This window comes from Panthera pardus, unplaced genomic scaffold (assembly GCF_024362965.1).
Source record: "Panthera pardus isolate Hobbes unplaced genomic scaffold, ASM2436296v1 HiC_scaffold_13, whole genome shotgun sequence".
Lineage (NCBI taxonomy): Eukaryota > Metazoa > Chordata > Mammalia > Carnivora > Felidae > Panthera > Panthera pardus.
Window position 1 is genome coordinate 203,726,088 of NW_026526688.1, and position 127,513 is coordinate 203,853,600.

General features: G+C 58.5%; 2 protein-coding genes and 2 long non-coding RNA genes across 8 annotated transcripts; 2 read left to right on the top strand and 2 right to left on the bottom strand.

Annotated features, from left to right (window-relative positions):
- Positions 1–36,320: 36,320 nt before the first annotated feature.
- On the bottom strand, positions 36,321–45,449 carry LOC109269779 (uncharacterized). 2 transcript variants are annotated; one of them, XR_008421888.1, is made up of 5 exons: positions 45,144–45,449; positions 44,642–44,758; positions 43,215–43,367; positions 42,229–42,353; positions 36,321–37,341 (listed from the first exon to the last, which is right to left on the bottom strand). It is a non-coding gene; the product is annotated as an uncharacterized LOC109269779 (long non-coding RNA). The 2 variants fall into 2 exon arrangements; XR_002081262.2 differs by having other exon boundaries at positions 43,235–43,367; positions 45,144–45,447.
- Positions 45,450–45,600: 151 nt separating this feature from the next.
- Positions 45,601–85,410, top strand: LETM1 (leucine zipper and EF-hand containing transmembrane protein 1). Its single transcript, XM_019453893.2, has 14 exons — positions 45,601–45,901; positions 51,125–51,185; positions 56,949–57,399; positions 64,300–64,443; positions 65,027–65,164; positions 65,821–66,024; positions 72,742–72,861; positions 74,126–74,257; positions 74,599–74,742; positions 75,318–75,452; positions 78,257–78,391; positions 80,038–80,225; positions 81,214–81,352; positions 82,397–85,410. The coding sequence occupies exons 1-14, from the start codon at positions 45,823–45,825 to the stop codon at positions 82,544–82,546; spliced, it is 2,220 nt and encodes a 739-aa protein (XP_019309438.2). The 5' UTR covers positions 45,601–45,822; the 3' UTR covers positions 82,547–85,410.
- A 2,348-nt stretch (positions 85,411–87,758) lies between these two features.
- LOC109269780 (uncharacterized) lies at positions 87,759–89,555 on the top strand. Its single transcript, XR_002081263.2, has 2 exons — positions 87,759–88,112; positions 89,234–89,555. It is a non-coding gene; the product is annotated as an uncharacterized LOC109269780 (long non-coding RNA).
- FGFR3 (fibroblast growth factor receptor 3) lies at positions 89,199–106,244 on the bottom strand. Of its 4 annotated transcripts, none has more exons than XM_053901782.1 (18): positions 106,130–106,244; positions 105,539–105,749; positions 99,140–99,409; positions 98,908–98,961; positions 96,879–97,051; positions 96,679–96,802; positions 96,407–96,597; positions 94,361–94,505; positions 93,685–93,875; positions 93,154–93,299; positions 92,616–92,737; positions 92,405–92,515; positions 92,136–92,326; positions 91,909–92,031; positions 91,651–91,721; positions 91,327–91,464; positions 91,067–91,172; positions 89,199–90,977 (listed from the first exon to the last, which is right to left on the bottom strand). In XM_053901782.1, the coding sequence occupies exons 2-18, from the start codon at positions 105,645–105,647 to the stop codon at positions 90,825–90,827; spliced, it is 2,418 nt and encodes an 805-aa protein (XP_053757757.1). In that variant the 5' UTR covers positions 105,648–105,749; positions 106,130–106,244; the 3' UTR covers positions 89,199–90,824. The 4 variants fall into 4 exon arrangements, with proteins under 4 accessions (XP_053757757.1, XP_053757756.1, XP_053757755.1 ...); XM_053901781.1 differs by having other exon boundaries at positions 93,154–93,302; XM_053901780.1 differs by lacking the exon at positions 94,361–94,505 and adding an exon at positions 95,211–95,361.
- Positions 106,245–127,513: the final 21,269 nt, after the last annotated feature.

The following is a 127,513-nucleotide window of genomic DNA, read 5'->3' on the forward strand; positions in this document are numbered from 1 at the left end:
AAGGGGGGGGAAAGGGGGATGGGGAAATAGGGGAAAGGGGGATGGGGAAATAGGGGAAATGGGAAGGGAAGGGGAAATGGGAAGGGAAGGGGAAAGTGGGAAGGGAAGGGGAAAGTGGGAAGGGAAGGGGAAGGGGAAAGAGGGAAGGGGAAGGGGAAGGAGAAGAGGGAAGGGGAAAGAGGGAAGGGGAAGGGGAAAGAGGGAAGGGGAAGGGGAAAGAGGGAAGGGGAAGGGGAAAGAGGGAAGGGAAAGGGGAAAGAGGGAAGGGGAAGGGGAAGAGGGAAGGGGAAGGGAAGGGGAAAGAGGGAAGGGAGAAGGGGGAAGGGGAAGGGGAAAGAGGGAAGGGGAAGGGGAAAGAGGGAAGAGGGAAGGGGAAAGAGGGAAGGGGAAGGGAAAGGGAAGGGGAAAGAGGGAAAGGGGAAGGGGGAAAGAGGGAAGGGGGAAGGGGAAAGGGGAAGGGAAGGGGAAGGGGGAAAGAGGGGATGGGGAAATAGGGGAAATGGGAAGGGAGGGGAAATGGGAAGGGAAGGGGAAAGTGGGAAGGGAAGGGGAAAGTGGGAAGGGAAGGGGAAAGAGAGAAGGGGAAAGTGGGAAGGGAAGGGGAAAGAGAGAAGGGGAAGTGGGAAGGGAAGGGAGAAAGAGAGAAGGGGAAGGGGAAGGTAAGGGGAAGGGGAAGGGGAAGGTAAGGGAGGGGGAAGGGGGAAGGGGGAAGGGGGAAGGGGGAAGGGGATGGGAAGGAGAGGAGGGAACCACTTTTAAGGGGGAGAACACAAAAGTCAGGCCAGGAGACACAAGCCATGCCACCACCACGAGCCAGCAGTGTGGCTGTGACAAGCGGCTCCATGGGCCCCATGGCGGTGAGTGCTGGTACCTGAGGTGGCTGGCACAGAGACAGGCGGCCTTTGCAAAAGGGTAAGAGGGAAGGGCTCAGAAACCAAACCGATCGTCTGGGCACGGCTGAGGGGGGCTCCCAGGCAGAGGTTCGGCAAATGCCCAAGGTGACTGCTCAGCACAGCCGGAAAACGAGATCTCCAATGCCTGGCCCATCACTAGTTCCAGACTGACGATGGGGGGGGGAAGCAAAACATCAAGAGTAACAAAGTGAGAAGACAGCCCAAATCAGGTGTGCTTTATGCTCAGGCCAGTCATCTGATCTCTGTCATCCACCCCTCCCTGCCCAGGCCCAAATTAAGGGCTGATGACAAGAAGCATCGTAGTAATGGTGCCTTCTATTCAGCTGTCTCCTGGAGATTCACTACCAAGGTCAACACTGCTGAGCCATGACGTACTTTCGCACCGTGCCGTTCGGGCCGCTGGGGGACCCACGAGCATTAGGAAGACCCCTCAGGCTGCCTGTGACGATGAGGTCTTTGCTGCAGGACTGCAGTCCCCACGTGGGGACACCCGAGTGACGGCATCCAAGCCCAAAAGGCAGCCAGGAACAAGGAACAGGCAGGCACGCCTTCACCAAGAGTGCCCTGGGACCCTCCGAGAAGGCGGCACAGCGGCAGGGGCGGAGGGAAAAGCCAAGTGCGCGAGAGTGCACACACCAGAGAGGTCCACAACGTGCACGGCAGACCGCTCCCCATGCTGCCCGAGGACAAACGTCTGGCACCGATTTTGACTGTTACCACTGGGGAGGGGGGCAAGAAGCCCGCTAAATGCCTTCTCCGCACAGGACAGCCCCTACGACACAGGATCATCTGGCCAAGCACGCCGACGGTGCTGTGGTGGAGAGACCTCCAGTGCAGCCACGAGGGCTTGTGGCCTCCGGGGCTTCCACCCAGACCCCGCAGGAGACACAGGAGAGGAGAGCAAACTTAACGGGCCAAGATTCGGCTGGGCGTCACGCACACCGGATGGCCTGCCAACACCAGGAGACGTGGGAGCGCACGTGGTTTCACTCACGCAACACTTTTTAAAGGCAAATGATTCCAGCTCATGTCAGACCGAAGTGGGCAAAAAACATAAAAAAACAGGGATGCCTGGTTGGCTCAGTCAGTAGAGCATGTGACTCTTAACCTCAGGGTGGGGAGTTCGAGCCCCACATTGGGAATGGAGGCCTACTTAAAAAAATAATTACGGGGGCACCTGGGGGGCTCAGTCAGTTGAGCGGCCTGACTTTGGCTCAGTCATGATCTCACGGTTCAGTTTGTGGGTTCGAGCCCCACGTCGGGCTCTGTGCTGACAGCTCGGAGCCTGGAGTCTGCTTTGGATTCTGTGTCTCTCTGTCTCTCTCTGTCCCTCCCCTGCTCGTGCTCTGTCTCTCAAAAAATCAACATTAAAATTTTTTTTTTAATTATGTAACATGTATATATGGCACAATTACTTGAAGACACACAGAGAGACAAAAGCAGGAAGAAAATAAATGGGACTCTGCTCCTCAAAGAAAGGAACAGTGCTGGGTGCGAACGTCCTGGCTTCTAGTTTCGCGCCTAAGGAGGGTCTGAGAGGACCCCCGGAACACCCTACAAGAAGTAAGACTCCCAACGGGTGAGAGCCGTGGAGGAAGAGCTCCAGATCCCGCAGACAGACTGTGCCCAAATCCCAGGCCGACACATATGTGGGGCAGAGACCACACAGCCTGTCTTATAAAGTAAGTGCAGCGAGATTCCAGCTGCTAGACAAAAAATAAACCACAAGACCACTTTTAAGAGCAAAACCACATGAGATCCACCTCACACCCAGTGGGATGGCTACTCTCGAAAAACTACAGAAAGCAACCGGTGTTGGCGAGGGGTGCGGGGCAAACTGGGGGCCTGCGCGCTGTCGGTGGGAATGTGAAGTGGTGCAGCCGCCGTGGAGGACAGGGTGGAGGCTCCCACAGAGCTAGAGCCACACCCAGCACGGGATCCAGCACCCCTACCTCTGGGTCTGTCCACAAAGGAACGGACAGCGGGGGCCTCGAGGAAATGTCTGTACACCCACGTCCACAGCAGCACTGTTCGCATCAGCTAAGACGAGCAAGAACCCAGAGTCCGCCGACAGACGCGCGGGGTGAGAAAACGTGGTCCCTCCGCGCGGCGGAATGTTCCTCGGCCTCGAACGGGGAAGGACGTCCCGCCGCCGGCCGCCACACGGATGGACCTGGAGGACGTTGTGCCCCGTGAAATAAGTCGCGAGGGGACAAACACTATGTGATTCCACTTACAGGAGGTCCCTGGAGCGGTCAGATCACAGAGACAGAAGGCAGCTGGTGGAGCCGGGGGCTGGGGGGGAGGGAGGACGGGGAGGTCGGTATTTGATGGGCGTTAGAGTTTTCGGACTCACAAGATGAGGACTTCTGGGGCTGGACGGTGGGGACGACTGCACAGCACGGCGGATGTGCTTAATACTACTGAACGGACACTAAAAATAGTTAAGACGGGGCACCTGGGTGGTTCAGTTAAATCATCTGACTCTTGATTTCAGCTCGGGTCATGATCTCAACAGTCGTAAGACTGAGCCCCAAGTCAGGCTGCCTGCTTGGGATTCTCTCTCTCCCTCTGTCCCCTTCCCCACTCACACACATGCACAATGTCTCTCTCTCAAAAAACAACAACAAGAACAACAACAAACTAGTAAAGATAAATTTCATGTTACGTGTATCTTAAGAGAATTAAAAGTAAAAAAACACTACCACTCTTAAGGGGAACATAACAGAATCCAGAGCATCTACAGCATATCATCAAAATATCCAGGATATGACCCAAAATAACTAAACATATGGAAGAAAACAGGGAAACCACACAAACTCACCCTGAAATGGCCCAAATATTAAAATCCAGCAAATAAGAATTTTAAAACTTTTTTTAATTAAAAAAAAAGGTTATCTGTATTTTAGAGAGCGAGCAAGTGCGCACAGGCAGGGGAGGGGGAGAGAGACGGAGGGAGGGGTTAGTGAGAGAGAGGGAGAGAGAGGGGACCAGATCGAGCGGAGTACACATATCCCAAACAGGATCCATGCTCAGTGCAGAGCTTGACCCCACAGATCAAGACACAGAGCTTGATCCCACAACCCTGTGATCATGACCTGAGCTGAAATCGAGAGTCCAACACTCAACCGACTGAGCTACCCAGGCATCCCAGCAGATAACAACTGTAAAGCATCTATTATAACCATGCTCAAGAACATAAACAAAAATGTATTAATAAAATAATAAACTGGAAATGTAACAAAGAAATAAAAACTATTTTTAAAAAAAGAGCCAAATGTAAATCTTACAAGAGAAATACTGTAACTGAAATCAAAGCATCATTGGATGGATATTAGATATATATCCAAAGCATATTAGATATGTCAGGAAACTTGAAAATAGATAGTTAAAAATTATCTTGTCTAAAAAACAGAAAAATTAATTTAAAAAAGAAAGAGGGGGCATCTGATGGCTCATTAGGTCAGCTCCTGACTCTTCATTTCAGCTCAGATCATGATCTCATGGTGAGTTCAAGCCCCATGTTGGGCTCTGTGCTGTCAGTGCAGAGCCTGCTTGGGATTCTCACTCCCTCTCTCTGTGCCCTCTGCATTCTTTCTGTCTAAAAATAAATGAATAAACTTTAAAAAAAGAAATAAAGTGAGTGAGCGAGCCTCAGCACTCTACAGAACAATATCAAAACGTCCGGATTCCCACTCACACCCACAAGGAGAGAAGGAAAAGAATGAGACAGAAAAAACATTGGGGAAGAAACAGCTAGAAGTATCTCCCAAACTGGGTGAAACATAAATTTATAGATGCAAGAAATGCAGCACAATAAATCTAAAAGAACCCACACCCAAGTGCACATCAGTCAAAATGCTGAAACACAAGATAAAGGGAAAATCTCAAAAGCAGTCAGAAGAGGGGGTGCCTGGGTGGCTCAGTGGGGTGAGCGTCTGACTTCAACTCAGGTCACGATCTTGCGGTTCATGGGTTCGAGCCCCGTGTCGGACTCTGTGCTGACAGCTCAGAACCTGGAGCCTGCTTCAGATTCTGTGTCTCCCTCTCTCTCTGCCCCTCCCCCCGCTTGCACGCTGTTCTCTCTCTCTCTCTCTCAAAAATAAATAAGCACTAAAAAAAAAAAAAAAAAAATGAAGGCAAAAATACATTTTAAAAAGAAATACAAGTTAATAAGCTATCAATAGATCTCCACTACAAGAAATGCTAAAGGAAGTTCTTCGGGGGAAGAAAAATGAGACCAGACTAAAATTTGGATTTTTTTTTTTTTTAAGTTTATTTATTTTGAAGGGACAGAGTGCAAGCAGGGGAGGGGGGAAGAGAGAGAGAAGAATCCTAACCAGGCTCCACACTGTCAGTGCAGAGCCTGATGTAGGGCTCAAACCCATGATCTTTGAGATCATGACCTGAGCCGGAATCCAGAGTCGGACACTTTAACCGACTAAGCCACCCGGGTGCCCCTGAAACTTGGATCTTTGAGAAGGAAGGAAAGGCACCAGAAGTATTGAATAAATGAGTAAATATAAATGACTATTTGTTCCTCTTAGTTTCAAATTCATGTTACCAAAGCAAACTTTATGATTGTGGGGACTGTAACTTAATAGATACGTATGACGACTGTAGCATGGGAGAGGAAGTAAATCAATCTAGACAGCTGCAAGAATCTTAAACTTTCAATGAGGTAGAATATTAACTCTGAGCAGAGCCTGATGAGTTAAGTGTGAAAACTGCGATCCTAGTTAGAGCAAAACCACAAAGAAAACAATGCTAAGAAGTAGAGCCCGCCGGGTAAGTCAAGAGTTTAGCTGCCGACAGTTAAAGTTTGGGATATTTTACACAAAATTCAGATTTCTGGCTTCTCTCAGAAGGTACCCAGGATCACAAGGCTAGAAGTCCCGGGGCCAGGATTCAATGTCAAGCCTAGGTTTACGTGAATCACAACCTGACGTATGAACCACACTTTTCAAGATAGCTGGTTCCCATTTTAAATCCTTAAACATGTTAAACCTGTTTTAAGTTTGTGGACTTCACAAGTCTGTTTTCACTGTTGTTTTTTTAAGTTTCATTTGTGTTGCTGGTCTCCTTGCCTCGTCAGTGTCTCCTCCTCATCTGGGCACGGACGGCTGACGCCCCGGGACCCCACCTGCGAGAAGTCTCCAAGGCGCAGGGCCGCCACAGGCCACTGGCCTTCACCTCCCGCGTAGCAGCGCAAGTCAACGACCACTTCGTCTTATGTTCCTAAAAGTTCTGCTTTTTACCGAAGTCATAACGATAAATTAGAAAATCTTTCACCGTGTCCAGCCTTTCAAGAAAAACCAACCGTAAGCAAGGGGTGGAACGCCTGAGAGGCCCAGAGCCCACAGAGCCCAGAGGGCCCTGCTCCCCACCGCCCCGCAGGGACCCGTCGTTCTCGCCGGGAGGGGAGGCAGGGGTTTGCAAGTAGGAAGCGCGAGGCACATCAGGCCAGAACCACCGCCCCCCCCCCCCCACCAAAGGACAGTGTGTTAGCCCCAGGCCACATTCGCTTCCAGCCGTCTTTATACGGAGAAAAGGAGAGAAAAGGAGAGAAAAGGAGAGCGAGAAACCCCAGACAACAGCACCCACAGACCTAGTGCTTCGGGCTTACTCTGGGGTGCTCGGTACCTGAGAACTGGAAAAGGAAGTGCACGCAGCACCCCGTCCGTGGGCCTCCTCTGGTCAGACCGCCCGCCACCCACAACGGCCTGCGTCGGGTGCTCGCATCCCATTTCCCGGGCGGGCGCGGAGACCGCGACACCCGAGTCATAAAGCGGGAAGGCACAGGGGCGGCGGCGGTCCAGCCCCCGGTGCTGCCTCCCACAGGTGTGGGTTGGAGGAGTGAAAGCCGGCCTCCTCTTGAAGCCAAGTCTCATCTGCCCTTCCTCAGAGGCGATTCCCGTCACAGGTTCACTGGGCATCCTTCCAGCCTCAGGCGTGCATCCGGCAACAGAGTTGTCTCGTGGGTCCGTATTTCCACAAATGCCATCACACACCGATCAACCTATCTTTACTTCCCCGTGTCGGTATATACCAGTCGAGCTCAGTCTTTCCAACTGCTATGCCTTATGCATCACATAAATATCATTCCCGCTGTTTAAATTACTCCAGAACGTAGAAAATACTGGAAAGTTTCCCAAAACATTATAGAAGGCTGGCATAGCTCTCATACCAAAACCAGAACATTGCATGCAAAAGAGAGCTACAGACCGAGATCAGTGAAAAAAAAAAAAAAAAAAAAAAAACACTGTAAATAATATCACAAAACAGAAGTAAATCAAACCCCGTCACTACTACACTAAAAGATGCCAGAGAGGATTTACCCAGAAATGACGATTTGGTATCAGGAGCTCTATTAATGTTATGTCACCGTGTTAACACACTACAGGAGATTTCTGATGAAGGTGGTCAAGTAGTTTTTTTCTTTTAAAAAAAGGCCAGCTATGCTGCCTAATTCAGAGCAAGAAAGGGAAACCTTCAGGTCCAGGAAGGAAAAGCAAACAGCCATCAGCCTCAGCGGGCAGAGCCCGCAGCTGTGAGTGAAGCAGAGCTCAGGAACAAAGCGAGGGCTTGGGGCTCCTGGCTCCCCAAACAGAGCCTATAGCAGATCAGAAGGGTGTGGAGGGCAGCGGGCTGGAGTGGCTCAGGGCACAGCGTGGAGGCCGCTGCCTAGCCTGGAATCTGGGCTCTAATGCTTATTAACCATCCAAGTGACAACATGCTCTCCTCCACACTCCACCTCCTGAGGACAGAGGACCGACTTCATAGGGTGGTTCTGAACACTGGGGAGGAAGAGCAGGCATCACCCAGAGCAGACCAGAGTGCCTACTGTCACAGTGCCATCAGCATCTGAGCCGATGGCCAGCCTGGGGCAGAGCCCTCGGCAAATACCCACCAGAGAACACCGGGGAGACAGAATCACTCTGGAGAAATCTGCCTCAGAGGCTGTGATATCTCGAATCCTGAGCCAGGAAACTTAAGTAAAAACCTCTCTAGAATGAATGATGCTGGTAGGGCCCCGCAAAGGCAAGCTGGAAACTGCTCGGGGGATCTTGTACAACCCAGAGCAGGCTGGAAGATCTCCCTGCTGCAGGAAACCAGGAGAAAGAGATCACACAGCACGCAAACCCATCACCAGCAGAGAGGAATATCCAAGGAGCCAGGCACAGCTCCTAGCTCCGGAGAACGAGCTCCTAGCTTCCACAGAGTAAGAACAGGAAGTTATTTTTCTCACAATTTGCAGATTTGGAAAAGAAAAGAAGGCACTGGAATTAAAACAGTTGAGTTGAGGGGCGCCTGGGTGGCTTGGTCGGTTAAGCGTCCGACTTTGGCTCAGGTCATGATCTCACGGTCCATGAGTTCGAGCCCCACATTGGGCTCTGTGCTGACCGCTCAGAGCCTGGAGCCTGTTTCAGATTCTGTGTCTCCCTCTCTCTCTGCCCCTCCCCTGTTCATGCTTTGTCTCTCTCTGTCTCAAAAATAAATAAACGTTAAAAAAAAAAAAAAAAAAACAAAAAACAGTTGAATTGAATACAGAGGACTAACCACAGCTAAATATATAAATAAACTAATTAGAAGATAAATCTGACCAACTCACCAAGCCGTATGGCTGGTAAAGACACGTAAAATATTTACGAGGGATTAAGAGACACAACATTCATGTTTCATTCTTTCAAAAATTTCTACAGTGCCTATGCTGTGCCAGACACAGGATTTTAGGCACTGGGGCTACACTATGGAACAGAACAGGATTAAAAACATTCTGCCATCCTAGCTAATGCAATTAAGACAAGAAAAGGAAATACAAGTATACAGACTGGAAGCAGTAAACAAAACTGTTGTTCACTGATGACATGGTGTCTATGCAGAAATCTGAAAGAACCAAAAAAGTCTTGGAACTAATAAGCATTCATATGAACATTAGAGGACACCAGGCTAGCATTCAAAAAAGTCAATCACTTCCCTACATGCCAGCGATAAACAAGTGGAATTTGAAATTAAAAACACCATTCACATTAGCGCTCCAAAAAATGAAATACTTAGGAATAAATCTAACAAAACATTTACAAGACCCTTTGAAGGAAAACTATAATGTTTTTATTTATTTTTGAGACAGAGAGAGACAGAGCACGAGCAGCGGACAGGCGGGGGGGGGGGGGGGGGAGACAGAATCTGAAACAGGCTCCAGGCTCCGAGCTGTCAGCACAGAGCCCGACGCGGGGCTCGAACCCACGGACCGTGAGATCGTGACCTGAGCAGAAGCCAGACGCTCAACTGACTGAGACACTCAGGCGCCTCTTGAAGGAAAACTATAAAACTCTGATAAATAAAATCAAAGAAGAGCTAAACAAATGGAAAGATGTTCCATGTTCATGGATAGGATGGCTCAATATTGGCAAGATGTCAGTTCTTCCTAACTCGATCTAGAGGCGAAATGCAATCCCACTCAAATCCCAGTAAGCTACCTTGTGGATATTGACAAACTGATTCTAAAGTTTATGTGGAGAGCCAAAAGACCCAGAAGAGCCAACACAGTAATGAAGGTGAAGAACAAAGTAGGAGAACTGACACTACCTGACTCTGGGGTTCCTATGAAGACAGTACACTAAGGAAGGTAGTGTTGTACTGGCAAAATCAGAGATAAGTGTTCAACAGTAAAGAAGAGACAGACCAGAAACAGACTGTCATAAATACAGTCAACCGATCTTTGACAAAGAAGCAAAGACAATACAACGAAGCAAAGACAGACTTTTCTACAAACAGTGCTGGCACAATGGGACAACCACATGCAAAAAAAAAAAAAAAAAAAAAAAAAAGACTCTAGACACAGACCTTAACCCTTCACAGAATTAACCCAAAATGGATCATAAACTTAAATGTGAAATTTAAAAAAACTACAAAACTTCTAGAAGACAACACAGGAGAAGACCTATACGACATCGACTTTGGCAGTGACCTTTTATATACAACACTAAAGGCACAACCCGTGAAAGAAATATCTGATAAACTGCACTTCATTAAAAAAAGAACAAAAAATACCAAAACAAAACACCTTACCTTCTGTGAAAGACAAGGTCAACAGAATGAGAAGACAAACCACAGACTGAGAGAAAAAATTTGCAAGTGACATCTGATATAAGACTGTTATCCAAAATATAAAAAGAACTCTTAAAACTCAACAACAAGAAAACAAACAACCCAACTAAAACATGGGCCAAATACCTTAAAACAAAACACCAAAGAAGAAATATAGATGCCAGATAAGCATATGAAAAGACGTGCGACATCATAGGTCATCAGGGAAATGCAAATTAAAATGAGGTAGAACTCCACACGCATCAAAATGGACAAAATCCAGAACACTGACAACACCAAATGCTGGCAAGGATACGGAACAAGAAGACCTCTCCTTCACTGCTAATGGGATGTAAAATGGTTCAGCCACTTTGGAAGACAATTTGGTGGTTTCTTACAAAACCAAACATAATTTTATCATAACATCTAGCAATCCCATTCCTCGGTATCTACCCAAAGGAGTTAAAAACTAACATCCACAAAAAAACCTGCACAAAGATTGGCTCTACGCCCAGTGTGGAGCCCACTGCAGGGCTTGAACTTACAACCTTGAGATCAAGACCTGAGCTGAGATCAAGAGTTGAATGTTTAATTGACTGAGCCACCCAGGCACCCCTGCACACAGACGTTTATACCAGCTTTTATTCATAATTGCCAAAACTTGGAAGCAACCAAGATGTCCTGCAGTAGATGAATTAACAAACGGTGGACCATCTAGACAATGAAATATTACTCACGCTAAAAATAAATGCGCTATCGAGCTAGGAAAAGATACGGAGGAACGTTCAATGCACGCTACCTAGGGAAAGAAGAGACTACACACCGTATGCTTCCAACCGTAGGACATCCTGAAACAGTGAAAAGGTCAGTCAGTGGTTGCCAGAAGGAGGGCGATGAATAGGCAGAACACAGAGGATCTTTAGGGCAGGGAAACCACCGTGTACGATGCTACGACAGTGGACACCTGCCGTGATACGTTTGTCCAAAACCACACAACGCGCAACGTCAAGGGTGGGCCCTGGTGGAAACCGCGAACGCCGGCGATTAAGACACATCCGCGCAGGTTCGTGAAGTGCAGCAAAGGTACCACCCTGGTGGAGAATGTCGGTAACGGAAGGCTATGGATGTGTGTGGGTGGGGGGCAGGGGTATATAGGAACTCTCTGTACCTACCTTCCTCTTAATCTCCCTGTGAATCTAAAACCGCTCCAAAAAAATTAATTCTGCCCGTCCAGAAGAATTTAAAGCAGAGACTCAAAAGAGGTTTATAATCCAACAATCACAGCACCATCATTGGTAACATCCAAAAGATGCCCGCCTGTCCATCAGCAGGGAATACGCAAAATGTGTACATAGACAGCGTCCAGCCGTGAAGAGTGATAAATTCCTGCACACGACAACATCCGTGAACCTTGAAGACATTACGCCAAGTGAAAGAAGACAGTTATAAAAGGAAAGGTACTGTTTTTTAATTTTTTGTCTGTCTACTTTCATCTTATTTCAGAGAGAGCGTGTACAAGCAGGGGAGAAGAGCAGAGGGAGACAGAGAGAGAGAGAACCCCAAGCAGGCTGCCCACTTGCACTCCATCCCACAACCCTGGGATCATGACCTGAGCCGTAATCAAGAGTCGGGACACTCAAGTGACTGAGCCACCCGGGCGCTCCTTTTTAAAAAAATTTTTTTTTATTTTTTAGTAATCCCTACACCCAGTATGGGGCTCAAACTCATGACCCCGAGATGAAGAGTCACATGCTCTTCCAACAGAGCCCCCCCATTTTTTGAAGTTTATTTACATTTACTTTGAGAAAGAGAGTGAGTGCGGTGGGAGCACAGTGGGGGTGGGGCAGAGAGAGAGAATCCCAAGCAGCTCCGCAGCTGTCAGCACAGAGCCTCACGTGGGGCTCGAATCCACAAATCGTGAGATCGTGACCTGAGCTGAAGTGGGACACTTAACCGCCTGAGCCCCCCAGGCGCCCCTTATTTACGTGGGTATGCACGTATTTACTTACTTTTAGGGCAAACACTGTACAACTCCACCTACACGAAGGACCCAGAGTGATGATATTCATACAAAGTGGACTGGTGGCCGCAAGAGAACGGAAGCAGGGTGGGGGCTGGTGTTCGATGAGGGCGGGGTGTCGGTTTGGGAAGGTGAGACGGTCCCGCAGATGGAGGGGGGTAATGCCTACACAGAGGTGAACGGACTTCATGCCAATGAAGTCCACACTCAAGAGTGGTGAGAATAGTAAATTTTATGTCATGTACAACCGCCACAAAAGAAAGGATACTCTGCCCTCAGGAAGCTGACGTCCCAGTGGAGTTCTGGGAGAGACAGGGAGGATGCGGGAAAGGCAATTTCAAAGGGATAATGATGGAAATTTTTGCAGAGACGAAAGGAAATCATGTTTTCAGACTGAAAGAGCAGCCAGGGTTCTAAGCAACATAAATAAGAGCAAGTCGGTGTTCAGAGTCATGACTGAACATTTAGATGAACTCATTCTCCTAAGACAGCTCATACCATGTTTAAATAGCTATAATTATTTAAAACTCCACCCTGACGTTGTTGACTTTAGGCCTCGCCATACTGAAGCCACACAACATGAAGGACAAAAAGAAAATCTTAAAACCCATAAAGAATAAGCTAACTAGGGGCACCTGGGGGGGCTCAGCCGGTGGGGCATCCGACTTCGGCTCAGGTCATGATCTCACGGTCCATGGGTTCGAGCCCCGCGTCGGGCTCTGTGCTGACAGCTCGGAGCCTGGAGCCTGCTTTGGATTCTGTGCCTCCCTCTCTCTCTTCTCTTCCCCCACTCATGCTCTGTCTCTCTCTCTCTCTCTCTCTCTCTCTCAAAAATAAATAAACATTAAAAAAAATTTAAAACGAAAACATGACTGCTGGGGCACCTGGAGGGCTCAGTCAGTTGAACGTCCGACTTCGGCCCAGGTCATGATCTCACGGTTTGTGGGTTCAAGCCATTCATTGCTTCGGGCTCTGTACTGACAGCTCAGAGGCTGGAGCCTACTTCGGATTCCATGTCTCCCTCTCACTCTGCCCCTCCCCTGGTGTGCACTCGCTCGCTCTCTCTCTCTCTCTCTCTCTCTCTCTCTGTCTGTCTGAAATAAACATTTTTTAAAAAAGATTTTTTTAATAAAAATAAATAGGGGCGCCTGGGTGGCTCAGTCAGTTGAGCATCCGACTTCGGCTCAGGTCATGATCTAATGGTTCGCAGGTTCCAGCCCCGCGTCAGGCTCTGTGCTGACAGCTGGGAGCCTGGAGCCTGCTTCGGATTCTGTGTCTCCCTCTCGCTCTGCCCCCCCTCTGCTCATGCTCTGTATGAGTTCCATATGCACGTCCCTTTTACAAAAGAAATGCTAAAAGAGGCATGGTAGCAAGAACATAAGCCCAGAAGAAAGAACAGGATGCAAAAAGTAAGGGGAAAGAGGTAATTCTAAAACAACTTTTAAAATTATGGGGCGCCTGGGTGGCTCAGTCGGTTAAGCAGCCGACTTCGGCTCGGGTCACGATCTCGCGGTCCGTGAGTTCGAGCCCCGCATCGGGCTCTGTGCTGACAGCTCGGAGCCCGGAGCCTGTTTCAGATTCTGTGTCTCCCTCTCTCTCTGACCCTCCCCCGTTCATGCTCTGTCTCTCTGTCTCAAAAATAAATAAACGTTAAAAAAAAAAAAAAAAATTAAAAAGACTGTGAGAATATTTCTCACACGCATGTACACTCCTTCCGGAAACCCCAATAAAAATGACAGCAAAGGAATTTCAAGAACTGCGTGAACCCCCAGGGACACAGGCAGCAGAGGGAGTGGGGCTGCAGGTGCCCCGCGTGGGGGGCCCGCAGGGACCGAAGCCGCCTCACAGGCACGCGGGAAGAGAGAGGCCAGTAGCCCAAGTCCTCTTGTGCATAAACATGGTCCCTGTCGAAATGTCTTCCAGGAACGAACGCAGCACGTGATCGTGGTACAAAGGAAAGAAAACACTGAAACAGAGTGAGACACGAAACTGTGGAAGTTAGACCGAAATCAGCAGCTCCGAGCTACGGGTGGCTTTTCCAGGGGCAAGTGCAGGGGGCTACGCACCCTACCGCTGCCGTCCGCGACGAGCTCTCCAGGGCTAGGTAATGACCTCCTCGCGTGTCACAGAGCACGTGTCACACGACCGCACCCGTCAAACGGCTGGGCAGGGCCACGTGGAACAGAGGAGGGTCTGCAACGTGAAACAAGGCACGCTGCTTTCAGGAGAAAGGGACAAGTCACCCAGGAAGAAACGATCGGCATTCAGAACGACTTACGGGCACCAGGCCCGCTCCAGCAGCACCTGGAAACAGAGCGGCAGGTAAAGCACATTCCGTATTCTTGTGGAGCTAATATTCCAGAGGAGCAAGAGATTTCAAAATACAGACGGAGTATGTGAAGGAAAAGAGGAAGGAGAAAGATGGGGTGGAAGGCACAAGACGGCAGGAAGAGCGTCCTCCCCAGACCAGAGCTGAGCACTCTCCAGAGCTCATCTCCGTGGGGCCCCGCTGTCCCACACCCCCGGCCACTCGAGCATTGGGCCGCGGCCTGTGCTGTCCATTCTGGGAATCCAACCGAGCAGAGTCACTGCGGAGAAGTCTCGATGCTGGACAGCAGTAAGCCCTTCAGGACATTCCCTAGAGCCAAGCCGGCGGAGGGATCAAGCTCTCGGGTCACTCCCCCAGGGGCAGACGAGAGACTTACCCAGAAAGCCGGGAAACCGTAGCCTACAAATAAATCTGACTTGCAGACACAGACGCAGCTCCTTCCGTACTCCCTTGCTTTCTAACATGTCACACTCATCTGCCTGGAATATACTTTTCTCCTGCCTCCGCTGAGTGACGGCCTCCATCCTCACAATGAAGACTGCCGTGGGATGAACAACGAAATCAGGATGGCTTGCTATAGAACCAGGGTTGAGGACAACGGCCACTCCAAGTCTCTCATGAAAGAGAAGCTTTACTCTACAAAATTTAGAATTTATAGCAAAAGTCTGCTTCTCCTGCAGAAATGCACCTAGAAAAGTCAGGACTTTATAAATGACCTGTTTCTTGTTTTGTTTGGAAGCTCCGAGCCTCAGGCCGATCTCGATGCTAGCCTTGGGCCTACCCGTCCGCTTGCCTCCCCTGCTGCTCCAATCCTAACCTCATGATGATACCCAAGTTGGTATCTTCCTTGGTCCCATTGCTGGTTTTTGCTCTCAGTGTTACATGTCAAATCTCTGGACCCTCCTACGCTGCTGGCGGGGATGTGAGATGGTACGGCTGCTGTAGAAAACAGTCTAGCCATTCCTCAAACGGTTAAACACAGGGCTCCCACGACCCAGCAATTCCACTCCTCGGTGTCTACCCGAGAGAGAATTGAAAACATACGTTCATACAGAAACTTGTACAAGAATCGTCACAGCAGCATTATTCATAAAAGCAAAAAAACCCACCCAAATAATAATGATAAACTGAGGAAAGAAATATGACCTACCATACAATGGAATAGTCAGCCATAAAAAGGCCACACATCATATGATTCTATTTATAAGAAACATCCAGAACAGACAAATGCATGGAGCCCAAAAGGAGAAAGGTGGTTGCTGGGAGCTGGGGCATGAGAGGGGACTGAGAGTGACAGCTAGGAGTACTGGGCTCCACACCAGAATGATGAAAACAGGCAAGAATTACACGGTGCTGACGGTTGCAGAACCCTGAGACATACTGAGCAAACAGAAAGGAAAAAACAAAAAACAAAAACAAACAAGAAAAACATTGAAGTATAAATCTTAAAATGGTTTAAGTGGCAAATTTTATGGTATGTGAATTTTACCTGGTTTTTAAATATCAATTTATTTTGCTGAATAGGAAGGGTATTAAGCATATTAACTTGTATCGTTTATAGCTGTGAAATATTTTTTCCTATTTTCCCTCTAAAATACACCTGACGCGGACTGAGAATTCACCACATGCAGCAGGGGCATCTGCCACAAAAACTGGGAAGAGCTGGTGTCGGTCCAAGAAACATGCAGTCCCAGCCCCGTCCCAGCTGGACACAGCCTGGAGTCTAGTCTCCGGACGGGGCGCATCGGAGGGGCGCGCTACCGAGGGGGGAGGGGCGCTCAGCGCAGCAGCGAATTCTAAGACAGCTGCCAGGACCCAGGGGGAAACACCTACCAAGCCTGACGGTGGGGTCCCGACCAGTCAGCCTTCAGTCAAGCCCCCCACCCAGACCCTGCCACCAGCTCCAGGACCTCCATCTTCACAACAAACCTTCACTGAGAGCGGCGATCAGAATAGCGAGGAAACTCACAAGAAACAAGAATTTACAAAGGCAAAAGCGAAGCAGCAGCCCAGAGGAACACCTCGTACACAGAACGGGAGAGCCCTCAATGTGACTCCCATGGGAGTTGAAACAGACACAGCCTCCCACCTGGGTATTCTCTGCCCACCTCTGGTGACACGGTGGCCTCTAGGGAGGTCAATCAGGTGGCTAGGGTATGGGGTGGGAGAGAGATTTTCACACCATAACTTTTTAATTCTGAAGCAGGAGAACGTATCATCTAGGCTCTTCGTTAGATTTTTAAAGGAACGTTATGAAAATGTAAAAATACTCCCAAAATAATTAAAAACGACAGCACTGTCTGTAGTCACATTTCAATACTGTTAAGGGGACAAAAAGAGACAAGACATCATAATCTCCTAGTCTTGCCAAAGGGCAGAGAGGAAGGAAGGAGGGAGGGAGGGCGGCAGGAAGGGAGAAAGGGGGAGAAGGAGAAGGAACAGGGAGCGGTGGAAGGAGGAGGAAGGCAGGAAAGAAAAGAGAAACACTGGAGAGAAAAAGAAGAAAATCTGAAGATCATGCTGACACAACAGCCATGTGATAAGAGTTCCAAACAGAAACAGAAGGTTTTAAAAATTATAAAAGAGCCCTAAACAGACATTTGTCCAAAGAGGGCCCGCAGACCGCCAGCAGGTACACAAGAAGAGGCCCAGCACCACTCATGGTCACAGAGAGGTCATTCAGAGCCACAGTGAGGACGACCTCACCCCTGCCAGAATGGCTAGCATCAAAACACAAGAAACGAGCACGGGCAAGGAGCGTGCACTGCTGGTGGGAACGTGAATTTGGTGCAACCACTGGGGAGGCCAGGATGGAAGTTCCTCAAAAAAATTAAAAACAGAAATACCATCTGAGGAGTGTCGGTGGCTCGGTCGATTAAGCGTCCCACTCCTGATTGTGGCTCAGGTCACGATGCCACGGATCGTGGGATGGAGCTCAAGGTCAGGCTCTGGGTTGACAGCACGGCCTGTTTGGGATTCTCTCTGCCGCTTCCGTGCACGCTCACGCGTGTGCTCTCTCTCAAAATAAAAAAAGACATTAAAGAGAAAGAAGAAACAGCACGTGACCCAGCAATCCCATTCTGAGCATTTATCTGAAGGAAACAACATTGCTATCTCAGAGGCATCGGCTACCCATGTTTAGTGCAGTGTTATTTACAACAGCCAACACATGGCAACAACCTCTGTGTCCATCAACCCACCAGCTGATGAAGAAAATATGGTAGATATATACAATGGAATACTATTCCATTGTATATATCAAAAAATTGCCCCAATTAAAAAAAAAAAGGAAATTCTGCCATTTGCAACCCAGACGACATTATGCTAAGTGAAATAAGCCAGAGAGGGAAAGCCAAAAACTGTGTGATCCCCCTTACATGTGTAATCTGAAAAAGAAAAAAGAAAAAAGTCACACTCATAGAAAAAGAGAGTAAAACAGTCAGGGGCTGGGGGTGGGAGAAACAGGAGAACATTGGTCAGAGAACACAAACTTTTGTTTTGTTTTGTTTTGAATCTGAGAGACAGAGAAAGGGCACACCTGTGCTCGCACAAGCAGGGGAGAGGCGCAGAGGGGGAGAATGTGAAGCAGGCTCCAGGCTCAGCAAGGAGCCCAACCCGGGGCTGGATCCCACAACCCTGGGATCATGACCTGAACTCACTGACTGAGCCACCCACGTGCCCCAGAGAATACAAACTTTCATTTATAAGATTGAAGATATAATATACATTATGGTGACTATAGTTAATAATGTATTTCACTTGAAATTTGCTAAGAAAGCAACTTTTAAGCACACTCACCACACACAGTTTATATTGTACGCTTGAAACTAACTTAACACTGTATGTTAACTACACTAGAATTAAAAACATCTTTTTTTTAGTATTTATTTTTGAGAGAAAGAGACAGAGAGAGGGACAGAGACAGTGCAAGCAGGGGAGGGGCAGAGAGAGAGGGAGACACAGAATCTGAAGCGACTCCTGGCTCTGCAGAGCCTGACACAGGGCTCGAACCCACAAACTGCAAGATCATGACCTGAGCCAAAGTCAAGACGCTTAACCGACTGAGCCCCCCAGGCGCCTCTAAAAACATTTTTAAAGGTAACTTTTAAGTGATGGATAACTTGATTATGGTACTCATTTCACAACGTATATGTATATCAAATCATTACCTTGTATGCTTTAAATATATAACAATTTCGCTGGTTATACCTCGATAAAACTGGAGAAAAATAGAAACATAGTCAAGATTTTTTAATTATGGAAGAGATAACTTAAAATGTCCCAGAATCAAACGGTTAAAAAGACCCACCAAGTCATCAAGTGCCAGCATAATGAGTGCAGAGGAGACCCATGGCCAAGGGCGGGGGCGGGGGGGGCAGGGTGCAAATAACAGGTCATAGGCAAAGAATCAGAAACCGCGATAGCATCAGTGTTCCTAAAAGAGAAAATACACATGGCAAGCCCCAAAATACTGAAGCAATGCACTTCAAATTTGTGAGAAAATTATTTCCAATCCAAACCACGTACGCAGCCAAGCTATCAACCGACATAGGAGATTGTTTTAGCATGCCAGGTCTCAAAAAATGTCGCCTCCCGGAGCACATTTAAGAGAAGCACCACAGGTTAAAGTAAATCACAGAAGACAAGAGACCCAAGAATCGGTGGTCCACCTGTGAAGGGAAGAACACGCAGCCGTGTCACAGGCCCGTGGGGACCCAGTCTGGAGCAGGAGGGCAAAGAGCTCCGAGGTCACCGAAAGAAAAACATGGCAGTGACAGAGTCCAGCTGACCATCACTAAAGGCTCTTTACACGGTTCACCTGGAAAACCTGGGACTGAATTAGTAATAGACGCACGGGAGACCAGGCAAATGGAAAACAACATAATGCTTTCCACTAAGGAAACACGAAAGCAAATATTACCCAGCACACTGTATGGTTCAGCTGAACAATGTAACAGTGGCTAAATATCCATTTAAACCAAAAACTGTTATAAAACTGTGGTGGACTAAAGATGGCCCAAAATTCTCTCTCACTCCCCTGCACAAAGAAAGGTCTATGTTTCCACGCCCTTTGTCTGGCCTGGGGCTGTGACTGCTTTCACGGAAAGAGCATGACAAGAGCAACGCCACACCAGTGCCCACCTAACCTTGGAGAGCAGCCGCCACCACGCTGAGAGGAAGCCCAAGCAGCCTTGTGGGAAGGCCCCCCACCTTGGGAGAGCGGAGGCCTGCAGCCAAGAGCAGAACTGCACACACATAAATGCTGGGTTTTCAACCACCGAGTTCTAGAACAGCCGACCACGTAGAAATAGATTCGCCAGCACCACAATATTGGGAGGAAGCAGGGAAGGGAGTGGGAGGCGAGGGGACAAGAAAGACCCTTAACTCCCAAAGATGGAACCCGACACATAACATTAAACCTCAAAGTTCTCAACTCTGCCAAAATGAGCAAGTCCTTTTTTTCAGAGTGCAGATAGAGTCTACAGAAACGACTAACAAGAGCGCAGCGGTTGCCTCAGGGGATAGGGGAGCAGAATTTGTTCTTAGGGTTCGTGGTCCAGTTCGATAAAGGAGAAGCTAAGCCAGAAATAGCCATAAACATTTTAGTTGGTGAGGTTACGTTTCCTTCCTTCCCACACTTCTGCATCATACCAGTTTTTCACAAAATGTGTTTTCTGATTTAAAAGTTATCTGTAATAGGGGCGCCTGGGTGGCTCAGTCGGTTGAGTGTCCGACTTCGGCTCAGGTCATCATCTCACGGTCCGTGGGTTCGAGCCTCACGTCGGGCTCGGTGCTGACAGCTCGGAGCCTGCTTCAGATTTTGTGTCTCCCTCTCTCTCTCTACTCCTCCCCGGCTTGCACGCTCGCTCACTCTCTCTCTCTCAAAAATAAAGATTAAAAAATTTAAAAATCATCTATTATAATAATTAAGCTTCCTATTTCGCCTTAATGATGTGTCAAGAGTTCACGCATCCTTGAAAGTAGGACTTCTATGAACTCCAGCGGGAACTCAAACTCGGGTTCTGCTCCACCCCTACCCTGCCCATCACTCCTGTGCCCAGCGGTTCATGAAGGGAGAAGAGCAGAGAGGTGGCGCCAGGATATGAGCAGCTACAAAGAAGCAGCCCTGAGATCTCGGCCGCGCGCGGAGAACAGGTAGCTGGCGAAGACCACGGGAGGCAACGCTGGTTTCTATGGGACGCAGACAGCCCACAAAGGGGCTCAACCACGAGCGGCCGCCAGGTCCAATGCAACAGCAGGTGCACGTCCCTCCCACACCCGCGCTGGCCACGCTGGGCCCCACAAGGAGTCTCCCTGGGGGACTCAAGAGGCTGCCGGTAAAGGAAGAGCGAGGTCCTGTTATTAAAACGTAACGGGCCGCCAAGGCAGATTCCCTCTGCCTCAGACACTTATCAACCTACAAAAACAAGGAAGGCCCCTCTCCAAAGGAAGCAGAGAGGGTAACGATCCAGGATTTCTTCTGAACCAGGAGACAGCCCTCAATCACACTCCACTGACCCGTGGCGGGCGGCCGACACGAGAGCACGGGACGCCACCCTGTTTCTGCCCTTTACTGACGCCACCTGCTGATTCACACGGGTCCCTAGAGCAGCCGAGAGCACTGTACTGTCTGAGAGACGCACGCGAGCTTAGCCTCCAAAGGTGGGCAGTGGACAACACGAACCACTCTTATTTTTTTTTCAAACAAGTTATAAGCGGTTGAATTTTAAGGAAACAAATACTTTTTTTATACAACTTTCAGAACTAGACAGAAAACAACCCAATAACCTGTTAACGTGATGCGTAATCCCGACTCAGGTCCCACAAAGCACAGAGCTTCAGAAACAGAACGGGGAGAGGAAAACCCACCGCGCTGCTCTGCCAGCATCCCGCTTGCAAGCCTTCATTCCGGGCACTGCTGCTTTCAACAAAACACGCTTGTCCTCTCCCACCTGAGGAGGACTAGGCCGCCCGAAGTCAGACAGCTTCCCCACGCCCTCAGGCCAGACCTTCCCACAGAAATTCCAACGGATGAGAATCAGGGGCCTCGCGACCAGACGCCGGACAATGCTCGGCAGCACCCCAGTCACACGCAGACCAAAACCTGAGCGGTTCTAAGTCGCCCGCACTCCGTCCTGCTCACCCCCCGAGGCCGTGGTGGGTGGCTGCGCCCTGCTCTCGGATCTGGCCACGGGGACTGCATCCGGTGCTGACCCCTCAACAGGCAATTGTCTGTTCGGCTCACACACGTCGAGTGCTTCCAGGGACACAGAAGTGAACTAGAGACAAGGGCCCTACCTTCAAGAAGCTTCCACTCGAGGGGGAGGGGCAATAAACAAAGTAACGGCTGTTGTGGAGAAAAATAATCAGCCAGGGGGATCTGGGAAGCAGACAGGACACAACTTCAAAGCCGGGGGGGTGGGGGGGATCAACGTGAGCTTCACTAGGAAACTGATATTTCCACGAAGACATCAACAGAAGTTTTCATGATTCTTTAATAGGCTGTTCTTGGTTTCTGAACCACGAAACCAAAGTAGATATAAATTGTTCTTACAGAAGAATATTTTGTCTAGACGGTGAATGGCACCCCATCTATCTGGTTTTATCAGACAAAACTTAGGGGCCACCCCAAACATCTCTCCCATCCCAAACAACAGGTCTTATCAGTCTTATTCCAGAATCCTTCCTACACACACCCACCTACTTCTCCCCACACCCACCACCTCGGCACTAGCCCACCACCAGCATCCTTCACCGGACAAACACCGGACAAACACCGTAAGGTCCTAACTGGCTTATCAATCAGCAAAGTCACAGGCAGTTCTCCTCGACGTAGAAAGCATCACAATCACGTGAAAAGCTCATCTGAACACAGATGCCGGGCCCCCCTCCAGAGCTTAGGACTCAAGAGGCCAAGGACAGGCCCGCGAATGTGTGTGTCCAACAAGTTCCCAGGTAAATATGGTGCCAGTCTAGGGGCCAGGCTTGGAGACCCAAGGACTAGGTCATGCTGCGGTGACAAGCCCCAAAGCCATCACCTGTTACCTGGTTCAACCCAAAGGGTTCTCTCCTGCTTACAGTACAGATCTGTGTGCTCCCACAATGAGAGTCAAAAAAGAAGATATGATAAAGCACACATCTCTCAGATCCTCTGGTCAGAAGCAACAGGTCACTTCTCATTGTCCAAAGCAAATCATACGGCCACACCAAACTCCACGGGGGCAGGACTGTTCAGTCCTATCGGGCACCAAACGTCCAAAGCAAGGACAACTGGAAAGATCCCCGTGCAAACGGACAGCAGCCACGGCCTGGCCTCCTGTACCCAGCTCTTCACACTCCCCCGTCCTCCCATCACCAACTCTACAGACGACTCCAACAAAGGCACTGTCCAAAGCCAAAGGATGTGTGTCTCACCCACACGCCCCACCCTTCCTTAAACCCTCCAAGGGCCTCGTGCTGCTCTTAGGAGGAAGATCCTTCCTACGGCCCCAAACTCCTGCCCCCTTCTGACCTGTGCAGCTTCATTTTGCACACGGTCCCCTCACCTTCCGTTCCCGCCCCAGGGTCTCTGCACAGGCTGCCCCCTCCTCTACGTACGCGTGCCTACCTCAACCAGGTGTGTCCCCCACCAAGCCCTCTCCTGCTCTCTGCTCCAGCACCCATCCCATCGGGAAGTCTTCCCTGAAAGCCAGTCCCCAGCTACATAGAATCTCCCTACAGATGCTACCAGACGCATCCGAGATGTCCTTCACGACTTTCCTCTTTTCTGTCATGGAGAATTCTAAACACACATAAAGGTAGATAGAGCAGGTACAGCCCCACCTTCCCACAAGGTAATCCCGACTCAGGGATTGTCCTTCCGTGGGGACAGCCCCACGTTCCCATACCAACCTCGACCTAGGTCAGTCCTGATCCAGCCAGCCATACATCCACTGTCCCCTCTTCAGAGAATTGTGAAGCAAATCCCGCGTGGCGCATCATTTCATAGGTAAGTAACTGAACGTGTCTCTAAAAGGTACAAGTTCTTTTCGTAAGTAAGCTCCGTGCCCAATACGGACGGGGCTTGAACTCAGGACCCTGAGATCAGGTCACATGCTCTACCAACGGTGCCAGCCAGGTACCCCTCAAATTATGTTCTTCAAACATAACAAAACCATTATGGCAGCTAAAAAAAAATACCTCCTTAACGACACATCCAGTCAGTGTTCCGGTTCCTAAGTATCCCGGCTATCACAGGTGATGTTTAGCCACGTCTCTAACCAACTGGCCTGTCTTGGACACAAATAAAATGTCCACAGAACACTTTTGTTCCCTGTTGAAGAGATCAGGCCACTGGTCTTGTAGGTTCTGCCAACGGCGACCCTATGGTTTAGCTTAACGTGTTCCTCTCCCCCTGTATTTCCCATGAATTGGTTGCTGGACACAGAGCCTTGATCAGATTAAGGTTCGACGGTTTGGCAGGACTATTTCAGGGTTTCCAAAGACGTGTCTCCCCTGTTTCATCCCCCTCACAGGTCTGTAAACTCCACGGGGTGAAGGCCATAGGCTCTGGTTCATCGCTGGAACACAGCTGATACTCAGTGAGCGAAGAAATGTTAGAAAGAAGTGCACCGCCATGCTGACTAACAAAAACAGAATGGCCCACCCTCCCAGCCACGTATAGACGGGCTTCTGTTAAAACATCCCGAGAGGCAGAACAGTAAGCTGCCAGAGACGGAAACAAAGGTCAGGCCTTACAGGGGCTCTAATCACTTATGGCCGCGTGCCTTTGGGTCAGTACTTAATATCTTTGGGTTTCGGCCTCCTGCTGTGAGGGTTCGACAAGAGGTAAAGAATATTCAATGCTGGAAGCTGCAGAGAAAAGCTCTATGCAGACGGCACCAACTTCAAATCTTTTGGGGGAAACGACACAGAAGTCTCTTATTTCTAACATGTATTTTAATCTAAAAAATGTAGGAATTCACACTTTCATGAAACAAAAAGCTTCAGGAAAAGAGAAGACTCCAAAGCTGTCCCCACTTGTTAACGGAGTACTCAGCGGCACTGTTCGAGGACCAGAAGACAGGTCAGAAGGTCCTCCCCCTGAAAAAGTCACGACCTAGAAAAGAGGAAGGGACGGGAGCCCACATAATGTGCTGTCACGACAGGGCCTAGCATTCACAAAGCGATGACAAACTTGGGAGCAAAAAAGCCAAACAACAAAGACCCTGTATCTAGTGCTGTGGGTGCTGGGTGGGCAGCACCAGAGGCAACATGTCACCAGAGCTGCAGCACCAGGACAGCGAGGTCTTGGAGCAGCCAACAGAGATGCTGGACAAACACGCAGGGGCCACACGCTGTGCTCAAGACCCATGGCCTCCTCTACGGGGCAAACAGGAAAAGCACCAGGGATACTCGTGGCTGGCAGGTGAGATCAGGGCTCCTTTCTGCAGGGAACAGAGATCAGAAACTAGGCCCAACTTCCCTCTCACGAGTACACAGGGAGACAAAAATGGTGCCCCAGCCACCAGATTTTTCAAATTATGAATACTGGAGTCACCTGGACCAAATCTGTCCCCTGAATTTGAGCCCTATGCTGTGCCCCAGCCCATCAATCCCACTTCAGCCCCCTTTCTTGTATCTGCCCGCTCTTCCCATCCCTACCTCCAGGGCCTTGGAGAGCCACAATTCTCTAGCACTGGTTCGTGAGCCTCCTCTCTGACATCTGTCACCTGCCCATGGCCCTCCTCTGCCTTCCCAACCTCACAGCAGGGCAAGCATACTCACAGCACTTCTGAGACTGTATACACCCAAAATCAAAGAACTGAGAGTCCACTCATTCAAATAATCACGGAGCAACTGATGGTCACTTGGGCACCACCCTAGGCACTTGGGCATATGAGAGTAATCAAAGCCAGGAGAGAACAAGTCCCCACCCTACAGACATGTCAATGGAGCCAGGCAGATGGACAGATCAATAAAACACAGTGTCAGGGGATAAGTGCCGAGGAGGAAAGGCTAAGGCAGACGGGTAGTGCCAGGGTCTTTTAAGTCAGCGGTCAGGGAAGGCGCCTGGGAAGAGGTCTCAGCAAAGACCTAAAGGCAGGCAAGGAGCTAGCCGTGCAGGTGTTCAGGGCAGAGCATTCTGGGCAGAAGAAACAGCAAATGCAACTACCTGAGGCCACGCGTGGCCGCGGTCCTTGCGATGGGCCAAAGAGCAGTGGGAACGGACAGTGGGCGAAGGTGGGCGAAGCACAAAGCGCTCCCGGCATAATTACGAGGGCCTCTCAAAACAGGCAGAGACTTGAGTGGCCCTGTGGGAGTGCGGTCCAAGCAGAGAGTTGAGCGAGAGGTAAGAAAAGCCAACGGTGCCCACGTGCGCACTAGGGGGTGTGTAGGCAGGGAGGTGGCAAGCACTGACCATGCAGATGCCCAAGGGAATGGGCCGCAGGACGATACAAGTGCAGCACAAGCTGAGGGGCCAGGGACACTGTCTCAAACCCTAAGGCAATGGAGATCCTTGAAAAGTGGGGCCTCACGTGATCACACGTGCACTTTTCACAGTCGAGGCAGGGTGTAGGGAGCTGACTGAAGGTGGTAAAACTGGAGTCAGAAACACGCTTTCTGATCTGTTGGCCTCCAGAATACAGCAGCAGAAACACATGAAACGTTACCAGAAACACGAAGGTGCTGCTGATATAAATATATCCTTTGACAGCATAACAAACAATTCACACCATCAACTCTTTCCATGACAACCCAGTCCGCTTAAACGCGAGGTCCCAATTCCTTCCAGGAGTAAAGAGTGTTCCCTGTACACCTGCTAGGAAACTCTCACTACTGGGAGCTTTAAGCTACAGGCCAACACTCAGCTTAACCAAGACTTTGCAATGTCTGTGCCTCTATGTTTTGTTGAAACCGTTTAAGTATCAGAGAAATAAGTGCTTTGAAGACGCTTATGTGGCCACTTGCTTGTTGGAAGGCAGACTCAAGGACAAAACAACTTTGTGGTCCATCTTCAGTTTTTTTACCTAGCAATCCAAATTTCATCGAACCAATCAACTCCTTCAGGAGCTATACTGCAACCAATAGACAAATGAAAATGCTGACAAGTCCCTGGGGCAACCAACTTAAGTCTCTTTCTCCCCAAAGGGCTTAGTATAAATAACCATGCCTGGAAAAGAAATTAACAAATCATACAGGGGGTGCCTGGGTGGCTGAGTAGGTTATTCGTGGGACTCTAGATTTCAGCTCAGGTCGTGATCTCACGGGCATGAGATTGAGCCCTGCATCTATCTGGCTCAGCACGGAGCCTGCTGAGGATGCTCTCTCTCTCCCTCTCTCTCTCTGCCCCTCCCTTGCATGCTCACTCTCAAAAAAAAAAAAAAATCACATAAAGACTGTGTGTAAAGTAAGAGCCTAAGCCTCCCTCCATTCACCTCTTGTTTCTCACCTCTTGTTCTGTATTTGCCCCGCAAGACAAACAGGTACAGTCAACACATCACTGCTTGCTTCATCTTGGTGGTAGACACAGGCCTACTACTCGTTACACTTACACGCTCGCAGTGTCTCATAATCAACTTTTATTTAACATTCAAGTTAGCTATGATGAGAGAAGGAGACAGCCCTGCCTGGCAAACACGGTCTCGGCTCCCCGACCGAAGCCGGGTGACCCTGGGCCAGCCGCTTACGTTCCATACTCAGCTTCTTCCAGAGGATCCCTCTCTGCGCCAACGAGACTTACAGAAAATAGAGGCAAACGGGTCAGGTGCTGACTTTAAAATGGGCTGTTTGTTTATCCTAAGTCGTATGCCCCTATATTCAGCATTCACTGAGTTCTTGCCGTGAGGAGGCACCCCAGAGCCTGTGCCGCCCAAGGCCGGGAGAGCCCTATCTTCAAGAGCTAGGCCAGGAGGGGGGAAAGGCCACCGCCGGCCACTGGAAGGCCGGGTACTCCGCGCTCCAGCAGGAAGGACTAGCAGTGCCCCTGGTCCAACAGCAGCCTGCGCAAAGGCCTGGAGCCAGGGCAGGGCACCGCATATTTGGGGAACAAAGACACACTTGCTGGAGTCCAGCAAAAGAGGAGAGTGAGGCTCAGGCAGCTGAGACGCTAAGCCGAAACTGCTCACGTTCTGTCACCAAGCCAGAACCGCAGCAAAAGTGTGTACCAGGACAGGGGAGCGTAAAGCTTAAACCTCCAGTTCCCACTGGCTAAGGAAAGTGCTTGCTGACAAAGGTTATTTGTCCAGAATGAAAAGGGCAGAGCAAAACAAACCTAGACGGCAAACCTCAGCATCATCTTAGCACCTTTTATCCGGGCTGTGTCTCACGAGGCACACCTTTTATGGGTGTTTTCCATCGTCTGCCAGCACCTCTGAGTCTATCCCACCTACTCTTACACCCGAGCGTCAAACCATAAAAAGGAAGTAACTAATTACTTGACATTCTGCCGTAGGAGTTGGGACTTTTCAAAGCTGGGACTCCTGGTAGGAGGAAGGGGCATCCAAACAGGTGGAAGGCTAGACCCACTCCTCCTTAACCAGAGCCGCGGAGCCTCTCATTTCTGGCGTCGAATTCCCACAGTTCCTCACGGGGCTCCTCACATTAAAGCGCTACCGTTTTAAGAGTTCCATGTGAATCACGTGCGTAAAAACCCTAAGCCTAGCTGCCACACCTGGTGGCCTGTTTATTGTGTCCACAAATCGCAGGTCGGTTTACTTTGCGTAAGAATAAAATTGTCTCTCAAGCTTCAGTCACTTATCCGAAACTCTTACACAAGAAAGTCTACAGCTGGAATCAGAGGCCAGTCTGACCCGCAGTCATGTAGTCGCAGGGAGGATTTTTGTGCAGAAGAGATCAGAGCTCTCCACAAAAGCTCTCACCAACTCACAACCACGCAGCACGCCCTCTCTTTACCAACCATCAGCCCCAAACTGAAGGCTGCCGGGCGTCTGAGAAAATGGAAGAAAAGAAAAGGAAATGACTCAAAGTAATCATGCTTAAGGCATGAGTCCCCTTCACTTCCAGTCGGTAGTTTAGATTTGAACTATGGACGGTTGTGGGGTAAGAGCACACAAGGCGAGGGTTGTGCGCACGTCTTGCCGTTTGCAGCTGTACTTTTAAGCACTGTGGTTCTCACACTTAAACAGACACCGAGGGCATTTAAAGCATTTGAAAAAAGAAGAGGTAAGGTCCTAGCTGCGTGAATGGGACGGCTTCTTAACATCCCGACAACCTTATTTTAAAATACACCAAACACAATGTAACCGGTGCGCGGGGTACCTACGTGAGCTCCTGAAGTTGTTCAGTGATCAAGGAAGCTCGGGGTTTAACTCACGTAAAAGTCCAGGCCCCCAAAACCTAAGCGTGGGTTGTCAGCGCCCAAGCCTCGCGCTCACGCCCTACCACAGCGGCGTGTTCCTCGCAGGCTCACGCTCACGCTCTCACTCTCGCACCCGGAGCCCCCACTCGTCTGCTGCACCAGCGTGCGGCCCGGCGGAAGGGCAGCCGCGATACTAAGTTTCCACCTGGATGTCAAACCTGGGGCGGCTCCGGCCCCCCCCCCCCCCCGGCACAGCGGGAGAGAGGACTGACGCCGCGGGCCCGCGACCTTTCCACCCAGACTCAAGACCAGCATTTTTTAAACGCCGAGATCTTCAACCGCCCTTCTCGCGAGTGGGGCCGCGGCAGCCGTGCGGTCGGCGGCCGGGCTTCCGCGCGTCCCGAGACCCCCGGGGGGCTCCCGGTCCGCGCCGGGTGGGGGGGGTGGGGGGAGAGGGGGCCGGCGCGGCGCGCGCCGACAGCCCCGGGCGGGGTCCCCGCGCCTCCACCTGCCAAGGCCCGGCCCGGCTCCGGGGCGCCCGCGCTGACCAACGGCCGGCGCCCGCGAGTGTCACCCGCGGACCGTCCGCAGACAAAAAGCGCCTCCCCGCCGGCCCGGCGCGCCCCTCCCACCGCCGGCCGGGCCCCGCGCCTCACAAAGGCCGGCCCGGCCCGCTCGGCGCCGCCGCGAACAAAGGCCGCCCGGCCCGCAGGCCGGCACAGGTGCAGCCGCCGGCGGCCGGGCCCAACATGGCCGCGGCCGCCCTCCGCCCGGCCCCGTTAGCCGCGGCCGCCCCCGCCCCGCCGGCCGGCCTGCTCCTCCCGGCCCCTCAGCCCCGGCCCCGCGGCCCCCGCGCCCCCGGACCCCTCAACCCCTCGGGGCCCGCGGCGGCGGCGGCGGTTGAGCCGGCGGCTCCAGTGACCTGTTGTGCGTCGCATCCTCCGGCGGCGGCGGCTCTCCCGGCGCGGCGGCTCCGGCGGCGGCGGCGGCGGCGGCGGGCCGGGGAGGGGGCCGGGGCCGCGGGGGAGGGAGGGCCGAGGGAGGGGAGGGGGCGGCGGCGGCGGCGGGCGCAGCGCGGCCAGGCCGAGGCTCTCCGCGCGCGGCGCCGACCCCGCCCCCGCGCCTCCCGCCCGCCGCCGCCGCCGCCGGGCCGCCGCCGCCTCGCAGAAGCCGCGGGAAAGTGCGCGCCGCTGATTGGCTGCCGCGCTCGCGGGGCTGCGGCCGGACTTTTCAAATCCGCGCCGGGCGGGGCGCGCGGGCGGGCGGGGCGCGGGGGCGGGCGGGGACCGGGAGGGGGGGAGGGGAGCGGGGGGGGGGGGCGCGCGCGGGGGGCGGGGACCGGGCGGGAGGGGGGAGGGGGCGCGCGGGGGGCCGGGGCCGCGGGACCCCGCGAGCCGCCTCAGAGCAGCGCGGAGCGCGCGTCCCGCTCCCGCTACTCGGCCGGGCGCGCGCCAGGCGGCGGCTAAACCCAAAGCCCGGAGCCGGGAGCCCGAGGCCGGAGCCAGCGGGCGCCGGGTGACGTCACGGCCGCGCGCCCAATCGCGGCCCGCGAGCGGGCCCCGCGCGATCGCGGCCCCTGCCGGGGGCGCGCGGCGGTGGATCTGGGACGTCGGGCAGCCGCGCGCGTCCTCCTCTCAGCACGAGCCACTCGGACTGCGGTGCGGTGGCCGGTGCGCGCGGCACCGCGGGGTCAGCCCGCGGGGGCTGCCAGCCCGGCACCCAGGTGGTCACCCACGCCCCTACCTCTGGGGCGGGAAGAAGGCGCCCGGGACAGGAAGCGCGGTGGCGCGGGGAAGGCGGAGGTCAAGTTCCAACTGCCCCTCCACACAAACACACACACACACACACACACACACACGCCTGCGCTCCTGGAGCCTACGCTACAGACTTGGCTTCCGATGGTCCCAAACAATGGGAGGGAGCGTGGAGGACAGGCCGGAGAAGGATTGGCCCGCTCGCTGGTGTCGGAGTCTTCCTGCAGAGTATCTGCAGGGCGTGGATTCAGCGGTTCCCCACCCCGTCCCCAGTCTCAAGTCTGGCCTGGAGCTGGGTGGAGTGGGGGATCTGTGGTCAGAGTGAGGACTCGGTCCCTGGAACTGCTGGGCGATGTGCCATTCCAATGAGGCTGCAGCGGGGCAGGGCGGCTTAGGAATGCCAGCCTGTGGTCAGAGCACAGCTTTGAGAAGATCACTCTGGCTGTGGTAAGGACAGGGGGCGGTATGGTGGACACGACGATGTGCCGCTCAGGTCCCCTTTCAAGCAGGGTCTTCCTGTTCGGCCCCCAGCCGCCACGTTCTAAGGGGTTGGCCTCAGCTGCAAAGAGCCATCTCACCACAGGTCTCCTTCCCCGAGCAGCCGCGTCCCGTGTCTGAGGGCCTGGGGATACAAAGGCTGTCCATACAGTTCCGCCAATGTGGGACCCTGGTAGGAAACTCTGCGTTAGACGTGGGCACTTCAGAGTCCCCACCCTGACCGGCTCCAAGCTGCTTCCCACCAGAGCAGGGACTGGCATAGGGCAAGCCAGGGCAGGGATGAGACCCTCCCCAGTGTCACAAGTGAAAGGAATTAGGGAATTGCTCACGCTTCCAGCCAAAAGGTATACATGAGGTCCTAATGTGTGCTGTGTCCTTGCAGGGTGCTGGAGATCCCGAGATAACTGAAGAGACCCCCCAGCAGTCACTGCCAGACTCCACCGGAGCTCCTGGCAAGGTGTCCAGCTGGGCGGTGGCTCATTCATGCTCCCATTTGGCCTTGGTATCTGTCTGGCTGTGGGGAGAATAGGTGTCCTTGTCCTTTCTGGGGGCCCAGGATCCCTCTGGGGAACAAACCTGAAAACTGTCTTATAAATCTCGTAGTACAAGACAGATACCACCATCTCTCATTTGATTTCACAGATTTGGAATTAAAGCTCCTCTCCTGAGGAAAAAAAAATGCATTTAGAATAGTGTGATCAATATGCAAATTTATTCAAAACATGCAAGTGTGTGTTTAGATTCTCTTGAAGAAAGTGATTTGGGGCTGGCTGGTCTTTTCCCGCCCAGTGCAGTCCTCCCTGGGCCCAGCCTGGCTGACTCAAGGAGGTCCTGAGCCCTTTTCACCAAGCCTGACCAGCAGGACAGCCCCCCAGCCCTGCACACTCCAGGGGTCTCGCCCTGTGGAGACCATATTTCCGATGGCTGAGTCTCCCTCAGTGTGAAAAAGAGGCTCTCAGAAGACTAAGGACACCCCCCATGCACAGATGGACTGCTGGGTGAAGAGGCCTTCGTGCGCGGGTACATCTGTGCCCCCCACAGGTGTTCACGTGTGAGGCTTCCACAGGTAGGCAGTCGTCCCGGGGGTGGCTATTTCAGTGCGTACAGAGCTTGGCAATTCTGAGAGCCTGGGTAGTTCCGTGCGGGACAGGCTGAGAAAACATGTTCCTGGAAAACAGGCCCCAGGCGTGCGGGGGAGCGCCATGAGAGGCACAGCCCCAAGCCCGGTGGGCCCAGAGGGATCCCAGACACACAGGGACGGCAGCAGCTGGGGCGGGGTCTCAAAGAGACTCCTGTCGTTTCTCTGGACAAAAACTCCGTACTCAGAGGCGGGCGATTAACAGATGATGGAGCGAGCGCTGCCCCGCTCTGGCCTGGTGGGGTTCGGCTGCCCTCCATCTCAGCTCCCACGGCACCCCTCCCACCTTCTCAGGCAAGGCCAGCTGGGCAAGGCCTTTAGAACCAGAGGACTCCAGGCCTGCCTGCTGGCAGCAGCAGACAAAACAAGGGCTCGAGAGGAGCGGGGAGTCCCCTGAACACGAGGTCTGCTGCTGTGCCCCTCTAGCCGCCTGCCTTCCACTAGCCGCCTACTCTGGGCATGCGGCTCCAGGAGGCACACTGCAGTCTCCCTCTTGTTTCCAGTGCGGCCGTGGCTGAAGCACTCTCTGCCTCCCTGCTTCTCCCCACCACAGGCCCTGCAGCTCACCGCCTGACCTCCCCGGAAGAGCTGCTGCCAAAAGCAGAGCCCGGGCCCCTGAGCCCAAGGAGCCCCATCCCCTGCCAGGGCCAGGGTCCCTGAGGGGCCAGGCTCATCGCTGTTTCCATGGGGATGTGTGCACTCTGACCCCAGCCTTTCTCCATCCCTGGCCAAATAAAGAGGGCTTCCAAGTGGAAACTGGCAGTCTTAAGCCACCCCTCCTCCCATGCCCCAGGTGGCCCCTGCCTCCAAGGAGGGGAAGGAATAGAGGCCCTTCCCCCAGCCCAGGCAGAGCGGGGGGGGGGGGGGGCTCCCCGCACCCCACCTTCCCAGCAGCCCCTTCCCAGCCCTGCCCACTCGCTACACTCTCCAGACTTGGAAACTTGCCTTTTCCGAGGTCTGGCTCTGCCTGTGCTCCCACCTGGCCCGAGGGCCACTTCAGTCTGCTGGGACAGCCACCAGGAGCCAGCAGGCAGCACTGCAAGGCTCCTCAGGGCCACAGTGGCCAACCCTCCGTTGCTTGGGGGTCGCTGTCAGGCAGGGAAGATAGACATGTGGACTGAAGCCTGGCTGAGGAGTCTCCCAACCAAGTCCTGGCTAAGAGGCCTGAGCAGGAGGTTTGTCCACCCTCTCTCCTTCCACCTTGGGGCTGACCCCCCCAGAGCCTCCCAGAGGCCTGAAGCACCTGTCATCAGAGTCTCAGTGGTCACCTCCAAGAGCAAACCAAAGCCCAAGACCAGGGTCCGGTCCTGGAGGCAAACACAGACCCTCCTGCCCCCAAAAGCCGCTTCCTGGAGACCCCACCTAGCATTCCCCCACACCCTCCAGGGACTCCACTTCCTACGTCCCTTCTAATCCAGCCTCTCTCCAGTAGGAGGCAGCCTTGGCCCCCTCCAGTCCATGCTCTGCATTCAACCAGGAGAATGTTTCTTTTGTGTGTTTTTTTAATGTTTATTTTATTTTTGAGAGAGAGAGAGAGAGAGAGAGAATGTGAGCAGGGGAGGGACAGAGAGAGAGGGAGACGGGATCCCCAGCAGGCTCCAGGCTCTGAGCTGTCAGCACAGAGCCTGCCACAGAGCTCGAACCCATGAGCCGTGAGATCATGACTGAGCCGAAGTCGAAGTCGGAAGCTCAACTGAGTTACCCAGGCGCCCCTCTTTTTCTTTTTTAAGTTTTATTTATTTTGAGATAGAGCATGCGCATGAGTGGGGGAGGGGCGGAAAGAGAATCCCAAGCAGGCTCCCCACCGTCAGTACAGAGCAGGGAATTTTCCTAAACCACAAAACTGACCATGTCAGCCAACTGTTTAAAATCCTGCTTGACTCCTTGGGGCGCCAGGTGGCTCAGTCAGTTAAGCGTCTGTCTTCGGCTCGGGTCAAGATCTCAAGGTTGGTGAGTCTGAGCCCCACATCGGGCTCTCTGCTGTCAGTGCAGAGCCCGCTTTAGATCTTCTGTCTCCCTTTCTCTGCCCTTCCTCTGCCTTGCACATGCACTCTCTCTCTGTCTCGAAAATAAACATTAACAAAATAAAAAATAAAAATAAAATCCTGCTATGACTTCTCCGTGTCCTTCACACAAAACCCACTCCTCAGCCAGTGTTGGACTTTCAAGAGTGGGAAGGACACTGCCTGTGCCTCTCCAGCCCAGCTCTCTCCCCAGAGCTCCAGTGTCTGAAGCTGACTCCCTCCCCGCTGGATGTCACCCCTTGGACAGCCACACCCACCCACCCTTGTTGGATGTCAAATTGAACTTCTTCTCCCCCTGCCCGCACATCAGATCTGAGCTGGGAGACTACTTTCTCCAGAAGCCTTCCTTGACTCCTCCCAGGCTGGCTGAGTCCCTCTGGAAGGCACAAATAACTCTGTGTTTATCTCCAGGTGGCACTGCTGCCTGGACCTGGATGGCCAGTCTCCTAGTCCTGGTTGCACTTTAACAGGTAGTTTAGGGCCCCACTAAAGTGCCATCAAACAACACAGTTACTGTTTCACAGTTGTGGAGTCCAGAAGCCTGAAGCTCGGGCGCATGTAGGGCCATGCTCCCTCTGAGGCTCTCAGGGGGCATCTTTCCTGGTCCCTTCCCAGCTTCTGGTGATGATGGGCAGTACTTGGTGTCCCTAGGCTTGCCTTGGCATCGGTCCACTCCTGGGCTCTGTCTTCACACAGCCTCCTTCTGTGTGTCCACCTGTCTGTTTTATCTTCCTTTTTTTTTTTTTTTAAGATTTTATTTTTTAAAGATTGTTGAAGGAGAAAGAGAGAGAGAGCGAGCTTGCACACAAGCCGAAAAGGGGCAGAAAGACAAGGAGTGAGAGAATTCCAAGCAGGCTCTGCCTGATGTGGAGTCTGATCACACAGACAGCAAGATCATGACCTGAGCCAGAATCGAAAGTCGGTTGCTTAATGGACTGAGCCACCCAGGCATCCCCTCTTTTTTTTTTTTTTTTCAAAGACTTTTTTTGAGTCTCTATACCCAAAGTTGGGACTCCCAACTCATAACCCCAACCAAGAATCTCATGCTCCACCAACTGGGCCTGCCAGGTACCCCTATTTTCTCTTAAGGACGCCAGTCATTGGATTAGGGCCCCCCCTAAGAACTTCATCCTTATTTGATTGCATCTGCAAAGGCCCTATTTCCAAATAAAGTCGCATTCACAGGCAGGGGGGTTAGGACTTGGACATATCTTTGGGCGGACACCGTTCAACCCACATCTCTCTCACTAGCTGTACGACCTTGGGCAGGGTGTGAGGCTTCCGTGTGCACAGCGGGGCAGTAGGGCAGCGCCCGTGGGGAGCGGCTGGCAGGAAGCAATGGCCGCGTGAGGTCAGAGCCCGCCTCCCTGAGGGCACATGCTCCCATTTGCCCGGCGGCCTTCCCTCGAGGAAGCGCGGGGCACGCCCGGCTGGGGGGGGGGGCGGGGGGGATGGCGCGGGCAGCCGCGGCGTGGGGGTGGGCGCCGAGGGGGGGCGCGTGTAGCCGGGCAGGCAAGTCCGCGCGATCCGGCCGCGGGATAGAGAGGCGGCCGCCGGGCGACCCCAGAGGTTAGGGACCTGCCCCAGCCGGGGACGCGGGGCTGCCTCCGCCCTGGCCCCGCCCCACAAGCCCCGCCCGGCCCATTGGCCACGCGCCTCGAGGCCCCGCCCACCGCTCCGGCCCCGCCCGCTCCCCGCTCCTGGGGCGCTTCTTCCTGCCTCCGACCTCCCGTGGCCCGGCTGCCGGCGGGTTGGGTCTCTGCAGCCTCGGCGGAGGGAAGGAAGCGATGCCGCAGCACCGAGGACAGTGATGAGAGGAGGGGCCACCTACGCCATGCCGCGCCCGTCCCTCCGGCGGCCCCCGCACCCTCGTCCTCCGCGGGGACTGCCCCAGGTCGAGGACCACTCGGGTCAGGGCTGCGGCCAGCGCTGCCCACTCATTCAGGCTTTTGCTAAAGTAGCACTTCTTTTTCTAATTATGAAGATTGCAGGAATTCAAAACCCGAAACAACAAAGAGAAGAACATGAAAGGTCTTCCCAAGCCCTGGGCCTGCCGGGAATTGTAAGCACTGGTAACAGCTTGGGGGACGCTTTGGACCACGGCTGTTCTGGACTAGTGACCGGCTTCACCAGCCTGAGTTGGGGGCTGACCGGAGACAGCAGGAGCGGCCATTCAGAGCCAGCCTGCTGGGAAGCCACACGGGACACAGAGCCTGGCCTCTCTCCCTCACTCCTGTACCAGCCAGATGGATCATTTAACATTTTTTATTGCAATAATGTCACATTTACAGGAAAGATGCACAGATGACACAGAGCTCCCCCCACCCATTTCCTTTAATGTCCACACCTTACATTTCCGTGGTAGCTTTATCACAACTAAGAAACCAACGTCAGTCCATTACCACTAACTAAATTCTAGGCTTGATTCAGAGCTCACCAGGTTGCCCACAAATGTAGAAAGAGCTTGCCTTTGAAAAAAACAAATTTGATTGAGGCTTCCGTATGGGCTATTGGAGAGAATCCTGTGCCAGACTGGCCCTCCACTGTAACCAATCATTAACATGGACAAAACAGATGAGGCAGCCCTTCTCAGGTGTGAAAAACAGGAAATGCAGGACTGCAATCCCCAGGGAAGGGAAATTCCCGAGGTCCACCTTGCCCACCCCAGCTTGCTACTGTGGCAGTCTCCCACCCTGGCGTCCAGCCAGGCCACCCCGTATTACTGAGCTGAGGACGCAGTGGTGCTGCTGGAATCCGTGGAGAGGGGAGTCTCAGAGTTCCCACTGTCCTTGGCTGAGGACGGGGCTGCACGGATGGTGAGGCCTCCAGGCTTGCCAGAGAACAACTGTCGTGGGAGCTCTGGGCCCGCTGGAGTGGACACCTCGTCCAAGCCCATGAACGTCTCTGGCGCATGGCAGAGACACCGGGATCCATGCCCCGGGAACTTGTCTATTCTTGATTGTCATGTGTCACGTTGCCCCAAAACTTAATGATTGAAAACAACAGTAGACATCGGTTATCACGTGCGGTTTCTTTGGTGGGGAATTCAGGGTGGGTGAGCCAGCTTTGGGGAGGCAGGTGGGCTACCAAGATGGCTGACTCGGGTGTTTCTGGCTATTGGCAGGCGGCCTCCGTTCCACCCCACAGGGGCCTCTCCACAAGCTGCACCAGTGTCCTCCCAACACAGGGCTGGCGTCCCCTGGAGTGGGAATCCGCAGGAAAGAAGGCGCAAGCTGCAGAGCTCTGAGTGATCTGGCCTCGGAAAGCGCACACTGTCGTCGTCAAAAGAAGATAACAGAATCTAGAGACTATACCGTATTATCCACAACAACCAATGAACGATAAAGTCACTCAGCATGCAAAGAAAACAGGAGATGTGGCTATTATCAAGGAGAAAAAAAGACAATCGACAGAAGTCAACCCTGAGCCCCATTTTAGGTTTGACAGAGAAAAACTTTAAGGCAGTTGTTTTAAGATACTCAATAATTAAAGGAAAGTATGGCCTAATGAATGAAGAGAAATCTCAATAGAAAATAGAAGCTGTTAAAAAGTACCAAATAAAAATCCTACAAATGACAAAAAAAATCACCATATGGGCTTCACAGCAGACTGAAGCTGATAGAAGAGTGAATTTAAAGACAGACTAAGGGTCATTATCCAATCTGAAGAACAGGAAAATGTTGAAGAACATGAGCAAGCTGTCTCAGGCACCTGCTGGACAATATTAAAGGGTTAACATATGTGTGTTAGAACCTGAGAAGGAGATGGGGTGCCTGGGTGGCTCAGTCGGTTAAGCACCCGACTTTGGCTCAGGTCATGATCTCTCGGTTTGAGTTCGAGCCCCGTGTCAGGCTCTGTGGTGACAGCCTGGAGCCTGCTTCGGATTCTGTGTCTCCTTCTCTCTCTTCCCCTCCCCCACTTGCGCTCTGTCTCTCTCTCTCTCTCTCTCTCTCTCTCTCTCTTAAAAAATCAACAAACATGGGGCGCCTGGGTGGCTCCGAGCCTGGAGCCTGCTTCCGATTCTGTGTCTCCCTCTCTCTCTGCCCCTCCCCCATTCGTGCTCTGTCTCTCTCTGTCTCAAAAATAAATAAAAAAAATTAAAAAAAATTTTTAAATCAACAAACATTAAAAAAAAAAAACTTCATAAAAAACAAAAAGAACCTGAGAAGGAGAGAAAGGTAGGACTGACACAGGAAAAAAAAAAAAAAAAAACAGTTGTCAAAATAATGGCGAAACTTCCAAAGTTGACAAAAACATTGACTTACATATCCAAGAAGCTCAGCAAACCCCAAGCAGCCCTGCTGGGGTGCAAGCACACATAGGCACTTCCTGCTCAACCCGGAAGGGCCCGCAGCATGGAGAGAGTCAGGGGCCCTAAACAACCGCAATCCAAATAGCCCACTCTATGAACTTTCCCCAAAAAGGAAAGAGCTATGTGAATGCACTGACTTGCCAGAGGCTCATGGAGGTTAGTGGCAGGGGGACTGTGCCTCAGTTCAGAATGGTTAGTGGTCCAGGGAACAGCCGGCCAATGAGAGAGAAGGGAAGAGAAGAGAGTCCAGGGGCACCTGGCTGGCTCAGTCGGTAGGAGCATGTGACTCTTGATCCCAGGGTTGTGACTTCAAGCCCCACGTTGGGCATGGAGACTAATTAACTTTTAAAAAGACAGAGAGAGAGAGAGAGTCCAGAAACAGACCTTCCTGGTAGAACTTTGATATAGGACTATCCAATAAGAAGGCCTGAGAAAGGACTGTGTTATCTACAAGTAAAAAATGAACATGGGCTCGCATCTCACACTACACGCAGAAATTCCTGGAAACTCCAGATGGGTCAAGGAAGAACGAAAGAAAATCTTTAAGGGGTGCCTGGGTGGCACAGGTGGTTCAGCGTCTGACTTCGACTCAGGTCATAATCTCACGGTTTGTGGATTCAAGCCCCACATCGGGCTCTCTGCAGCCAGCACAGAGCCTGCTTGAGAACCTCTCTCCCCCTCTCTATGCCCCTCTCCTGCGCTCTCTCTTTCTCAAAAATAAATAACCATTAAAAAAAAAAACACACACACATCCAAACAGGCTTGAAGAAGAAGAAACTGGAGGTCTGACAGCACCATATACCAAGACAGGTTATAAGGCTAGAGTAACTAAAACCACTTGGTATTGGCTCAAGTGTAGCAAAAACAACAAGCAACAGAATAGGGTCCCGACGGGCTACCTGCTGGCTAACAGACGTGCCACGGTTGCATCAGGGGTATGTTAGTTGTTTGCTTCTGTAACAAGTTCTCACAGACTGAGTGGCTTAGCACAACACAAACCGATCGTCTCCAAGTTCTGTGGGTCAGAGATCTGATGCAGGTCTCGCTGGGGTGATGACCACATGTCATCAGGGCCACATTCCTTTCTGGAGGCTCCAGGAGAGAACCCATGCTGTCACCTTTGCCAGTTTGCGAAGGCTGCTCGCATTCCCCGGCTCAAGGCCCTTCCTTCACCTTCGAGGCCAGCAAAGGCTGCATCATTCCGACCTCTTCCTCTGTATCAGATCTCCCTCTACCCTTCACCCCTGCCTCTGTCATCCATTTCTAAGGATGCTTACGATGACATTGGCCTAGCTGCCTATTCCGGAATAATATCCCATCTCCAGATCCTTAATACAATTATCTCTGCAAAATCCCTTTTTCCACGTAAAGCAACATATTCCCAAATTCTGGGATTACGATGGGACACGGACATCTTCCGTAGCTGTGATTCCGTCTACTGAATAAATCGTGCTGGATCTACTTTGTACCCATAGGGAAAAGTAACCCTGATGCCTGCTTTACAGTATACAAGACAAACACCAATTTTAAATAATCATAAGCCTACATGTGAAATATAAAACAATTACGTTTCTAGAACAAAACATAAAAGAATGTCCTCATGACCTCGGGGTAGCAAAAATTTCTTCAACTCACCAAAAAAGAGATTAAATCATTAAAATCAAGAATGATTCTTCAAAGACACCATTAAGAGTTGAAAAGGTAATCTACTGAAAGGAAGAAAATGCTTGCAATACATACATCTAAGGACTCATATCCAGAATACACCAAGAACTCTTACAAATCAATAAGAAAAAGGCAGATGACTGAATGGAGACGTTGACAAAGAACTAGCCTTACTTACATAGACACTTCCCAAGATAGCAAGTCCAAATGGTCGAGGGTAAATGAGAGGACGCCTCAAAATTTTCAGTCATGCAAAGAAATGCAAAATGAAAGCACAATGTGCCTCCAGAATAATTATAGTCATAGTCACAACAGAACTGAGGGTCAGTGAGGGTATGGAGCGGCTGCATCCCTCCTGCTCTGCTGATGGCGGGCTAAGCCGAAAGGACCCCTTTGGAAACCATTTGTCAGTCCCTACGAACATTGAATTTAAGTACACCCCTGACCAGCAATTCTCCTATCAAAGCTGTATGTATGTGCAAAAAAGGCACATGTGAGAACATTAATAGCAATGTTGTTCACACTGGCCAAAAGCTGAGGGCCCATCAACCCTCCCAGCACTGAAAAATGAGCTGTGGTATACTCATTAAAACACATAATGGGATACTGTGTATCCCATTGAAAAATTCCCGATTGTATATACCAATGAAAAATAACGAATGTGACTCACAACAGTGCTGATGAGTTTGAGAGACGTAGCGTTAAATGAAAGTAGCCAGATTTAAAAAGCATCCACCACAGTTGACTCTTGAACAGGGGCACCAACCCCTCCACCCTTGTGTACTGGAAAATCCACGTATAACTTTTGACTCCCCCCAAACTTAATTATTAATAGTCTACCGCTGACCAGAAGCCTTACCAATAACAAAAATGGTCGAGTAAGGTATATTCTGGGGGCGCCTGGGTGGCTCAGTCGGTTGAGTGAGAGTCTGACTCTTGATTTTGGCTCAGATCATGATCCCAGGGTCATGGGATCGAAGCCACATCGGGCTCTATAGAGTGTGGAGCCTGCTTGGGATTCTCTCCCTCTCCCTCTGCCCCTCTCCCCCACTTGTGCTCTCTCTAATTTTCTTAAGTTTATTTATTTGAGAGAGAGAGAAGCAAGGGAGGGGCAGAGAGAGAGAGAGAGAGAGAGAGGGAGAGAGAGAGAGAGAGAGAGAATCCCGAGCAGGCTCCACAGTATCATCGAGGCAGAGGAGCTCAACGTGGGGCTCGAACTTGTGAACCTCAAGAGCCGAAACCAAGAGTCAGTTGCTTAACAGACTGAGCCATCCAGATACCCCACTCTAAAATAAATTAAAAAGAGGGGCGCATGGGTGGCTCAGTCGGTTAAGCGTCCGACTTTGGCTCAGGTCATGATCTCAGGGTTTGTGAGTTTGAGCCCCATGTTGGTCTCTGTGCTGACAGCTCAGAGACTGGAGCCTGCTTTGGATTCTGTGTCTCCCTACCTCTCTGCCCCTCCCCCGCTCATGCTCGGTCGTGCTCTCTCTCTCTCTCACAAGTAAATAAACATTAAAAAAAATTTTACAAAAAATGATCCAGGGGCACCTGGGTGCCTCAGTTGGTTAAGCGTCCAACTTTGGCTCCGGTCATGATCTCACAGTTCATGAGCTCAAGCCCCTCTAACAGCTCAGTGCCTGGAGCCTGCTTTGGATTCTGTGTCTCCTTCTCTGCTCCTCCCCCACTCGCGCTCTGTCTCTGTCTCTTAAAAATAAATAAATGTAAAAAAATTTTTTTTTAATAAATTAAAAACCAACAAACACAAAACAGGCCAAAGTGGTTTTGAGGCAGCAGTTAGAGTGGAAGGTGGTGTCTGAGAAGGGGTGACAACAGAGGGGGCATGAGAGGCTTCTGGAGCGCTGGCGGCCTTCTGCCTTGATGGGAGAGGGCCAGCATGAGTGTGCGCACAACAGGGAAACGCTTCAGACTGTTCGCTTAGGACTCGACCACTTCACTCTACATACATAGGTATGTACACTTTACATACGAGTAAAATTTAAAGTTTATTTTAAAGTTAAAACCTTTCATTTTAAAAGTTTACAAAAATGTACATTTGCATCACATTGACTCAGCAATCTAGCTTTTAGGGATTTTTCCTTGAATCCGTTATGATTAAATTCACCTTTATACACAGAAACACCTTCAAATAACAGTGACTGAGAAAAGATAGATGTTTTCTCACTTTTAAGTCAAACAAGTCCAAGGTTGGCAGTCCAGGGTCCTTTCTTTCCATCCCATCACCCTCAGTGCTTTGCAGGCAGAAGGAAGAAGGGTCAAGGGAGGCTGGTGGACGGAAAACCCAACGTTCTGTTACAGAGACAGGGAGAGAACGGGCGTGGCCATGGGCTCTGTCTCAGCCCCACAGACACCATTCTTGAGTACTCACGACTCAAATGAATATCTCTTCCATACCCGAGCCCGGGCCACTGCCCCGTCACGCAGGTTGTTCTGACAGGTGAGAGGGGGCTGGAGGCCAGCGCCCACCCCTTCTGCTGCGTGTGCCCGGTGAGCCTGCTTTCAGTCGGAGGAAGGCATGCCTTTCCCATGGCACTCAAAGGCGTCCTGGCTCTTCTACCCAAGGACATTGGCCTCCAGCCTCACTTGAGGCTCCTCTCCCGGGCTCACTTCCTAGCCCCTGCCGTGGCCAATAAATGTGGGCCACCCACCACCCACTGTGAGCACCCCCCTCTTGCTCTGGTACCTGAGTCCAAACCCTCTTCAGGATGAGCAGCCTCCACAGGCCAGGGGTCCTGCCGCTTCCCACCGTCCGGCACTGCTCCCAGCTCTTCCACCCTTCCCCCACCCCCCGCCCCAGTTTAAATTTCCCAGTCAAGCCTTATGGCCACTCTTCTGCACACATCTTTACTCCACTGTCCCTCTCCTCCTTTGTCACGCTTCTGGGAAAAACTCCAACCCCGTCAAATCCAGCTTCACCTGCTCTGAGCCTGATCGTGGCTGCACTACAGCACATAGCGGGGTCTTTCTCTGATCCCTGATCTGCCTCCTAACCCGCCTCATGACCACCCCCCCATTCCCAACCTGCCTCCTAATCAGATGTCTAACACGACCCAAACACACACATCCCTAATCTTGCCTCCCTAACCTGCCTCCCTAACCAGATGTCTAACATGACCTCCCCCCCACCCCTAACCTGACTCCTGGCCTCACCCCTAGCTAGATTCTCTGACCTCCCTAGCTGGGACACCTGTGCTGCCTGAATATTCCACCCTGTTTCTCTGAAGTCTTGTCACTTGTGTAAACGTGGAGCGACTACGGAAAGTTGTGTTCAACTTGTGGGGAGCACAGGGAAAATCAAAAGGCCTGTAAAAAAAGAGAAGAGAGAAAGAAAAGAGAGAAAAGGGTCCATGATACAAAACCAGACCTTCTGTGCCAGGATTCTGTGCACTTGGACCTACTGCATGAGGGGCAGGGCAGGAAGGCAGCTGTTCATACGGCTTAAAGGGTATGCACGGCAAGCTGGCAGGATGCCAGATTTCTACTTCTTTTTAAAAAAAAAAAATTATTATTATTTTGTTAAACAAGCTCTATGCCCAACATGGGGCTTGAACTCATGATCCTGAGATCAAGAGGCACAGGCGCCCCTCCACTTGTTTCTTTGTATTTTTTACAAACTTGTTATAATAAGCACATGCTCCTTACCTAACTAGAAAACCCAAAGTTTAAAGTTACTCTTGAAAAAATGAATTTCTCTAGGGGTATCTGGGTGGCTCAGCTGGTTGAGCATCTGACTCTTGGTTCTGGCTCAGGTCATGATCTCGTGGTTTCGTGGGTTCATACCCCACCTCAGGCTCTGTGCCGACAGTGCAGAACCTGCTTAGGATTCTCCCTCCCTTTCTCTCTGCCCCTCCCCTGCTCATGCTGTCTCTCTCTCAAAAATAAATAAACCTAAAAAAATTAATTTATCTAAAACTCTATCCTGGCAGAGCTGTAGAAAGCATCCCAGATGGTGTTCAGAAGCGCCCACCCCCACCCCCTCAACATTCCCTCAGTGGACACCCTATTTTTGGCTTCTCCCTCTCATGCAACCTGGCTAGGCCAGGGGTGAAACATCCCAAGGGGAAGTGAACGATGTTGCCACATTTCCTCACACCAGTCCCTCAACCCCTGGGGCAATACTGAGGCAAGTGGGGCTTTCCCTCCACTCACTGTCCTTCAGAGTCCCATGGACTTCTCATTCCCCCTGTGGGGCCTGCCTCCTTGCCCCTTGATGGCTTTGGAACAGAGCCTTCGGGAGCTGAGGGCCAACGCCAGCTACCAGCACTAACACAAGCTTTCTCCTGCACTTGCGGCTTTGAAAGACCAGTTCTGTCTGGTCCTGAGCACCTATTTGCCAGGACTCAGACCTGACCCTGGGTAGGGGGACAACGATTGCCCTTCCTTATCCCATCCTTGCCTCCTGGGGAATGTATAGAAAAGAAGCCTGGCTTTATGGTATTTTTGGCTTTGGAGGCTTCAGTTTCAGGAATCCACGTGCTTAGATTAACTGCAGTTGAAGTCTCACTGCCCAGTGCCAATGCAAGCGCCGCCTATCATCTCCCAAGTGCCCTGTACTACCTAGCTCCATTTTCTCCCACCTGAGATGGGGACTGCAGACCCATCCCAGTCCAGCGTCAGGCAGTTCTGGTGCAGGAAAACCACTTCAGGCGGGCTATTTCTTCCTGACGGTGAGGGCTGAGTGCTGGAGGAGCCTCCTAGGGAGAACGCCATTCAGCCAAATTCAGTCTCTTTAGAGTGGGGAGCCTGCTAAGACCAGGAGTTCCACATTCGCGCACCCCGGAGAACAGATTTGCACTGAGTACGCACTGCGGGACCTTCACCAAGCGGCACCCTGGGATAACATTAGCGAAAAAGAGTCGGGCAGAAGAGGCCAGAAGGAGGGAAAACACCTTCCAAGCAAAAGGTCGGAGAGGAGCAAAGCATGGGAGAGCGGAAGCAGTGTGGCGCGTCCCGAGAAAGCGCCTGGTGCCACCGGGCTGGAGCGCAGGCTGGTGGGAGTGGCCTTCCGGGGAAGACCTTGTCCGCTGGGCCCCAGGAGCTGGCCACCCCATTTCGCCCAGCCTGCCTTCCCTGCGTCACCTCGTCCATCCCCGCACGACCTTCGCGGATAGGACACCGTCTTAGGAAAGGGGAGTGTGGGGCTCAAAGGTCCTGCACGGAGAGATCTGGGAGCAGGCGTTTGAGCGGTCAGCCAGGTGGGCCGGGCCGCGAGGTAGGGGCGCCGCCCTGGGCCGGATCCGAGACCGACCAAGGGTCAGCCATTCAAGCCGGGCTGTCAGCGCCCCTCCGCGGGGCCCTCCCCGAAAGCGTCCCCGCGGCCTGACGCCGAGCCACCGCCGCTCGGACGCGGAAGGGCCCAGCACGCGTGCGCAGCGGGCACGCCCGGCCGCGCGCCGGCTGCGCGCCGAGACCCAGAATGCCGCGCGCCCTCGGGGGCCGGCCGTCGCGGGGCATGCCGGGACCCGTAGTCCGCGGAGGCGCGGTCCCGCCCCGCACCTGGCGGGCGGCGGGCGCCCGAGGGGCCCAATGGGAGCGGCGGCCCGGCCGCCCCGCCCCGCGCCGCCGGACGCTGTGCCGGGACATGGCTGCCGCCGGTGCCGGGTCGTTGAGCTGAGTGTCGGCCGCCGGGAGCCAACCGCCGCCCTCAACCGTCCGCGCGGGCGGGCCGAGGCGCCGGCGGGCCGGCGAGCAGTCGCGGCCGCCGCGGAGGACGGGGAGGCAGCAGCAGGAGGCCGGAGCGGCCGCCGCAGCCGGGCACATGGCGTCCATCTTACTGAGGAGCTGCCGCGGCCGGGGGCCCGTTCGCCTGCCGCCGCCCCGCGCCGCCGCCCCGAGGGGTAAGCAGCCGGCCGGGGCCGGGTGGGGACTGGGAGCCGGGACAGCGCCGGGGCCGGCGGCGGCAGCGGCAGCGGCGGGGGTCCAGGGGCTGGGATGGGACCCGGGGGCCAGGGGCGTTAAGAGGGCCGGAGCAGGGGGGTCCGGGTGTCCCGGCCGGGGCCGAGACCGGCGGGCGGCAGAGGGCCTCGGGCCCAGCGGCCCCGCGACTCCCCGGCGCGAGGCGGCGCCCCGGTGGGGTGGGTGGGTCGGGGCGCTCGGGCGCGGCCCGGGGCTGGGGTCACGCCGGGCCGGGACTTGGGGCGGCCTCGCCCCTCCGCCCCGCCCCGACCGGCCGGTTGCCGGGGCGTGAGTGCCGCGTGCGGGGCGGCCCGGCGCGGGCGGCGGCCTGTGACTCACTCGCGCTGTGACCTTAGCCGCCCGGCTGCTGGCCGCTGCGTCCAGAGCGGGTTTGGGAAAGTTTTTTGAAGGGAGCGCGCTGATGGCCAGCCCTGGGACTGTCTGGGCGCTCCTCTCGTGGTTAAGCTTGGTGGAACGTGGTATTCACTCACGAGGACAGTCGTGCCCTTGGGCCACGTTTAGGACTCTTCACATGAGACGGCCTGGGTCTGCCGCCTTGTGGGACATCCGTGGGACCGATATCCGTATAGGACTGTGTGGGGCATGTGTAGAGGGGCCCCAGGCCTTGCTGTGCATGGCCCCAGGCTGGCCCCTTTGTACCCCCAGGCTCTGTGACCCTAGCTGTCCACACAGATCACACCTAACTCGGGGCTCTTAGGGGTTCACATGTCAGCAGCCCACACCCCCTTTCTGACTCTCTCCCCTTTGACATTAACCTTTCTGAGTTCCTTATTTGTAAGATTGGGACTTGCCCTACAGAATTTAGATTCAAGTAAAATAAATTTCAAGGTACTGTACAATTCACAAAAGCACTCCCAAGAAACACGATTCTTGTAATTTTTAAGTGATGGCTGGTTGGCTTCTTAGAACTTTGGAGCCATGGGAAGGGCATTGGGCCGCAAGAACTGACGGTGTGAATGGTCTAGGTGCCCAGTCAGCCTCCCATCTTACCACCTGCCCTCAGAGTTTTCCGTGTTTAGGATGGTAATGAAAATGGTTTGGCCACTTCACGGCTCTGTGGCGTGTTCACAGTTTACAAGTTAGCGGAGTCTGTCCTGTGGTTGCATCGTTCTGGGACCACCGGCGTTTCCTGTAGTTGGCACTGTTCTGTGTTACACAGGAAGGGGCTGAGAGGGGGTCAGACCTCCGGGTTGCTGCGGGACCAACAGGGAATCCAGAGCCTGTGAGACCCAAGACTGGACCGTGGGGCGCAGTCCCAAACCCTCCGAAATGGCACTCCCAGCTGGGCACAGCAGTCCTTCTCTGGAGCACTTTTCCCCATCGTTAACTTCTTTTATCAGTATGGCTCGTTGTCGTAATTAGTAAACCAACTTTGAAGCATTATTATCGACTGAGGTCCTATACTGTATTCGGATTCCTTTCGTTGTGTTCCATACTTTCTTCTGATTCTTGTTTTGTGATTTACATACTCTATCTTTATTCTGCACGTACTTTTCTATTTGTTGGAAACATTTCCTTCTTTAATTTGCACACATTTTACTCTGATGTCTTTCTTTGTCCCAGGATCTTACCCAGGACACCACATTACATGTAGTTGTTATTTCTCTTTATAGTCTTGGCTGTGACACGTTGCTCAGGCTTTCCTTGACAGTTCTGAGGACTGTTTAGATCTAGTGTAGAATGCCCCTCTATTGGGATTTGTTTGGCATTTTTTCTGTTTCTTTTTCTTTTCTTAGTTTTTAATTTTTCTTTTTTCTTTTTGAGAGACAGAATGTGAGTGGGAGAGGGGCAGAGAGAGAGGGAGACACAGAATCGGAAGCAGGCTCCAGGCTCTGAGCTGTCAGCACAGAGCCTGACACGGGGCTCGAGCTCACAGACCATGAGATCATGACCTGAGCTGAAGTCGGACGCTTAACCGACTGAGCCACCCAGGTGTCCCACGTTTGGCATTTTTTCATGGTTAGACTGGGGTTATGTGTTTTGGGGAGGAAGATCACAGGTGTGATGTCCTCATCACATCGTGTTTAGGATGCCTGCTAGCAAGATGAGTTTTGTAGTCAGTATTGACCTTGATCACTGGGCGGAGGTAGTATTTGTCAGATTTCTCCACAGTGGGGAGTTACTTTTCACCCCCTTTTTGTGCCATGCTTTGGAAGTTGCTGTGTGGGGCACATACTTGGGAGTGGGCTGGGGCCCTGTAGCGGGGGGACTGACCGGGTTTGCCACAGACTGGGTGAGAGCCGTGAGGTCTTGGCCTTTGGCGACTATCGAAACCGGGGAGGACTCGGGGAGGACTCGGGGAGGAGCAGGCCGGGGCAAGCCCTGGGTTCTCAGAGCTGTTGGATGGGAAGTGCTCAAGGGACCTCAGAGTCTCCTATGCTCACAGGTATTCCAATGCAGGGTGCCTGGGAAGGTGCTGGAGGGTGGGTAGGGAGGATCCTGCCTGGAGCAGCTGGTGGAGAGAACCCAGAGAGCCCTGTCTCCTGGAAACCAGGTGGAGAAAGGTGTGGGATATGATGAAATACATTTGGTCTGTGCCCTGTCCCTGTTCCCAGCAGAGCTCTTAGAACCTTTGATAGTTCCTGCAACAAAGGGGTGTTTTGTGTTATTTATAATGAGCCCCCTTTCTTCACACCTATGCTAACAAGGTACCTGAGATTAGAGGCTTGGCTCTTCCAGCCCAGCCCCGACCTTCAGAGATGGGAAGGGATCTGGGGATTGAGTTCAGGCACCAGAGGCCGAGGCTGTAGTCAGTCACGCCTAGGTAAGTGAGGATGACTCTTGACTAGGGAGGCTTGGGGAGCCTCGGAGTTGGTGGCTTCTGCAGATGCCGACCCCACAGGGACAGAGGCTCCTGCCCTTAGGAGTCTTGGAGACCTTCCTTGGGTACCTCACCGTCTGGCTGTTTTTCCTGTCCTGTCTAATAAACTCTAATAGTAGGCAGAACACTTTGCTGAGTTCTGTGCTGTTCTGGAGAATTAACAAAACTGAAGGTGATCGTAAGAACCCCCAAATCTGTAGCTGGCAGATGTGTGGGTGGCCTGGGGACCCTGCTTGCAGCTGGTGTCCCTAGTGAAGCAGTCTTGTGCTGAGTGCTTAACCAGTGGGTTTGCATTAACTCCGGATAGAGTCAGAATTGAATGGTAGTTGGGGCGCCTGGGTGGCTCAGGTCATGATCTCACAGTTCATGAGTTCGAGCCCCGTGTCGGGATCTGTGCTGACAGCTCAGAGCCTCAAGCCTGTGTTGGATTCTGTGTCTCCCTTTCTCTGTGCCCCTCCCCTGCTCGTGCTCTGTCTCTCAAAAAATAAAATAAAACGTTAAAGGAAAAAAAAAAGAATCGTGGGTTGCCCAGTTGGTGCTGGAGAATGGGTTGTTGGGAAAAAAACAAAACAAAAGAAAAGGACTTCTAGAAGGAAAGAGTGGCCCACCCATGAGCCATATCTCAAGAGTCCCCATCACCTCCAGGAATGGGGTTTCTCAGAGGGCCAGGGAAGCCTTCGGAGTGGGGAGATTGTGGGAAGGGACCAGGTGGGACTGGGATGCACAGTTCACACAATGTAGAGATGGGGGGTAGGCCAGCAGCTCTGGGAGCTGTGATGGCTTGTGTGCTTGCTGGGGGTGATGGCTTGTGTGCTTGCTGGGGGTGATGGCTTGTGTGCTTGCTGGGGGTGATGGCTTGTGTGCTTGCTGGGGGGGGGGGCGGTGTGCAGGGGAGTGCGTAGGGCAGGGGTGTGGGGGGCAGCCCAGGATGGGAATGCAGGGGTGGGTGTCCAGGGTGGGGGTGCACTGGGGGAGTGTACAGGGCAGGGGGCTGGCCCAGGGAAGAGGATATGGAGGGTGTGCAGGGCAGGGATGCAGAGAGCAGACCCAGGACAAGGGGTGGGGGGGGTGTGCAGGGCAGGGGGCTGGTCCAGCGCAGGGGTGTGTGTGTGGGGGGGTGTCCAGGGTAGGGGTGCAAGGGGGGGAGTGTGCAGGGCAGGGGGCTGGTCCAAGTCTGGGAGTCCTCTGTTTGGTCCTCAGCTAGAGTGAGAAAGACTTGGTGTGATTGGAAATGTGGTGTTTGAAATGGAAAAGGTTACTTTATGAACCAGTGACCACATGTGAGCCCAGACCCCAGCTTAAAACAAGGCTGTCACTCATACTACAAGGTCCTAAATTTAATGTTTGATGGGAATATGAGAGTTGCCTATGATGACATCGGGCTCCTTCTGAGTTACGTAAAGTGACAAGGGGAAGTGTGTGTCTCCAGGGGATCCACTGGGAGCAGCTTGGATCTGCCCTGCCTGGTCTGCTCCGAGCTTGTCCAGGAGTCGGCACCTGTCCCCTGCCGTGCCTGTCTTCTCTCCTCCCTTCTCACGCTGGCTCCCCGAGTAAGGCCTCGGCACCCCAAGCCCGCTCTGTGCACTCCTGCTGCCTGAGGGTCTTAGGGTGCTGGCCCGGCTTTCCAGCCCTGCTCTGCCCTGCCAGCACGGTGCCTGTGGCCCTGCCGCCCCAGGATTGCCAGTGCCTGTCTCGTCCCCTCCACCGCTTGTGTCCGCAGCACAGGGTCTGAGCACAGGTCGTGTGACTGGACTTGGAATTTATGCTCAGGGAAAGTGTCAAAACTACACGAAAATCCTAAAAGCGTGCTGTACGCTCAGCGGTAGTGTTTATCCAAGATACGGTTTACTTGCGGTGTTTGGTCTACGAGTGGTTCTCATAACCCTCGCCCTCCTGTGGGCAGAGAAGTTGGGGGACCCTTTGGATCAGGCCCTTGCTTGCCCTGTGGGGCTGTCTGTGCACTGGGGGGTCCCGCGCAACTGCGCAGCAGCTGGAGCGAGTAGGGAGGGGTCCCGCCCGGGGAGACCTTCAGGCCCGGGCTCTGGGCCCTCGGCTGGTGGAGCCCGGTGTCCCCGGTAGGGGTGCGTGAGGCCAGGGGCTGCCTCAGGTCCCCCTTCTTCCCTAGAGCTACCCCAAGACACCGTGTTCCTAATGTGTCCCTTCGCTTAGCAACACCCTGAAACCTTCCGGCACTCGGAACACGCTTCCAGACACGTACTCTGTGAAAGACACGGGGCACCCTTTCGGGCTCTAAAAGGTGGTGTTGGTATAAAACGCCTGGTTTGACACTAATTTTCTTGCTTTTTCTTTGTCTCTGTCATAGGTAGTCTGGGAGAGCCCGCCTGTCTCAGTTGTGCCAACGCCGTGGGGTTGATAAGCCACTTGTAAGTAAATCGTCACTTACCGTCCTTCTGTAAGCGGGAGCTTGGAAGTGCTCGAGTGACATGTGACTCCTGATTGTGGGGAGACAGTACCTCCTGCTTTGCTGTTTTTGTTTTTCTTTCTTTTCACCCTTTATCTTTTCATTTTGAAACATAGCCACATGTTAGTGGGTCTTTGGAAAATAAACATTCATAATTTCAGTGTCTGTTACAAATATTGTTAGCATTTTGATGTATTTTATTCTGGTCTTTTGTTCACACATCTGTTTTTTATTTGTTTATTTAAATGCTTTTTATTTAGTTTTGCGAGAGTGCGAGAGTGTGAGCAGGGGAGTGGCAGAGATGGGGGGGACAGACGATCGCTCCGTGCTGATGTCAGCAAGCCTGACGCGGGGCTTGAACTCACAAACCGTGAGATCCCGACCTGAGCCGAAGTTGAGCATCTGACTTCCCACGGAGCCACCCAGACGCCCTCGCGCGTCTGTTTCGGAAAGCTGCGCCGGGTGCTTCGCACCGTGTGCTTTGCCCTGCTCACACAGCTGCTGTTTTCAGTGGCTTTTCTTGGACTTTGCAAAAAGACGTTGGGTGCTCCACGCAGCATTGCAGGTGTGGGGCTCCCTCAGTGAACACACTAGACCCTCGCTTGAACCCCATTTGGTCCTTCACGGAGCGTCATGTTGAGCGAGTGGTGGCCGCAGGGCTTACTTACCCCCACCTGGTTCTGGGGATATGTCTGGAGTGTGGATTTAGCCCTTCCCTCTGGTGAGAAGTCTGTGATACTGTTGTGAGGCTTGGAGGGCTTCCTGGAGGGAGTGGCATCCACTCTTCCCTGTCCGCTGTCGCAAATGGACTTGAACTTCTCTCAGGGTTCCTGTTCTCTCCCACCTGCATTCCCTCTGCCCAGCATCCCTGAGCACAGTTTCTTTCTGATCCCCCTCACCTACGTGGTGGGATGCCCAGACCTTTCTTCCTGACACCAGGCCCTTGTCCCAGACACCCAGAGTGGAGCCTGTCTCTCCCTTCCATCCCTGATTCTCCCTGTTGGAGAGTGCAGGACCCCCTTCCCAGGTGCCATCCAGGTGGCCCCTCACAGCGTCTTGCCCATGGAACCATGGGGGCTTTTAAGTTTTTTTACTCATTTGAGATCGTTAATTTGTTACCTCATCTGGAGAGGGGCCCCCGAGTGGCTTGGCTCAGTCAGTTAAGCGTCCGACTTCGACTCAGGTCATGATCTCACGGTCCGTGGGTTCGAGCCCCACAGTGGGCTGTGTGGTGACAGCTCAGAGTCTGCTTGGGATTCTCTCTCTCTCTCCCTGTCTCTCTGCCCCTCTTTTGCTTGTCTCTGTCCCTCTCTCTAAATAAATAAATATTTTTTTGGGGCGCCTGGGTGGCGCAGTCGGTTAAGCGTCCGACTTCAGCCAGGTCACGATCTCGCGGTCTGTGAGTTCGAGCCCCGCGTCAGGCTCTGGGCTGATGGCTTGGAGCCTGGAGCCTGTTTCCGATTCTGTGTCTCCCTCTCTCTCTGCCCCTCCCCCGTTCATGCTCTGTCTCTCTCTGTCCCCAAAATAAATAAAAAAAAAAACGTTGAAAAAAAAATAAATAAATATTTTTTTTAAACAGACCTTTTTTTCTCTCTCAGGTGAAGGTCACTTTCTTTGTGTAGGCCACGTGCATTAATTGAAGGCAGTTCCCAGATGTGTTGGATTTGGTCTCGTTAATGGACCTCTTGTCTCATTTTTTGAGTGGTTATTGCTGGCACGTAAGTTACCAGCTGTCTTGTGTCCAACCACTTCTCACAGCTCCCTTTACTAGGTTTTAGCTCCTTCTATAATACCTTTCCTTCGTGGTGGGGGTGGTCCTGGGACGTGGCCACAGTAACAACGAGTGTTCCTTCCTCTGTGTAGCTCTTGCTTCTGCTGCTTTTGGGTTCTCTCCGCAGCCGGGTCTCGCCAGAAGAGCTGCAGGCAAGAAGTAGAGTGTCTAGTGTTGAGTCTGGAAGGTTGGCTTCTGTTTCTAGTACTCTCTGCTGTGTCTTTTTATTCGTAGTGCGCGAAAATGTTTTTATTAGGAATAGTGTTGAATTTTTCAGGCACCTTTTAAGAGTCAAATGTACCTGCATTTAATATTCATATTAAAATATAAGCACTCTGTGCTTTATTAACATGAATTTTTATAAGTTAACAATTTTTAGAAAATTAAACACTTTTTTTTACAAAGTTAAGCAATGAGGGGCACCTGGCTGACTCAGTCTGTGGATCATATGACTCTTGATTTCAGGGTCGGTCATGAGTTCAGGCCCCATGTTGGGTGTAGATTACTTAAAAATAAGTGAAATAAAATTATATGTAAAAAAAAGAAAAAAAGGAAAGTTACATAATGAGAACTATAAAGCTGTTTTGCTGAACTCATGCATTTGAAATGAGCAGTTATAGGTGAGAGTTGAAGTTTTATATCACATCCAGCACACGTTACTTGTTATTTTGATGGCACAGATGAGTACCGGTGACCCTTGAACAAGAACGCAAGGCGGGGCTGGGGACGCTGGCCCCTCCCTGTGCAGTCGAAAGTGCACCTGTAACTTTTGACTTCCCTGGAACTTAGCTACTGACAGCCTGCCCTTGACCGGAAGCCTTGCTGAACATGAAGAGTCAATTGACACGTGATTTGTATATGTATCATATGCTGTGGTCTTACAATAAAGCAAGCTAGACGAAAGAAAACTTAAGAAAATGGTTAGGAGGAAACGCTTACGGGACTGTCCCGTGTTTATGAAAAAGCCTCGGCGTGGACGCGGTCCCGGCACAGAAGTCCGTGCGTGGCGCGGGCCTGTGTGGTGGCGGCGCCCCGTGAGGGGGTCTGTCATCTCAGTTTTCAGCTCTGGTGGTCCCGACCCCAGAGCGTGAGCGGCTGCGGAGTTTCTGATCCAGGACCACTCGATCGATGGGCGTTATCTAGCTGCCCTTGACCTCCTTTATCCTAAAAGTGAAGGCAGAGAGGGAGTCCAGTAACGTGCAGCCCCTTGGTCGCAAAGCCCCCCAAGCACAGGGGGTCGTTCGGCGGGAGGACGGGGCTGCCGTGAGGCTCTCGGGCTCCTGCATGGGACCACTCGGAGGGTTGGTGGCGGGTGCTTGCCTGGCCCCCGGAGTGTCCTGCAGGGTGCACTGGGTACCACAGGGCCTGGAGGGCGCTGACAGGGGTCCCAGTGCCATGGGCGGCGGCCTCCCGTTCCCCAGCTGAGGGGCACCTCGTCCTGTGGGCAGCGTCACCTCTTGTCTCTGGGCAGAGAGGCACCCTGCGCTTCGGGAACCATTCCTCCTGGTCCTGGGACCGGTGGCTTTATTGTCCGCCTCTGCTTCCCTTGCTTGTTGCCGCTGTCGCCGCCCTTGCTGACGCCATGTCCCTGAAGAACTGAACGTGGCACGTTGAGGGTTGGCGCCCTCCGTGGCCCAGCCGTAGGCCATTGTCTGGGTGGGCTGTCCCCTTGGGAGGGGGACGTGTCAGGTGGCCCGCAGGTGTTGTGCCTGTGGCATCTTTTCAAGGGTCCAGAAGGTGCTGTGGGGAGAGCAGGCCTGGGTCCCTCTGCCTGCCATCCTGTGTTCGTGCGGCTGATGCCATGAGGCCCGGGAAATGCTCTGACCCGCGAACCACTCCTCTGCCAGGTGCTGCTTAGGACTTCTCTCCTTTTTTTTTAAGATTTCTTTTCTTTTCTTTTCTTTTCTTTTCTTTTCTTTTCTTTTCTTTTCTTTTCATTTCATTTCATTTCATTTCATTTCATCTGTTTATTTGAGAGAGAGAGAGAGAGAGAGAGAGAAGATACCAGGCGGGCTCCGTGCTGTTAGTGCAAAGCCCATTGTGGGGCTCGATCTCGCAAACTGAGAATTCACAAACCCCATGATCAAGAGTCGCGTGCTTGGGCACCTGGGTGGCTCAGTCGCTTGAGTGTCTGACTCTTGATTTCTACTTGGATCACAGAGGTTGGGCTCTGTGCTGTGTGTGGAGCCTGCTTAAGATACTCTCTCTCTCTCTCTCTCTCTCTCTCTCTCTCTGCCCCTTTCCCTTGCTCATACTCTCTGTCTTCAAAAAAAAAAAAAAATTATGCTTTTTGAAAACAGCTAAACCTTTCTGGGTAGAATATTGGTAATGTTAGTTTCTAGCGTGCTTGAAGATAGCCAGATCCTGGAGCCTCGCTGACCCCAGTGGATATGCTGGGTGCCTTTCAGCTTGCTGTGTTTTCGCGAGTCTCTGCTTTCGCCTGTTGGCTGTGCTGTCCAGCGCCGACATCACGCCTTCTTGTGGAAGCCACTTGCTTCCTTGTTCGTTGAGTGTCGGGAGCCTGGATCATTAAGTTCGACAGAGACAGGATGGCAGGCTGATCCCTGCATCAGGAGGTGAGGCTGAGGCACAGAAGGCACAGTCTGTGGCCACAGTCCCACAGCCGCAAGTGACCGAGCGGGTCTGCTGTGCTCTGTGCAGCCTGTCCCTCGGCAGCTGTGACCCAGTCAGGGCAGGGTGGGTTCAAGGCCGCGCCCTTCCCGCTCAGGTGTTGACTGCGGGGCTCTGGGGCTCACGGCACAGGACTGACCCTGCCCTTTGAAGGCAGGAGGCCGTTGAGGGGTTGCTCGATGGGTGGCGGGTGGTGCCCTGTGCCAGCTGCACCCACGTGATGCAGGCTGTGAACCGAGGCGGGCACGCCTCTGGCTGTCCTTCAGCATTCCCCACCTGTAAGAGGTACAGCTGGACCGGATGTTCCCTGGCTTCCTCCAGCCCCGATTGGCAGCTGCCAGCCCCCTGGTGGGTGTCGTATGCACCTGGCGCTCTGGGTACTTCACGTGTCTATTACTGCACACATTTACAGAGGACGCTCACGAAGCACAGAGAGAGGTTAATTAACTTGCCCGAGGTCTCAGCATTAAGTAGTGGATTGGAATTTGGGATGGGGCGGGCAGCTGCGGAGCCCCGGTCCCGTGAGATGCTCCAGCCGATGGGAAGAGGCTGGGCTTGTGTCGGTTATGAGCACGAGCCTATGAGCTGACTTGGAGCCTGTGGCCTCCCGGGGGTGGGGGGAGCGTCGTCCAGTGTGACGGGTGGGGTACGAAGGAGATCCCGGGGCTCCAAGAGTCGTGCAGGTAAGGTGTTCCAGCGCTGGATGTCATCGAGGCTCTGGGCTGAGCAGAAGCAGCAGCGTGGGGAAGACGGAGGAGCGGGTCCGGGGCGTGATTCGTTGGGTTTTCGCCACTTGGTACGAACGTCTCTGCTGGACAGTGCACGGGTTTGGGTCCCCGTGGATTTGAGCGTCCTCGCTAACTTCCGAGGCTCGCTCAAGAACTGCAGATCTTCGTAGAAAGTCACCTGGTAGGGAACGGACCTCCCTGTCCTGCCTCCACCCCCCGCAATTCCCCAAGTCTGGGAAGCCGCCTGGGAGACCTGCCCCGAGGTCGGTTCTGTAGTCCGGGGGTCAGGGGCCAAGCTCTGCTGTTTGTGTCCAATCTGCCCTTCCTTCGAGCCCCCGGCCCCTTGGTGCCCTGGTGCCACCTGTGAGCCCACGGGGGCCGACCGCTCTCAGTCCCTCGCACAAGCCCCTTCCCAGCAGCCCCTCTTCCTCCTGATGTGTTTCCCGGGCACGCAGACGCGGTGGGGAGTCGGTGTCGGTGCTGGGAAGATTGAGTGTCTGTGTGGTTGTGACGCAGCCTGGCCCGTGTCGCGCTTGCGGGTTTGAGGTGCCAGGAGGTCGCCCCTCATCGCTGTTTTCCTCTCTCTCTCTTCAAGGAATGTCTCCTTTCGCTGCTGCACTCCTGCCCACCCCGTGTACCTGTCCTTCAGGACCGATCCCCGTGGCTGCTGGACTGCGAGGCCCGGGCGCGTGTGCTCGGTGTCCCGAGTGCCGTGGGCCCCCGCCCCCGCCGGCCTGTTGGTCACAGGGCCTCAGTTCCTCCCCACGCGCTGCTGGCACTCCACGCCCCCGCTGGGTGATGACTCTGTGGTGGAGAAGTCCCTCAAGTCCTTGAAGGACAAGAACAAGAAGCTGGAGGAGGGAGGCCCCGTGTACAGCCCCCCGCCGGAGGCGACCGTGAGGAAGTCCCTGGGGCAGAGGGTCCTGGACGAGCTGAGGCACTATTACCACGGCTTCCGCCTGCTCTGGATCGACACGAAGATCGCGGCGCGCATGCTCTGGCGGGTCCTCCACGGCCACAGCCTCACCCGCAGGGAGCGCAGGCAGGTAATGGGCGCTCGGCAGCTCCCGGTCGGGCCGCCTCTTACGTGCTTTCAAATACTTCCGGGGCTTTCCTTCTGCCACTTATGGTTAGAAGATAATAATAACAACAGGAAACTCTAACCGTGAACCTCCCTGTACCACCGCTGATAATCTCTCGGTGCCTCCGCGGCCAGAGGGCCTCACACACCCCGTCTGTGGTCTCCCGTCGCTCTGGCCTTGTGCCACCGCGTCGGCCTTCTTTCCTGTCGGAGGCCTGTGCCCACCCCAGCGGACTTCTTTTGCAGGGTAGCTGCCTTTTCTGTCTCGTTGCTTTCCAGATGTCTGTCTTTAGGGCTGTGCTTCTCCCTCTGTGAGCTGGGTCTTACTTGTTGGCTCTGAGCTCCTGACTCAGGTCTCACCTCTGTCATCGGCTCCAGAACCTGCCCGCCCACCGGCTCTTTAGCTGCCGGGAGCTCTGGTTCAGCATTCGGTACGCCAGCTTTCTCCGCCATTCACCAGCTCTTTTATTTTTAAACCTGTTTCTTCATGTTTATTTATTTGCAGAGAGAGTGAGCGTGAGCAGGGGAGGGGCAGAGAGAAAGGGAGAGACAGAATCCAACTCAGGCCCCTCACTGTCAGCCCAGAGCCTGACTCGGGGCTTGAGCCCACGAACCGCGAAATCTTGATCTGGGCCAAAATCAAGAGTCGGACGCTTAACCGACTGAGCCAGCCAGTCACCTCTGCCCTTCACCAGCTCTTGAAAAAAGATTGTTCCTATTTTTCAGGAGCTCAGACCTTCTGGGTGTCGTATTTTGCCTGAAATAACTGACAGTTACACTGTGGACTTTTCTTTCTCCCCTTCTTGCTCTTTTCTGGTGAGTCCCCAGGGGCCAAGGGGCAGCTTTAAGTTCTCAGTGGCCTAGGATTCTCCGAGGAAAGGTGCAGAAATGTCTCTTCCCTGGAAGTTGACTGCCAGAAGATTCCTTTGTGAGAAAACAAGGACTTGACTTTAACGCAACCTGGGGAGTTGGCCGTTATGTGTGAGAGTTCCTCTGGCTTCTGATTTCATACGTGTTCTCAAGAACTTCTGGAGAACCTGGGTCGTGGTTGTTTGACTGGCTGGGATTTCCCCTGGGATGCCACGTTAGAAGGGAGCAGATGGAGAATTGAAAGAAGGATAGTTGTATTGGAATTTCAGGATCATCCTGTTAGTGTCTGTCGGATGTTGATGACGAGGCGTGTTGTTGAGTTAATCACAATGTAATGCTTTGTATCCTGGACTCCCGTGCGCTGCTCCCCTACCCCGCGAGAGCTGTGTGCATTTGCTGCTTCCGTGAGGATGATGAGACTTCGTAAGAACAAAAACAAAAGAGTGGGAGCAGATGAGCACGTCCCAGCGAGAGGTCCCAGTGAGAGGCCCCAGGGAGAGGTCCCAGGGAGAGGTCCCAGGGAGAGGTCCCAGCGAGAGGTCCCAGGGAGAGGTCCCAGCGAGAGGTCCCAGCGAGAGGCCCCAGGGAGAGGCCCCAGCGAGAGGTCCCAGGGAGAGGTCCCAGGGAGAGGTCCCAGGGAGAGGTCCCAGCGAGAGGTCCCAGGGAGAGGTCCCAGGGAGAGGCCCCAGCGAGAGGTCCCAGGGAGAGGTCCCAGGGAGAGGCCCCAGCGAGAGGTCCCAGGGAGAGGTCCCAGTGTGCATATGGACTTGGCAGTGGTAGCACATGGGAGAGGCTTTGTGGGGCTGTGCTTTCTTCTCCTTGTTTCAGGGCCTTCCAGGTGATTTGAATTTGAACAAAATGTTGGCATATAGAAGAGTGACTCTTACAATTAGGATATTTACAAAGGCAAGCGGTTGTAAAATAATTTGTAGGAGTCATTTAAGTGGAAGATTTGAAATGTGAATTTAACTCTTGCTGTTGTCGTGAAGCAGAATTCACCAAACGTTGGGTTGTTCCCCCCCCAGGGAACGTGAGCTGGGTTTGGACCACTGTGAGACAAGTTAGCTGTACCCCACTGGCGGGGCGTGGTTGCCATGGTGATCCTCAGTCCAGAGGAGGCGCAGTCCAGACACCTGGTGTATGTGCTTGGCCGAGGCTCCAATGGGGCGAAGGTGCCATCTGTGGGATTATGACTGACCACCTCTGAGTCAGAATCCTGCCCAGGCGGAATGATAGGACAGCGCCACGGGGCCTCGATGGCCTCGGATGGCTGGTCCCTTGCCGGCCCTGCCGGCTGGCCCTGGTGCATCGGGACCAGGGTTGGGTGCCGAGAGCCCCTCGTCCTGGGCAGCAAGGCCGCCCCCTTGCCTGTCATGCAGCGCACGTTCGTGGGGAACCTGGTGCTTTAAACCATTCGTGGACGACCGGTTTCTGAGTGGTGGCTTCCCACATAGCACAGCAGCTCCCTCACTGCGATCAGCTGAAAGTCAGCCCTCCTTAAAAAAAAAATGAAATGTGAATTTAAGGTCACAACTGTTGAATGCATGCTGATCATGTGAAACAGAGAATGACAGAAATGTCTGAGGATTACTGTGGAATAGAAGTACTGGGAAAGTAGTTTTGTGTTATGACCTTGGGCCCCGTGGACCTGCAGGGTTTGGAAGGACTGTTTCTGTCCCCCAGATGCTCACAGCAGAGTCGGCGCACCCTGGAGATGCCTCTCGGTGGCAGTGTGAACGTTGCAGCAGGGAGGATGGAGAAGCAGGGCTGAGGTCTGGTCACGGCGTGCGTCTGTTGACAAGCGTCCGGCGGCCGTGCAGGCAGACTCTGTCCCGTTACCGGCCTGCGTTCGCGCTCAGTTAGCCGAGTGTTCCTTTAGGTGCCTCAGCACCGTGCGGGGGGCTGCAGCCGGGACCTGGCCGGCGCGCTCCCGGGGGCTCTGGGGAGCTGAGGGCGGGGGGGCCTTCGGGAAGGGGCTCCTCCTTCCAGAGCTTTCCCAGCACGTGCTTGCTTAAGCTGAAGCACGTCGGAGGGCTGATGGCTTCATCTGCAGCGATGCTCTTGGGACGGTTAAACCGCTCGCGGGTCCTCCTTCGACGCCGGGTATGTGGTTGGGGGTCACCGAGGCTTCTCCGAGGCCCCGCAGTGAGTGTTACGTCCTCAGAGGCTCTGGCTGCACCAGCCTGCTCTCATCTGGTCCTTGACCCCTCCTGTGGTCGAGCCTTGTGCTCCAGCAGATGTGGCAGCAACGACAGCCTGGTAGCAGTGAGCACACTGGGCCCCCAGCCCTTGGCCTCGCTCCTCCCCACGAGGGGGAACCAGGGCTCCTTGGAGACCGAGCTCAGCAACAGCCGGGACAGCAGTGGTACAAGAGGAGGAGCCTGGGTCAGAAAGTAAAGAAAGAACGCGAGCACCTCTGGGCATGGCCGGTGTGGAATAAAACAGATTTCTTGTTTCATTTCTTTCAACAGCGTTGTGCAGTTTCTTTTTTTCTTAACGTTATTATAAATAGGTTTTTTTGTTATAAAATAAAGAACCTAAAATTTACCCTTTGAGCCATTTTGAGGTCTGTGCTTCTGCGGCACTGAGGACCTTCCCAGTGTCGTGAACGTCCCTACCACCCATCTCCAGAACCCTGCCGTCTCCCCAGACTGAAACTCTGCCCCCGTTGCACACTCACTCTCCACCCCCTTCCGCCAGCCCGACACCCACCACCTCCCTTCTGTCTCCGTGATCTGACTCCCCTGGGGCCTCACGTAAGGGAGGTCACAGAGCATCCGTCCCTTCGTAACTGGCTAATTGCACTTGGTCTACTCGGAGTTCACCCGTGTGGCGGCAGGCGGCAGGCGGCAGGAGTCCTCTTTTGAGGCTGAGGCTGAGTAGCACTCCATTGGGTGGACGGACCACACTTTCTCACCTGTCCATGAGTCACGGACACTGGGTTTCTTCCGTCTTTTGGCTCGTGTGGGTGAACAGAGCTTTTAAAATTTCGGTCTCCGTGTGTTGATTGCTAGTACAGGTGACCCTTGAACAACACAAGTTCGAACTGTGTGGGTCCATCTCTATGTGGGTTTATTTTTTATAAATACACGAACATGGAAAAAATATGAAAACGTATACGCTACTATAAATGTACTTTCTCTTAAGATTTTCTTAACGTTTCCTTTTGTCTGGCCTTATTGAAAGAATGCAGCATATGATACCTACAACATACAAAGTGTGTGTTAATTGTTTACGTATCGCTAAGGATTGTCGTCAACAGTAGGCTATTAGGCTCTTAGTAGTTAAGCTTTGGGGGGATCCAAATTTACGCGAGGATTTTTGACTGTATGGGAGAGTCAGTGCCCCTAACCCTGTATTGTTCAAGGGTCCATCGTATATAGAAATACAACTAATTTTTACGAAGCTTTTTTAAATGTTTGTTTATTTTGAGAGAGAGGGGGAGAGAATCCCAAGCAGGCTCCGTGCTGTCTGTGGAGAGCCTGACGTAGGCCTCGAACTCACAAACTGTGAGATCATGACCTGAGCCAAAATCAAGAGTTGGACACTCAGCTGACTGGGCCACCCAGGTGCCCCCACAACTGATTTTCATATATTGATCTTAAATCTTGCAGAGTCACCAGAGACGGTTGTTCTGGGATCTTTTTTGTTTCTTTGTTACTGTTTCTAAAGATTTCACATTTGTTTTGTAAACATTTGTTTTCCCATTTTTGTGAGCATTTGTAATCTTTTGTAAAGATTAACATTTTTTAAAAAAACATGTATTTTGAGAGAGAGAGAGAACGAGAGAACGCGAGCGGGGGATGGGCAGAGAGCGGGAGACAGAGGATCCACAGTGGGCTCCGTGCCGACAGCAGAGAGCCTAATGCAGGGCTTGAATTCGTGAACCTCGATATCATGTCTTGACCCCTAAACGTTTTACTTTTAAGTGATCTCTACACCCAGCATGGGGCTCGGATTCACAATCCCAAGATCGAGACTTGTATGCTTCGCCAGCTGAGCCAGCCAGGTGCCCCTCTGGTATCTTTTTTGTAAATTCCATCAGAGTTTTTATCAGGAATGGATTTTGGGTTTTGTCAAATGCTTTTTCTGCATCTGTTTAGATGATCATACGGTTTTCCGCTGATTAAATGTTTGAGGTTGTAAGATGAGATTAAAAGGCGAGACCTAACTACATGCCGTCTGCAAGAAACACCCCTTAAATGTGAAGACACAAATAGGGGCGTCGGGGTCGCTCAGCCAGTGGAGGCTGTGACTCTTGATCTTGGGATTGTGAGTTCGAGACCCACGTTGGGTGTAGAGATGGCCTAAAAACAAATCTTAAAAAAAAAAAGTAGAGACACAAATAGATTCAAAGTGAAAAAATGGGAGAAGGTAAGTGCTGCTAACGGCAGTCGGAAGAAAGCTGATGTGGCCACCTTAATATCAGACTGAGGTGATTTCATAGCAAAGGTGCCCAGGGATGAAGAAGGTCATCCTGGCATTTAACATTTCATAATGTCAAAGGGGTGCAGTCATCGAAAGGACATAACATGCCTAAGCATTTGTGTGTGTCATGGCAGAAGCCAGATGCCAGAGAATGTCTTCTACGGTCCTGTGTAAGCAAACTTAGAGAAACAAATCGATTTACTGTTTTCCTGGGGCTGAGGGTTGAAATGGCCTGCGGATGGACATAGGGCACTTGATGGTATGATGGCAGTGTGCTAAAGGTGGATTTTGGTGATAGTTTCGCAAGCTGTAAATTTACCAAGAATCATTGAATTACACACTCACAGTGGGTGAATGTCACGGAATGTAAATTCAACCTTGAGAGAACTGCTGAAAAAAAATTAAGGAGGAATGTCAGAAAACACAGACACCAGCTTGAAGGGCCTCTTCTGGGACCATTTGAGCATAAAAGTAAAAATAGTAATAAATTGTAAACAAGTGAAAAAGTACAGGAATCCGTGAGTCTGTTTTGACGACAGATAGAAAAGTGAACGGGCAAGGTTTGTACGTGGGAAGACAGGCTCGAGGTCGGGGTCCCTGTTCCATGACCCTTGGAGCAGAGACTGGTTTGGGAAGAACTGGGGTGAGTGCTGCCCAGGGAGAAGAGCCTCAGGTGTCTCCTCCACAAAGTGCTGGGGAGGGGACCCTCTGGCCCGGTGGTCACAGTGCGCACCACCACGGGGCAGGTGGCTCCCAACTGCCGCGAAGGGCCGCCAGGATCTGGGGAGCGGCGCCCCGGCGGGAACATGCCACTTGACCGTCATAAGTGTCAGAAGAGGCCAAAACGAAGCGTTTCTAGGAATGACCTCACTTTTCCGGAGACGTGTAGTTAACGACAGTGGAAATGCACACCTCGACCGGCACGAGCGTGCATCTCGGTTCCTGTGAGCCTAGGCAGCTTGGGGTCAAAGGTGTTGACCGAGTAGACTGAAGAGAAGGCTGCCTGGGGACCCAGCAGCGAGTGTCCGCTGAATGTCACTCGGGGGCTTTCGATGCTTTCAACTTGTGAACGTCTTCACTGGTGTCAGCAGTAGTGGGGTCACGCCGAGGAAGCGTTGGGTTTTGGCCTAAGTGTTGCCGTGTGGTCAGACCCTCTTGAGAAACAGCCGTGACACTCTCTCTGCGGGCTGTTTGTGGCGGGCGGTGTGGCCACAGCCTTCCCTGGCGACCTCGACCTGCTACTCTCATCCGGCTGGCTTCCGAGTTCAGGGGGCAGCGCGGTGTCTGCGTCAGGCTGTCTCCGCAGAGCGGGACCCCCGGTGGACGGGGCGAGAAGGGATGGGCGGTCCACTCCCCACGCCGGCTTCCGCCCCTCCTAGCCTTTCTGAAGGCTGTCTTCCCGCGGTGTGGACGCTGGAGAAACAGATGCCTTTGGGAGCAGCGTGCTGGGCTGTGGGGACTTGGCGCCCTCGCCGACCCCCGTCGGGCTTGGGCTGCCGTCGCGCCCCTGACGGTCGTTGTGAGCGGTGTTGACGCCTCACCCCTGCTCCCTTCCGCCTTTTCCCAGTTTCTCCGGATATGCGCTGACCTCTTTCGCCTGGTCCCCTTCCTGGTCTTTGTGGTGGTGCCGTTCATGGAGTTCCTGCTCCCTGTCGCCGTGAAGCTCTTCCCCAACATGTTGCCGTCCACGTTCGAGACCCAGTCCATCAAGGTGACGGGGCGTTGGGGCCGTGAGCTCGTTTCAGAGCAAATTTGGACGTAGTTACGACATCCGCGTTGTTTGTGACTGACGTTCAGATGGTCAATGGTTTTGAAGTTGTATGTTTTCTTCCTAACTTGGTCATGCTGTGCTGTGATTAGTAGACGGTGGGTTACGGAGTTGTTTTTCTTTGAATGTGTTTTAAAGTACGGTTTCTGTAGCCCACTGTCCTTCAGGCCACGGGGAGAGGCCGCCCGTGGGCGGTGCGACCTGCGGAGGGCAGGGCCCATCTGCTGTCCCCGCAGTCACAGCGTTGTTTCACTCACGGCCCAACGGCCCACGAAGCTTAAAGCTTCAGCGGCCGGTCCCTGCCCTGAGGGGCCCCACGACTGTCTTCTCAGGCCCGAACTGGAAGCGCAAGTCTGGGAAGGCACAGTCCCCGGGGGGAGCGCGCCCCGCGCCGCTCGGGAAAGTGCGGGGGGAAAGTGCGGGAGGTGCCGGGCTGAGGGGTAAAGCGGACCCCGTGCTGGGTGGAAGCAGGCGGGGGCCGGGGTGCGGGCCAGGGGAGGGTAGCACCCCCTCTTTGACCTCACAGGAGGAGAGGCTGAAGAAGGAGCTGCGGGTCAAGCTGGAGCTGGCCAAGTTCCTCCAGGACACCATCGAGGAGATGGCCCTGAAGAACAAGGCAGCCAAGGGGAATGCCACCAAAGACTTCTCCGTGTTTTTCCAGAAGGTGCTGTGATGCTTCAGAGCCCTGGGGGCCTCAGCCCTGTGGTCCCGAGTGCCGGGTAGAGCCTCAGGGCCACCCCGTCTTACATAGGGGCGCGCCTCCCGTCCCTCTTGTTCACTGGTCTGCGGGATGCGGGAGTGGAGCCCCCAGTTGGCCGTGGGCTGGTGCCCTAGGGGTTTTAACCCTGCTGGGGATGTTGGTTGGGCCTGCTGTCCTGAGCTTGCTGACATCAGAATTATTTGCCTGTGGCTCCGTACTTTGCAGCAGCCCCAGGGGAGGCAGAGTTCAGTAGATTCGGAACTAAGACCCTGCCGTTGTGACGAGCTGGGGGGCCAGGCTGGGGGGAGGAGGGGATGGGCCCCGAGGCTGCTCCACAGCCACAGCCACAGCCACGGCTCTGCTGGCATGGGCGGGAAGGGTCCACGAGCGGGAAGGGGGCTGGAAGCTGCAGGGAGGCATCACCCCGGGGGAGCCAGTGCTGGCTGGGCGCCTGGCGCCCTCGAGGGGCTGCTCCCCAGGAGGAGCCTGGTGACCAGGGAGATCCGAAGGGGGGTTGTGGATGGTCTGGGGCACTTCCAGCCGGGGCGTGTGGCCCGAGGCCGTGGGCGGTGCTAGGGAGCCCCCCACCCAGTGGGTGGCTCGCTTGGTTGTTCCCACAGATCCGAGAGACCGGCGAGAGACCCAGCAACGAGGAGATCCTGCGTTTTTCCAAGTTGTTCGAGGACGAGCTGACCCTGGACAACCTGACGCGACCGCAGCTGGTGGCCCTGTGCAAGCTGCTGGAGCTGCAGTCCATCGGCACCAACAACTTCCTGCGTTTCCAGCTCACCATGAGGCTGCGCTCCATCAAGGCCGACGACAAGGTGGGCACCCGCACTCGCGACCACCCTCTCCAGGCACCTGGGGCTCCGGTGTCCTGACCGTAGGAGAGGCGGAGTCACCAGCGGTCCTGTCGTTCCCAGATCGCGGCGGTGGGCACTTTGTGCCTCTGCCCACCGTGGCCTGCGTGCACACACCCAGCGTGCGCGTGTGTCTCCTGGAATGACGTTGGAACCGCACGGCCCTTACGGTCTGTCCCCTGGCGTGACATTAGGAGACCTGCCCGTGTCGCTAAGTATTTGTTGAAAAGGTGAATTTTAGCGGTTGCCTGATGTTTCATGGTGTGGACACGTCGTGATTTATTCACCGGTACTTTAGCTAACGTTTTGCCCCCTAAGCAGCGCTGTGATAAACGTCTTTTGGCAGCTCTTTCTGCCCACGGGTCCTGTCCCCGTGCTTTAATAAAATCATCTTCTTGCACCAAAAAACAAAACAGAAGCCACCCTCTTTTGACACAGATTTTTGTTACCGATCTTTGACAGTTTTCATAAGAAGAGTGACCTAGGATTGGGGCTCCTGAGGAAAAGGGCAGGAGGTCAAAAGCAACCACCTTGCTCCTAGGGCTGTGCTGACCGCTGTGTCCCCCCACCGGGCCTGCCCACAGCCCAGCGGCCACACTGCATGTGCCCTCCAGTGTGTTTCCGGGAAGAGCTGCTAAACCTCTCCCTTTTCTCCGAGAGTGCTGCTGGCCCCGGAATCTGCGGCGTCTGCTGGCCGAACAGGCACCTCGGAGGTGTCCGGTCTCTTCTCCCGGCCGCTTCTCTGTGTTCTCGAACGTGCTCATCATAGTTCGTGTCTGACCACTCCAGTAGCTGTGGTCTGTAGGTCTTTTTGTCCTGTTTGCTTTCTCGGGCTGGTTTGCAGTGTCTCCTTCCTGGACCTAGACGTTGTCTGTGGGAAGTTTCCGAGGTTCCAGGCAGGGCCCGCCTGGGTCTGCCCCGCTAGAGAGGGGCCGCTCGGCCTGAGACCACTAGCCACGGATCGGGGCCGGCCCTGCTGCCTCTGGTTTGCTCCCCTGACAGAGTGTGGGCTGCAGCTCCCCTGTGTCCCTTCCTCGCGGTGCCCCCTGCGGACCAGAGCCCAGGAGCACCCCCTGCTCTGTGCACATTTCCTGCCCGGCTCCTCGCTTGCGTGCTGCTTAGCCGGACACCCGACGCCAGAGTGTCTCCTGCGCTTCCCTCTCCCTGGGCGGCAGCCTCTTGGCTCTGGCGGGGTGTCTCTGCCTCTGAGCAGGGGCCTTTGGCCTGGACTCTGAGCCTGCGCTACGCGTCGGCAAGTGTCGCTGGGTCCCCAGTGGCTCACACCCCCGTGGTTGCCCCGTCTTTCCCGGTGTGCGTAATCTTGCTGTCCCCGAGCCCTGTTGTGCTAGCTTTCTGGTGCCTCCGAGCCTGTGTCTGTGTTCGTTTCAGCTGGTTTTTCTAGTAGCTGTCAGCAGGGGTGCCGATCTGGCAAAAACCGGCTCCTTGCCGTAGCTGGAAGTGGCAGGCCATCACTGCGGGTTTGTAGGGTTGAAAGGAAGTCCTTCTCCGCTGTGTACGCATTGCATCTCGGAGGGCGCTCGGGACACCCACTCTGTGGGCGTGAGGGGGGCTGGCATGGGCAGTCCTCGGGGGGCCACCTCACTCCCCGGGAGCCTGCGTGTGGCTGCCCCCACCTCAGGAGAGGCAGCTAGGGGCAGGTGGCCCCCGGCTGGAGTCCTGGCCACTCCCTTGCTTTGTGACCTTGGACGAATCACAGCTCAGTGCCTCAGAGCCCTGTGAAACAGAACAGCCTGCCCTGTCAGGAAGGTGGCCTGGGCCTCCGCTGTCCTGGACGTGAAGTAAAAACCAAATACAAGAAGTCTCTGAGAAGTGGGAGAAGACGACCCTGGGACCCCAGGACCAACCAGGTGGGTCTTCGCGCCCTGGTGCTGAAGGAGCGGCCGCTGAGGCTTGCTGATGAGTGCGGACTCCGGAAGCCCTGACGGGCAGGGCTCTTACCAATAGGGTTGTAAGTTCGAGCCCCACGTTGGGTAGAGAGATTATTTAAAACACACACAAAAACAACCCTGAGAAAAGCCTGCTCCCTCTGGCCAGAGGACAGGAAAGGGGCTCTCCAGGGGCGCCTGGGAGGCTCAGTTGGTTAAGCGTCCGACTCTTGATTTTGGCTCAGGTCATGATGTCACGGTTGGTGAGGTCTCTCTCTCTCTCGCTGTCCCTTCCACGCTCGTGCTCTCTCTCTCAAAATAAGTAGATAAACTTTTTTTTTTTTTTTTTTTTTTTTTTTTTTTTTAAGGAAAGGGGCTGGCTAGCAGGACAGAAGGCTTCAGACAGTAACGCTCTACTCCAGCCAGACACTAGAGGAAGTAGTGCCCCTACGGCAGGCGCCGGTGGGTGAGGGCTGAGACCTCCACCCTCTTCAGGATGTCACAACTGGGGTGGCGTCAGGGAAAGCTGACGAGGCTGCTCCTTCCTCCCCGGCGGGTGGTAATGAGCTGCCGCTCCGGCCCCCGGGGCACAGTGTCCATAGAGACCAGCAGGGGGCTGGCAGTTCCAAGACCTTCCCTGCACACCCCGTGGGGATGGCGTCCAGAGGCCAGGTGGGGCCAGCCTGCCCCTGGCAGCCCCGGAGGTGCGTGGAGGGCTCCCCGCTACCCCGGCTTCTCTTCTGGGGCTTGGCGGAGGCTGAATGGGGAGCCTGGCAGCAACGAGGCAGCCCCCTGCTTGTTCCAAACTACCACGGGTGTAATTTGTGGGTGTAACCGAGAGGGGGCACAGACAGATCAGCCATCAAAGGGAGCTTGTGACTCACGTTTGCTCTAGAAGCGGGTACAGCCCCTGCTCAGGACTACGTGAGACGCTGATGCCCCTGGGGACCAGGAAGCGGGAGCAAGGGAGGACGTGGGACTCGGCCTTTGTTACTAGTGTGGTCAGAGTGGCCAGCTGCAGTAAGCGACACGCAGGGCTTAGGCTTTGTGTTCGGAGGGCTTGAGAAAGGATTCTCACGTCCCCGTGAGAGGAGCCAAGCAGTGGGGCCAGCCCGGAGACCGGAGGTGAGGAAGCACACAGCAGGCCCAAAGGAGCCGCCTGTGGCGCCTCACCGGGCAGCTAGGGAGTGAGCCGCGTGGAGACACAGCCTCCCAGGAGAAAAGAGGAGGAGACGGGCCCCTGGGGGGCTCAGTCGGTTGGATGTCAGGTCTTGATTTCCGCTCAGGTCATGAGCTCACAATTGGTGAGATCGAGCCCCAGGTCAGCTCCACGCTGTGAGCGCGGGGGGTGCTTGGGATTCTCTCTCTCCCTCCCTGTCTCTGCCCCTCCCCTGCTTGCGCGGTCTCCCTCTAAATACATAAATAAGCATTAAAAAAGAGGAGGAAGAAAAACCAAATGGAAATTTAGAATTGAAAAATACAATCCAAAATAAAAAGCTCAGTGGATGAGCTCTACAGGAGAAAGGATGAGGACAGGAGACAGGATCAGTGAACTTTTAAGATAAAACTGTAGAAATTGCCCGTTTGGGGCACTGGCTGGCTCAGTTGGAGGAGCGTGCCACTTTTTTTTTTTTTAATGTTTTATTTATTTTTGAGAGAGAGGGAGACAGAGTGTGAGTGGGGAAGGGGCAGAGAGAGAGGGAGACACAGACTCTGAAGCAGGCTCCAGGCTCTGAGCCGTCAGCACAGAGCCCGAGGCGGGGCTCGAACTCACGAACTGTGAGATCACGACCTGAACCGAAGTCAGACGCTTAACTGACTGAGCCACTCAGGTGCCCCAAGGAGTGTGCGACTCTTGATCTGAGGTTGTGAGTTCAAGCCCCACGTTGGGTATAGAGATCACTTAAATAAATAAAAACTTTAAAAAAATCACCCATTTGAACATCTGAGAAAACAGTTAAAAAACAAGCAGGGTTTCAGCCACCTGTGGGACTAGAGGAAAGCATCTAACATACTCGTCATCGGAGTTCTGCAAAGAGGGGAGGGAGGCTAGAGCTGGGAAGGTGCTTGAAGAAATAACTCCTGAACACTTTCCACATTCAGTAAAAGACCTAAGTCGACACATTTTATTTGTATTTGTGTTTAAAGCTTATGTGTTTTGTCAGAGAGAGCATGCACGCGTGCACGAGTGTGTGAGCAGGGTAAGGACAGAGAGAGAGAGAATTCCAGGCAGTGTCCGTGCTGTCATCGCATCGCAGAGCCCGACACGGGGCTCAGACTCACAACCTGAGAGACTGTGACCTGAGCTGAAATCGAGAGTAGGATGCAAGACCAACTGAGCCACCCGGGTGCCCCTGAGGGCAACACAGTTTAGAAGCTGGGTGAACCTCAGGCGGGACCAACCCAAAGAAATCCACACGAAGACCCGTCACCGTGACACTAAGCAGCGCCGAGGACAGGTAATCGTGACGGCAGTGAGCGAGACCGGCGTCTGGCACAGGGAGGGTGGCTCCAGGGACAGCAAGCTGCTTGTCAGAGACTGTGGCAGCCAGGAGGAGGGAACAGTAGTTTTCACATACTGGAAAAAACCTGTCAACTCAGAATCCCGTATCCAGCGAATATCCTCTGAAAAAGAGGGGAGAATCAAGACCTTCTCAGGAGAAGGAAACAGAACGGCCAGCAGCACGTCTGCCCCGCGAGAACCTGGAGGAGGGTCTCTGAACAGGAAGTAATCAACCCTTGAACAACGTGGGGCTTAGGACACTGGGCCCCGCGCTCCCCCGGCACGGTCCCGGCACAGTAGAACTTTCCTTTACGCGTGAGTGAAATAAGGTTACAGCATGTAAGTTAACACAGCTGCAGTCATACCGCGTGGCAAAATAAATTGTCTAGAAGGCAGCAAAAGTCCATGGTGAGTGTGTATAAAAAGGCAGTGTTTACAGTCGCACTTGTTACAGGGTTCTTGGCTCTGTGATGTTTCAAGTTGAGTTCTTAGAAAGAAACAAAATGCCCAAGATTAAAGGGAAAAATACCCAAACCACGTGGATTTGACTCCATTAAAAACGGCAAAGCAGAGGGAGCGTCCTGTTCTCTGTTGCCCCACGGTGGGCCAGCAGGTGGCACAGCCCCGCCCTCCGTGCAGGACATTGGGCTCCCCAGAAACTTAACTGCTGATGGCCTACTATTGACCTGAAGCCTTACCGAGAACATAAACGGTTCATTAGTCCCTATTTTGTGTGTTACGTGTGTTCTATACTGTGTTTGTGTAACAAAGTAAGCTAGGGAAAAGAAAACGGACGTTTACAGCACTGCTGTGTCGAGGGACACCTGTGCATAAGTGGACCTGTGGACAGTTTAAGCCCGTGTTGTTCAAAGATCTCTGGAACACGAAGAAGAAAGAAGGTGGTCAGCAAAATATGGGTAAACCCAGTAGACTTTCCTTCTCGTTTGCCTTCTAAAGTCCGTGTGATAGTTGACACAGAAGCATTAAGATGAGCTTAGAGTAGGAGTAGGAGAGTAGAGTAGAGTAGAGTAGGAGAGGGCTGAGGGGCGTCCGGGGGTGAGGTTTCCACATTTCGCTTGGACCCGAACAAGGACGCGGAGGGCGTGCGTCCATCGGTAATACCCAGAGCGACCACCGAAAACGCCATATGAGGAGATAGACTCGGAAGCGCCGTGGAATTCGTGTTTCCCACAGGAAGATGGGGAGAGGGAAAAAAACGAGGTTTTCCATTATAAGCCCACACCGGAAACAGCCCAGTTGTCCTGCGATGGGAGAAGGTCAGCCAGGATGGTCCTACCGTGCAGTGCTAGTTAGCACCCGAAAGAGAAGCCGTTGTTAACGTGCTCGACAGCCTGCAGGAGTCTTCCAGGAATCCCCAGCAGCGTGTGCGTGCGTGTGTGCGTGCGACCCCACCCGTGCAACATGCTTCACACACAGACCTGCGCGTGAAGGCTGGATTAGTGGTCGCCACGGGTTCAGGAGGTGCCGGTGTGTCTGTAGAAGGACAAGAAAGGTTTTCTGCCATGACCGGCTTGGTGTCCTGCCATCATTCTGGGTATGGTTTTGTCACTATGGTTCGTGAGACGCTACCGCTGGGAGAAACCCTGTCACACCTGCGTGTTGATCTCCAGTCAGCCCGGGATGAGACGCTTCCTTTGGAAAAGGGAAGTGATGGACCCGTCTGCCTCGCGGGGTCGTCGTGAGGTTGAGTGGGGCCGAATGAGGTGGCGGGTGCACCCCTGCGTGGCATCGACCTGGGGCCACTCTGGTTCTTTCTTCTCTCCCCTCCCCTGCCGCCCCTGCACCGTCTCCGCGACATTCTGTGTCTTCTGTCTCCGGGACTCTGGTTTATTTTTCTCCCTTGCGTCACCGTAGTCTCAGGCTGAGGAGGAGGGAGGGGGCTCTGGCTGCGGTCAGGCTCGCCCCGCTCTCCCTCCTTCCTCCTCTGTCCTGAGGATCCTGAGAACCCGTGGCGGGGTGGGGAGGAGAGCCGGGGTGTTCACAAAGAGGCGGCGGAAGAGGAAGGGGGCGCTGAGAGCGAGGAGCCGGGCCTGGGCAGAGGCCGGATCGGTCCTGGCCACCGTGCGCTTCCCCGAGGCCCCCGCGCCCCACCGGACAGCCTGGTCACTCCGGACCCGGAGCGGAGGCCTCAGTGGTGGCAATTCGTCCTGCGCTTGGTGAGGCACATCAGGGAAGCGTCTGGCATTCAGACGCTGGGTTCCAAGCGTGTCACATAAGCGCCACCACCTCTGATGACCTTTCCGTGTGTGGTTTGTCGACTTTCTTTTGTAGCTAATCGCCGAGGAAGGGGTGGACAGCCTGAACGTCAAGGAATTGCAGTCAGCGTGTCGGGCACGAGGCATGCGGGCCCTTGGAGTCACAGAGGATCGTCTGAGGGAGCAGCTGAAGCAGGTGCGTGGTTGAGGGGCTTTCCCTTCCGTCGGGCCAGCGTCGATAGGCTTGTTGTGCCAAGACCTCCCCGGGATCCGGTGGCGTCAGCCCCCCCCCACCCTGGCTGGGGGTCCGGACGAGGGTGTGGTGACCCTGTCACGTGCCCTGTGTTCACGGCTCTGAATGTTGCCTGGTTTTTCTCCCCTGCTCTTGGTCGATAACGGCCTTACTGTCCCCTTCTGGTCATCTGTGGACAGATGAGGATGAGGTTAACTTCCCTTGAAATTTCAGTCGGTCTCTTAACCGAGGCCAGAGACCTCTGGGTAAATAGGCCCCGGGCCAGCCCACCCCAGGGGCCTCTCTCGGCTGTCTTGACGCCTCTGGCAGCCCAGAGGGCCCTCGATCGGGACCCAGCGGCCAGCTCTGCAGCTGGCATCAGGTTGAGTGGGAGGCGACATTCCGCGTTCACAGCAATTCAGCTGTCGCGTCCGAAGACATATGGCGTGTCCGGTGCCGGCCGGCACCCTCCTTGGCGGTTCCCCTCCGCGTGTAGACGGATATATGCCAGTACCCGCTTCTCCTTCGACACAAGCGGTGTTTGTTATGTGGCCCCCAGACGGAGCCTTCTCTGGGCGGTGAGTCTCCCCGTGTCTTCCCCCACGCGTGCCTGGGATTGTGTCCAGTCTTCTCTGAGCACGCTCAGGACACGTGTGAGTGTGGGCGCTGCCCCCACGGCGCTGTCGGGGATCCGAGTGTTTGTGCGTCTTCCTTCTTGTCCCACCTCCCGTCCTGCGTCCAGATAGTGTCCACACATGTTCATGGGCTTCCTTGTCACTTTGAAGGTCGTCTTTGTATCGCGAAACAGCCGTAAGCAGTGCGGGCGCTCGGCAGGCATGCGGGGCCCTGAGGGCCTCATGAGGCCACGGGTGCTACCGTTGTGGTTCATTTTTTTTTTTACGTGACTTCTAAGTGAAGAGCTTCGGTAACAGAGTCTGGGCGTCTCGCTCAATTTCTTCTGAGCCCGGCCGCCATGCCGTGTGGCATCTCGTGCTTGACTCCCTGAGGGCGGGCGGCAGGTCGTAAGAGGCAGCGGTAGGTGGGCGTGGTGGAACTTGAGGACCCCCGTTCTCGGGAGAACTTCCTTCGGCGACTCGGTGCGCCCACCCACTCGCGTCCTCCTCCCCCATCAAGCCAGAACAGAGACGACCGTTCCAGGGTCCGGGTCCCGGGTTAGGCAGACGGGGCGCGGCCAGTGGGTGAGTCTGTCTCGAACCCCCAATTGCAGTGGCTGGAGCTGCACCTTCATCAGGAGATCCCCACGTCCCTGCTCATCCTGTCCCGGGCCATGTACCTCCCCGACACCCTCTCGCCCGCCGACCAGCTCAAGTCCACGCTGCAGACGCTCCCGGAGATCGTGGTGCGTACCGCCTTCTGCGGCTCACTCCGGAAGGGGCCCTCTCGCTTCTGGGGGGAGCAGCTGCAGACAAGGCCCCCTCCTCGGCCAGGGCAGCCCTTGGATCCACCCCCCCTGCTTCTCTCTCGTCGCATCTTTTCTCTGAACATCGAGGACTCCGGTGGTGTGTGCAGAGGGTGACCCTTGGCCGCCTGGTGGCCTTTGCCCGCGGCTGGGGTCCCCGCGGTGTGATCCATTCCCCTCGGAAGCCCGGACGGCGGCCCCTCTCAGAAACACAGGCTGGGGGCAGGGTGCTGTGTGAGCCTCTCCGGCATCCCCCCCTCACAGGTGTCCCCTCTCTGAAGGCGAAAGAAGCGCAGGTGAAGGCGGCCGAGGTGGAGGGCGAGCAGGTGGACAACAAGGCGAAGCTGGAGGCCACCCTGCAGGAGGAGGCGGCCATCCGGCAGGAGCACCGGGAGAAGGAGCTGCGCAGACTCTCAGAGGCGGCGGTGAGCGGCCAGCAGGGCCCCTGGACCCGCCCAGAGAGGGGGCCGCATGGAGCGGGGGACAGGCCGCAGCTGGTCTTCCGGCCTTCCCAGAGACTGCTGGTGGACCGGGTCCGGGTCCCTACGGTCCGCCTCCTTGGTCCTTCCTGGAGCCGTCAGGTGGCACAGCGGACGCAGGGGTGCTCGGGGCGGGGGGGGCTGCGGCTCTGAAGTGGGGGCAGGACCTGGCTGGCAGGTCACGTGGGCCTTGAGGTGTCTCCTCTGGAAGGTGTGGGCAGCTTCCCAGAGCTGTCAGGGCAGGGCCGAGGATGGAATCAGACTCCGTAGCCGCTTTACACAGGGGCCTTGGTTGACCTGGGAAGCGCCAGCGCCCAGCCCCCCGGGCCGCGTCACTGCACCTGTTGGGGTCCCGCCGCGAAGCCCACAGAAGGCGCGTCACCTGCTGCTGGTTGACAGGTTCTTACAGCGCCCGCCAGCTCGGAGCAGGCCTGTTGAGAACGCGCCCCTAGCCTGGGCCGGTGTGGACGCCTCGGGACGGCGGCCAGAGGCACTGAGCTGGCAGTGGTCTTGCATTTCAGAAGGAAGCAGAGCCGGACGTGACGGCAGAGGCCGTCCCTGGGAGGCCTGTGGCCGAGCTGCAGCCAGAAGTGTCTGAGGTGACTCTGCCGTCAGAGGCCCTGAAGGACCCCGCCCCCGTCCTGGAAGGCTCAAAGGTAACCGCGCAGGCGCCCCCTCCCTCCCCTCCCCCCCCAGGGGTGGAGGCTGTGTGGGAGCTCAACCCGAGGGTGAAGGGGGGCTGGCTTGTGCAGCAGGGGCTCCTGAGGAGACAGGGCCACGGGGGTCACGGCCTGGCTTTGGACAATAGTAGGTAGCTGTAGGGCGAGGAGGTGAGGCCGCAGGTTGGCGATGTTTCTGGGAGGCCCACTGTGGTGTGAGAAGAGCCAGCTGGGCTCCAGGCTTTGGGCCTGAGCACCTGGAAGGTCGAGGCATCCATTACTTAGCACCCCCTCCTCCCAGCCCTCTGTACCCCGAGTGTCAGGGCCCCCCATGCCTGGAGGCAGGTCCACAGGCCCTTTTATTGGCTGGGCTGTGCAGTGGGAGGGCCCGCCTGCTGTCACCTGTCCCATCCCCTCCCCTGCCCCAGTCTGATGTGCTGTGCATCCTAGGGGTTCTTCTCAGGGTGGCCTCACTGTCCTGCCTGTAGCCCCCTCCCCTTGTGGGACGCCTTCCGTCTTGATCTCCCAGGAGTCAGGTAGACAGATGGCGGAGGAGGAGTGAGGCCCGGGCAGCAGATCCATGTTGGGGGATTTCAAGCAGGGTCCCAGGTGGCCTCCAGGTCCAGAGGTCAGAAGAGACGGGGCTGTGGAGGCCCCGCTTCTGCGGTCCGACACATTGACGCCTGGGTAGAGGGGGCTGCGTCCAGGGGAGGGTGGGCCTTGTCAGGGGTATTGAGGGTCTGGTGGGGGAGGCCTGAAGACTGACTCCAAATGGGTAGGGGGAGGTGGTCTGTGGCCTTCGCGGGAGCAGTTTGGAGCAGAGGTGGCAGGAAAGGCCCCCTGGGGTGTCTCAGCCTTCTCCAGGCCTTGGGGGGGGGGGGTGGCGCTGGAGCAGGTGGCAGGGAGGCCTGGGGCTCAGGGCAGACCTCTGCTGGGGGGTGGGGACAGTGGTGGGGAGGGAGGCCAAGGCCATCCTGGACCTAGGAGACAGATGGAAGCAGACCTGTGGCGGTATTGGCACATCGGGTGGGGGACAGGGGCGGGGAGAGAGGGTCCCAAGAACTTGGCCAAGCTGGCCTCAAAGGGTGACCCAGGGAAGGGTCAGGGCCAGGGCCCGAGGTATCAGGGTTGTTTTTAAGGTGGGGCAAGGCGGGGATGTAGACAGCTGAGCAGAGATGGAACGCGGCTGGGCCCACGTGGTTCAGGAGGAAGGAGGCACCTGTCATTAAGTCCAGCGGGAGTGCCCGGCTGTCTTCACGGAAGCGGATGCACCCCACTTCCAGCGGATTAAAGACCTAAGTGTGAAAAAACGTTTAGGAGTCTCAGGAGAACTAGGGCTTAATGAGGATTTCTTAGCAAGAAGCACAAACCTTTAAAAAAATTAAGTGAAGGACCTTTCTTCCCCAGAAAGATGCCGTAAAGAGTGGGTGGAACAAGTGGCTTGTCCCCTCTTGCAGTGCGGCCTTGTAGGGTTTAGCGGCGCTGACTGTCTGCGGGGCCCGGATGGAGAACCCTCACGGCTCTCCCTCAGCGCAGAAATCGAGCTTGTGCCGAGAGCCTTTCCACGGAGAAACCCAGGCCCACGTGGCTTCACAGGCGAGGCTCCTGTGAGTCCAAATGTGTAGGGAAGGGGTCCCACACAGACTGCTTGCAGAAAGCGAAGGGGGGTCGTTTCCTCGCTCACTGCGGCGACCATCGGCAGCATCAGCCAACACCAGGTCCGCAGGAGAAGCCTTCGGAACCGCGTCCTTTGTGAACACGGTGTGAAAGTTGTCGGCAGACATGCAGCGGGTCCCTTGCATCTGTTCTGTGAAAAGGATAACCGTGGTCTCGGGGGGCTTGTCCGGGAACACGGCACAGTGGCAACACGCTGAGGGGAAAAGCCACAGACGATCATCTCTGTAAATGCGGAAGTACTTCACAGAATCCAGCCTCTTCCTGATTAAAAACACACTTCTCCGCCAGTGGAGGGGAACCCTCTCACCCCAGTGAGGACATCTGCAGGGATGCCGCGGCTGGCATGGCCCCTGGCGAGGGCGCCCACTTATGCTACGCACCGTGCAGAGGTTGTGGCCAGGACACCTAGGCAAGAAAAAATCAAACCACTCCGTCAAAAGGAAGAAATGAAACTGCCTGTTCACAGACGGTGTGAGCAGCTACAAATCAGCCGTGTCCTCTGTACTGGTGATGAGCAGTGGGGTCGAAATTTCAAAGAGTGTATCATTTCCAGCCCCTAAAGTGAACTACTAGGGAGAAATTTGACCTGTACATTGAATGCTGTAAAGTGTTGAGATTGATTACCTGAATCAGATTTCCTGCGCTCGTAGATGCGTGCGAGGTGTTAGTTCTCCAACCGATGTACAGATTCAGAACCATCAAAATCCCAGTAGGCTTTTTGTTGACACAGACAGACGTCTTCTAAGACGTCTGTGGAAGCTCAAAGGAGCTACAATATAAAACGGTGGGTGAGCGCGCTGGGTAGGTGCTCCGGATGGGATACTGTTCAGCACTTGAAAGGCGTGAGACAGCGCGGGGTCTCCCACTCAGAAGGAGAGCGAGGGCACGTGTGCAGGAGCTCGCTCTCTGGGACCTGCTCCGTGTGTGACCCCCGGGGTTTTGGGGTGGCCGATGGTTTCCTGAGTGCGCGTGCACGTCGGATCCACGCTCGGGGCGCGCCCGGGCACCGCGCGTCTCTGCTGGCCTCTGCCCACCGCGGTGGGAGCAGACTCTCCGGCGGGGTGGAGGGGGAAGGGCTTTCCTTCGACCGGGTTTTCCCTGGTGTGCCTTTGTTTTCTCCACAGGAAGAGGAAATAACGAAAGAGGAAATCGACATCATCAGCAATGCCTGCTCGAAGCTGAAAGAGCAGAAGTCGTCCCTGACCAAGGAGAAGGAGGAGCTGGAGCTGCTGAAGGAAGATGTGCAGGACTACAGCGAGGTGGGCGGGGCCGCCAGGTGTGGGGGGGGGTCAGATGAGGGGGTGCCAGGTGGGCGGGGCCGCCAGGTGGGGGCGTGCAGCAGCGGAAGCAGGACTACAGCGAGGTGGGCGGGGCCGCCAGGTGTGGGGGGGGTCAGATGAGGGGGGTGCCAGGTGGGCGGGGCCGCCAGGTGGGGGCGTGCAGCAGCGGAAGCAGGACTACAGCGAGGTGGGCGGGGCCGCCAGGTGGGGGGCAGTCAGATGAGGGGGGTGCCAGGTGGGCGGGGCCGCCAGGTGGGGGCGTGCAGCAGCGGAAGCAGGACTACAGCGAGGTGGGCGGGCCGCCAGGTGTGGGGGGGGTCAGATGAGGGGGGTGCCAGGTGGGCGGGGCCGCCAGGTGGGGGCGTGCAGCAGCAGAAGCAGGACTACAGCGAGGTGGGCGGGGCCGCCAGGTGTGTGGGGGGGGTCAGATGAGGGGGTGCCAGGTGGGCGGGGCCGCCAGGTGGGGGCGTGCAGCAGCGGAAGCAGGACTACAGCGAGGTGGGCGGGGCCGCCAGGTGTGGGGGGGGGTCAGATGAGGGGGGTGCCAGGTGGGCGGGGCCGCCAGGTGGGGGGGTGCAGCAGCGGAAGCAGGACTACAGCGAGGTGGGCGGGGCCGCCAGGTGGGGGGCGGTCAGATGAGGGGGTGCCAGGTGGGCGGGGCCGCCAGGTGGGGGGGTGCAGCAGCGGAAGCAGGACTACAGCGAGGTGGGCGGGGCCGCCAGGTGAGGGGGTGGGGGCCGCTCCACAGACCTGGACCGGGAAAGAAATCCCAGGGTGCTCGGTACCCCTTCTGGTCCACGACTGATGAACGGCACCTGCTCCAGTCCTGCGGTGCTGGCCGTCCACCCTCCTCGTCCACAGGGGCCTGCCCCTTGTGGTTTCTAAAGGCACGTGAGGGATGGGATAAAAAGCCTGGTCGTTTGATAAAGGAAATCTTAGTTTCATTCACATTTCCCGGAAAGAGATTTCTTTGTTACGTACGCTTTGTGTGTGTGTGTGTGTGTGTGTGTGTGTGTGTGTGTGTGTGTGTGTTTCTAAGGAAAACATGTTTGTTTTCTCAATATTACTTTCTAATCTGCTTTCAAAGAGCTGTGTTTTGGGGCACCTGGCTGGCTCAGTTGGTGGAGTGTGCAACTCTTGATCTCGGGGTCGTGAGTTCTAGCCCTACGTTGGGTGTAGAGCCTACTTTGTAAAAAGGTGTAAAAGAGCTGTGTTTTCACAGACGTACTCGGAAGAGACGGTTCCTCGTCTCTAGCCCCGTTTTCCATCCTCCCTGTAATGCTGCTCACAGGGAAAATCATGACTCAGGGTTTAAGAAGACATTTCTTGTTCCTTAATTCTTTCAACCATTTATTTATTCTCTTAAAAGAAACATGAAGAAAGCCGAGACTCAAATAGATTCCATTCTTTGCTACAGAAACAGTATTTGGGTTTGCAGACCCAGCTTTCCGTGGCTGGAATTGGTGGGTTTCTGTTTTGTTAATGACCTGGAACTTTTTATCTTTGTGATACCGCTTTGGGTTAATTTAATTGTTACAAGATAAAGTTAATTTTGTTATTTCCTCTTCCTGTGGATTTTTTTTTTTTTTTTGAGACAATCTTTTATCGCTAAATCATTTCATTAGGACTTGCAAGAGATCAAGGAACTCTCAAAGGCGGGCACAGAGGTCTGTGTGGAGGAGTCCAAGGCCAGCAAGAGGCTGACACGGAGAGTGCAGCAGATGATCGGGCAGATAGACGGCCTGCTGGCACAGCTGGAGGCGGACCAGACGGCCGGCAAGCTGGGCACAGCCGCCGCCAGCCCGCCTGCAGGGTGAGTGTGCCTCAGGTGCCGGCCCAGGGGAGCCCAGGGCCTTTCTGGCCTCGGAGTGTTTCTCTGCCGTGGTGCCGGCCCCTGACCTTTGACCTAGTGGTTCCAGCCAGAAGCCCAGCCACATCTTTTCAGTGTCCACTTCTCAGTGATCGTTTTACTGAAGGAGCTCTCAGGGTGGCCTCTTCTGCACACGCACACATGTATGCACACACATGCACACCTTGGCCACTGTCAGGACCACAGCTGTGGCTTGGCTCCTCTCCCCCTGGCCACCGTAGTGCACACCTCTCTCTCTCCAGGCTTCTGTCAAGCTGGTCCTTCCAGAATGTACATAGGGTTACAGCTCCCCTGGGAACCCCCAGCCTCTCCTCCCCCTCCAGCCACAGCTACGCTTAGTTCCTGTTCTCCCAGATTCCCGGTGCTCTCCTGCCTCCTCCCTCTTCCCGAGCCCTCCACACACAGGCACTCGGTGATGGCCCCCACTCTGGAGGTCACTTTGTGCCAAGGAAACGACTCTGCCAGGTGGTAGCGGCTGACACTCGATGCTCCCGTGGGCTGGGCACTGTGCTCTGAGCGCCCACGTCTCTGAGGGGCGGGTGGGCTGGCTGCAGAGGTCCTGCTGTCCTCAGGTTGGGGGGCCTTCACCCCCAGGACAAGGTCAGTGTCCCTTCCCGGGGTGACCTACTGTGCAGGGTGGGCCCACTCTGACCACGGCACGGGCAGGCCTGAGGGACCTGGTCCTAGTAACCACGGGACTCCCTGTCCCCATCACCAGTGGAGAGGCGGGGCTCACCGGGAGACCGCGCACACAGGGAGACCTTGGACTGACTGATGGTTTCTGGTTTTGTGTCCGAGTTGGCCAGGCGTTCCCAAATGCAGGGGTGAGGGGCCCTGGAGGGAGGGAGAAGTTGCCCGGGTCGAGCTGACCCGTGGGAGGCCTGGCGAGGCTGGGGTACGTCTGTGCCACATGCAGGCTGTGTCCCCCCAGGGAGACTGTCATCAGCGTCACCGAGCTCATCAGTGCCATGAAGCAGATCAAGCACATTCCGGAAAACAAGCTCATCAGCTTGGTCTCGGCACTGGATGAAAATAAGGATGGCAAGGTCAACATCGATGACCTCGTCAAGGTGAGTCGGCGGGGCCGGGTCAGGGCCGCCAGGCCCAGCCGAGGGCTTGCTCGGGGGGCGCGTGTGGCACGTGCGGCCCCGTGTCTGCCCTCACGCAGAGCGAGGAGTGGTGCGGTTGGAATGGCCGTCCAGAGCAGCCCACCCGCTTTTTGACAGGACGCTTGGCTCCCCCCGCCTCCCGCGGCGCCGCGGCGCAGTCTGGGAAGCGTGTTAGCAGGGTGCCTGGGGCACACTGACCTTGGCGGGCGGCCGCGGGTCGCCTTTGGTCCTGGTGGCGAGCCGGTGGGCGCGGGGGCCCGGGGAGCTGGGCAGCCCGGGAGACCCAGAATGGGATCCCCCTTTGTAAGGAGGCCTGTGGCCTTGCATTTCTGAGGAGAGAGCCCCTTCACGGGTGTCGGAACGGTTCCTGGTGTTTCCAGCTAGTGATTTTTTTACACGTTTCCCGAGCATATCCGCTAACTTACCGTGTATTCAGCCGCGAGGCCAGGCAGTACCAAATGCACGTGCTGGGTCATTGCTCTGCCGGCAGCAGAGGCTGGGAGGCCCGAGCCCCCATCACCCACCCCTTCCCTGGGGCCCCTTTCCTTGGTGTGGACGGCAGCTCACGCGTTCTCGCCCTGCACTCAGAGCGCTGCACTCTGTCCGGGGCGGGCCCCCCGGCCTCGTGTCCACCTGGCCTGCCTTCCGCTGCTCCTTCCTGCACGCCAGGCCCGTAGGAGGCGCACCCAGCACCCTCGAGAGCCACGCGTCCCCTGCCTCCGGAGCCCCTCTCCCTCGTGGCTTGTAGCTTGGCCTGGGGCTTGGGAGCCTGTTGGCCTCCTGGGGGTGGGTGGTGTCTAGTCCTCAGAACCAGGGCAGCTGAAGGGCCCCGGGGGCTCCCCTGCTGGGACGTCACTGATGGCCATTCAGCCTGGTAGCCAAGGACGCAGCTTGGAGGGGGAGCTGCGCCATGTTCCCGGCGTGTCCCCGGCGTGCTCCTCGGGGAAAGCGCCGCTCAGGGACAAGGCCACCGCTGAGTCCCCTGGTCCTTTCCCGTGTGCGTAGGTCATCGAGCTGGTGGACAAAGAAGACATTCACATCTCCACCAGCCAGGTGGCCGAGATTGTAGCCATGCTGGAGAAGGAGGAGAAGGTGGAGGAGAAGGAGAAGGCCAAGGAGAAGGCCGAGAAGGAGGCCGCGGAAGTGAAGAACTAGGGGCCGCCGGCTCGTGTGCGCCTCGGGCCCTTCCCGTGTCTGCCTCCACCCCGCCGCGCCGGCTGTCGCGGTCCTGCTGTGGTAGTGATGGCTCTGAGGTGATTCTTAGTGACGCATCTAGTATTTTGTCTGGAATAAATCAGAAACTTCCATAATCAAGTAATTTTTAATTTTCATCATTCCACGAAGATCCATTCAGTCTGGAATCCCCGAACCCTTGCAGGGAATCACGTCCGGATGCACACGGTGGCATGGTGCCGCAGTGGCCCCAGCCGTGGTGGCCGCACGTGGGCTTCGTGGCTCCAGAGGTGGGCCCGGCCAGACTGGGGCAGGGAGGCGCCTCGCCGAGTGCCGCACGCTGGCGGCCCCTGTCCCGGGAGGAGAAAGGACCGGCCGCGTGGACCCCCGTGCCCGTGGGGCCTGCGGCGTGCAGATGGGAAGGAGGCACGCGCGGCCCTCCCCAGCTCTGGACAAGCGTCCGGCAGTCAGTCTGCGGACTCGGATTCCTGCCCGTCGGCGTTAAAAGCACCGATTCGTGCCCACTTCCAAGGTCGTCTCTGTAGCGACGGGGATCGCGTGGCCTCTGGAAAACCACAGTTGTCTGGCAGGAATGTCGTGCCTTGTGCGAGTCCTCTGTCGTGGTGTGTCAGCTCTTCCTTGCTCTAACCTTTGATTTTCACCTAGTCCCTCACCAGTTGACTAGTACAGAATTTGTACACGACGGTCCGCCTGCCACGTGCGTAACAGCTAACGCGAATCATGCCGTGAGAGATGGTAATGAAGCCCTTGAAAATGAAGCATTTCCGTTTGAGTAATTTACCACCGTCTTGTAGTTTTCAGAAAGTTTCCCAGTTTGGGTCGTTAGCACCTCATCGCCCCTGTGGGTGATCAGAGCGGGTCCCCCTGCGTGTCCAGGCCTACGCTCTCAGTGCGCCTCGCCCACCATGGCTCTGCAGCCCCGCGGTGTCCTCGTCGCTCCCGGCGCTGCTAACTCGGTCCCCCGGCCCCCCGCCCCCACCCAGGACAAGTAGGCCGCTGGCCGTGCTCCTGGTTCTGTGGGTGGTGCGTCCTGAGGGGGCTTCGGAAAGGCAGGATCCTGCCGTGGGTCCGCGTAGGGCCGGCCTGGTGCGCCCCTGGGGGGAGCGGGGCGGCCTCCCTGGGCTTGGCGCCCGGCCCTGGCCTCTGGCCGTCTCAGCACCTGGCAGCTGAGGTCGGTGGTGCTCAGTGGGCGGCCTGTGGTCTCAGCTCTGTGTCACTGGTCCTTCAGAGGCTGGGTCCGTTATGGGCCAGAACGCTCTCTCAGGGGAGGCCAAGCAGAGGAGCTGGAAGACATAGGAACTGAGTGGCCAGAGCAGCCAGGAGAGGCGGAGCACCCAGAAACGATGGATCTGAATTACTTGAAACTTTTCATTCAGCCGTTAAAGAGGAAACTTGACAAAATAGGAATACGATTATGTATCGTCAAACGTAAACCTTTGTAAAGTAGCAGCTGGGTTCTAAAGGGTTTTTCCTTCAGTTGTTTGAGAAGGAAATCTATATATTCTAGATGCTTAATTAATATCCGTGAATGACCTTACACGCATCTCAGTAGCCTGGTTTTCAGCTGTAGGGACCGCGTGTGTGTGCCAGCTGTGGGTGGCCCACGTGCCCCGTGGATGGCGGTTGTCTTTCCAGCGGGCACTGCTTTGGGGCCCAGCAAGCCGCGCCCACCCCCTGTCTTCAGCCTCGGCGCCCCGGACGTCCTCACGGATGCTGTCCCGGCGGCGACCAGGCGCTCCTGCCATGCCCGCTGCCCTGGAACCCCCCTCCTGGGTTTTCTGCGCTGTCCGGGAGCAGCGCTCACCCCCAGAAGCTACGGAGGGCTTCTCGAACACACGTGGGCCTGACCTGCTGGTGGCGGCCTTCCGTGTTGGCGAAGTCGGCTGCTGGCTCCCTCTCTGTCACGCGTGGGCTTTTACTGCCCTGAACCTCACTTACTGCAGCCGAAATCAGCGTCTGGGTGCAGGCCCAGCACGTCGGGTCTAGAGAGCGGAGGCTTGTGCGCTAAGGTGTTCAGAGGCGGCTGTGTCCTGACCGCCTGCGGCCGAGTCTTCCCGCGCTCTCTCCGGAGGAGGCGCCCGTATTTTCGGGAGCCTGGGAGGGCTAAGGCTACTTGAAAATGAAACAGGAATTCTTAGCACAGGCCTCATCCTTCACTCCGCCTGAATGCCCACTCTTGTACTTGGGATTCAGGAAGTTGGCACGTGGTTCCTAGAGCCCTTTTGGAACATCAGAGTCCGGCCTTTGTAAGTGAAGGGCACTTTGTAATTTTTGAAGAATGACCTGCGGGCGGTGGTTCTCACAGAGCGGCCCTGGGGTCAGCAGAGCAGCACCCCCTGGCCTTTGAGCACTGTCTCCATGTGTCCTCCTGGGATCCCAGGGCCCGCTCCACTGAGAACCTCCCTCCTGGGCTGTGTATAAACATCTTTTTTAGAAATAGTGTTTTTATTAAAATAGGACATTGCTGCTCCCGTAACAGTTCAGACTAAGGTCTTTGAGTCATGTGACGCATCGGAAGCCAATGGAAGACGTCAGGGTGGTTGCAGCATCTGCCTTTGTGACAGCCTTGTGCCCCCACGGTCTGGTTCTGCCTCTGCAGCGGAAGGGGATGGCGGGTGACCATGGGTGTGAGTGTGCTGCGTGAGGCCAGATTCCAGATGGAGAGTCCCCTTCCGGAGCTCTAGCCCCGGCCGGGGTGCCTGCTTGTCTGGTGACAGCGGGCCTCCGTGTCGCGTCAGGCCGTGCACCCAGACCGATCCCTGTGGTGGGGACTAGACGCTGAATTTGATGTAAGGAGAAGGTTTAATAAAGCACTGTCTCCATGACCTCTGCCTGCCTTGCGATGGCTGCTTTGTCCAGACTGGCTCCCCCTCCCGCAGCCCGCAGCCCGCAGCCCGCAGCGGGTGCCTTGGGGCCAGGGTGGGCACAACCGGGTTCCTGGCCCAAGGGTCACCCAGGAGGGCATGGTTCTGTGTGAAATACTCTGGTGGCTCCTGGGAGTGGGGGCTGCGTGCTCCGCCGAGGGGGCCCCAGATGCTGCAGGGGCCCTCCCTACCCTGCAGCCTGCTCCCCAGAGCGCCGAGGGGGCACGTGGGCAGTAGGGCTTCCTTGAAGCTGCCTGTGCTCTACCCTAGAGTGAAGGGCCGAGGCCCCCCGTTGGGGGCCACCTGGCAGAGGGCGCCGGGAGCAGGACAGGCACAATGTTCCCTCCCCCCATCCTGCCACTCCTTCCGGCCCCGCTCCGGGGACAGATCACAGCCCTGAGCCCAGGACCTCCACCCTGTCTCAGGCGGCCTCACCCCTTCACTGGCCCCAGGCTGCATGGGGCGCTGTGTGGGATCCTTCCACGTCTGCTGGGTCTCCTCCCTGCCCAAAGGCCACCCTAACCCGTGTCCCTTCTCTCCCTGAGGGTAGCCTTGGCCATTGTCCCCTCCGCCCCATAGGTCTGGAGAGCTGAGGGCCGCCGGGGCCTCAGCCCTTGTCTTCCCCCTGCCTGGGCCCTGGGCCAATGGCTCCCATCCAGGTTCATTGTGGTGCCCCTGGCAGGCATCCAGGCATGTGTTCACTCCGTGGGGTCCTTCCCCAGGCCACGCCTGGGAGTCAGTGGCCAGGGACAGGAGCCATGTGAGCCTGTGGCCAGCAGCCGCCCCAGAACACAAGGCCTGGTCTGCGGCCCGTTTCTCGGTTCCACGGCTCAGAGGGCCACCAGGGCTCTGGAAAGGCTGATCTGGGGCGGAGGCAGGGATTGCTTATGGAGGTGGCGCTGCAGGGACACAGCAGCTGGCCCGAAGGGATGCTCCTGGCCCAAATGAGGACAGAACGAGTATGAAACAGCAGAGAGAGCGTGTGGGTTGCAAGCAAACATCCACGCCCCTGCTGGTGCAGATTATTGCCCTGGTTCTCTTCTCAGGAGAGTCTACCCCCGAAGCTCTTTAGGGAGAATCTGCTGGTGGACCCGCAGAAGCGCTGGAATCCACTCGTCCTGCTTGGCAAACCCCACAGAATGGTGCCTGGGGGTGGTGGGGGCAGTGAGCCGGGGCCCCTGGGTGCTGCGGGAGCCGGGTGGGAGGGCTGCTGGCCGGGTGCCCTGGCTCTGCCCCCTTCCCCCACGGCGTTCCTGCCCCAGGTGCCCGGCCAGGAAAATCTGAGGGCCCCACGGGAGCACCAGCATATCCGGGACATGGCTGCCCCCTTCAAAAAGTTGCCGGCAGGGAGAAGGTTAGGGGCTATCCCGGTCCAAGGAGACACAGCAGCGGTCAACTGTGCGGGAGGCGATTGGAGTGTGTTTCGTGTGGGGACGCAGCCTCTGAAGACCTTGGCAGCCGCCGCGCGGGGAAGAGGACGCAGGGTGCGCGGATGACGGATGACGTCCAGTTTAGCGGGACAGGCCGGCGGGGGGCGGGCAGCGGACCTCGTAGGAACCGGACTGCGAAGGCTGAGCCTGCAGGGGGCAGGAGTGTGGAGGCACTCGACCCAGGTGGAGCCGGCCCGGGCGCCGGAGCCGAAGGCGAGGGGCGGGGTCGGGCCTGGAGGTTCGAGAATGGGGGAGCTCGCCACCCGCCGAGGCGGGGTAGCGTGTCGGCCCTGAGGCCTGCCCGGGGGCTGGGTCGGGGCCGACCGGTTCCGGGAGACGGACAGCCCGGGTGGCAGGTGAGGGGCGGAGCCGCAGGTGCCGCCGGACAGGTGCAGCCCTACAGGGGCCGGGCCGCGCGGGAAGAGGCTGAGCCCGCAGGTGAGGTGCAGAGGCTCGGGGCAGCGTGGAGGGTAGGGCTGCCCTTGCCTGCCCGCCTGGTCCGTTCCTCTCCCGCCCGGGGTCTCCGCCGGCGTCCGGAAGACAGCCTCTCCCCCAGCGGCCAGGCCCCTCGTCCCGAGCGCGCACCCGGAGCCCAGCGGGACCGCGCGGGAGAGGCGCCCGGGACACGGGTGGTGGGAGGGGCGGGGGGCGGGAGGCGGGGGGTGGGACGCTGCCCGGCAGGCACTAGAGGGCGCTCCCGGCCCGCGCTCCGCCCGCCTCCGCGTTTCCTGCTTCCCGCCCCCCGCCCTTCCCCACCGGCTCCCTGCAGGGCTCCTCCCCCTCCCCAGGTTCCCGCCTCTTCCCCCCCCCTCCCCCCGGCCCGGGCTCCCCCCAGGGCTCCCCGGTCCCCCTTCCCATCCGGGTCCCCCCGCCCCGGGGCTCCCTGGCTCTCCCTGGGCTCCCGGCCCCGCTGCTCCCCGCAGGGCTCCCCGCCTCCCTGAGACTCCTTCCGCCCCGTCCCCGGGCTCCCCAGTCCCCTACCCAGAACCCCACTGGGCTAGGGCGCACGTGGTCCACGCCCTCATTGGCCTCCATCGCTGTTCCTGTCCCCAGCGCGCTGGACACAAAAAACATGGGATCTCTGGCAGGCTGGAGGGGTGCGGGGAGTGCTTCCCTGAGTGGGGTCATGGTATTGAGCGGCACCGGTTATCGGTTACCCGGAGGCAGGACCCTGGTAGCCTCGCCTGCTCTCCGGGGAGGCCCCACAAACCCGTCACTCGTCACTGGTGGAAGGTGAGTTGAACTCAGCCACAGGGGAGCCAGTTTCTTAGAAGCCAGAGTAAAAGCGCACACAGCCCAGTGGCTAGTTAACCAGCTGCGGCCCTTCATGGTGAGACCTGACAATGTGAGGAGCCACAGGGGAGGGAAGGGCACGCGGTTGACAAACCCCTGGGGAGCTAGGGAGGGCTGGGCAGAGCTAGGCTCCAGAGGGTTCTGTGCGAGTCTGCGCACGGGCACCTGTCCCAGAACCCTCTTCAGTCTCACCGCCCAGCGGCGGCAGCATGGTCTCCCTGAGAGTGAGTCTTCCCAGACCCCCCGCCCCCCCCCCCCAGCCCACTGCACTGCTGTGCGGGTGGGTGGCCCTTCCGTGGCCCCACTCCCTCAGACCCCGGAGCAGAGGGGGCCAGATCCTGTCACTGGGTCCTCAGTGCCCCCTGGTCAGCGAGCAGCATCTGCCCAAAATCATAGTGGGGAGGGGGGTGCAGGCCAGGGATGGGGAAGGGAACGGCCAGCAGAGTGGAGCCCACTGTCCCTGGGTCTGGTGGATCAGAGGCCAGGTGAGAGCTTTGCTTACGTGTGGCTCCATGGGGGTGGGGGTGGGGGGACCCACCTAGAAACCACCTCCCCCTCCCCGGCTGATTGGGGGGAGGAGGGGGAGGCCTCGGCCCCCAGAGCCCACGTGGACTCCAAGAGCTGGGGGCAGCCAGGGGGCTTGGCAGGCCTACAGCCCCCCAAGGAAGGGGAGGCCCGCCCCGTGATGGTCTCATCGTCCCTCCCGTGGACACTACGGTGCCTGCCCCCCCCGGCCTTGGGGACCTCGGACTGAGGCAGTGAAGGCCACCGGTGGTCCTAAGGCTCTGCCCTGCCGGGGCCGTGCCCCCGAGCAGCTGGACACACTGGACCACGCTGACCCCGGCTCTGCCCAGGGCTTGTCCTATCCCAGCCAGAGACCTGAGCTGGAAACCCGTGGAGGGCTTGTGACCCAGGCAGCCGGTGACCCCGCCCTCCTCGGGGGGCAGATGACAACCTGTCCCAGGTGGAGAGGACGACACTGCCTGGGGTTCCAGAAGGGCAGGAAACCAGAAAGCAGAGCAGGGATGTGAACCAGTTGTCTCTGTTTATTTTTTGGAAAGCGCATCTGCCAGTTTGGGCCGACACCTTTGACCCCCATGAGGCTGGGGACCTGAGAACAGAGACCACCCTGGACCGCTGCCCGGCTGGCGGGCCGATGAGCAAGACAGCCACCCAAATGCGGGCCATTAACAGTACAAAAAGTAACAAAACTGAATTCACGGCTTTCTCTCCCAAGCTTTGAAAGGTAGCAGTCTGGGCTATAAAAGTCTAAAAGCATTGCGTAAGAGGTGTTAAATCTACAGCAAATACATCTTGTAAAAACTCAATAAATTATATATATAGATATATATAAACTTGTAACATCTAATAACATCTGAACCTGCGTGCAGGGTTGCCCCCACCCCCCCCCCCCCGGAAACTGCCTCCTCACTCAGAACACATGGCAATTAGAACTTGTATGAAAATACCAGCTTGCTTTGAAGTCCAAAAAATACATCTCCTAAAGAAAAACCCTATAGAAACCTAATTCCCCTGTGAAAGAAGGCCAAAGGAAATAAAATATCCTCACTAGAATCACCTCAAACTATTAACGACCCTTAAGGGTGCAAGGGACCTGGCTGGGCTTTGGGGTGAAGCCCTTAGCGGGCCCTCTACATGAAGCAGGAACCTTCTCGGCTGTTAATAAGTTAAAACTGAGACCTCTCTGCCACGCGGCTGGCTGAACACTATGAGCACCGGGGGGAGAGGGGCACAGGGCCGGGGGTTCTGGGGGTCGATAAATAGCTTTACAAATATACAATTTTTAAAACAAAACTGCGTTGCCAGAAAAGCCTCTCGATCTCCTGCTGGTTTTCACGTTGATCTCAGCAGATCCCTCGGGAACCTCCCAGGCCGGCGGCTGCGCCTCCCTCCTGCACCCTCAGGGTCCCGTGCCTGTTAGACCAGCCCTCCTCCCTCCGTATAGATATCTCTATATATACGTATGTGTAGATCCTGTACACAGCATCTATTTATATAAATGTACACTCATTTCTGGAACGAACCTCTCGGACAGAAGTTAAAGCCTCCTGCCTTCAGGTACCCGTAATTCAGTCTCCCAAGGAGCAGGGTGGGAAGTGGGGAGGCCTGGAGGTGGGGGGAGGCTGCAGGCTAGCACTCCCCCCCAGGCCCAAGGTGCCTCTTGGGTGGGAGGTGTGCCATGGGGGGGCGGGGCGGGGCGGGGGGAGGCTTCCCTGCAGGCTCAGCTTCGGCAAGTGGAGGGGCCTTGGTCCACGCTGGATGCCAGAGCTTGGCCGCCCCCCCCCCCCAGTGCTCCCAGTGGGGCAGCGATGGGTGGGGGGAGCTTGGGGGAGGGGCCCCAGGGAGGAGCCCCTTTACATTCTACATTCGGTCCCCCTGGTGCTGCCAGCACACGTGGCCAGGAGGTCATCATACAGCAGGGCGGGCACCCCAGGGACCCTGCGCCGGGGCGCCGGGGGCCTCAAGACTCACGCGCTCACACACGCGCACACACACGAAGCTGTGTGTCCATCCGTCCATCTGGCCCAGGTCTGAGGCCCAGGCCAGGGGGCCCCTGCGGTCGACGGCGGCACGGTGAGCTGGGGTCTGCTCTCACATTGGTGGGGGCTCGGCCTGCAGGCCGGCAGCCCTTCACGTCCGAGGGCCCCCGCCGCCGCCGCCGGGAGGGGCCGGAGGCAGCAGGTCGTGGGCAAACACAGAGTCGTCCCCGGAGGAGCTGGAGCTGGGGGTGTCCTGGCCGCCCGGCGAGTACTGCTCGAAGGGCACCGACAGGTCTAGGTATTCCTGCCGGGCGGGAGGGGGGGCAGCCGTCAGGGCCACGCCCCCCACGTGCCCCCTCCACCCCCGCAAGGTGGGTGGGAGCGTGCACTCACATCGGTGGACGTGACGGTGAGGATGCGGTCCAGGTCCTCCACCAACTGCTTGAAGGTGGGCCTCTGCGAGGGCACCGCGTGCCAGCACTCCCGCATGATCGTGTACCTGGCCGGGCGCTCAGGTGAGGCTCCGGGCCTCCGCACGGTGCCCACACGGCCCGGCCCGCGCTCCCCCCCACCCCGCCCCCCCCCGCCGCGGGCACCAAGGCCACGCCCCCCGGGGCCCAACCGGGCAGTGGCCGAGGGGCCCGCGCACTCACAGGTCGTGTGTGCAGTTGGCCGGCTTGTCCATGCGGTGGCCCTCTTTCAGCAGCTTGAAGAGCTCCTCCACGGGGATGCCGGGGTACGGCGAGCCCCCCAGAGTGAAGATCTCCCAGAGCAGGACCCCGAAGGACCAGCTGGCGGGGAGCACGGCACCGTCAGCCCATCTGTCCTACCACCAGAGGTCCTGTGCCCTCTGCAGCCCGCCTGCCCCAGACGCACCCCGCTGACAAGAAGGGGAGATCGGCCACAGGAGCCACCGCTGGGGCCCCCCGCCCTGCGTCCCACGCGGCCCCCCCCCCGCCCCCGGCCCTACCACGTACACGTCACTCTGGTGGGTGTAGACTCGGTCAAACAAGGCCTCGGGTGCCATCCACTTCACGGGCAGCCGGCCCTGGGAGGGCGAGGCAGGGAAGGGGGGGCACGTCGGCCACCAGATGCCCTCCTGGTGCCTGGGGCTGCCCACTCCGCACCCCCCTCCCCCAGCCAGGCCCACTCCGCACCCCCCTCCCCCCACCTCCACCCACCCCCCCCCTCCCCCCGCCTCCCCACTCCTCACACCCTCCCCCAGCCAGGCTCACATTGGTGGTCTTTTTGTAGTAGTCAAGGTTGTGCACGTCGCGGGCCAGACCAAAGTCCGCAATCTTCATCACGTTGTCCTCGGTCACCAGCACGTTGCGGGCCGCCAGGTCCCTGTGGATGCACTGGGGGCGGGAGGGGGCAGGGCTGAGGCTCCCGCCAGGCCCTGACCCTCCCCCCCACCTCCCCTGCAGGCCCGGGTGCCCTTATCGGCCCCCGCCCCGCTCACCTTCTGCGAGGCCAGGTACTCCATGCCCCGCGCCACCTGGTAGGCACAAGACACCAGGTCCTTGCAGGTGAGTTGCTCCTCGGGCAGCTTGCACGTGTCGAAGGAGTAGTCCATGCCTGGCGGCCTCCGTGCCCGCAGGTACTCGCGCAGGTTCCCCTTGGCCGCGTACTCCACCAGCACGTACAGGGGCCCTGGGGGCCCAGGCGTCAGAGGAGGGCCCCGCCCCGCCGCCCCCACCCCTGCCCGCCTGCCCGCCCGCCGCAGCCTACCGCCTTGCGTGCAGGCCCCCAGCAGGTTGATGATGTTCTTGTGTCTGCCGATCATTTTCATCATCTCCATCTCCGACACCAGATCCGACAGGTCCTTGTCCGTGGCATCGTCTGCACGGAAGGGCAGGCGCGTCAGGCGCTGCCGTGCCGCCCCGGCCCCGCCCCTGCCCCGCACAGGCTCCCCTCACCACATCCTTCCCTCCTCCCTCACCTTTCAGCATCTTCACGGCCACAGTGACAGGCTTGGCGGCCCGGTCCTTGTCAATGCCGATGGCCTCTGCCATGACCACTTGGCCAAAGCAGCCCTCCCCGAGAGGCTTGCCCAGGGTCAGCCTGGAGGCAGAAACCGAAAGGCAGTGAGCACCCACACCAGCTCAAGGCCCTGTACCGGACAGTCTTTGAGGCCTAGCGTCGCTGCCTCCAGGAAGCCCTCCACGCTTGCCCCCGTGACTACTCATAGGATAAAGGACGTTGGCCGGCCAGCCTCTCACCCTGTGTGGGGCCATCCAGACAGCACTTTGCAAGGGGCGCCAACACCTCAGGAGCACCTGCCCCTGGCCCGGCCTCCTCTGGTCGATAGTTGCCACGCCGTCAACGGTGTGGACTCCTACCATACTCTGATCTGAGTCCGATCAGGTTTCTGAGTGGTGCCCCCTCCCCCGCCACAGGACCACACCCTGTGTGTGCCCCCACCCCCACCGGGTCAGGGCCCCAGCCCCAGGACACATCGGTACCCCCGCCCCACTGACCGGGCCCTGGACAGCTCCCACTTGGGGTCAGCGGGCAGCTCGAGCTCGGAGACGTTGGCCAGCGCAGGACCCTCCCCGGAAGACAGCCGGGCGATTCGCACCAGCGGCGTGTTGGAGTTCATGGACGAGTTGGACTCCAAGGACACCTGCTTGGGTCGGCAGGGACAGGTTGGTGCCAAGGGGCCGACCCACAGGGTCAGGGGGGAGGGTGAGACACGCCCCAGGGGTGGCGGGGCCGTGGCTTTGCCCAGGCGGGCAGGGCTGCTAAGGGGTGGGGAGGGGGCATCTGACTTCCACTCAGCCCTAAACGAAGGAAGGCCCTAGAAGTCTTACGTTGCAGGGTACCCCAGGCTCCTGGTGGAGCCCGCGCAGACCAGGGAGGGGGGCGGCTCAGCCACCGCAGAGACCTGCGTCCCCGGGAGGCCCCAGGCCTCCCGCACCACGGGGAGTAGTCCCTGAGCTCAGGAGCTCAGAGGAGCGGTCCCCGGGGGCGTCCGGGCAGCTCGGAACCCGGTAGCTACTTTCTGTTACCTGTCGCTTGAGTGGAAAGCGGGAGACCTTGTGCACGGTGGGCGAGCCCAGGCCCTTCTTCGGGGGACTGTGCAGACGGCACAGTGTCACGGCAGCCACCACCAGGATGAAGAGGAGGAAGCCCGCCCCGTAGCTGAGGACGCCCGCATACACGCTGCCAGCCGCGCCGGCCTCCAGCAGCTCCTCCTCGGCTGCAAAGATACCGTCGCTGCAGGCCGGGCCCCGCCTCCCGGGAGCCCCCGAGGGCCGGAGCCCCAGGCGCGGCGGGAGTGGGGGACAAGGGGCTTGGACCCCTGGTGGGGACGCCGAGGCCTCAATGTCCCCCTCCCTGAGGGTCCGCGGTCAGAAACGCCGGGTCAGGAGGGGCGCACCCAGGAGAGCGAGAGCCCAGCGGAGCTGGCAGCGTTGACGCCCGCCACCCGGGGTGACACCGGAGCCGCCACACGGGCTGCTGGGGACCGAGCTGGGGGGTGGGGGGGGGGGGGCTCGAGGGAGGCCCCTCGGAGGCAAGACAGCACGTGCAATTTATCCCCACACCAGCCCGGGCCAGGAGCTCTGCAGAACGAGGTGGCCACGAACCACGGCGTCCCCCGCCCGCCCTCGGCAGCTCCGGTGTGACCCAAGCCAGCGACCCCGAGAGAACAGGGACAGAGCAAGCAGCAGCAGGAGCCAGTACCTGGCAGCACCACCAGCCACGCAGAGTGATGGGAAAACCCGATAGAATTGCCCGCCAGACACGTGTACTCCCCCGCGTCCTCAAAGGTGACATTGCGCAAGGACAGAACCTCTAGCTCCTTGTCGGTGCTGTTAGCGCCCGCCGTCTACAAAGAGAGAACAGAGCGCGATAGGCGAGCGCCAGCACCTGCCACGGGCACCACAGCCACAGTCCACACGGCGACGGTCCAGCCAGGCTGCAAGGAAAACGCCGCCGCCACCGCCACCACCACCACCGCGGCCGCGGCGCCACGGGTCCTCCGCCTCGTGCGTCCACACAGAGCCCGAAGCCAGTCCCTCCACCGGCGAGTCCTCTGTCCCAGGCGAGCGCCAGGCGTGCGGCCGGCAGCGCTGCACAGACGCGGCATGCGGGGTGAGCGCGCGTACGGGGCGGGGGCGGGCGGGGGGGGGCGCCGGCGGACGGACACGCGCACGCACACGCCAACGGGGGGCGAGCGGGCAGCGGAGCCAGGGGCAAGCGAGGGTGAGACAGACGGACAGACGCACGCACACGCGCACAACGCACGCACACGCGGGGGAGGGTGGGGCGGAGGCTCACAGAGGGCAGCGGCCCCTGCCGGGGCTGGAGGCCTTCTGGGGGTGCGTGTAGGGCACAGGCAGGGGCAGCACAGGCCGCGGGGGCTCGAAGCGGGCGGTCACAGTGGAGGCCAGAGGCACCGGCACTGCAGAGGTGGCTCCGGCCGGAGCGCCATGCGAGCCGCAGGGCAGGGAGCGAGCAGGACGGGGGCGCACGGCCAGGGCGTCGGGAGCTGGAGCTCGGCGTGCCAGACAGCGTGGGACAGAGTCGTTACCTGCTTGGGGCCCGTGGACACGCAGCCAAAAGGCCTTCTCAGCCACGCCTATGAAATTGGAGGCTCGACAGAGGTACTCGCCCCCGTCACGCTCGGACACATTGGCCAGGCGGAGGCGCGCGTCGGCCTCCACACTCTCACTGATCCAGGACTGCGGGGACAAGAGACCCGGCTCAGGCGCGCCCTTGGCAGCCTGGCCGGGCACAGAGTGGCCGTGCGGGAGCAGGCCCCTGGCGCAGACCCCGCCACGAGGGTGGCCCTCAAGGAACGGAGCGGGGGCTCGGCGAGGGCAGCCAGCAAGGCTGCCTGCGGGAGGCGGTGGCGGGCTGTGGTTTCACAGGAGGCCCCTTCCCCGCGTCCACCCACCAGGGCCCCCGAGTGCGGCCCCGCAGGCACCCCTCGGAGAGGCCCTCCTGGGCTGGCACTCAGCCTGCCTATCCCTGGGCTCCGGGCTGGGCCTGCCGTGACGATGCCCGGCTCACGGTGAGCGTGTTCCCACGAGTGCAGAGAGATCACCCACCGGGGCCACGGCAGCCTCCCCAGGCAGATCTGGACCCCTGCTCTCAGCCCAGGCGCCTGGCCCCCCACGCCCCCACCGGCGGCCGACGTCTCTCTTCGGGCTGAGTGTCGCAAGCACCCCAGCTCCGGCGGCCCCCCCGCCCTGGGGCCGTGGGAACCAAGCTGAGGCTGCCCCAGGCGAGGGCCGAGGGAGCCAGGCAGGCAGCGAGCCGCGCTGCACAAGCACTGACACAGCCCGCTCGGGGTGACACAGCCTGATCCCTGATCGGGGCGGCTGGAGGAGCCGCGGCCTGCGCCTGGGGCCCAGAGCTCGCCAGGAGGCCTAGGCTGCCACCTGCCTGCCCCCGGGCCCCTGAGCTTGAGCCCGGCCCAGGGCACTGCCTGCAGGCCCACCCTCAAAGCAGAGGGGGAAACTGAGGACTCACTGTGGGGCCGTGTGCTGCGCGCCCGACATGCTGGGACCCAGCCCAGACTCCCCAGCCAGGCCCCGGCCCCCAGCCACCCACCCCCGGCCCCCGGCCCCCGGCCCGCCAGTGCCGGGCCGAGCCCTCCGCCGCTCCTTCCCCGACGGTCCGATGCCTGGGCCCCACCCGCCGACCCCGTAACCCAGTCCCCGGCCGCGGGGGGCCAGCAGGGCCAGGCCCAAGGGCCCGGGCTCGGCCGGTGGCAGTACCCACCTTGAGCACGGTGACGTAGGGGGTGCCGTCGGGCCCCACTTTGCTGCCGTTCACTTCCACGTGCTTCAGCCACTGGATGTGGGGCTGGGCGTCGCTGTATACCTTGCAGTGGAACTCAACGTCGCTGCCCAGCACCGCCGTCTGGTTGGCCGGCAGCCCCGCCTGCAGGATGGGCCGGTGCGGAGAGCGCTCTGCGGGGAGGGCACACGGGGCTCAGGGGCCGCTCCGGCCGAGCCGTCGGGCCACCCCGCCCCGCCCGCGCCGGGCCTCACCCAGGACGTCCAGGGTGTAGGTCTGTCGGATGCTGCCGAACTTGTTCTCGACAACGCACGTGTAGTTGCCGCGGTCCGACGGGACCACGCTCTCCATGACCAGGCTCCACTGCTGGTGTCGCAGCTGCGGGCGGGCACGCGGGTGAGCAGGCGGCAGCCCGAGACCCCCACCGGCCGGCGCCACCCGCCGCCAGGCCCACCTTGATGCCCCCGATGCGGTGCTCCCCCCGGAACTCCTTGCCGTTCTTCAGCCAGGAGATGGACGGAGTGGGGTTGCCGGCGGCCGGGCAGCGGAAGCGGACGGTGTTGGCGGCCGGCACAGCCAGCAGCTTCTTGTCCATCCGCTCGGGCCGCGTCCAGTAAGGGGCCCCGGCTGGCAGAGGGGCACGCGAAGGCCATAAGCAGGCTGCGAGCAGGGCACGCCTGACCACCCCCCCACTTCGGAAGCTGTCCCACCACCCACCCCTCCAGCCTCAGTTTCCTCCCTTGCACAGAGAGTGTCGGATTTTGGGGCCCCCCGCCTTGGCGGGACAAGGCTCCCGCCGACCCCAACACCGCCTCCCAGCATCCTCGAAGCCAAGCCACACATCCCCTCCTCTCCCTGTCCACTGCCCCCAAGCACCCACACCAGCCAGGAGGGCCCAAGGGTCCAGGATAATACATCCTCACCCGGGAGCCTTCAAGACACAAGGGTATCTCCCAGGAGAGCACCCAGACACCCAGGGAGGCACCCATAGGGCAGGCCCGCTGAGGAGAGACCGGGCCAGCCGAGGAACTGGGTCAGCCCAGGTCACAGAGCCCAGCCAGATGGACCAGGGGCCGGGCTGCGGAAGCAATTTACTGGGACGTGAGGCCCAGCCACCTGGAGAGCCCAGAGTCTTGAAGGTGGCCAGACTCTGAGACCGAGTCACCCTCTCTAGCACTCCAGGGTCTGGTGGGCAGTGGGAGGGGCCATGGTGACGAGGCAGTGACGTGGCACGTGGGAGGCCCTGCCCCCTTCCTGGTTCTGAGGGTTGTCCCCGCCCCCACCCTAAGTGGTTTCCATCCTTCTTTGGAGCTGAGGTGGGGACCGCATTCCTGCCACGGGAAGTAGGCAGGCAACCCCCGGACAGGGAAGGGACACAGCGCACCCCTCGCCCCCAACCCCTGCCACCTCCAACACAGCCACCTTGCAGAGGAGGGTGCTGAGGCCCAGGCTGGGGGCACTCCCGGGGCAGAGACTCTGGGGTGACCCAGGGAGCCCTGCAGGCCCAGACGATGGTGGCTGAGCACGGCTAGAGACATTGCCCTTGGAGAGCAGCCCTGCCCATGACCCCCAGAGCCCCTGAGCCCACGGGGCTTGGGAGGGGGGTGGTCAGAGGGACCAGGAGCACTGGGCCTGGAGTTTTGCTCTGAACTTCCTGGCAGCCAAAGGAAAAAGGGAAAAGAGAAGAAACCCAGCAGCCCCTCAGCTTTCCTGCTTATCTCAGAGCCCAAGGCAGAGCTGCTGCATGAGTATCCCGGCACCTGACTCCTCTCCTGCGTCCCCACCCAGCTCTGTGTCCCTGGCCGGCCCCTCCTCACCTCTTTGCCCGCTAGACCCCACAGGGCCCCCCAACCGTGTCCCATGTCCCACATCTCTCGGCCTGGCTAACCGGGCTCCTCGGAAACAGCCCGCTGCCCCTCCCTGCCCCCCACCCCCCACGACAGGCAAGGTGGCCCCGCCACCGTCCCAGGCTGGAACACCCCGGTGGCTGCCGCCCCTCCTGCTCTCCCGCACCCGTGGCCTGTCACCAGCAAGTGCTACGGTATCCCCTGTACCATCAACACCCGCCCAAACCTGGTGTCCCTGGCGCCCACGGCCACCCTCCTCCCCCACCTCCTGGGCCCCCGACCCCTTAGCCCACTGGCCCCGAGGCAGCCCCCTGAGTCCCCTGCCCTGCCGTACTCACACTCGGCACAGGCTACCTCACCCGAGGCCACAGCAGCCTCCTTGCCGCTCCTCAAGCCCCGTGCAGCACGGTCCCCCCTCCCCCAAGCTGGGGCGCACAGGCCCAGGGCTCACTCGAGGCCACCTCACCCCGAGGAAGACCCCGCACTCGGTGGGACCCTGGGGAGGTGGCCCCCAGGCCTCGGTCTCCCACCTGCCTGTGAGCAGGAGGCCCCATTCCCAGGGAGCACGGAGCTTGGCAGTTAGGAAGGCGGGTCCCCAGCCCTGACTCGCCCTGCGCGCCTGGACCCCGGGCTCACCTGTGTCCTCAGCCTCATCCTCTCCGTCTTCGTCATCCCCGGAGGACGGGGCATCTGAAACACAGGCAACAGAGCGTGTGGCCGTGGGACAGGTGCTCCTCGCCGTGTCTCCCGTGCGGCACCCTCCTCTCTACCAGGGACCACCGAGACCCCCAACGTGGGGAGCTGCAGAGCACCGCCCCGAGACCCCCAGGGCACTCAGGGAGCTCGGAGGATCCCGGCGGGCACGTACCTGTCACGCGCACGCTGAAGTCGCATAGCACGCGCTGGGTAAGCCGCTGCCGGCAGCTGTAGGCCCCCGCGTCCTCGTGGGAGGCGTTCAGCACCTGCAGCCGCTGAGGCCCCACCAGGATGCGGTCTGAGGGCGCCAGCCCCACACCGTCCTTGACCCAAACGCTGGGCCCCGTGGGGCCACCTGCAGGCAAGTGGCAGCTCAGCTCCACGGTGTCCCCGCTGCCAAAGACCAGCTGCTCCTGCGGGCCGGGCTCAGGTCCCGGGGCCTCTGTAGGTGATATGGATGTGACCCTAAGGCGGGAGCCCCCAGAGCGGGAGCACCGGGTGCCCGGCACCCCGGGAGGCACCACGGCGTGCCCACTGTATCGACACGCGGTGGAGGCCGCAGGGAGGGGGCTTGGCGAGGGCCCACGTGGCCCTACACGAGGGAGGGACCAGTGTCCAGAACCTGTGGTCCTGCAGAGTGCCCCGTGAAGGGCAGGGGGCGGAGGGGGACAATATTTTCCGGCCGGTCGCCGGAGCGCTGACAGATCACAAGCATATGAACGGACGCGTGCGGCCCAGCGCACACCCATCAGAACACGCGTAAGGGCGCTGAAAATCCAAATTTCGGTGTAAGTAAGTCTTCTTTGTTTTTCTTTTTTTTAAGTTTATTTACTTATTTTGAGAGAGAGAGAAAGACCATCCTAAGCAGGCTCTGCCCTGCCACCACGAAGCCACACGAGGGGCTCGAGCTCACGACTGTGATATCACGACTTGAGCTGAAGCGAACAGACGCTTAAGCTACTGAGCCGGCCAGGCGCCCCCTCCTTGGACTTGCTCACAACCGTTTAGAAACGCAAACTCCATCCCGAGCTCACAGGCAGTGCCTCACACGCCTCCGGCTGAAGCAGAGGCTGGAGGCAGGGACGCTGGGCTGGGGACAGGGGCGATTTGCCCCAGGAGGATGGGACCCACTCGACGCCCACCCCCCCCCCCCCCACCCCCCAGCTCTCATCCTGGCTTCGAAAGCAGTTCCGGACCGGAGAGCAGACGCTCGGCCTCACGAGAATGGAGCCGGCACTGGCCATGGGCTGGTTACCAAGAGCCGGCGCACCCCGCGGGGCGGGTCAGGGCGGGGGCTCTCTGGGACGCAGGACAACTGCACCGTGACTAGAGAGAAGGGTCTGGCACGCGAGCGACACCTCAGTGGTACACCAAACACACAGTGAGAAGCAGGTCGTAAATAGGATACTATGTCTGGACGACGGTGTCTCACAGGCCCGTGGGAGGAGGGGACCTGGGACTCCCATTTCACAGCCGAGGACACGAGCTGCGGGAGGTGGGACTTGTCCAGTCTGAGCCAGCGAGCAGCCCAGAGCAGGCCGAGGTGCCCTGGCCCACCTCACCGTGTACACGCCACGTTGGGGTAGAGGAAGGAGCCTTGCCAAGGGCGGGTGTCCACCGGAGAGCCCCGGGGTCCCGCACCGCTGCCCCGCGGCTGCCTAGCTCTCAAGGGGCCGAGGCCTGAGATCCAGGGACACATCACTGGCGGGGCTATCACCCCCAGGCCTCCCTGCCAGGGCCAGACAATGCCCGGCGGGCAGCCTGGGCTTGGGGCCCGGGACAGGGGTGGGTGGTCCCAGCGCCCAGGCCTCCTTCCCCAGACCCAGCTGGGTCAGTTACATCATCACTTGTCATTCTGCCGACGCGTGGCCTAGATTCGAGGGCCCAGCTGCCCGCTGTTAGCCACACCGGCCCCTGGCTCCCTGGACAGTCCCGATTCTGCCTACCCACTTCAGGTGCCTCACCAGCCCCGTGCCCACCGGGAGGGTCTCTCAAGTACCTCTGAGCCTGCGTCCCTGAGGGCCCCACTGTCGGAGGACTCCTGACCCGACCTCCAGCCCCTCGGTCCCGGCCACTGTGTCCTGTGGGGACCACCCAGTGCCGGGAGCCGACTGAGGCCCCCCAGAAGGCGGAGAACAGGCTGGTCATGGCAGCCTCAGCCCCAGGCCCCGGCCCAAGGGCAACAGTTGTTGGTTCCGGTTTGGTCTGGGCAGCATCAGCAGGTCAAGCCATCCACACAGTATATTCACTTCAAGCCGGTCCAGTGTGGGATTGACGGACACAGCAGCCCCGGGGCCAGCCATGCCCGGCAGCCGTCCGCTGGTGGGCGGAGGGAGGTGGGGGACGGGACACCCCTGGACCAGGGCAGAGACTGGCAGAAATCTCTGCCTCCGGTAGATCTGATCCACCAGGCCCGCCCTGAGCCACGGGAGACCCTGGGGGTGACCCGCCAGAGGCGTGAGCGGGTGGTGTCAGGTAGGGGGACAGAGAGCAGGCAGGACTCCAGGCGACAGGCATGAGCGGATGCTGAAACGGTCACGGTCTGGCTCCACTCGGGCAGTGGCTGGGGCATGTGCCGCTCGGCCCCAGGAAGGGGTCTTTCCCGATCAACAAAAGGGGGCTCTGGGGCCCACACACGCTAGAGGACGGAAGTCCTATGCGCCACGGCAGGTGCCCACGTGCCACTGAGGGGGGTGAGCACAGGCGGAAGGTCTGACCCTGTGGGTCCCACGGCGCCTGCTCCTGGCTGCCACCCCCGCCCCGGTGTGGGCCACACGCCAAGTGCAGCCCACAGGCACAGCCCAAGGACTACTGCGTCCTGGGAGGGCCCAGCTGGGCTTGCGGGGATGTCCCCGATCAGTGTCCTCCTGACTGTTACTAACTGGCCTCATACCCCAATTTCCCCCACTGTGGCACAGGGCAAAAATCCCACCCGCGGGCCAGGGAGGCCACCACAAGCGGTTTAAAGTGCTGGAGGGGCACCTGGGTGGCTCAGTGGGTGGAGCTTCCGACTTCAGCTCAGGTCACGATCTCGCGGTTTGTGGGTTCGAGCCCCGCGTCGGGCTCTGTGCTGACGGCTCGGAGCCCGGAGCCTGCTTCGGATTCTGTGTCTCCCTCCCTCTCTGCCCCTCCCCTGCTTGTGCTCTCTCTCTCTCAAAAATAAATAAAGGTTACAAAAAATTTATTTAATAAGTAAATAAAGTGCTGGAGCGTGTGACAGCCAGGCTGAGAGATGCCACCAGGCCGTGGTCAGGGTCAAGCCTCCCCCAGTGTGTGGGGGGGAAGGGGGGAGGCACAGGGATCCTCAGAAGGGCCTTCGGGGTGACCCCAGAGAACACCCAGCAAATTCAGACCTGATTCAAAGGAACCACTGGAGCTGGCAGCTCCCGAGGGATTTGGGTTTTGGGGCGGAATGAGGAACAAAGGGTTCCGGTTCAGGGTGCGTGGTGAAGCTTTCCACTCTTTCCAGGGGGTGGGACCGGCTGCCAGGGACGTGCTTTAAAACAGCCCAAGGGGGGCGCTGGGCAAGCTCAGTTTGTTAGGTGTCCAACCCAATTTCAGCTCAGGTCATGATCCCATGACACTGCGATCGAGCCCCGTGTCGGGCTGGGCTGCACGATGACAGTGCAGAGACTGCTTGGGATTGTCTCCCTCTGTCTCTGCCCCTCCCTCACTCGCTCTGTTTCTCAAATAAATAAACATTTAAAAAAAGTCCAAGAGGGACGCCTGGGTGGCTCAGTCGGTTAAGCATCCGACTTCAGCTCAGGTCACGATCTCGCGGTCCGCGAGTTCGAGCCCCGCATCGGGCTCTGGGCTGATGGCCCAGAGCCTGGAGCCTGCTTCCGATTCTGTGTCTCCTTCTCTCTCTGCCCCTCCCCCGTTCATGCTCTGTCTCTCTCTGTCTCAAAAAAAATAAACGTTTAAAAAAAATTTTTTAAAAATAAATAAATAAAGTCCAAGAAAGGAGGGGTGTCTCAAAGGGACCTCAAGTCAAGGGAGAGGATCTGATCTTCCAACCTCCCCACCTGGAAACTTTCTGAAAAGTTTCAGAACCAAGGAAAAAAAGGGGGATTTGGAAACCCAGCAAGCTAATGTGGGCTTACAGGATTATCCAGCCTAACCTTCCCAGAACCCTGTGAGTATCGTCCTCACACACACAGGTGAGGACCCCCAGCAGGATCTAGAGTCGGGAGCTCCCCTCCCATCCAGAAGAGACTCCGGGAATTGCTTACTCACTGGTAAATCGCTCAGGCCTGCCTGGCTGCCCCCCCCCCCCCCAGCCTGTCCCTGCCAGGGCTCCAGCTCCCCTATAGTTTCAGTTGTGAACCAGGGCACAGCCAGGCCCCCGATCAGTCCCAAGGAAGACCTGAGGCCCTGCAGGGGTGCTTCTCAGCTCAGTGCAGGGGCTGAGGCCAGAAGTCCAGCCTCGGCTCAACCAGGTTAATGAACCACCCAGGGCTCAAAGTCCAGCCCTGATGAAGCGGTGGGGGAGGCTGCAGCCAGTGCTTTTGTGGGAAATGCCCTGTGCCCCCCAAGAGACTCCTCCTGGTTGGGTGGGCTCAGACTGCAGGGCACGTGGCACACGCCCCTCCCCCCCCCCCCCCCCCCCATCAACCTCCCTGAGCAAGCCCCTCACACAGAACACTGGCCCCATGTGGACATGAAGGCTGCCCAGGTCAGTCCAGGGGCGAACGCCTTCCCCACCTTGACCCCAGCGGACTGTGGCGTTTTAATTTATGTTTCCTGGCGAAAGCGTCAGCTGGAACCTCTAAGTTTCAGGAGGTCTTCGTGTTTTTGCGGTCTGGTTCATCTACTTAAAGAAATGGTTTAAGTATACTGACCCATGTGTTCAGTACCTGTCTTCCCGGCTCTACTTCGAGGATACGGGGGCGGGGGGGTGGTTCACCTATGCTCTGGTGGAGGAAAAAGTCCCTGTACCTCCCACCCGCCACCCCTGGGGTCCCTCCTGCTACTGTGCCCCAGGCCTGCATCCAGTGGGGGTACCACAGGCTTTGTGCCCCAGGACCGGCCTCCCGCGGACTGCCAGTTGGGGGGGGGGGGGGGTGGAGGGCCCCGCACGCCGCAGGGGGTCCAGGCGAGGGCCCGGAGCCCCGCCCGCCGCCCCCTCCTTCGCCCCCTCCTCGGGGTTAGTTGACATTCCTCGGCCGTAGGGAGTAATATCTTTATCTGAATGCGAATGCTAATTCGGGGCTCCCCCCGCGACCGCCTATTCGGCGCCCCTGGAAGCTGGGGCCGCCTAAGCAGGCGCTAAAAGCGCGCGCTGACCTCGCGACGGCCTCTGTCACGCCGCTGAATGACACACGCATTCAAGCGCCAGGCCCACTTCATTCATAAAAAAATGACATTGTTCCGGGAGGCTGCAGCCGCCGCCGGAGCAGGGGGCGCGGGGGCGCAGGGAGGGGCGGGCCGCCATCTGCCTCCGTCCCGCCCGCGGCCGCCGCCTCCCTGGCACGGCGCGCCCGCCGCCGCTCAGCTCACACCTCCCCGCGAGGCCGCCGCGGCCGCCATCAATGCGCGGTCTGTGGCCGCGCCGGGTACAAAGGAGCGGCTGTTCGGGTCTCGCCCGGGTGGGGCGTGAGCTCACCGGGAGAGGGCCTCCCTCCGCGCGGCCGCCGGGACGCAGCGGGGCTGCGCGCGCCCCGGGGCCCGCGGCCGCCGCCCCCGCACGCCGCCCCCTCGCGGGCGCCCCGGGAGCCCGGAGCCGGGAGGCGCGCGTGCGGGGCTGCGGCTCCCGGGGCGCCCGGCGGGGGGCCGCGCGCGCCGCACCTCGAGGGCCTTGGCGCGTGTGCGGGGCGGGGCCTGGCGGGCCGACGCGCCCCCGCCCCTCCGCGCCGCTCGCCGACCCCCGACGTGCACCGGCCCTGGGCAGTCCGCCGGCGTCCGCGGCTCCCCGTCCCTCGGACAGCGGCCAGGCGTTCGGCGCGCGCCCTGGGACGGGGAGGTTGGCAGACGCTGTCACCCACCCGGCAGGGTAGCAGGGCCGGGAGCGGAGGCACCAGACGCCGCGGCCTCGTCACGCGGCCCACGGGGGGCGGGCAGGGCCCCGGTGGCAGGCTGACGCTCTCACACCCTCCCTCCGAAATGCGGTCTCTCGCTCGGGCCGAAGCCGGCCACGAACCCGGACGGAGGCGGGCAGGGGCTGCGGCGCCGACAATAGGAACTTGCCGTCAGTGAGAACCCGCAGAACAACAATGGGAATCACCGCGGAAACGTAGCCCCCGCGCCCTCCGGGTGATGCCCGGGATCACGCTGCGCCCCATTAGGAAACCGCGGGGGGCGGTGGCCGCGGACTCCACGGTCGCGTTCAGCTGCCCGCCGCGGCCTCGCACTTGGGTGGGAGCCCTGAGCCTCCAGGGGCCCCACAAACTGCCGCGCCAGCTCTGGCCCGGATCTCCGGGGAGCGAGGGCGGCAGGAACCCGGACACGGACTCCGCAGTGCCAGCCCAGGGCGCACCCTCGGGCCCACTCAGACCCGGCGCCCCAGACCCACCCAGGAGCCCTTTCCTGGGCCCCGACGCCCCTCGCCGGTACCCGTCGGGTCCTTCCGTACCTGCCGCTCTCCGCACGACGCGCTGCTCCATGCCGGGGGGCCCCGAGGCGGCGCCGGTCACGACCGCCACGGCCACGCAGAACGCGAGGGCGCGAGCCAGGGCGCCCATAGTGGGGGCGGGGGCTACGACGTCCTCAGGCGGCGCGCGCGGGCATGCTGCCCCCCATGGCCCCGCTCTGGCACCGGCGGGAGGAGGGCGCCGCTAGGCAGTCTGCGGGAGGAGGCGGGCAGCTCGTCACCCCGGAGGATCCGGGGCGCGCAGGGGCGGAAGCGGCGGTGGCTGGGCTCCTGCGCCCCGGCTCCTCCGACCCCCGGCCGCCCCGCCCGCCGCCGCTGCCGCCGCCCAGGGCTCCCGGGCCGCCTGGCGCCGGCCGCCTCCTCCCCGCCGCGGTCCCTCCCTTCCTCCCCCTTCCCTCCCTGACTTCTGCAGAGCCCTCCCAGGGCGGCGGCGGCGGCGGCGGCAAACTTTCCAGAGCGGGAAGCCTGCGCCCCGGCCGGGCCCCGCCGCGGAGACCGCTCGGGACGTGAGCCCGCCGCGCGCTCCGGCCTCGCCGCGCGCCCGCCTCGACCCCTCCGCGCCCGCGCACCGACCTGGCGGCCGCTGGCGCCCACTCGCTGCCCGCGGCGCTTGCTCCGGCTCCTTGTCCGCCGGCCGGACGCCTGCGCCCCGTGCCTCCAGCGTCGGCTCGCCGGTGCGTCCGTGCGCCCGGCGGAGCAGGATCGCGCGGCGCCAGCTGTCCGCACCGCCGCCGCCGCCACCGCGCACTGAGCCCGGGCCGCCAGGCGCGCGGCAGCCAGCGGGGGCTGGCCCGCGGCCGCCACGCCCCCAGCCCCGCCCCGCCCCGGCCACGCCCGCCCGGACTCGCCGGGCGCGGGACACGCCCCTCCCCTGAGACGGCCCGGAGGCGGGGCCGCGGCTCGCCCGGCCCCCGCCCGCGGAGGGGATTAGAGGGGGCGGGGCCGGGCGGGGGCGCCGGGCGGTCTCGGAGGGCGTGGGAGCCGGGGCCGGACGCGCGAGGCCCCCTGTCGCACTACTGGGCCCCGCGAGCGCGCAGAGGGGCCGAGCGCGGACCCTTAGTTGCGCAGCGCGCAGTCCCGGTGGCCACCCTGCTGCCTGCCCATCGGGGCCTCAGGTCAGGGAACCCGGGGACGTAGAGAGGGCGGTAGGTGAAGCCCGTCCGAGAGGCTTCACGGAGAGGGAGCTGCTCACGCTGAACGAACCCTGAGGTGTGAACAGCCAGTCCTCAGGTGGAAAAGCGCGGAGCGGCATCGAAGCGGGCGGAACCGTGTGCGCAAAGGCCTGGGAGTGAAGGGCAGCTCTGCCTGTTTGCCTGGGGCTGAAATACGAGGGGGCTGTGGTCTCACTGCTGCTTTTATTGGGGGCCTGTGGTACACTTGTAGCTAAGCTGCCTGAGTTCCCTGCCAAAGGGGATCCTCACCCCCAATCCTCCAAGAGGAAAGAAGTTTAGAGATTGGGTGCTTGCCAGCCATCAGAACGGAGAGCAGGGGCTGGGGGCCTCAGACAGGGACACCAACCCCCCAACCCCAGGGCTCTGAGGAGGGATGAGGGTAGCTGGTGGCCAGAGCTGTGCCAGGTGCTTGCTCGCTGTTGGGTGGGACAGAGCCGAGCTGGAGAGGACCCAGTGTGCCCACCTTCGCAAGGAAGAGGGCACTCCCACCTTCAGGCAGACCCAGAGGACCTACAGGCGCCAGGTGGGAGAGGAGGGCACCTGGGCATGGCTCTGGCATGCCCCAGCCAAGTGTCTCTGGACCACCTGGCTCGCGGCTTTTGAGACTCGGTTTGCTCATCGGGAAAATGGCCATGAAAGCCCTTCTGTGACTGGCTGCTGACACGACCCCACAGCCGTAGGTGCAGGCTATGCTTTGAAGACACCAGCCTGGACACACCCAGCCTCTGAGGCCAGACTTCAGGGCCCTAAAAGGATCCCGCCCCCCCCCCCACCCCAGGGAGCCCTCAGGGAGCCCCTCTGTGCCTACCTGACAGATTAGCATCTCTGCTGTGTGCTGCCCTCCCTCGTTGCCTGCTCTAGTCAAGCCCATGCCCCTTCTACTGCATCCTAGCTGGGCTGTCCAGACCCCTCCAGTGCCCGGCCACCCCACCCAGGTCCTCTCCCGGGAGACCATCCTAGGGCCCACAGCAGCACATTGTGCTCTGATCTATTAACCAGTTACTTAATCAGTGACTTAACGTACCAGGATGGGTGTGGGATGATGGTCCCCTTTGCCCTCTTCCTCTGTGTGGACTGGATTGAGTTTGTCCTCCCAGATTCCCTGGTGGATAGAGCTGGCAGGCGGGGCCAGCGTCTGCTCAGAGTGGGGCAGGGAGGAAGGACCAGCCGCTGGCACCTGGGGGCTGGCTTCCCAGGGGGCCCTTCCAAGGCCCAGCAAAGGCTCTGTATTGTTCCTTGCAGTCCGCTCCCAGGACGGTGCCCACGGTTCCCTCTCAGGGGTCCACCCCTGAGAAAAGAGCCCTGCATCCCTGTGACTCTGAGAGGTGAGCATCTATCCATCCTCCTGCGAGTGGCTTTCTGCCTCTCAAGACTCTCTCCTTAGCAGAAGTGCCCATAGGGGATTGCCCGTCTGTGTTAGCTGTTTCCTCGTGTCCCTTCTTCTATCTGTCCCAGCAAGCCTGACCCCACACGCGGCGTCACCGGCCCTGTCCTCTGCGGCTTCTGTGTGGATCTGACCATCAGGCAACACTAGCAAGAGGAGAGGTTGCTGGGAGACGGGGCCCATGCTCTTCCGCCCTGCCCCCTCTCCCTCAGGCCTGCGGGAAGGGGTGCGCCCCCCTCTTCCTCCAGCGCCAGGCCTGGGTTGACCCCTGGGTGCCTCACACTCTGTGTTCCTTTCCTAAGGCTGCTGTAACAAGTCACCACAAACCGGTTGGCCGAAATTTAGTTTCTCACAGTCCTGGAGGCCAGAAGTCTGAAATCAAGGGCCCTGCTCCTTCCAAAGCTCCAGAGGAGGGTGCTTCCCACCTCTTCCTGCCTCTGGAGGCTCCAGGTGCTTCTGGACTCGTGGCCGTATCACTGTAGTCTCTGCCTCCATAGTCACATGGACTTTGCCCCTTCCAGCTCTTCCAGGAACACTGCGCATTGAATGTGGGGCCCGCTCAGATAATCCAAGACCATCCCAAGACCTTAATTTAATGACACCGCAAAAAATAAGGTCACCTCCCCAGTGTCCGGGGGTCTGGATGCGGACTTGTCTCATGTGGCGGCACCCACAGTCGGAAGGGATCCCTTCATTATGGCCTCTCCTAAACGTCTGGTGGCATTTAGGTCAAAGAACAGGAGGTTCCTGTGGCTCTCGGCTGATTCTGCCAAACTGCTTCCAAAAGGTCCAAGCACTGCCTGTCGCCAGCACCAGGGGACTCGTCTGGTGTGCCCCGCCCTTGCCACCAGGGAGGGCATCGCTTGAAGGCATTTTTCATTGTTACTGGGAAATAATTTAATTGTTCACCATTGTTCTTTCCAGGTCCAAGCATCCACGGGGCCTTCCCTTGACATCAGGGCGTTGCCCACCATGCTGTCTGTGCCTTGCTCCCCAAGGTCTCAGCGACCCTTTGCAAAAATTGGCCATTATAGCCACTGTGCCATCTTGGCCCTCTTGACGGAGCATGTCCCCTGAGACCCCCGTGTCCTGGACCCCGTGAGGGAGGCCGTCTTTGGGCGCATCCGGCAGGCGCACGGGTGCAAGGGAGTGGAGAGTCTACTGAGGGTCGGTGCGGTGGCCGTAGGAGTCCTGGCCGGGTAGTCTCCCTTCAGTGTTTATACCCCACCCCCGCTCCCCCCACACAGCCACCCATCCCCCCCCCCACGGGGGTCCCCAGTGAAGGTGAGTGGAGGAGGCCTCGGGCCAGAGTGGGGGGCTGACGGGCAGCCCGGCCCAGCCCAGCCTGGCCAGTGACTCAGAGCTGGGCGGCCCGGCGTGCTGGGGCCTGTGCAGGTGGAAGCTGAGAGGGAGGCTGCGGGAGGGGGGCTGGGCCGCGGGGCGCCTGCCCCGGGTGTAGGGATGGGTCCCTCAGCCCGTGTGGGGACTCGAGTCCACATCCTGCCTGCTGTCCACAGCACCGTTGGGATGCCACAGTCTCCACGGCTGCCACCCAGTCGATGCCCATCAGGGCCTGGAAGCCAGGGCACGTAGGGCCCCTGCTCAGAGCCTCCTGCCCGTCCACCCCTGCGATGGAGTGCCTGGCCCAGGGGTGCGGCTGCTGCTGGGGGCTTCTCCCTGCCCTGCCCCAAGGCCCAGGGCTCCGATGGGGGAAACTGAGGCCCCAAGGGAACTTCAGGTCTCGGCCCCATTCACCTGGGGCCCCCCGGGGCGGACTGCCTGGTCTCCCCTTGGAGCTCTGCATCTCCTAGCGCCCATCTCCGCCTGTTCGGGACACCGTTGCTCCCGTGTGGGCCCCAGGGACTGGGGCAGGCTACCGCAGGATGGGGGAGGAGGTGCCGAGCTGGGCTGGGCTGACCTTGTCCCCCAAAGAAGAACGGATTTGAGAGAGGCCCCAGCTGCTATGGATCATGGGTAATCTCTGCCTTTTAAATTTATACTCAGAAAATAGGAGGAGGATTAAAATAAAAAGCACAACTGATTCGCTCATTACAACAGAAGTGGGGTTTTAAAGAACATGGAGAAGAGAATATATTCCAAAATCCATTGGCCAACACTAGCTACTGTACAAGATCCTTAATGTCAGCTCTGAGCTTCCTGGCAGGCTGAGCAAAGAGGGCAACACCATAATCCTGTGCTGTTGGGAGGCTGTCTTCTGGGAGGCGCAGCCCCGGTCCAGACTTTCTGGCCTCTTTACCCCTTGGTTTGTGCAGGCCACTAGGCCTCAAATCCTGACTTCAGGTTTGGAAAGCGAGGTTGCTACCAGATGAGCCAGCGGGGAGACCAGGGCTGTCTGTAGATGCAAGAAGGCTGTGGCAGGGAGTGGGGGAGGGAGAGAGGAAAGAAAGCTCAAGCTTCCGCTGGGCTCCAACCCAGGCTGGGGGTGAGGGGCCCCCAGCTCCCCATAGGGAGTCCTGGCCCATCGGCCGGCTCCATAGCCCAGGGGGCGGACGGTCTGACTGGGGAGGTTCCCTGGGGGGGGTGGGCCCGGGCATCAGGGCCCCGTGGAGAGGTGGCCAGAGCCAGCCCAGGCCCAGGAGCGGTTAAGGCCTCTGCCGCTCCCGGGGCTGGCGGGGGCCAGGCCGGTAGCCGCGGAGCAGCTCAGAAATCTATTTTTCTAAGCACTTGGCATTCGCCTGAACCCTCAAGTGTATTTTCCCTAAGTTTTATTTTTTCTTTGACCCCAAACTCTGGTAAATTTAAGGGAAATTTAATTATGGTGTTTTGGGTCCATTTACACTTAAACCTTCTCAGCATTTTTTCCAAGACCCTTTTGGAGTTCAGCACGTCTTGGGAGCCTTCTAAATGAGCGTTTTTATTATTATTATTTTTTGAAAAGGCTTCACTCCCCCCCACCCCCCAACATCGGCCTTCCTGCCAAGAATAAACAAGCCCGGCTTGCAGGCTCCCGCTGAATTAGGAATCCAGGCCTCAGGGGCCGCTGAGCCAGCCCCGCGTCACGCCCTCCTCCCTCCTGGTCAGCCTCCACCCTGCTTCGTGGAAGGCCCCCTCCTCTGGGTCCCGCTGGCCAGTGTCACCTGCTCTGGGAAGCCCCTGCGAGCTCTGCCCTGAGCCTCAGCCTCGTCAGGGCCTCTGTCGCTGGCCCTTTGCCCCCGCTGGCCTCTGCACAGGTCACCCGTGGAAAGCCCTCAGCCCCGCTTCCAGCCAGAGCCAGCGAGGTCAGAGCGGCCGGCTGGGTCCAGTGGGCAGGGGAGGCCTTCACCTCTGCCAGCTGGAGGCCAGAGCCACTGTCTAGCCCAGGCTGGGGCCAAGGGAACCCCCCAGAACTCAAGGCGGGGCAACCTCCAACCGGTGGGACCAGGAACAGGAGGACTTAAGTTGGTGGTGATGGCGGCTCTGACAAAGAACCTCACACCTGCTCCTCAGCCGTGCTTGACAGGGGGGGAAACCGAGGCACAGAAGCTTGGGTGGCACGGCCCGCCCAGGTACACAGTGACCTGGGGAGATGTCCACTGAGCTTGGGCAGGGCGAGGCGTTCTCTGCAGCATTTAGGGAGTCCGTGGGGCGGGCCGCCCCCCGCCTCCAACAGCCTCAGGCCCGCGCCTAGCTGCTGGAGGGAGGGCCCGCCCGCCCCGCCCCCAGGCCCTTCCCCCGGATGCTGGCGCGCAGAGCCGCACCGAGCTAATTGGAGGAGGCAGCTGTTTGCAGAATGAACTTGCCGAGGAGGCCGGGCAGAGGCTGCCGGCGCACCAAGCCGCCACTGTCGTCAGGAGCCCTGTTCTCGGGCCCACCGTGAGCTCAGACTCAGGCCCACCGTGAGCCCCGATCCCCGCCCCCCCCACCCCCCTCCAGGCCTTCTGCCCGGGAGAATGTAACATGGGGGCACGCCCCGCTCCAGGATGCCCCAGTGGCCAGCTCAGTCCCGCGGCCCTGGCTGACACTGACGCTTGGCCTAGGGGTAGGCTGCGGAGTGAAAGGTCGAAGCCTGGCGTCTGGGGCAGAGTCCCAGATCTGCCCCAGCACCACTGCTGCCCGGTCCTTTGGTCTCGGACAAGGGCCTCGTCTCCCATCTGTAGAGGGGCCGTGACCGCACCTGGGTGGAGGGCGGTCCGGAGGAAGGAGGCAGCTCTGGGAAAGCGTTCGTTCGGGGCGGGGGGCCTGGGGTGGGGGGGCGCCTGGGCTTCCTAGGGAAGGGGGCCTGGCTCTGGGGATTCTGGAAGAAAAGCCGTAGCTGACCTCTGCTGATCCAGGGCCCTGTGGCCGTGTGCCTGCACCCTCTCCGGCCCTGGGGAAGGAGAGCTGGGGAGCAGTGGCCCATCAGGGGCTTCTCCCCAAGCCCAGATGCTGGGCTTTTAGGAAGAGAGGCTACCGTTCGTGTGGGGGTTCATGTGGGGTGTGGCCAGCCCCTGGCAGGAAGCCCCTGCTCTGGTCCCACCCTCCCAGGAGACTGGGACAGGGGTGAGTGCTGGGCGCCTGCTGAACACAAGGGGAGCACCTCAGGAGGACTGTATCTCACCAACTGCTTGCTAAGGGCGCTCCCCCACTCAAGGGGTCTCTCAGAGTGGGGGTGCCATCACCATGCAGCTCCCAGCCTCAGTTTGCTCCTCTGCCTAATGGGCCTGCCCTCCCAGTGGGCCCTGGTGGACGGTGAGCCTGAGGGCCACCTCTGCCCATGCTCGCCCCCTCTTCCAGGTCCTGGGAGGCCCTGGGGCTGGGCAGGGTCTGCGGCCCCCTAATAGAGATGTCTTTGCGGGGCCTCCCAAAGCCTCCTTCCCCTGCCACGCCTGCCTGCCTTCCCCATGGCCCAAAGCTTGTGACAACTTTATTGTCCAGCGGGCCTGCCCTGCAGGGACTGGGGGCGTGGTTGGGAGAGCCCCCTGGGCTATCCCAGGCAGAGGGTAGCTGTCATGGAGAGTGTGCCTGGGCAGTGTGCCACCATCCCACACAGAGCAGTGTCCACACCTGTGCCCACGCTATGGTACAATTCAGGTCAGACAGGGCTGCTCAAGGGGCCACAGCCAAGGGGCGGCCTCACGGGGGGCCCCCAGGCTCAGGGTGAAAGCAGTGGGGAGACAGGGGGGAGAGGTGTCCACTCCCAGGCCGGGGAGGCCAGATACAGCCAGGCCAGGGCTGGGGGAGGCCTTGTAGACCAGGGCGGTTTCCAGGGGGAGGCACGCAACAAGCTTCCCTCCCTGCTTCATGGGGTGCCTGCTGGGTTTTGGCTCAGGTCACCCCTGCCCCAGCCTCCCACCGAGCCTGCCCGGAGAACCAGTCACATTCTGGGCCAGGGTCTGCCCAGGGCGCCGAGGGTGGGGGCAGGGTGCCTTGGAGAGGACAGCTCGGGCCAGGGTCTGTGGCTTCCAGGTCCAGGTTATCTCAGGATGGGGGGTCTGTGTTGCCTCAGTGCAGATCAAAAGGGCTTATCAGTCCAGAGCTCCCTTCCCACGGCCACCCTTCCGCACTCCCTCCCTTCCCCCTCCCAGCAGGCTCTGCCCTGGCAATGCCCTGCGGCCTCCCTGCCCATCCGGACCCTCCCTTTCACCCCTCCTCTGGGACGGCTCCTGAGGCCTTCCTAGCCCTTGTGGCTCCGTGGGCTTAGCCCCAAATCCATGACCTCCCAGGATCCTGGTCTCCAGCTGGGCTATGACTGACCTCCAGGAAGGGGTAACCGGGGAGCACTCTGCCAGATCAGTAGTGGGGGCCCACGGGGCTTGGCCCTTGGATGATGTATTGGCTCGTCCTGAGGTAGGAGAGGAGGTGGGCAGGATATAGGGGGGCCTGGAAGCAGCTGGCCCGCCCCCAGGAGGTGGGGTCCGGAAGCCTCAGAGGGGACCCCGCGGATACACCTTTGAGCACACGCACGTGGACCCCCACACAAGCCCATGTCTGCACCCGTGTGTCCCCAGGAGCCGCCTGTGCCCCAGCCCTCAGCACATCGAGCTAGCTGGGTGCCACCGGCCCAGGGCACCCACGTTGCTGACGAGAAGTTCTGCGAACTTCCACTGCCAGTGCTGCCCGCCGGGCCGGGCCTGGAAAACTGGGTCAGAGCAAGGCTGGGCAGGCTCCCCACACCTGCCCAAGCACACACCCAGTGAAGGCAGGGGCTTCAGATCCCAGCACACCCTGGGCCCGGGCCAAGCCTGGGTGCACACGTTTTCGCGTGTGTGTTTCTGTGCTCACATGTTCATGTCTTGGGGGCACGAGCGGGTCGGAGGCCTCAGCTGACAGCCTCTGCTCAGGGCTCTGGGTGGCCCCCGCTCCCAGCCCCACAGGGACCTGACTTGGCTGAGGACAGCCTTTGGCTAGTGCAGACTCCAGGCTAACCCACAAAAGCTGGGTAGCCTGGGGATCCTGACCAACCTTGGCCGGCTCAGGAAAGGGCTCCCTCTCCCAGCCCCTTGGGCCTTTGAGGCTGAGGAGGTGACTGACCTCAAGCAGACAGATGAGGAATCTACTTTGATTCAGGGACGATAGCCACCTGTCCCAGGACACACAGCAAATTGAGAGCAGCCTCTCCCCCTTGGCGTGCGTCTGGTCGTGCCTTTCCAGGGCACGGAGTGTCTTCATTAGCTGCCCTCCCGGACAGCCTACCCTTGACTTCCACTGGCCATGTCCCCTCCTTTCCTTGGCAGAGAACTTTCCAAGGGTTTGGTGAGGCCTGTCCGCCATGGCTTGTGCTCAAGGCTTCTCCTACTGGTGCTGGGGGCCTGCAGGTGTAGCGTCGTGGGCAGCTGGGGGGGGGGGGGTGGTGGATCTCCAGGTCCGCACAGCCTGAGCCCAGCCCACAGAGGCGGCGGGTACAGAGGAGGAAGGGCTACCGGGCTACCAGCCGCCCTGCCGTCCCCCGACCCACACCCAGGCCACTTCCTGCCTTCACGGTCCAGAGTGGCTGGGGGACAGATTCACCACGCCGGCCAGAGGAGTGGGGCCATTCACACACTATCCTTGGCTGGGGGCCGGTCCCCCAGTTCCCGGGCTGGCCCCTCTCTCATGCCTGCCACCGCGTCCATCCCGCTGAGGGCTAGGGGAAGCCGCAAATCCCTGAAACCAAGAGCTGGGAGAGCCGCAGAGACTTCTTTATTCCCACGTCCCCATCCTGCCCTAACCGCGTCCTGCTCCTGCGTGCACGCATGCGGCCCAGACAACGTGTTCTCCGTGTAAAGAGCTTAAGGGATTCTGGGCTGTGCGCTACTGTTGAGCTCACAGAACTGGTGATGCCAGAAATCTGGGCTGGCCGGGCAGGTGGAGACTGGCTGCGGGCCGGCCCACCCCCCGGAGGCCTCCCGCTCAGGCTCTCCCCAGCCCGCCCTGCCCCTCTGCCCACCAAAGATCGCCCTCAGAAGTGGGGAGCTAGGCACGGGAGCCACCTTCCCCCTCTTCTGCAGACCCCTCCACTCTCCTGGCCTCTGAATGTCCCCGTGCCCCCCGGGTTTTCGGTGCCATCACCCCTGGCCGCCCAGAACCTCCACCCAGACTGCCCCCTTCCCATCTCAGGAGTGTTCCTAGCCCAGAAGGCACTGGATGTAGGGGGCCCAGCGCTGCCGGCACTTACTGAGTGGTCTCAGGCATGTTTGTAAAATGGGGACAGTAAAGGTGCCACTCGATGGATGAGGTGACTGGAGACTGGGTCTTTATCAGAGCGCCTGGGACGTGTGGTACAGGGGCTGGCCTCAGACCCTTCCCATGGCCCCTGCAGTTCAGCCCTGTCCTCTCCAGCCCTGAAGGAGTCGCCGCCATGAAGTCAGACCCTGTCCACTGTCCTCCACCAGAGACCCCTGGAGGGGCTCGCCTGGGTCCCCCAGCGCAGGGCCAGCTCACCCACCACAAGGCGGGCGTCCCTCGGCAGCTGAGCTGGCCCAGAGACCCTGGGTCAAGGAGGATATGGGAAGGGGCTCCTCGGGGAGGGGTCTCTGAGGTCTCCGGGGGGGTGTATGACCCTAGAGGTTAGAGCTGGGGGCTCAGAAGCCACCCCAGAGCTGTGCCAGCCTGTCCCCTGGCAGACATCCCCAGTCACCTGCAGCATCGCCTCTGTGGCTGTGGCTGCAGGCTTGATCTTCTCCACACGGGTGTCCCCACCACAAACCAGACAAATCTGGGTCCCTGTCTTCAGTTCGCCAAGGCTGGCCCTGCCCTGGAAGGGGGTCTGTCCTGCTGGCGGGGGGGGTCTCAGCCAGTGCCCCCCCACCCTATGTCCACCCTCGGGTCTCTAACCCTGCTCCCAAAGGCTGTCTTCAGTCCTGGACCCCCAGGGCCCCCTGATCCGAACTGAAGAGGCCGGCTGAACCCCCCGAGCCCCTGCCCAAACCCATATTCACAGAGCGGCTCTGGGGCTAATGCAGCGAGTTTCAGGATGGGCGAGGAGATTCTGTTCCCTGACAGTCAGGACCCCTGCCCCCAGGACAGCGGCTGTTGAGGCTCAGAACAGCTGTGTGAGGCCGAACGGCGGGGGGGGGGGGCTGCCGGCCTCCGCCCTGTGGGGGCAGTGAGTGTGCCCTTGAGGACAGCTGGCTGGCGCAGGGCACAGAGCGCGCCCTCTGTGCGGCGGGACTCCCAGGGGCCCCAGGATGTGCACCAGTCCCCCACCCAAGGCACCCACATCTGGGCCGTGTGCGGCGGCCGGCTGCTGCCAGCTGGAGCCGGGACCCACCAGCAAGGACACATCTGTCCTGCCAGGTGGGCAGGGTTAGTGGCTCTCGCCGAGCACAACGGCCAATTGACAGTGGCCCGAACACAGCCGTCCTTACTGGGGATGCCTGCCAGTCCCCAGGCCCAACAAACCCCCAGCCAGCTCCCCCAAACCCAGGGCCCTGCCCTCTGGGAGCATCCAGACAGACAGACCTTGGCTAGGCCTGGCAGGTGCCAGGTGTAAGGGCTTCGCCATCTCCCCCCAACCCGCTCAGGTCGTGACCCTTCACGGAGCCTCGTGCCCGCCATCGCAGCTCTGCCAGTGTCTTGGGCCCTGATGGCATTGGCTTCAACCCTCCAGGAACAGGAAACTCACCCCTGCTCAGGACACCCCTTCTCCCTGGGAGGCACCTCGGGGCGCAGGTGAAGTCCCCAGGTCCTTGACAAGGGAGGTGCAGATGTTGTGTCTGTGTGTGTTGATGCCCTTGGGGATGGGCTGGGTCTGCCCCCCTCCCCACCCCCACCCTGGCGGGTCTGAGAACAAGCTTTGCGTAACAGCAGGGGCTTGGCTCCGAGCTGCCCACCCCAGGGTCCCGGCTCTCAGTGACCGCTTCTGACCAGGGCCAGGGCGGCAGGTTCAGGTGGCGGCTCTGCGGGGACCAGGGCTGGGCCACGGCGGGGGCAGTTTGGGGCTGACGCGGAGGAAAGCGCCGCTCGCTCTGGGAAGTAGGGACGCCTGCTGTGCGGGTCTGAGCTTGAAGCTGCTGAGAAAATATGCTTTTCCACCCTGGATTTATTGAGGCCAAGAAGAGAGAAACAGCCCAGAACCTGGGGAGCTCTTGAGCCCTTAGCTTGATCCCGAGTTCCCTGGAAGCCAGGGCAAAGAGGGAAAGCCTAAGGCCAAGTCTTCCCTCTTAGGGCTGAGACCACGGCTCCCACCCTGCAGCCGTGCCCCAGAGGGCCCTGGAGGGCCAAGGCGCCATCAAGACCAGCCGTGGTCCTGGATCGCACCCCAGGCAAAGGGGAGCTGAGTGGCAACAAGCAAGGTCGTCTGGGGCTCAAGGAGCTGCCCAGGCCTGAGCACCAGGTAGGGCCACAGTGGGCTGGGACCCCTTGGATGGGTGCAGCCCTGTTGGCTGGTCTGTCTTCCCAGAGCCTCCTGGTACCTGACCTTGGGCCCTGCCCCCTCAGTCCCGCCTCCCCAGGCAGCCGAGGGTCCTGCTGAAGTCTGCATGGACCACATCACCCTCTGCTCAGGACCCCTGTGGCTCCTGGGTTCCTGGCTGAGTCTCAGCACAGCTGAGGCCTGAGAAAAGCCTCTCTGACCACCCCCCGCCGGCCGCTCCTCAGACACAGAGTTCATGGATACCTCGGGGCCTCTGCACAGGGCCCCTCTTCCCAGAGCTCTGCCCTCCATCTCCCAGCACCCACCTTACCCGCGCTGGCCTCTCAGGGGCCACCTGCTCGGCGAAGCCATCCTTGTCCACCCCCGGCCATGGGCAAGGGCGCCTCACGACAGCCTACCCCCCCAATTATGGCCTGGACACGGGCCTGGAGGTGTGTCTGGGAGGAGGGTGAGAGGCGGGCCACGAGGAGCTTGGCGGGAGCCCGAGGCAGCTGGGCAGTAGCTGGGCTTGGGGGGTGTGGGCTCCCAGAACAGGGCCCTCCACGACCCCAGGCCTCGCTGCCCCCACCCAGCCTGACAAAGTGTGGACGATGGGGGCCCGCGGGGGACCCGGGGCGCGGGGTGACTTCTTGGTGGCCCTGCTCCTGTGGGCGTCACACCCCCACTCTACTAGGCCAGCTGTCCCCGGGCTTCCCCTCAAAAACGAGGCTGGTAAGGGGTCCCCACATGTGCAAGTCCAGCAAGGACAGTGCCGCTCAAGGAGCTGAAGCTGGACAGCCCGCGGGGCGAGGGAGGCATGGACGGCTGCTGCAGGCCGACAGGGGTGTGGTGGCGGGCCAGGCCTGGGGACTCCGCAGTCCCCTCCACTCCCCGGTGCCTCTTGCCGTCAGCCTCAGCTCTGCATTATGAAGCGTCCCTCCGCCCGTCCATCCATCCATCCATCCATCCCACAACTATCCTCTGAGCACCCCTGGGGTGTCTGGCATTGTTAATGGCTCTGGGGGCTACGTGAGCCGCACGGAAGGACCAAGTGCTGCCCTTTCATCCCCGGCGGCTCCCGGAGAGCCCAGACCCTGCCCTCAGCACCATGCACCTCGCTTGTCCGCAGTTCCCTGCCACCTGTCTGGGGGACACGCGGGCGGCTGTGCCTGCCTGGGATGTGTGCCAGACCCCAGCAGGCTGTCCGCCCTGGCCGAGGATGCCCCCCCTTGCTCTTTTCCCCCCTCTCGGCCACCCCCCACCCCCGCCCCCTTGCACCCAAGAGACCGGCGGGTGAGTTCATCTTCCCAGGCAGGGCGGAAGGAGGCGTCCTGACGGGGCCGCCCTGCCGCCCGCGGGCACCAGGCCAGCCTGTCTCCTGCCCCCGAGTTCTCTCCCAGGTGGGGGCCCTCGCAGCCCGGCCTTTGTGCCTCCTGGCCACCCACTGCCCGCTGGGACTACTCCTCCTGGGCTCAGGTTCCCTGGCATCCGACCTGACATCCCCCCCCCCCCCCCCGCCGGCCTGAGACAAGGCCTCAGACACGGTCTGAGGGGAGGGTCGGACTGTGCCCAGCCGTGGAGGGCAGCAAAGCCCAGGGTCCTGTCCGGGTGACCCATCTGGGTGAGGACAGATTCCAGTGAGCCCTGCTGAGTCCAGCAGCGGGCCTGTGGTTGGCTCCAAGGAGGGGGTCAAGCCCTTGGGCTGCCTCACGAGTCGGGGCCTCCGCCCTCAGGGCCCCACTGTGGCCAGGACAAGGGGTCGCCACCACACCACCTTCGGTTTTCCCTCAGGGCTGCCGTGAGGCTGCCGTGTCCTGTCTGGGGTGCTGGGGACGGGTCCTGGCCGTGCTTGTGGGCATTAAAACCCCGATTCCTCGCGTACACTTGGGGCCCCTGACGGCCAGGCTCAGGACAGATGCTGACCGCGAAGCGGGGAAGGAAGTCCCACCTCCACCTCCGGGAGGCTGGCATTGTGGGTGGTGAGGACACACTCGGGGGAGAAGGCAAGGCTGGATGACAGCAGGTGACGGGGAGTGGGGGCGGGGGCGCCGCTGGGCAGGGGAGCCAGGTGGCGGCCAGGGGTGGGTGGGGGGAGACAGCGGTCAGTAGGTCGAATGGGAGAATGGCCTCTGTGCCCGTGGGCATTGGGTGCACCAAGGGCTCCAGGCAGGAGTGCCCCACGACCCGATGACAATCCCGTCTCTGGCTGTGGCGGGAGGGGTGACAGGACCACAGCTGTGCGGTCAGTTGGTCAGTCATGAGGACCCAGGCCCGTGCCTGCTCTGGGCGCAGGAAGGCACGAACCGGGTCCCCCGGGCAGGTGACATGGGGAACACTGGGAGGCGGGTGGGACAGAGGAGGGGGGGATCCTGAGTGGAGGGGCACTGACGGCTCAATCCCGCCCGTCACCGCTCAATGGGCCCTTGTCCCTGGCCATTGAGTGCCGCATTCCCGGCCCCCTGGCGACCGGCCTGGCCGTGGCCATCTCCGGGGAGGCAGGAATGTGGCGGGCGGGGCTCAGGCGGGGGGTGGGGGCTCCCGTTCTCACGCCCGAGGCCACTCAGGCCGACTCAATTGGAATTTAAATGCCGGCCATTGTTGTCCCCAGAATAGCCAGGAGTCAGCACTGCCCTGGGGGCTGGACCAGGCCAGGACTGGGGCAGCAGCCAATCCCGCAGGCCAGCCCTTGTTCTCCTGTAGGCATCTCCCCCAGCCCCTTCCTCCAGGCAGCCCTCCTGGAGCCCTCCAACCCTCTCTACTGGCTGCCCAGTTCTGGTTCTGTCTGTCCTGGAGGGCAGGGAAGTGGAACCCGTCACAAGGGCCCTGCCCGGGCTGGGACCTGACTGGAATCTACTTCCCTTGGGGAGCCCACTGGCTGGGCCAGGCCGCTCTGTGAAATACAGACTTTACCATCCCTGGATCCCCACTCCAGGGGCATCAGAGGGCTGAGGGGCTCAGGGCCATGCTCTCAGGGTTTGGTGCAGGTCTCTGTATGGGTCTCTGTACCCATAAGTCTGGTGGTGGTGACAGAGGAAGCTGGGGCAGGGGGTCTAGCTGACTCTGAGGGGTCCTCAGGGCTAGGCTGGGGGCAAGGGGGGAGCGCAGGATTCTCAGGGAGGCCTGACCTGGGCAGAGGGCATGAGAGCAGGGCACAGGTGCCCTCTGGACCCCAGGGCTGGGGGCTCAGGTTCAGGTGCTCGTGTCCCACCCTGGACAGCAGTGCGTGGCAGTCCCCAAATCACACCTGCCTTTCGAGGGGCTCAGGTCCACCAGGAGGGTCCCTCCTCTGGGCTAAGAGTTGACTCCGGGTCTAAGCTGGGACCCCAGAAGATTCACAGTCAAGGGTGGCACCTAGCTTGCAGGAACACAGAGGACCACGTGCAGACCCGTCACCGCTCTTCACCCAGGCTTGGGGCCTCCGATCCTGTCCTCCCTGGGGGGCCCATGATGTGCTGTGGGACAAACCAAACTCCAGACTGAACCAGTCTTAAGCCTTTGTGGGAGCCCTCAGTGTGACCCTTGTGATGCCTGGGCCTCATTCTCCTGAACAGGCTGGGCAGGCATGTCCCCTGTTATCCCGGCCGGCCATCCTCTCTGTCCCTAGCCTGTGTGCCTCCTGGGATGCCAGTCTGCCCCGCCTCCCCCCAAGCCCGGCCCCTTCCCACCACCTCTTCCTCTCGGAGACTTCATTCATTTATTTATTTGCTGAACCTCTGAGGTCCCTGAAAGGGGCCTTTGTCCGCACAGACAATCAGTGGTACAAATGGAAATGGAGTTGTGTTTGAGGAAAGTCTAGTGTGTGTGTCTGTGGGGGTGGGGACCATGGTCCAGGCGCAGGGGGCGGGGGACAGCCTCGGGGTGGGGGGGGAGGGCCTTGAGTATTCTCAGCCCTCTGGGAGCCACAGACACCCAGAGCAGGGGACACAGACCAGATCCCCAGCCCTATGAGCCCTAAGAGGGAATGAAGGAGAGCCTTCCTAGCTCCTGTGGCCACCGTGCTCACCGTGGCCAGCCAGGATGGCTGACTTCATCTCCAGAGAGGCCGAGCCGAAGGTGGGGAGAGGGAACACTGAGTAAACAGCCAGAGTCCTCGCCCTGACCACTAGACCACATGACCCTCTGATGCACAGGGAACAGTGCTTCAGACCTAGGGAACAGCCCCTGCAGGAACCCGGAGGCTGGGTCCTGCTGGCAAGTCTAAGGAAGTGAGGTGACCGAGGGGGAAGGGGAGAGGCCGTCTTGCAAAGGGTGCTGACTGCCTCAGGCACGGGCACAGCTCGGGACCCAGGCCCCCTTGGGCTGGCGTGCCGGTGGCCAGGAGCTTGCAATGAAGTCTCAAATGTCAGCTCCCTCTGGGGACATCCCGGTCCTCTGAGGCCAAGGGTGACAGACCCAGCCGAGGCCCTCAGGGGGTGAGCTCTGGGGCCTTGTGGGCCTTATTCAGCCCCTCCTCTACCAGTGTCCCCAGACCTGAGTGCCCGGCAGTCTATCCTCTTGGAGGAGGGTGTCTGCTTGATTCTGACACGTTGACATGCAGGATGGTGATGGTCACCCTCACCCGCCAGCTCCTGGCTGCCCGCAGTGGTGTTGCTGAGAAGCCCCTGTCTCAGACCCTCAAGCTGTGAGGGCCCTGGTGGAAAGTGGGCACTGTCCCTTGGGTGGCCTGCAGAGGGTCCCAGGCGGTGGCTGGGTCCTGCCATGAGCTCTCCCCTTCCCAGCCCCCCCGGCTCCTCCCGACGTCACCGGCCACAGCCTCAGCCCATCCTCTGACTTGGCCGAGACGTGCCTTCCTAAAAGCAAAGCCGTGTGGTTTTGATATGCTCGGGCCACATCTGGGGACAGAGTCCAAGTGGGATGGGGTTCTCGGGGATGCTGGAGCTGGACTGCAGGCCACGGATGGGTCCTATGTCACCTCCCTTCCGGCCGCATTCTGGGGCCCAGGTGTCCCCTGGGCCTGGAAATGACTGACAATAGCCAATGGGACCCACAGCCCAGACTCAACGGCCATGGGGCCTGCTCTGGGCCCGAGGGGGCAGGTCTGGGAAAGCTGGTTGAGCCCGGGAGTGGCCTTCGGTCAGCCCAGGGATGGTGTGGAGAAAGCGCCCACTGTGTGTGTGGCCTGGATAGGGGGACAGAAGGACAGCAGGTGAGTGGACGGCCCAGAGCTTCCAGGCAAATCCCCAAGATGTGGGGATAAAGCAGAAGCAAGAGAGAGGTCAGAGACCCTCCGTGAGAGGCCCTGCTTGGACCGGGACTGCAGGACAGTGGCTGGGGCAGGAATCCAGATGCTTCTGCAGAGGAAAGGGTGGGATGCAGGAGAGCAGGGAGGTGTTGACGAGCTGCCCAGGTGACCACCAAGCTGGTTAGGACTGGTGGCCAGCGGAAGGACTGTGGACACGGCACGAACTAAAAGCTGTTCTAGAGGACCAGCAGGCAGCCTCAGGCTTCCTGGCCCAGGGAGGGCTGTGCGGAGAGCCGGAGAACAGGCTGAGCCCCCGGAGAGCAGGCTGAGCCCCCGGTGGGTTTCGAAACTCCAGGAAGATGAGTCCCTCCCACGTCCACATCGCCCCGTTCCCAGGGCCCACTGCCCCACCGCGCACACTCAGCTTTGTGGGCATCAGACACACGGGGGACGCTGTGGGGCCCCCTGGAGGAGCCATCCTCCCTGGGAACCCCCATCACAAGCAACCCGGGCCAGGAGGGGGCGGGCCTGGAGTCAGGGGCTCCAAGAGGCTTCCCAGAGCAGGGCCCAGCTGGCCCGTGGCCTGAGAAGTGAGGACGTGTGTGCTTGGTGGGGAGCACTGCCTGGGTGGGCACCGGGTGTGCACAGGACCCGGGAGGGGCCCAGGTGGCGGCCACAGGTGGGGAAAGGCCTGCAGGCAGCATGTGAGTTGGCCCGTCGTGGCGACTCCCCCCCCTCCCCCGGAACCGTCTGGGCACAGGGTGCCCGAGGGAGGGTTTTGTGAGAGCAGTAAGTCCACACCGGTGTGCACCCCTGCTCCCGGCCCCCATCCTGACCCAGATCTTGCTGCCACCTGAGCAGGAAGGGAGTTGGGATCTGAGATTCAGCCTCCCCCAACTCGGGCACTGAGACACCAAGACCCAAGATCCCCCTCCTGTCCCGTTGTCCGGTGTCCTCCCCCACCCTCCCCACCTGGCTCACTCTGGAACCCACCTTATCTGGGGGCAGATCGATCTGGGAGGGGCTGGGACAAGGGTCCTGCTAATCTCTGCTCCCAGGGGAAGGACCGCCAGGTTTGCGGCAGGTGGGGGCTGGGGGGGTGGGGTTGGATTTCCAGTTGGCCCCTTCCCAGGCGCCGACACCTGCCCTGGGTGTGACGAGCCCATTCTGCCGCTGTCACAGATAGCACCTTCGGCGCTCACCGGCTGTCCGGGGAACAAGGGCTGGCACCAGGCTCCGGCCCGGCGGGGAGGCGGGCGAGAAGGGGCAGGGCCCGAGGGAGGCACAGGTGGGAGCGCGAAGCCTGTCCCCTCCTTGTCAGCTTCTCTCAGGGGCTCAGGCTTCCCCTGCTCCTGAGTGGCGGCCACGCACCTCCCTGCCCCCAAGCCCTGAAACCCCGGCCCAGGGGCAAGGTTGGAGCCGACTTGTCCGAGGGGGTCCCTTCCCCCCCCCCGAGAACACAAACTACCCCTGCCCCGGACCGGCCTCAAGCTCCAGGTCAAAGGAAGTGGCCAGAAAAGAAGAGGGGGAAGGAGGCCAAGGGCGAGTAGCCCAGCAACAGCATGGCGACCGGACCGGCACAGGACTCGTCCCTGCCCCGCAGCCCCGGCCCAGCCTGGGTCCCCAGTCCAGCTCACGGGACCCCCTGCCTGGCCATGGGACCATGGGCATCTTTTTTTTTTTTTTTAATGTTTATTTATTTTGGAGAGAGCGACAGAGGCAGAGACAGAGACAGAGCGTAAGCCAGGGAGGGGCAGAGAGAGAGGGAGACACAGAATCCAAAGCAGGCTCCGGGCTCTGAGGTGTCAGCACAGAGCCCGATGAGGGGCTCGAACCCACGGACCATGAGATCATGACCCGAGCAGAAGTTGGCCGCTTAACAGGCTGAGCACCCCCCAGGCGTCCCGAGCCCACGGGCATCTTTCAGTGGCTGTGACCGCCCTCCTACAGTCTCTTTTTCCCACCTGGGGAGATGGCCTGCCCCAGGGCGCCCTGCCTTCACTGGATCTCTGGGAACACGTGTCTGGGTAGCTGGCTTTGGCCAGACCCTAGGTGCCCCAGCCCACCTTGGGCCCCCTGCCTGGCTCTGGCCTTTCCAGTAAACTGGATCGCACAGCCTCCGGATCCCTTGCCCTGCTGCCCAGCACCAACACCCAGTGGGCCCCGATCCTGCGGTGGGCCGGGCCTGAGACCTGTGCCCACGTGCTCACTCCTGTGCCCCCATCCACATGCATGTGCCCGTGTGTGCCGCACGGCTGTGTGCACGGAGGGTCAGGCTCGGGTCCTCGGTGGGGCCGGCGGATTTGGCCCTGGACCCCCGGGTTCCCCTAAGCAGTCAGGTAAGCAGGGTGAGGGTCCCAACACGCGTTGCCGGCCAGGAAGCCGAGGCCTGTGCTCCGCCAACCCCCCTTACACACCCTGTTGCTCATCTCTGGGCCTCTGTCTGCCAAGGCCCCTGTTCCCCCCTTCGAAGTCTGGGGCCCCACAGGCGTCCTCCATAACTGGAGGGGGTATGGGGGCGGTGGCTGCACCGACCACAAAGCAGACCCAGAGGCCCCAGCGAAACCGCGAGGCCCTGGCTCTGAGTGCCCCCCCCCTATCTGGTGGATGGGGCGTGGGGGAGGGCTCCGGGCCTGCAGTCCCAGCCTCCCGGGTCCCCACACACCCAGCCCGGCCTCCAAAGAGGGGCAGGGCAGCACCTCCGAGGTGGTACGGCAAGGCAGGATGGGCAAACAGAGTGGGGGCAGCCCCGGCAGTGACACCCCAGCACCCCCTAGCCAGCCATCATGGCCTCCCAGCCCCCATCTCCCTCCGCCAATTGAATCCTGCTTCCACCATAGCTCCCAAGTGACCCGAAGCCCTGGGTTGGGGGACATTTGCTAAACCCACAGAGACTTCCAGGGGCCTCTCAGGGCTTCTCTGTCCAGTCTGACCTAGGCACCTCAGAAGTTTCTGGCAGACTCTCTCGGTCCTGACACCCACCCTCTCCAGCTCCCTAGGGCTGCAGGGCCTGGAGCACCCAGCCTTCACCCCTGTGGGCCCCTCACCTGTCACCCCAGGGCCGCAGGCCACTCCGTGGAGTGAAGGTGCTGGGAGAGAAAGCCTCCCAGATGTCAGGACGTGCGCCCCCCTCTGCCTCAGCCCCGAGTCTGGGGTCACCAGCCCTCCACCAAGCCCTGTGGCCACCAGCACTCGCCCTCCAGACCCCAGCCCCTGCCTGGCTCTCGCCATGTGCGAGGATGTCCTGACCTGGGAGCCCGGCTGTCTGGGGGGCTTTGCACGGGGCAGGGGCGGGGGGCGGGGGGGCAGTCCCTGCTGTCAGGTGTTTCTCTTTCACAGGGGCGACTCAGAGCTCCGCTGGCAGGTGGGCACAGACAGGGGAAGTCCCTTGGGTCTCCCCTCTGGAATGGTCCCAGCCCTCCCCTCCCCCCAGTCCCACCGCCTCTGCGCCCCCCTGGCGCGGAGCCCAGCAGCCCACGGAGCTCATTAGCGCCGCGGCAACCCTGCCGAGCTCGCTTTAATTGGGGCCGGCAGGACGTGAGAACCTGAGGACCCCGTGCCCGGGCCGCGGGGGGAGGGGGCGCCTCCCTGAGCCGCCCGCGGCGGGCCCAGATTATCTCGGCTCAATGGGCCCAGCGAGTGGTAATTAAAGCTGCCCGCCCGGGCCGCGGCGACAGAGGGAGGCTGTGGTGCCCGCCCTGGCTGGACCTGCCGTGCGCCCCGTGCCCACGGGTCCTGGGAGGCCACCTGTGCTCACCCGGGCCGTCCTCCCATCCTCCCCGCCCGCCGGGGCCTGCCTCGGCTTCCCCTCCTGAGAGTTAGGTGGCCCGGTGCATCATAGGTTGGTGTGTGACCCGAGGCTAGTGAGTGGGGGCGTTGGTGTGACAGCCATTCCAGGCCTCTGGGGACCCTGCCCGGGGGAGGCCTCCCAGGGGCTAACGGCCTGGCTGGGTGGCTGGACACTAGACCCTGAGGGGCGGCCCGCACGCGGCTCTGGGAAGCTTGGTCTGAGCCGGCGCGTGTGCGTGGGTGGGTCCCCGAGGGCACAGGCGCGTGTGTGGGTCCCCTCAGGAGCGTGTGCGTGGGTGGGTCTGGGTGGGGCCAGGGGCTGCAGGACACCTGTGGCCCTCTGTAGCTGCTTCCACCTGAGCTCCCCGGCCTTCACCTTAGAGCCCTGCGGCCCAGAGGCCTGGGACGGAGGAGCCAGATTGGCCCAAGGAGAGGTGCAGGTGACAATGCGGGGATGCAGACCTCCCCCTGGCCTGACGCCCTTCTCCAGGAGAGCAGTTCCAGAAGCTCCAAAGGTTCTCAGGGTGGGGGAGCCTGGTGTGGGCTGGCGGAGGGGGTCAGGCGGCCAGGCTCGAGAGAGAGGCGGGGGCCCAACCGGGCCAAACGCAGAGCGGAGGGTGGTGTGACGGGCCTTGAGGCCTGGCTTCTGGCGTCAGTGGGAAGTGGAGGAATGGGGTCC

Coding starts and splice junctions, on each gene's coding strand:
- LETM1 (XM_019453893.2), top strand. CDS start 45,823: ATGGCGTCCATCTTACTGAGGAGCTGCCGCGGCCGGGGGCCCGTTCGC. Junction 72,862..74,125: donor TGAGGGAGCAGCTGAAGCAG/GTGCGTGGTTGA, acceptor CCCCAATTGCAG/TGGCTGGAGCTGCACCTTCA. Junction 81,353..82,396: donor ACATCGATGACCTCGTCAAG/GTGAGTCGGCGG, acceptor CCGTGTGCGTAG/GTCATCGAGCTGGTGGACAA.
- FGFR3 (XM_053901779.1), bottom strand. CDS start 105,647: ATGGGCGCCCTGGCTCGCGCCCTCGCGTTCTGCGTGGCCGTGGCGGTC. Junction 99,410..105,538: donor CGTCGTGCGGAGAGCGGCAG/GTACGGAAGGAC, acceptor TATCACCTACAG/AGGCCCCGGGACCTGAGCCC. Junction 92,032..92,135: donor AGTACCTGGCCTCGCAGAAG/GTGAGCGGGGCG, acceptor TCCCGCCCCCAG/TGCATCCACAGGGACCTGGC.